A 141,263-nucleotide genomic window follows, 5' to 3' on the forward strand; every position below is an offset into this window, starting at 1 on the left:
GAGTTTTTGGAGACCCGGCTGCGCCGTCTTCTTCTCGAGCTCGGTTGAAACATGTTGGAAGGCATCATGCCGGTGTTATGAATTTTCATTTGGCGGGTGTGGTTGTCTTCTACAAGCTTGGATTGCTTGGACTTACCAAGCGGTGCTGGTAATGTCTTTGTTTCACATTGCAGATCCTTTGTTGCCATAGAAGAGTAGTGATACCTTAGGTTCTTCTGTAATTACTGCTGATTTCTTGTAATGTTGCCACGAAGGAGCACACGAATTCGTAAGGCTATAGTTATAGCTACCTCAAGGACCAAAGCGGCAAATTCAGAAACCCCTACGATCATGGTTTTGTGAAGAATCGGTCATATTTTCTAACTGACGACTATAAGGATGACTTGGATTTCCGATGTGATCATGGTTCTGGGAGAAATCAATCTGATCTTTGATTGAAAGATGCGAAACAGAGCAAGGGCTCCTTTCCTGATCGATATATCATTTGGCAAGCTTCCAAAATAGTCTTTAGGAAAAAGAAGTGAGGAGAGTTTAATACTGAGAGGAAGCACTCTTCCTGTCATGTAAACTTGTAAACTAGACAGAACTTTAATTTGCGAATTCAAAGATTGTTGAAAGAAAAATTTTTGTTGGATTTAAGACATTTACTTATGTATGGATGCAATTAGAGAGATAAATGTGGGGTGCAACATTCATAACTTTCATTAGGGTAAATTAAAAGTGGACTTATAAAATTAATGCACACGGACACTATAAGGTTGAGAAAAGGATTTCTCTTTTTTTGTATGAAAGTAGATCGATAAGCAATATAACCTGAAACAGTTCGAAAATGCATATATTTTGATAGACATAATAATACGTTTGACTTAAAAAGTCTGATGTTAATCCAAGGACGAGAGTCTTAGGCACAAAATTCTTAGTTAAATGTTATAATACATGTAAATTATAATAAAAAAAAAATTTCAAGTCTTGTGCATTGAACGGGCCGGCCTTTTACAAGAACCTAGGAAAGGACATCTTCTGGGGGCGATGGTTATTAGTAGAATAACGTTACAAACTGATGAGACTAAAACTATCTAGGAATCACGACATTGAGATTGGTGATTGAAGCTGGAGATATTTGCGCTTGAAGTACTAAAAAGTAGGATCTCGTAAACAATTGAACTGCTCACCACAATAACAGTCACAAACCACCCTCTTTTTGCTCGGTCAAAAGCAAAACCATGAAAGTCTTGCTAGGAATCCATTATACTTCTGGTTTTTTCAGTTTGATGCATATGCTGTTGAGTTCTTGCTAGTGAGGATCTTGTCGCTATACCATGTTTTCTCGGGAATCATTGCGGTTCATTCGTCAAGTCCTAGAAAATCAACGGCTGAGGAGTTGTTCTTCCTTCAGGAAATGGCAATCTGGTGACACAAGAAATGGAGAGACATTGCTGGGTAGTTGTGCAGGGTCATTAGTTTCTTCAGGAGTTTTGATTGCTGGGTCATGCTTTGGATTTTGCTGTTGGGTTTCAAGTTCCTCAGGGACTAGCCCATTTTTGTCTTTCGCGGATTATCCTAAAGAGACATGGCGTTCTAGTGACGATCTCCAGGCTTCAACGAGCAGAAAGAAACGCAACTTCCTCGTCGGAGGTAAGCATACATATATTTATCAAAGAATTGTCACACACCGTATCATTAGCTGACGTGGTATGCCAAATCTGGTAGAAACCACTGTGTCGTCAAATTTCCACTATTTCTATGCTAATTAGTTTGATAATCACTTTCAGATGCATACAGAAGACGAATCTTCTTTAATTATGAGAAGCGGATCCGGATGCAGAGTCCCCCTGAAAAGGTACACCTCTGCTCATCTCGGTCATCGAGCTAAAAATCACCTGGAGGAGTTCGATAAGTCACCTGAATTTACCTTCGAAAATGATTTCTTGCTTCAGCCTAAATCGCAGCATTCTTTTCGACCAAATGTAATCTATGAGAGCTCACCTGTTTTTTTTTTTAATTTTTGATGATATTCAAGGTTTTCGATTACTTTGCATCAGTCCGGATGCCTTCAGGAGAGGTTCTCATGACGCCGGCGGACTTGATGCGAGCAGTTGTACCGGTGTTTCCCCCCTCCGAATCGGATCGTGTTAGAGAGGGATATTTGAGAGGAGAGAGGATACCTGGAGACTTATATTGTCCTCCTTCGAAATTTTTTATGCTCTTCGACATGAACAATGATGGACTTATTTCATTTCCAGAGTAAGAAGAATGTCATTAGCACTCTTCTGGATTGGCCATGAAAACTCTTCATAATTTCCACCTATTAGAATTGAAATCGACCTGCATCACTAAGGTGGCTTTCATTCGTTTTTAACAGGTACATCTTTTTCGTCACGCTGCTCAGTATCCCCGAGTCAAGTTTTGAGGTGGCATTTAAAATGTTTGATCTGGACAATAATGGGTAATTATGGTTCATCCAAAAAGTTCTCAATAGCTTTGTAGATTCTCATATTACTCTCCCAACATCCATAATGGAAGATACATATCTTTGCGGTGTTCAGTATGCTCCCCTCTTCATCCGATGCATATTGTGCTTTAGATACAGAAAAGATTATGAGAAGTGCTACTTTATATTGAGAAAAAGGATATTTTATATCCATAGGAGATAAATTATCGACGGTCTGATAATCCTTTATGTACCTTCTAATCAATTCTGTGCTGAAACAAGTATGCATTCGTCAACAGCGAAATAGACCAGGAAGAATTCAGGAAGGTGATGGCTCTGATGCGATCCCAAAACAGACAAGGGGCTCGGCACAGGGACGGCAAGAGAGTCGGGCTAAAAGTCAAAGATCCGGTGGAGGAAGGCGGTCTGGTGGAGTACTTCTTTGGCAAGGATGGCCAGGAAAAGCTAAAACATGGACGATTCGTCCAATTTCTGAAAGATTTGCATGATGAAGTACGTGCTCTCCCCAAATTCTTTTAATTCACCACCTGTGTTTGTAGCTATCGAATATGACTAGATTGCTCATTCAGATACCTTACAGACCAAGTTCTCCCCTAACAAATTCAAGGACTTTATATTTTTTTTGTCTAATCAGATCCTGCGTTTAGAGTTTTCGCATTACAACGCTAGATCAGTAGGGACAATATCAGCGAAAGATTTTGCCTTGTCCTTGGTTGCATCTGCTGACATGAGCCACATAAACAAGTTGCTTGACCGGGTCGACGAAATAGATGGGGAACCATTACTCAGAGACCTGAGGATCTCCTTCCAGGAATTCAAGGATTTCGCAGAGCTACGTAAGGTGTTGCAGTCATTTTCGCTTGCCATTTTCAGCTATGGGAAAGTGAATGGACTGCTCACGAAAAGGGATTTCCAGAGGGCCGCTTCCCAGGTACTTGCGTTTGTCCTCATGAAAAATTTTCATTTCCGAGCTATGCATTCTCTGTAGAAACTTATGGTTAATTGTTTCTTGGTCTTCACAAGGTGTGTGGCATTTCCATTGCAAACAATGTGGTGGACATAATATTCCACTTGTTCGATGCAAACCGCGATGGAAATTTAAGCTCGAAGGAGTTTGTTCGAGTAGTACAAAAACGTGAAAGCAATGAAGCGCGGCCTAGAGAGGCCGGTGTCAAGGGTCTGTTTTCTTGCTGGAGCAATTGTGCAGCTGGTTGTACTTCCTCAAAGCTTCTTTTGTGACCGACACTGATCGCTACTCAAGTTTACAAAGCTATCGCAAATAAGTTTACTACAGTATGAGCCGGACAGATCTTTGCTCTCTTTCGCCATCACTCGCAGTTCAAAGATGTGATCATCAGCTTTGCTGAAAGCCTAGGTTCCTAAAACCAGAAAATTCGTCGTCCTGTTCCAGTCATAACGCATAGATTTGAAGTGATCTTTCCACTTCACGTATGAGATTGTTTTCACTCCACTAAACTGGTGTGGTTTTAAAATTAAATACACTGGGTTAAAGCGTCTCGTTCCAGTTAATTCTTCTGACTCCTAGATGTGCTGAAAAGTTTATCATGGACATCCTCCATTGTGTTTAGATCGCAAGGGGAAAATAAAACATCACGCATAGCCGAAAACATGATGGCAATGAATCTGATGTAAAAAGATGGAGAAATTCTTACGAAGAAACATTTATACTTTAGACAGGATTAGCATAAGACACCAAGAAATCAAGATCAGAGAAGTAAACAAACTTCCAGGAAAGAAAGGCCCAACTATCTCTCATTAGGACTAGTACTAGTGGTAGTACATTTACTTTGGCATGCTTTGGTTAAACTGAAATTTGCTTGAGGAACACTTCAAGCTAGGGATCAGTTCCGCAAACGCAACTCCAACATGTTAAACTTGGAGCTTCACGTATTCCTACTCCTACTGTTCCTTAAAAGGAGCTGAGCATCTCGAATGCTGGTATTAAAAAAAAAAAAATCCATCTGTATGAAGAAGCTTTCTACAAGCACGAACGCTGGTTACAAGGTGACAGAATATTGGAAGCACTACCAGGAAAAGCCTTACAACAGCAGCAAACCAGAAAAACTCCTTCCCAAAATATTTACTTTGTGTGTGGATATTTTGTTGCTTATCCTTCTGTATCATCAGCTACTGAACCTTTGTCCCCCGTAACCATGATAATCTGTTCATCTTCAACCTTTTCCTTTTCTGGTCTCTTTTCCTTCTGATCTTTATGAATCACATTACAATTGATGGTGTGCCATACAGGTCTCTCTTCTTGGAACAATCTGAAAGGTTTAAGGCAAACATTCAAATAGAAGAAACGAGCACATGCTTTTGAATTGAGAATTGGTGGGTTAGTCACAGCCAGGATGGCAGTACATTAGTGATCAGTGACGAGAAAAGGAAGAACCACATACGGATGCTTGCAGAGCATAGGGCTTTGAATTGTGAGAGCGTATTTGCACGTGGACAACTCTGTGATGGAAGTAATCATAGCTCTAGGCTCTGAGCATACAAATCTCACCTACACTTGCGCAAAAAACTTGGATATGAAAAAAATAAAAAAATAAATAAAGGGGATCCTTTACTGATATATTAACAATAGAAGTCATTCTACCTCAGTCTCACGAGGCTGATTTGTAAGATCACATGTAGTCCCGTTAGTGTACTGATGAGCATGATACCTATGTAAACCAAATATATATGTATCAAATTGTGCTCTATCTCTGGCTCCAACAAGAAAGTCTCCTCCAGAGAGTCCTCTATATTCACGAATAGTGAAAACAAGGCCATTGGACAAACCTTTGAGAAGCATCTTTTGATCGGGGATCCTTCAATGTCGAGACATCAGAGAGATTCTGGTTGAAAGCAGATGTGGCCTCTGAATCATATATACCTAAGATAAATTCCTGGACCACCTGTAACAAGCAAATAATGGCTTGGATTAGCATGAAGCATGAGGTACGACAAAAAACAAGTAATGACAAAATTAAAATTTCTTTTTGGCCAAACTGCGACATAGATATATACGTGAAAGAAGGACAAGTATTGCATGCAAGTTCTTTTCGAAATTGCCAAATCTGTCAGTAGCAATGCAAAAACACAAGCACTTCACATGCAACCATAATTACCTTTTCATCCTCCACGTGAAATTGCCGTATCTTCCCGTGATAACAGAACTCATATGACCACCAACCTTCTTGCTGCATTTAAATTAGAGATGGTAATAAGCGAAGTAAGTTATCAATAAATACCATATGTCCTGGCAACCTAAACATCTACTAGAAAACCTAGATGTAACACATCCCTGATGGTTCTATCAACTAGAAATCAGCTTTCTACTTTTTTCCCCTCTCTACGATAAGAAGGAACATCAATTAGAGGTGGGGCAATAGGTACTAACTCGTACGAGACAGCTGTCCTTTAGTACTTCAAGCAGCTCATCAGGTGTCTTCAATTTGACGCGTTTCTCCGTTTCCACAATCATATTGGTCACATTCTGCTGAATAATTGGTTTTTCACTCTTGGCTTTCTCAACCTTGGGTAAGAAACATAAGTACTTCTGTCCATCTTTACTGGGCATAACTACTGATTCCTGATCATCATCCTGAAAAATTACAGCTAAAATATTAAGTTCAACTTAATTTTCCTACAACGAAAATAAAAAAACCACGCAAAAAGTCATAATACAGAGACATCAAACTAACCCTAAAATTAGAAAAAAATCACACATACAACAAATCCTAATGACCCTACAGGCAAAAGCAGAAGAGACTTCAAAACATGCACACACCAATAAATAACAATTGTGTAAATTTCTTAGCAACTGATCCATCCAAACTATAATAATTCCAGTGAATAATAGACTGAGTAAGCAGAGAATAAACTTGAAAAGTGTCATTACTTCCCCGGATCATGCAACGTAATGCAGCATCTCCGATTTATTCATATTAGCCAATTAAAACACCATGCAAGTCCCAAGTAGAGGCAGGAAAAACCTAATCTCGCACTTACCGGATGAAAGGGAGAGTCTTCTGGATGGAACTCGATATTATACTTTGGTTCGCGAGAACTACGTCCAAAAGTACCACCTGTCAAGACAGTGTCATGAGAATAAGGAACTACTGGAGCCTATACTCGTGTACTTTCAAGTCTTCTGCGGTTTCTACAGTATGGTTAACTTAGTTCTACATTAATCAGAAATGAAGATCTGCACAGAGCACATAAACAATCATGAAATAAACTGCACGAGAAAGTCAAGCCAGATTATCAGCATCACAACAAGGAAGTTTGCTCAGACAGGTCAATCATAGATTTCCTGCACTCATAGATTGTTGCTGTATCCTTACCAAAGAGATGAGACCAAGTGTTCAGATTTCTATATATCACCGGATCATTCAGTTCTAAATGAATCTCTCCTGCTTCCAAATCACAAGTGCATGTTTATGTAATTTGATAGAAGAAGCCGTCATCTCACAATTTGGAAAATGTCAGCTTGACCAGTGGAAAGCAACGTGTCGGCTAGAAACCAAACTATTAGGAGCGAACTCACAAACCTGCCAAATGTTTGGCAAAAAGAAGACTTCCGCAAGGTCCATTTTTCTAAGCAAATTAAAATCAGAACCAGAAATTGAACAATCTCCTTCTTGATACACATACGATACCTATTACCTCGATCACTAATCTCAAAGAAAGAGTGCTTGCAATTGCTGAAACGTATCTGCAATTCAGCGAAATTGCTGAATGTATCTAGATGTAAAGAGAAGAAAGAAAGACTTCTTCCTTGTACCATCAAGAGAGTAATCAATTAACGGCTTCTCATAGACAGCTGAAAAATCAATCACATGCCCCTTCCATCTGGGAAGTGAAAACTCTGACAGCATGACAAAACTACCAAAAGACTGATGCTTCTTTCCACGGCTCACTCCCGATCGCATTTCCTACATCCCCTCATCATTACCTTGCTAGGGGGAAAATAATTCAGTAGGAGCTCGACCCGAATTAAAAGAAGGATTCAAAAATCATACTTAAGCACCAGAACACTAAAGCAAGCCCGTGCTTACCAATTTGCATCGCATTACTCGCAAATAGATGCATTATGCTTTGGTAAGCAAAGCTCGTGCGATACGATAGGGCTACATAACCACTCTCAAACTAAATGGAGACCCGAGTCCAGTTGCAAGAACACACACGCATCGAGGTCGATCGAATCACACCATCTGCGCATGTTCTTTAAAGCACCCAAATCAAGATTAAGAATATCTGGAATAAATATCAAGAAGTACCGATCGCGCAGGCTGTAGTGAAGCACAGAAACAACTATCTTCGATTTCTAATCGAAATGGTCCAGAAAAGACCTGAAGCTAAATTCTATCCAAGCATTCTAGACATTACCTCACGCTAACAAAGAAACCCAGAAAGAGAAAAACACAAAGAACGTAATTTGAAGGAGATACGATACATGAAGGAGAACAGAAATCAAGAAATCGTGCGATTTGCTGATATCAAGAATACGTCCCGGCGAGGCAACTGAAGATGATGAGAGTGGGATCAATTACCAACGTGAGCCGTCAAGATCTTGTCGGCCAGCACCTGCGCGCAGAGGACGCATTGGAGAAGGATCGACGACAACAACAGCAGCAGCAGCCTCATCTCTCTCACTCTCTCTGTCTCTCTCTCTCTCTCTCTCTCTCTCGATAGATCGAACTTTGCGAAGACCCAGATGGGAATTAGGAGCTCTTTCCAGCAGAATCTCGAGCTGAAAGAGAAATCTGCTCTCTCGCTCTCTCTCTCTATCGATGGAAGACGAAGACGGAGCTCTCTGCAAGCGCGGTGTCCGCGACGAATACGACGACGACGACGACGACTACGGTGGTGGTGATGGTGGTCGTGTGGTGGCGGTGAACGAAAGACGTAGCCCGACGTGGACTGCCCAATCGCCTGCCGCCACGTCATTCGGCCGCTCGCCCCGGCGGTCGCGTGACTGGTCACGTGCTTCTGTTGGTAACGCTGATTTACGAACTCCAAAAGCATAATCGAATCTACCACGACTTGTGACTAATTTGTAATTACTAGTATCAATCGAAAAGCTACTGCTAACCTAACCACGAAGATTTCAAAGATTACCCATAAATTGATCAAATTATTAAGCTTTCAAAGAAGTTACTAATCTTATTTTTGAAATATTTACTAATGTTTCGAATGCAATTACCATTGGATCGATTATTTGTGTGGATCTCGGCCGGTTAAAAAATTGTAGATCGAGAGCTCACCATCCATAACATATAGGAACCTAAAGTTTGCTAACTGCGAGTTAATTTATCAATCTCATTGAAAAGCTAATCTTTTGAATAACATCTCTGGCATTTTAATAAGGGATAAGTGTATTGTCAATCCCTAAACTTGTCAAGAAAATGCAATTAGATTCTAAAATTTACAAAAAGTGCAATCAAATATAAAAACTTGCCAAATTAATGCAATCGAGCCTTCTGTTAACTCCGCCCAATAGACTAACAGAAAATGATGACATGATTTTTTTAATTTATTTTTTTCTCTCTTTTACGTGACATTGGTTTTACTAAAACATGATTAAGATTAAAACGACGTCGTTTTGGCCTAAATCATAATTTTTTAACCAAAGTCTTAATTAAATTAGATTAAAAATTATATAAAAAAAGGAACACAAAAGAGAAAACAAAAGGCAAGGGCGATGGGCCCCGCCGCCACCTCCCCACCGTCATTGGAAAGGGCCAGCGGGAGCCTAGCTCCTTATTTTAAAAAATTACCTTTTTTAATTAAGATTTTGGTTTAAAAATTAGGATTTAAGCCAAAACGATGTTTTTTAATCTTATATTTTATACTTTAGTAAGGTCAATGCTATGTAGAAGAGGGAAAATAATTTTAAAAAAAATCACATCATCATTTTCCGTTGGTCTAATTGCATGGAATTGAAAGAAGTACTTGATTGTACTAATTTAACAAGTTTTAGGACTTGACTGTATCATTGGTAAAATTTAGGATTCAATTACACTTTCGTGATAAGTTTTGGAACTTTCGATACATTTATCCATTTTAATAATTATACATCTTTCAACTATTTGTGGATAACTTTTCGTGCGGGTATAGTATGATAAAGATTTCATTGCTTATGGCAAATTATGCAATCGACTTAAAGAAGCACATGATGGTAAATATCTCACATGCTTAGCAAAATATCACATGATTATTAATTCTGACACCACTACAAGTCGGTGAGCTTTCATATGGTTAGCAATTTTCTTCGTGAATTGATGTATCAACTTATATTGATGGACGGTCCCGTCATGAACTTGCAATCATTCATTTTTAGTAATTCTCAATATAGATAGATAGACGTCATGGTTGGCTCTCTTTGAGGGCCAAGGCTAGGCCTGCCGACTTTACTTAAATTGGTTTAGATCTATCCTGCTAATTGTTTCCTATACAATTACATAACTAATCGGAAAGGTTTTCACTAATTCCCCAAATTTGGACCACATGCTTAACCAAAGAACTTCATGAGTGGAAATCTAGGGCCATTTTTAAACTCCAATTAGCTTTACCGCTGACCTATTGGCTAACTAAACGAAGTTTGTAGCCATCAAACGGACTAAAAAGTAAGGGTGATTGGTTCCCAAGTAATCCCGTTCCCACTCAGGAATTGAGAACCGAATTAGAGAGACTGTTAGTGGTTTCTGGAACCGTGAACTGGACGGGTGCCCCATGGAACCGGAACAATCGGTGCCCCCTAGAACCAGATCGGACCGGTCCTTGTCCAGTTCTTGGGTGGCCCAATGGAACTAGTGGCATATTCGGTTTTTTTTTATTTGTCATTAATATCCAAGATGAAATTGAAGATGCTCTTGACAATCAATATGTTTCTACAATCAATGGATTACGTGTAACATTGTAGGTTTCACAGAGATTTTTCCAATTGTGGCAAAATTTGGTTAAAACGAGCAACTACTGTTGTGTTTTGATTTGTTATTGTCGTCTTACTCGTGTGCATAAGTAAACATAGTTGCTCAAGTCTTGAAAGGCATTCCTTTGTGAAATGGGAGATAAATTAGGGTTTTTTTAATATTTTAAAAAAATCGATTCGATATGGATAGTTCGGGTGGGTGGTTCCACATCTGGAACTGGGAACTGGATCGAAATTCACCGGTTCTGATTTTATGGAACTGAGGATCGGGCCGGTGCCCTCGAGAACCACCCCGAACTAGCCTGACTGGTTCAGTTTGGGCAACTCCTTTTGCTCGCTCTTACTAAAAAATGTATGAATTTCACTTGTTTCTTGAAATGGGCTTTCGTCTTTCCAAGACCATCTATTTCCTTATCGCGAGATCAATGTGTTCGCGATACTCTATCCATATTGCAATGATCCCTGGTTAAAGGTTCATCATCACCATGAAAGCTTTTGCCTCATAAAACCATCACGTGGGATCTCCATCAGCAGCACATCATTACCATCATTTCAGAACACCAAAGTCAAACCCAAATTCCCCACTTACAAGGAGCTATCGGAACCACCAACACATTCCCGTCACTGTCTTTGGAGTTACTCCGAAGGTGGTCGTTGTTGTCCATTCCGTCCAAGCCAAGAAGAATCTCCTACACGAAATCACAGCAGCACGAGGAGTTGTCCTTTCCGAGTTTCCCAAAGTCAATCTCAACATCATCACTTTCCCAAAACCTCCCCCCTTTCTGTTGTTCTTGTTGGGGTTTGCTTTGGGTTCTACAGATTCACATGGTTTTCTGCAGAAAAGATAATGGGGAGTGCGGTCAAGTGGCGGACAGATGAAAAGGTCCCACCTGTTAAGGCTGTCTGTGACTTGTGATGGCGATCATCTGTGGCCACGCCAAGAACTGCACACCAGCCATATTAGCTTCATCATCATCATCCCATCATCCTCTCTCTCTCTCTAAACATGGCCGATGATTAAATTAATTGATCCCATGATTTGATTGGAATCTTTCGCACCCTGTGTGTTTTCACGATGTCAGGAAGAGCAATGCCCGCCGCCTTCTATTTCTTTTTTTCACTTTCTTTCTTTTTTTTTCCGTCGTGCAAAGCATGGAGATGTGTTGACACTTCCATCTTGAGATTATCATCGAATTGATTAAGATTCATCGTGGGATCGTACTCTGAAAAGGCGGCCACAATGTTGAATGAATACTTTATTCGATTTTTTCAGACAGCACTTCCAAGGATTTAACGGGGGTTGTCATGTTAGGAGGCTTACTAAGACACTAAACTTAAACGAAGAGTATCAAGAAAATCATAATATGAAATATTATATTATGAACGAGCACTTTATTCGATTTAAATTTCCTTGATCATGATACATCATGACAATTTCTTTTGTATTTTTTCCCAAACATAATATTTACCTTAATAATTTTTTTGCACTTCACCAAAAAAAAAAAGAAAAAAAAAAGGAAAGAAAAGGAAAAGCCAGGGTCCCCAAGGAGCTTGGAATTCACGAAATGCTGGCCCCTCCTGCATTATTCTCCATTCTTGTCCAAAGCCCAGATTTTGTTAAATTAATCAAAATCAAAATAAAAGAAATCAAAACAACAAAACAATTTTCAGACAGAACAACAATAAAATAAAGTGGAATTTTTCTTCTTTTTTTTTTTTTTTTTTTTGTGGCGCTTACGTTAAGCAGTGAAAATCTTCAACGTCACGTAAGGAGGAACAGCCCAACCACGCATCGCTCCGTTTCTTTCCCCCCCTTCCCCGTCCGTTCTCTCTCCCTCCCTTTGAAAGTTCAACACGTTCTTTCCTCTCACGAATCTCGCAGTTTCTCCAACATCTTCCTGGGCTTTCCCGAGAAAGTTGGCAGCTTTCTCGGCAGACCCGCTTCCCAGACAAGCGCCTCCGGATTGAAATTCGAGGGAATTCTCCGGGCTGCGGGTTCCCATCTTTCTGTCCCTTGGCTGCGTAAAGGTGACCCCTTTTCCCGTTTTCTTGGCGTCTCTCTGAATTGGGTCTGATCTTGTAGGGCTCATGTGCCCGAATCCCGTTCGGAGAGACCGGAATTCGCGCTTTGGATTCGTGTTTCGATCTGGGTCTTGAGCTTTGTTGGATAAAGCTGCGAACTTGAGCCTTGTCTGGGAGGATACCTGGCGTGTCGAAGCTGTTTAGGAATATTCGAGGGTGAATTTGTGGGGGTTTAGTGGCGTGCTTGTTTCGGTGGTTCCTGTTCTATCGAGTGCTTGAGGAGGGCGGGCAGAATACTGTTGCATTCGGTGTCGCGTGTGTTGGTGCCGATTGGGTCGGATTTTGCGTAGATCGTTTCGTGGTGTATGGTTTGATTCAACTGGTAGTGTTCAGGTCGATTTGTATGTGTTTACCGGATTTGGTTGTGGTTGTCTGAATCGGGCAGTGACAAGGTGCGGTGTTGTGTATAGCTAAAAGTATATCTTCTTTCACTTTCTTGATTGGAGTGCTTCAACTCCAAGGATCGTTTTTATGATGGGGAAGCAGAGCGGGAGGAAGAAGGGACTGGTGGGAGGAAAATCTGGTGATACCATTGCAAAGCAACACAAAGCAGGAGAGAACGGTCCAAAAGCATATGATAAGGACACGGCGGTCTTCATTGCGATGTCCCAGGAACTGAAGGATGAAGGGAATAGGTTGTTTCAGAAGAGAGATTATGAAGGGGCTATGCTGAAATACGAAAAAGCCCTCAAATTGCTCCCTAGGGTTCACATAGATGTGTCGTATCTGCGCAGCAATATGGCTGCGTGCTATATGCAAATTGGTCTCAGTGAGTACCCGCGGGCGATCAATGAGTGCAACTTGGCCCTAGAAGTCACGCCCAAGTATTCTAAAGCACTGTTGAAGAGGGCGAGATGTTATGAGGCATTGAATCGATTGGATTTAGCATTGAGGGACACTTCAACAGTTCTGAACATGGAGCCAAATAATGTAATGGCATTGGAGATAGCAGATAGGGTGAAAGCTACAATTGCAGAGAAAGGATTGACTGTGAACATCGAATCGATTGAGTTGCCGCCTGACTATGTTGAACCTCCTAGCTCTTCATCATTGGCAAAACGAGTGAAAGAGAAAGCTCGGAAAAAGAAAAGTAGCCGAATTGAGGGGAAGAAACCTCTCGAAAAACCTAAGGAGATTGAGAATGTTGATAAAGTTGAGGAAAATAAGGCCGAGCAGATTGAGAGTGGTAAGGATGAGGAAGGAGCCGAAGAGAAGAAGCCAGAGGATAAGGCAGTAGTGGAGGAGAAAATCGTGAGCATAAAGGACGAAGAGCCTAAGAAGACTGTAAAGTTGGTTTATGGAGAGGACATAAGATGGGCTCAGTTGCCACTTAATTGTAGTCTCTTGCAGGTGCGGGAAGTGATACGTGATCGCTTCCCGAGCTCCAGAGCTGTTCTTGTAAAGTACAGAGACCAAGAAGGTGACTTGGTCACAATTACTACAGATGAAGAACTAAGGTGGGCTGAGGCATCCACAGAGCCACAGGGTTCTATCAGATTGTACGTCGTACCAGTGAATCCTGACCAGGATCCATTTCACGGGAGACTTTCAGACAAGGAGGATGTTCATGACATTACCATCAAGAACAATGGACTTCAGGAGAATGGGCACGTGGTCAAAGCCGATGAAGCAGGAAAGAAGCCGACTTGCATTGATGACTGGATAATTAATTTTGCTCAACTTTTCAAGAATTATGTTGGCTTAGATTCTGATGAATACTTGGATCTTCACGAACTTGGTATGAAGCTTTATTCTGAAGCAATGGAGGAAACTATCACTAGTGATGAGGCTCAAGGCATTTTCACAGTAGCTGCTGAGAAGTTTCAAGAGATGGCAGCTCTAGCTTTGTTCAACTGGGGTAATGTCCACATGTCAAGGGCAAGAAAAGGTGTGCGCTTACCAGAGGATGCTCCAGAGGATTCCTTACTCGAGCAGATAAAAATTGCATATGACCGGGCATTAAAAGAGCATAGAAGTGCAGGGAAGAGATTTGAAGAAGCATTGAAGATTAAACCAGATTTTTATGAAGGATATCTAGCCCTAGGGCAGCAACAATTTGAGCAGGCTAAACTTTCTTGGTATTATGCACTAGGCAGCAAAGCTGACTTGGAAACATGGCCTTCTTCTGAGATTCTCCAACTGTATAACTATGCTGAGGACAACATGGAAAAAGGCATGCAGATGTGGGAAGAATGGGAAGAGCAACGCCTGAAGGATCTCTCAAATCCAAATACCAGTAAAGTTCAGTTGCAACAATTAGGGTTGGATGGATCGTTCAATGAAATGACGGCAAATGAAGCTGCTGATCAGGCTGCAAACATGAGATCTCAGATAAATCTTTTATGGGGTAGCATGCTGTATGAGCGTTCCATTGTGGAATTCAAATTAGGATTACCTGTCTGGCATGAATGTTTGGAAGTTGCGGTCGAGAAGTTTGAACTTGCTGGAGCTTCTCCAACGGATATAGCGGTTATGGTGAAGAACCATAGTTCAAATCATGGTGCAATTGAAGGTAACATTTATGTACTCATTGTTGTGTTGTGTTTGGTGAACTTATTAATCTTGAGAAGAAGCTGATCCTCTCTCCTGTGTGACAGGTTTAGGATTTAAAATTGATGAGATAGTACAAGCATGGAATGAGATGTATGAAGCTAAAAAGTGGCAGAGTGGTGTTCCATCAGTCCGGTTGGAGCCATTGTTCCGGAGGCGAACATCCAGGCTTCATGATGCTCTTGAACAACATTAAGTAACATGTCCTTGTACAGGCTTTCCAAGACAGACATCACTCTTATTTTTCTCCACTTTTTGGGTTACACGATGCTGTGTGTTGAGGTATGTGGTGATGTCTTTTTATGACAAAACAGTGCCGGTTCCTATTGCGGTTCTCGCCAAAATAAACGATTGTTGCATAGACTCTAGAGTTTTTGACTAGTTATTAATTTTCCCCTGTATTGCTTTCTCTCCAAGTCTCTAGTACTATTATATCATTAAAAAATTTAGGAAAAGCCAGTTCTAGGCGTGGTCTATTTTGATTTGCTGTTGGAGTCTTCTTGATTGCCCTTTCATGTGTTTCCTTCACTTGATGATTTCTTAAAGTAAGGGAGAAACTGAAACCTTTGTGCTTTTCGATGGGAAGTTAACAATGTTAGTTCTCGTGAACTTGTGAGATAAACATCTGCGAAGAAACCTTTATTAAGAGCTTGTTGGGGATCTTTAGCTAGTAGGACATGGTTTTAGTTGCACCTTCACGGTCAATACTGATATCCTTATCAATGGCCTTGTATTCTTGCTGCTGTATGACTGCCTAGTGACTACTGAAGAATCATCTAGATAATATGTGGTCATGCTTCTTGCAATAAATAAGGGGGCTTGGATAGCATTGTTGTACCTGGAATTAGGAACCTGCAAAAGTCATCATTTGAGGATTTTGATGATGGATGGGATTGGCTATAGTATTTGAGTACATTGCAATGACCTGTAGAGCAATAGCTCGTTCTGTTTGATGCAAATAATGGAATTTTCAATGACTTAAAATAGCTTTCTTGGAAAGGAGTAAGTGTCTGAAAATTTTGCTTCTGCTGAGAGTTGTTAATGCGATGCAAATATCGCGGGAAAGAATTGTATTTCATGGTACTGTAACTGTGTCATGTACATGTTCAACATCCTCTTTGTTGAGTCCCTTGATGGAAGTTGTCTTTTGATGATGTTTGTTTCCTTTTCAATCAGTCTTGGGACAGATTAGTTCCATTGAGCTTTGTATATTACGTATGTGAATATTATTTTACTGGCGATTAATCAACAAGGTTAATGGTGATAAATTATTAGCTAATGGTTTGTGTTGTATATTCGAAAGTGACTCCTTAACCCCTGGCACTTAACCTCTTAGCTGCTCATTTCCCTCGGAATATCTTTTCTATCTTTTGACTTTGGAGTTCTGGTCTGCAGGATATTTTTGCTTGTGGTCCATTCATGGCCTTTCGTCCATAGAAGTATTGTTATATTGGTTGTGCCGGAGTTGGAGTTCGGGTTTTCAACCATCAACGCAATGACTTCCCACATATTTATTGGGGAAAAGAAGCAGGGATCTCCATTTAGGATGCCGGCTTCGTCACCATCATTGCCTCGTATTTTTCCTCCTTAGGATAGAGTATGTACACTGGTTTAAAAGAAAAAAATATAGTATTGTGTTCAATTTTCTGGTACTGTAATATGATTTAATTTTAGTCTTTCTCGAAGAGGTTCAATTGTGGGTATTGTTTGAATTGTAAGTGGTTCTTCGGTTCATTCACGTACCTTGTCAGTCAGAGTCGGTCATCTTGGCTTGTATTTCTAATTTAGTGTCAACTTCATCCTTTGTTCAACTTGTTGGAGTTACATGAGTTCTAGTTACTGTGAAGTTTCTATCTTTGTGCTGGACGAATGTTGTTTTCGAGAGCAAGATTCTCTGCCACAGCAAATTTGCCAGGATCGTGGACATAATCGTGTGTGCGATTTCTTGTGTGGTCTTATTTCATCGTGACCGCATATTTTATATAATCTTGTGAATATCAGTCTGCTCGTTTCCACAGAAATTTGTTATACTCATAATTTCAGCACCGGTAGGCTCTCTTCACACGAACAGATATTTGCGAAATCGGTTCTCAGATTAATTTGAAGGAGAATGCCCAGAAAAGTTTATAATGTTCCTATCAATTGCGTGGAATGAATTCATGACCCATGTGTGAAACAAGAAGACTATTTTTCTTAAGCAAGCATGTACATGTCACATTGTCGACACCTAAATTTTCACTCAGCGACCTCTGGGGCTTCACCTCGTGAGGTTCGCGACACACATCAGTTTCATCTGCTCACACAGAAAGTTTCATGAACAATATGACCAACTTTAACCTCAGAACAAAACTTCATACGGGGACAGACTGTATGCGCCACCCACAACTTTGATACTCGATCATTCTATGAACTTATCAGACGTATTTACAACACAGCCATGACGCAACTTCAGCTTCTTCCGGCTTTGAATTCAATGCCCTGATGCTTTCAATATAGCGGACCAGTCTGTCGAAACTGAGATGTCACCAGTGCAGCTGCCATCAGAAGTCTCGCAGTGACCATTGTTTTTCTTTTTTCTGTTTTTTTTCAGATTCACATCTACTCATCGTATTCTTGATCTGATCTCCTCGCCATAACCTTCATGCCAATGCCCTCGGAATCAGCCCAGTCTCCAATATATTCCACATCTTCATTGTATCCGTTGAGGAAAAAATCTACACAATTCTTCCCAAAACCACGGTCATAGGGGTTCCAGAATCTGCCACCCAGGTCCTTGAGGTAGCTATAGCGCATAGAGTTCTCCCTCTCGTTCGTGGTAATATTACGAGAAATCTGTCACAAGGAATTTTGCCACTTTTAGAAAGGTCGTTGGAAAAAAAAGTGCAAGGAGTCCAACTAGACAAGTAACAGGCGTGTCACTACAATAAACAACAAGATAAAAAGTGTTTGTCATTTTTCATTGCGACATAAAGATGTGCAATAGAGAACGATGGATGTTACCTGATATGCTTGCAAAGCTGTCAATGCTACAACACCTGAAAAGAGGAAAAACTCGGCAATGAGAAATGACATAGCACCAGTGTGATGGATACAAGCATGTTTCAACCAAGCACCAAGAGAGGATGGTGCAGCTGGATCACCCAGAACTCCTGTATGCAAAGATTCTATTGTTATGAGGGGAAAAAATGCCACAAGCAGAACTTAATAACTTACACTGAAAACTGATAAAACCTACTTGTAAGAGCAACTGCGCCGGTAATTGACATAGCCAAAACTTCTAAAACTAGGAATACAAAGAAATCCCACTTGTTCTTCTGCATCACAATTGAAAAACTGTGAATTAAAATATATGAACAAGAAGGGAGATAAAAGGAAAAGTACTTTTTTAAAGTTGAGCTAATCTGAACTTCATGATAGTATTGAACTCGAAAATCGATTGTCAATCACATTTTGGAAACAATTAAGACTGATGGTCATGTGACATGAGAAACTATGATAACACCATGAGCTAATGAAATTTCTTTTTGAAAACGTATTCAATCTCGCAAAATTCCATGGAGAAAACTACTATAATTTGAGAAAAAAGCAAGGTCGCGTATTGGCTTTCAGCATCATGTAAGAGTACCTTGCCAATGCAGTTGGATACCAAAGGGCAATGATGGTCGAATTGTTCAACACAGCGGTCACAAATGGAGCAATGTTTTGCGCGGAGAGGCCTCACAATCTAACACTATAAAAGAAAGATCAGGAAAAAGATAAAGAAGGAATGAGGTATATGCTAAATATAAAGGTTAACCGATGCCACCTTGCATGTTGTGCAGAGCTGAGACCAGTTGCCAGCAAGCAAAGCGGGATTATTTATCTCAATCTTCAACAGTGGTTCCTAATGATCCCATATAACCAAAAATAAAAAGAATAAAAAAAAATTACCAAACTGCTTAGAGCTTAAATATCAAACCAAACCTTCACTTAAGCGCTTTAGAGTATGTTAATGTTAATAAAAGAGTAAATTCCACTGGGCTAGAAATTCGATTGACTGTTGAGATACAGAGTACAATACAAAAGATTACAAGGGAAATAGCAATCTGGGTCAAAGCGCACATTGTCTGTCATAATCTTATGATCATGCGAGCTCACTCTGATGTATCCTGGATCCTTGCTGCAATCGAAGAAAAGGCACAAATTAAATAGGTGAAATAACTGCGAATTTGGCACCTGATAAGAACAAAAAAGTACTCATAGAAAGTACCACGCATCCTTATATAATCTTATATGCGAATGTAGCATATGTAACTGTGAGCAAAACAACAACTTTGCTTCCAGCACAGTAACTAAGTCATTGGGAATTATCCTACACATGATTCAAAATGTTCTCGACACCCTAGTCAATAAACCAATCCTTATATATTCTAGCAAGTAAAGAAGGAAAACAAACAAAAACTGTCGAGAACAAAGTTAAGGAGAAACAATAACAGGATAATTAAATAATCATGCGTAGATAAAGTCAAATATCATGATCACTACTATACATGCAAAACCTTCAGGACAGTATAGATAAAGTAAAATAACAGGACATAGTACAATGAGGTGTAGAAACAACAAAATATTCTGCTTTTCTTCTTGAGGGGTTGGTGCCATGTAAAAGTCTTTACACCTCACAATTGTTTACCTGCTGCACCTGTAAAGCATGACAAGTCCAGCACTTGCTAGGAGAGCCCCCAGCCATGCAAGAAAGTCAACACCAGATCTTAACTTTGGTAGATCTGATCCTGCACCACGAATATAATTTTAAGTCCTGTAAAGGTTGTTGGATTGAACCATCAATCCAAAGAAAACTAATGATGCGCACACATGGATGTGAGACAGAGGGAGAGAAGTGGAGGAGGGGGTGCACTGAAGATACCCATTATGATGGATTTTGTGTAGGTCACCAGTAGCAAAAGAATTATGACCCACAGAATGGGTGCGAACCCGAGATTGAAAAACTTCCCAAAGCCACTATTCCAATAAAGCTTCTGATCAAGCTGCTTTCGGGCATTTTCCTGCAGAACAGATTTCTCAGTATTTCAAGATTGTATGATGTTGGGGAACTAAGCAGTAGATTAGTCAAGTGCCTTTGACAGAGATTGACAATGGACACATGGCCTGATTTTTAAGGTCAGAGTAGTACATCACAGAAATTACAGTACGCCACCAGGTGAAGATAGCCATATCATATAAAAAGGAAACATGTTCCCAAACCAGCCTCCAAAAGATCAATCACATTAAAAATTGCATGTTTGTGGTAGTGCAATAGTCATATCATGTTAGAAGGAAAGCTCGTGGGTTTGACTATCTTTTTTGGTGCTAATCACAGCTTTAGAATTTTTTTTAAGGTAAATATAGCTTTAGACTAGGCATACTTCATCTCTTATGCATAAGATGTCACCAGAATAACGGTAACGTACCAAAAATAACTCTAACGCAAGGTTGCTTCTATATCTTATATCTACAAAGTTTCCTATCGTATCACGGAAAGATGTTACAGGCAGCTTCACTTTCACAGGAAGCCAGGAATGCAATGAGTATGTCATCACAGGCACGGTACAACAGGAGAATGTGTAGCGATAACATCTGAAGTGCAAAAATTCATCATCATGACATATTAGAATGACATGTCAGCGAAGCACCTACAAGGAAATACACAACTTGTTGGTAATTCCTATCAGATGCAAGCTGAACTGGTGTAAGGCCAGTATTATCAGTCACCATCAATTCCTCCTTGCCAACCCTTACTAATTCCTCACACGCCTCCAAGTTCCCCTGAATAGCGGCCCAATGCAAAGGAGTGCACCCTAAACCAACAGAATTAATATGTGATCAGCTAGAGGCAACTATGATTTTCTTATCATCACATTCATTGGGCCAGCTCTGCAAGAATGGAGCATGTAAACTCACCCTCTTTGTCCTTGCGTCCAACATGAGCATCTAGAAATAAGAGAAGACGTATACAATCGGAAAAACCTTTATAAGCAGCCCTGGAATTCAATGACAAATAATAATGTCCCATCAGGTGTTTACAGTAGAAGGAAGCTTTTTGAAAGCATCAATTCACATAAATGCAGAAGGCAAATAGAATGATGCAAATATGCGTGTTCAAAAGAAAATACTTGGAGAGGAGCAACCCTCCGATTTCTATAAGAATCTGGCTATTGAAGTTCATGCCTTTAACAATCTCAAAAGAATGAATAATAAAAATCAACTTGATCAACTTTTGGTCTCTGCACATTCATTATCTTTTTCAAATGTCTCTGAACTTACAATTACAAATTTCAATCCATCATTTTCATGAAAATGAGCCCATGCCCCTCTTCCAGACCATTAGAGCATCAAATTGAGCACATTAACAGTGTCACATGGAAACAGACAGCATGTAAGCCAAGTAACATGACTAAAAAGCTCTCCTAGGAGATACATCTTAACAATGACTCCTTAATACTAGGTGGGCGGCACATTTGCATCCTGAAGACAATCATGCGAATGTGATTTGTAAAATGATAACATCCTCAAGAATGCAAAATTATGCAGCTTGACCACAAGCTAACTATAGGTAACTGTACGAGTAGAAATATATACGATATCGTAAAGGCATTAGACTGCAGGTTCTCAGGTACCAGTGCAAAAGGCTTCTTCCATCATTGTCAGGAACATCAGCGTCCACATTCCATTTTGAGATCATACAATGAAGGAAAGCAGTATGACCATGCTGAGCTGCAACATGTGTTGTCTGCGATCATGTCCATGTGAACGTTCAGCAGTAAGTACAAAGCTGTTTCTGAATTACTAAGACGAATGAAATCTCCAGCTACCAGCTTTCTATGATGTTTCTATTCACAGTAAATAAATCACTTCTTCTTTCAGTATGGTTTCTTGAACAGATGTATAGTTATATGGACCAAGAGTTATTATGGCTCTCAGATCCAGAAGCCAACAACTAAAAGGCCATGTGCCACGATAGATAAAGAGAATATTATATCAAACGTACACAGACATGAACAAACCTGAAACCCGCACTTGTCAGCAGTATTAATCCGAGCACCCTCTCGAAGTAAAAGATCTGCTACCTTGATAGCACCTCGTGCCGCACTCCAGTGCAATGCTGTCTGCCCAGTGTGATCGACTGCGTTTACATCTCCACCATGCTGGAAAGAACAGAGAAGAATTAGACACCAATTATCCTTGGTACACAATCAAATTCTACTCAATCACTCTCCCGCAAAAACTTCTGAGCTTAACATGGTTCACATCCACAGAACAATATCTTGCAAGTTAATTTTTGAAACTCATAAAAACTAAATGTTAAGGCCTATGAGTGACGTTCTGCTCTCAATGATTCGACCAATATTCTTATCACCAAAAAAGAAAAACCCAGATTTCCTTTTTCACATATATTCTCAGAATCGAGGAGAGTGATTGGAGAATCCTAAATTCACTGATGAAAAAAACCCCCTCACTCTAAACAGTATTCATCCGCATAAAACACACATAAAGGCACGAACTTCAGAGAAGCCAAGCACAACAAAGCCAACTCATAGTTCCCGGAATAAGAATGAACTTGGGAAACATACAAGAAAAAGTGCTTAAAACCCAGAAAACAGAGGAACCAATTCAAACAGATAAATCATCTGGACACAGTAAAAACCATCTAGACGACCCCATCAAAAAAGCGCAACCTTTTCGTTCCTCGCTAAAGGGATACACTAAAAGAAAGGGAGAGAAGAACCTGGATGATGTATTGAGCAGCAACACATCTGTTGTTCAGAGCAGCCCACTGCAGGGCATGATAACCAAGCCCATCTGGCTCGCGCACTGAACAACCCTCCACCTCCACCAGCCTCCTGAGCTTCTCCACGTCGCCGTACGCGGCCGCGGCATACACATCGTTCCTCAACCTCTCCTTGCCAGCTCCTCCGCCGCCGACGCCGCAGGGCTCGACGGCGGCGGCCGGCCGGGCCTCCTCGACGGCCTCGATCTCCATCGACATCGTGATATCCCCGGAGTAGGTCGTTGGGAATATCTTGCTCGGGGAAGGCGAGACGAGAGGGCAGTTTTTCGTTCAGGTACGGCAGGAAGGAATCGGACAAAAAGGTGGTTTCTTGCTCGTCGGATATTTGGAAGGTTCGTGTGAAAGTCTGACTTCTTGGCTGACTCAACACAACTCTTAAGGAGATTCGCATGTACATTGGCCCACGTTTGCCTTAGAATATGTCCAAAAACACTGGCTGATCATGAGCTGCAAAATGCGGATGTCGTCAAATCTGTGAACTACGTTGCATATCTCGTGGTTTTCAGTTCTTTTGAGCTCCAGAACTCGAAGGGTCATTGCGGATCTATATATTTTAGTGATATCATTGTATATGAACGGAACTTCCGCGATCCTGAATTTTGGTTATCATATGGGGAGAAAGGAAAGCATGTAGTCGCATTTTTCGAATATTCGCTGTGGAGATGAAAGATGATAAATTGAACGAGTTAGGAAAGAGAAAAAATGTATCGATTTATCAAGATACTCGATAGCCCAACGGTAAGAACGGACCAAATGAGGACACCAATGGTAATGGTGCTAGCTAATCTTACTTAACTATGACTGGTATTCATGAATTTGTTTGCTACCTTTATGAGTCGAGGATGTTTGGCGTTTTAAGTTCCCTTTTCTTGTAAAGGAGAAGTTAGAATTAAGTTAACAAAAAGATTACTGCAAAGAAAGTCATCTCTTCAACGCGAATCCGCATGGAGTATAGCATGGAATACCAAACAGAAACGAGTAAATGCATTGGACGGATGAGGCTGTTTGAGCACAATTTGGGGAAAAACAAAGCTGAAAATGAGCAAATTACCAGAGTTCCCTGATCACTCTTGGATGAGCTAAACAAACACAATCAGACCATCGTCTATGGTTCTTGCAGATAGCTGACATCCTCAATATATATTATCGTAGTTCATACGTTTCAACAACTACTCGGTCCAGGGGAAAACATACTAATGAGATACAATGCTCCACTTATTGAATGCGAATAATTAGAGTAGCATGCGACCTCATCCAATTGTGAGTTCACAACATTCTCGGAACTGCCAACTTTTTTACTCATTAATATGGATACTTGAGCCGATGGCCACGAAAAAAAAGGAATATTTGTGGTGATAAAGGTCGTCCGCTGCCTGTCCACAACGACTACCTGCAAAAGCAGATGATTCTTGCTGTGAGATACATGAATCCTGTCGCTTCAAGTAACCAAATTGAACGTAATGATTAAACATTCTCGGATCAATTTTTGCCTCACATGGCACGCAGCACACTCAGCAGACAATAAAGTGCACCAAAATGCTAGCAATCCAACCATCGAAGAAGCATATGTAATCAAGCAAAATAAGATACTGAATCTACTGCCCTGGCGATCCCACGCAATCTGAACTGTCTTTCCAGATGTGGCAGATATGGCATACTTGACAAATGGAAAGAGATGCAAATCCAAAGGAATGACAAGGAAAGAACATTGGCGAGCAATCCAGCTAAAAGACACTTTGACCTACTACTGTCATTTGCCATTCCAAAGATATGAAAATGAATCAAAACTGGCATTATATATTCAAGAAAACTCGGACAACTAAATGAAGCCTATTCCACCGCCCCTTGCTTGAACCACAGAAAAAAGGGAGGAAATCGGCAGCAGATGGCTATCTAGATAAATATCAAATAACACAGCAGACAAAGGGAACTCGGGGATGTAAAGGTGACTCTCATTTCCTTCAATTGATGATAAAACTTTGATACGAAAACAAAACTAACGGCTTCAATTCCCCATGACAAACTATTGATCGAGGTCCCTGTTTAGCTATCTGGGAAATGAAGAAATCCAATGATTCACTTCACAATTTCATCAATGCAATGATTTTACTTCCATCCACTCAAATCACACACAATTCATAGCTTCAGCATGATCTACAATTCCTTAGGCAATCCAAACAAGAATGTAAACTTGGACGCTAATAAAACGAAAGCTAAAACACTCTTAGCAGCTATAAGTGAGAACTGAAAATCGAATGCTGAAGACTCGAAAACTCACTCCGGCAACTTCCCGGACCGAAAAGTCGCAAACTTGGACACCTCCGAATACTTATACTCAATCCCATTGTCCTTCAGGAACTCCTCAATCACCTTCTTCACGGCCTCGGGATCACTACTCTCGCACTCGATCTCATAACACGTCCCGAACTCGTACTTCGTCTCGTCGACCTCCAAGGTCAGCCCTTTCCACTCATACACATCCCTCACATTCCCAAACCCTCCCAGCCCCACAAACTCCCCCACCCCAAACTCCTCCCTGCACCTCCTCAAAACCCTAGAGCCCACCGACCCCATCCTCCCCGGATCGGCCACGCACTCCCGACCTTCCGCCGGGTCCAGCTCCTCCTCGTCCTCCTCGACGCGGCTGACGCCGTCGACCAGGACGGCCCTCGCCTTGAGCGAGGCGACGCAGCGGGCGTCGCCGTTGTAGAAACGGAGGCGGAGGACGGCGCGCCGCGAGGAGAGCTCGCCGCCGGCGCCGTCGAAGAAGAGGTTCTCCTGGCGGTCGGTGCGGAGCCGGTGGGGGGAGAGGAGGGCGGCGACGCGGCGGTGGGCGCCGGCGTCGGGGAGGCGGAGCTTCACCTCGACTTCCATCGCCTAAGGGATTCAAGAGGAGGGGGAGAGGCCGATGCGGTGGGCCTTGGAGGGGAGGTTGGAGGGGCGGTCGAGGTGTTGGAGGATGGAGGAGGTTCCGGCGGCGGCAAGGGCGGCGGAGGAGGCGGGAGGGCCGGCGGCGGCGGCGGCGGCGGCGGAGCGCTTGCGGGCGTCTTCGAGCTCGTCCTTGTCTTCGATCTTGACTTCGATCTTGCTGGGTTTCCTTCTCAGCATTTTGCGTTGCGTCGACGCTCTCCCTCCTCGCTCTGCGTTCAGGATTTAGAGGGACTTCCCTAGATTTGATTTTATTCCAAAATACTTTTTTAATTTAATTATTTTAAATTCAATAAGCTCTCTAAACTTGATCATATCAACCTAACAATCTCCCGAGCTCGATGTATAGTCTCTGAAATTTGGCCCAATGCATAACGGGGTTAATTAAAAAAAAGTTAACCTTGTTTGAGAAAAAAAGTTATGGTGATGAGCCTGGCGAATCTCTTCCATGGCGTTTATCGACGGACGATGGTCTACAACTTGATTACAACAAAACGACGAAGTTTGGCGTGAAAGATTCAATCCTGAGATATTTTTGACTTGGGCTGAAGTGAAGGAGACGAACATTTTTATCGTTATTCTTCAAGTTGTGGTTCAGAGAATAAAACAATGAATAATGCTTTAAATCCAGTCAGCAAGTCACGTGGATTTATTGCTAAAGTGGAATAGTCAAGTTGGAAAATCAATGGTTTTAAGTCAATAAGGGCAGATTTGAGATTTAAGTGAAAGTTGGTGCTTTTACGAGACAAAAAATTACGAGACAAAAAAAGTTCGGGCAGAATTGTCCCTTGACCTAAAGTTGGTGCTTTTTTACAGGACAAAAAAAAGTTCGGGCCAAAATTGTCCCTCGACCTAAATTTGATGCTTTTTTTTGGAATTAACCCATGCATAACGTAATCCCCGAACTTTTGATTTGTTCAGTGTGGTCCGTGAACTTTAACTCAATGTACAACATGGTGTTGAATTTTTAATTGGTTTAATGTCCTCCTTGATTTTTTGGTATATATTCAAACTAGTCCCTAGACTATATGACGATATTCAATATTGTCTCTGAATTTAAATTAATGGAATGACAATATTAAATATTTTCATGTATTAAAATTTCATGGATCATATCGAACTAATTGAAAGTTCATGGACCACATTGAACATATTCATTATAGTTTAGGGTCTAGTTTGATACATGCAATAAAAGTTCGGGATCACTTTGAACAAATTAACAATTCGGAGATCACATCGACATGTCGTGTAAAAGTTGTTGGACCATTTATATTATTTTTCCTTATAAAAATAATGGCCGGCCAACGGATATGTGCTCGTTACGTGTCAGTTTTGCGCCTTTCACAAGCAAGGGCATTTTGGTCCAAAAACTACCGTAACCCCATAACCAGATATATCGAAATTAAAAAATAAAAAATTCCTCAATTGATTTTACCCTCTTCTACTTGCATGCAAGAAAATGCATAGTCGGCTTTGCTCCAATCTACAACACGGTGTTCTCATTACAGCTTTCTTCTTCATCTATAGTCTTGTAACGGAATTATAAATAGTTGAATAGCGTAAATGACTAAAATATTTTATAGGAATAAAAAGCAAAAAAAAAAAGAAAAAGAAGAAAAAACAGAAAATTGAGCCATGAATCGATCGAACCAAACCGAATCAAAGTTTTCGGTTCGGTTTCAATTGTTTGAGCGAGTTTCGGTTGGTTCGGATGCTTCCTTACGGTTGAACCTCATGCCTAATTGTAGCCTACGATCAATCTCCAATTTTCCGATAATATGCTCGAGAGACCTTAGCGCTTTCTTTTTTGAGGGGAACAAAGTTAAGTTTGGGGGAGCCTAAGAAACGGGCGCTATTTCGAGAATTATTGAATCAAAATGATCAGGTTCGTGAGTAATTTGAAACTAAGCTAAATTGGAGGGGAATTTTGAGACAAGAGCAACACTCCAATGAGTGTTTTGGAACTTTCCCTACAAGCATTTAATCCCATTCCAGGTAACTTCATTTTTATCTTTAATTCAAAATCTTTACTTTGATTTCGATATAAATTTAAAATGAATCTTTTGATAGAACAAATCTAAATAATTAGTATGTTTTCAAATTCCTTGGTCATACTATCTGATCATGACTTCCCTCTGGACATGTAAATGTCAGGTAACATGTTATGTTTCTGATACAAGCATAATCATGTTATATTACACTCTCCTCCTCATATGCCTATATGCGTGTGTGTGTGCGTGTGCGGGGCAAAAAAAAATGGTCTGAAGGGCATATTCAACAGCAAGTTAATTAGCAGCTGAACTTTTTCATTTACTTATTAAACTGTTCATCCAACCCAAGATAGGATTTAAGAGCCAAGAAGCGTTTCAAAAGGATTGATTGATTGCTACAGCTGCCTAGGCATCGCCTTCAATATGGACCAGCATAAAAATCCCACCATATCTGCAAGAGTCCCTCTGTCCACCTTTCTCTCTGGTTTAGTCTTTAAGCCATGGCAGCTGTTGGTTGTTTGTTTGTAAAACAAACAAAATAGTGCATTTTTCTTTGTCCCACATGAAAGTTTTCGGTAAAACGCCACTTTATAACTGTGAATATCTTCGTCGGGTTGTGCCTGGCCTTGTTGGTCCGGATGGGGGCTTGGCCACGGGTTGGACTTCTTGGGCGCGCCCGGTTTAATTAGCATTAATCCCTTTATTTTTTTATTTCGTAAGGTTATCCCATTAATCTTTATTAGTTGAAAGGTTGTTTTTTGTTTATTAAATAATTTTCGAAATTATGAAAATTCGGAATTTTATTTATATATATTTTTATTTTATTTTATTCCGAATTTTACATGTGTCTTTTCAAGACAACTTTTGGAGATTATACTTATTCAGTTTTCAACCTTTCCCGAAGGGTTGCATTTGTTTAGTTTGCAACTTCTTCCGAAAAAATATCTTTGTTAGCTTTGCAACCTTTCGTGAAGAGTTGCCTATGAAGACCGATTTTATATATATCGAGTTTTGGCAAGAAGAAAAAAGAGATCAATTTTCAAGTCTTCTTTCGAAAAACTACAGTCATCATTTTCAATTGTTTCCTAGAAAGATCCTGGAGAAATACTAGAATTGCTATCTAGTATTCTCATTTTGAGACTTTATTGTATCCTGGAGGATTTTTACCGGTGACCATTAGCAAAATTGTGGGGTAAATAAATCCTTAAGGAAAGTGATATCACGCCTCAAAGTCCGACTTGATTGCTCTTTTGATTCGAAGCCATTCAAATTTACAAGCAACAACATCAAGATGGACATTTGTGCACACACTCTCCATCGGGTTGTGCCTGGCCTTGTTGGTCCGGATGGGGCTCGGCCACGGGCTGGACTTCCTGGCACCGAGCGCCCTGGAAAACCGGAAGATATTGGGGTTCGAAGATTGCTTCGGCGCGATAAACAACTTGAAGAATTGCGGCGCCGCGCTCTCTCACGCCCTCTTGGGCAAGCATCCCCTGTCCAAGGCGTATCTCCGTGGGGGCGTGCTTGAACCCAAGGAGCTGCTCTTTGGCCGTGCGGTAGACACGGATGCGGTCCTTAAAGAAGTCTTGGGTTTCCTTTGCAAGACTAAGTCGGTCTCGGCCGCTTGCTGCCACTCCGTGAACGAAATCAGCGACAAATGTTGGGCGTTGGGGCTGGTTTTGAAGAACCGGCTGACGTTCCAGTTTGTCAGCACTTTCTGTAAAGCCTACGACAATTGATCCATTTCATGTTGTTTCCGCGAAAACTAATGGGAGATTGTTCGTTTGGACTGGAAATTAAATCAAGGTTCCATTCCTTACTGTGATCATTTTGCAGATGCTATAGTTCAATATGCCTAAGCAAGTCATTCATCTATTCTCCTCCTTTCCTGAATGTTCCGTCGACCTCTCCTTTCAAATTCGTGGCTGCGGCGAGTAAAGATGTGGACCGCCGAGTGACACGAAGGTAAACTTCGACATTTTAAAATATAATTCAGTACTCATTCTTGCCGTCTAAGCACGCAAGTCTTGCAATTTCACACTCGCGTCGTAACAGGAATCCGAGGGAAGGTCAAAGTCTACGTTCTCTTTCTGAGCTGAGACCATAAATTGTTTAGGCCTTTGACAATGTAAACACGAGAGGAACTTCAACTGTCAACACGCCGAACGGGCTCACTCAAGTTGAGGCCAGACGAGTAACCGCGTCTATATGCCAGATGAAGCAAGTTGATCCATGCTGACTTGTTCTGGCCAGGACCTAGTGCCTTGTGCTGCTTGCTTCAAGCTCTCATTCGGACTAAGTCCGGAAACGCTCGAAACAAGAACGTTTACCGATCTCCCCGTGCCTGCTCATTTTGTCAGGTTTAACATTCTAGCCATCGGAGTCTCAGATCCCTAAGGCTGCATATTCACGTGCAATGCCACAACCACAACTTTGGCAGGCAGAAGCAGGAGCCAGGAAGTATTTCAAAATGCCTGAACGACACTGTTACGTGCAGTATAGGTAACCATCCTTGTCTGGACAAACTTCACAATTATTACAGAATTGGGACTCCTCAGAATGGGATGCGGCCATTTAGGCATCAAGCAAACGGGTACAATCCCTAAAATTGCGCCATCAAAAAGCTTCGCCGCCCGTTGCAAGTCGATGTGGGTGGTATCAGTTAAAACTGATGCGGTTTGTACAAAGACTATTTGCACATAATATGATCCTGGTAGGCATTTGAAAATTTTCGGGCATTAGGCCAGAAACTTTTGTAACTGGACAGCCTATACCGGGACTCCGTGTATGGTTCTGCTTACAGATGGCTTTTTGAGTGATTGGCCAAAACAAGAAGTCTCTGTAGCGAATTTTTCGTCGGATGATACTGCTAAAGGAATCAACGAATGGAGTTACATCTAACTTTAGTTTGCAAGCAAAATCGCACAAATGCATAGACGTCGACAATATTAACCATATAATTAAGCGGGATTGTGTTAGGAAACTTATCTTTCTGAGATGTCTCTACATACACAGCAAAAATGAAGCTAAACACATTCAAGGTCAGGGCCCTCGACATACTCCCATCTATCGTGACCACAGTGTCATTTTCCACAGCCGAATTGGCACCGACTCTTGAGCAATGCGATTTGCCACTCGCGAAAGTAAAGGGCTGCGGCTCCGAGATCAACAACACTATGTATCCCCAGCAATCAGGCCGACAATCTCGGGCAGGCTTGCCTTGCAGGCAGTGGTCAATGGGATTCCGGATCTCTGCTGGGTTCTGGTCGTGCCGCCTTTTACGCCGGCGTCGGATATTCAGTTTCTTCTCAAGGGAATCTGTTCGATAGTTGGACGACCTGTCACCGGTCTTCAATATGCAATATTACTTTCTTCCATACATTTTTGCCTATCACCGGTGTTTTTCTTCTTCTTCTACCAATGACTTTTTATCTATCTTTAAAAAGTAAAAGATTAAAGTCGATGAAATGCTCAATGCGCTTCCGCATTTAATTTCATGAGTTGACTCAATCATAAGCTCCATCATGCGATATAGCGCATTAAATGCTACACACCATCATAAATGAAAAAGCTTCAGCAACTGTTCAAAGAACAACTTTCGCCTCCATAAAGCCTCGGATTGCACCAAAGCATTGTCATTATTTGGCTCCTGAGAATGGCAATGCAAGGATCTATAACGCTTCTTCTTTTTGCCTTGACTTTGATGACCATCTCGGTCGAGCCAGGAGCGGCCCGGCGCTCCCGCCACCTTTTGGCGGGCAGCCACCCCAACCACCGCCTCCTGGGGCCAGCCCCGACGGCGACGGAGCGATGCAAGTCAGCTCGGAGGTTCGCCAAAGAATGCGGTGGACCAATATCTGCCGCTTTCTATATGCAAGATTTTGGTGTCGATGATAGGTCTATTAGTTGTTGTCAGGCCATTGGATCAATTAAAGAAGATTGCATGACTAGTTACCTCAATCGGCTTACGTACAGATGTTCTCACGTTATTTATGGACGATAGGTCTTATATTTGGGTTATGCAATGTTGGTAAAGAAATAAACGTACTTGAAATTCCTGGCAATTCGTTCACTACTGAGTTTGGGGATCTCTGGACTTGCTAGAGCCCTGTGGGATAATTCTTGCTACATCGGGAATCGGCCCAAATTAGCAAAGTTAGACAAATCTGCAGGTGGGTGCATCAGACAACTTAAGCAAAATTAGATCAAAAGTTCTGAACAATAAAGTGCAACAAAATCTTAGAACATTTTGAATCTTGTACAATCGAGTCTTAAACTCACCAAAGATGACGATAAGTTTGGACCTTTCTCCGCATTTGAACATGGTTCAACCATATCCCTAGAATGACAAGTAGTGCTTTTATTGCCATCGATGATACTTGAGGTGAGGCACGCGCTACGAGCGCGCTCGAATCGAGGTTATTATGATTGAGAAACGTTGGGCGGTTACTACATGGAATGGATGCGTGAGCCGTTACTCGTTCCGTAGTAGCCTTTTGATCAATGAAGATATGTAGTGAATAGAGCCGGTAAATACCAGAACAAGATCTTTGGAAATTTGAAGTTTTCCGATTTAAAGTAAGTTCATTAAAATGTACAGTTCTTCCATTTTCAAAGTGTCTAAGAAAGTGTTATTTCCATTTTTAGTTAACTCAACTAGTGCCCAGGGGAGCTTGTTGACAAAATCCAAAAGCAAGCACCAGGAAAAATGGAGGGACTGAACTAGTGGCCAAAAGTAAAATGAGATTGGTTAGGGATGTGTCAACTGAAGGAAAGTGATTGAAGACATCCACGGCTCACTAAATGAAAAACATATGAAATATTTGAAAGTAACGGTTTTGATAGAAGTTATGACAGCCAAGCTAACAGTTTTGTAACGTTTTTATGACAGGTTTGGTAACGGTCTTGACCGTAGTCAATTTGTAATGGATTTGTAATAGTTTTTAACTTAATGAAAGAATTGATGATGGAAAATGGCTCTCTCTTTCTCTTTTATTACAAATTGTTACTCCAAACATAATATTGGGCGAAGGCCTTCATGGCCACACCGGCCGTGGGCGAGGCGGCCCTTGCCCAGTCTGGGCAAGGCCTTTGCAGTCGGTGGCCCTCGCTGGCCCTACAACAAAGGAAAAATTAAAAAGATAAAGAAAAAGAAAGATAAAAAAAATTCAAAAAAATTCAAAAAATCCACATCGGATGGAAAATTAATTAAAAAATTCACGTAGGATGATTTGCCGGAATGTCACTCAAAAGATCAATTTTACTCCGATGTGGCACTTAAGTGAGCCGAAAAAAAAATTTGTGGTACTCAAGTGAGCACCGTACAAAAGTTATGGTATTTGTCCTCTTTCACTTTGTCCAATTTAGTCCTAAACCTTTTAATAATTTGCCAATGTAGTTCATCTGGCCAATTTTAGCCAGAAATCGCTGACGTAGATATCGGCCATCTTACATAACACTATCTAGGACGGCCGGCGCTAATGTGGATATTTTTTTTGCAATTTTTAAAATTATTTTTCTAAATATTTTAGTTTTTCTTTTTCATTCTTTCTTCGCTGGTCACGGGGCCTCAATAATGTTCAGCGACTAGCTAAAGGTGACGATTGGCGAGGCTCGCCCTTGTTGGGATCCGGCGAGGTCGAGCCTCGCCCAAAGCTTGGGAGGCCTGACCCTCGCTAGATCTCAAGGAGGGTGATCCTCGTCGGTCGTTACCTAGTCATCGGCTATCGCCGAGGCCCGGTGACTATTGGAGGAAGAAGGAAAAAAAAGAAAATATAGAATATAAAAATAAAAAAAATAAAAAAAAAAGTCGCAAATATTGTTCAAGTTAGCGCCGGTCATGCCACGTATGATAACCGTCGTCTATGTTGGCACATAAATTTTCGCTTCTCATCTAGTTATTCATTGCATAGAAAATTAGGGATCAATCTCGACCCCTAAACAAAAATAATTAAATTACATATAGATTTTAGGAACATTTTACATTAGTAGATAAGCTCATTAATTGCACTTAAATTAGACCGGCGGTGGATGGACTTAATGTTAAATTCTGAACTTATTTAAATAATTTGGACTGAGCCTACGAAGGAAGTAAAATTGGGCCAAGCCCATGGAGACCCATAATAGCCGAAACTTACGCCAAGAAAAGGGGGATTGTGAACTTTAATCTAGTTGAGTTAAGATCAAGTAAAAGGTTTTGAGTTTAATGTTAATAGAGCCCATTATTCTTTAATATGGCTGAAATTAAGCCCAGATAATAGAATTAAGACTTAGGTTTTCACTATAAATACATGAGGTCACCAACAATTAGAGGGGTGGGCAGCAGTAGGGAGACATTAGCTCATTCATAGAAAAACACATGAGAGAGAGAGATCACGGCCGTGACCCCGTCGGCTCCGCTAGCCGGTGTTGCCTTGCTCGTTGGACTAGCACAGTTGTGACTCCTCACCGACGAAGCAGCTGCCGAGAAGCTGTCCCCGTTCAAGAACTCCATCACGAAAACTCCAACACAATCGCGGCACCCTCCAACCCGACGATGCTGTTGATCTGATCTTTCGGCTCCTCGACGACGAGCCACTACACTGCACCAGTCACAGCTACCAAACAACTGGAGCAACCGCTATGGTCCTGCTGTTCCGTGATTCCTCACCAATGAAGCAGCGTGTGCGCAGCCATGCCGACAACCTACTACCCACCTGCATCACCGAGCTGCTGCTGATCCGTGATTCACCATCGCTGAGTTTGCTATTCCCCTTAGCCCGCTGCAGTTGTTTATGTTTTTGCAGGTTTGATGAACTCCTCAATGAAGATCGGTCAAGTTTTTGGCCTTTCCTTGACCTCACTTTCGACTGAGAGTCCTCGCTAAGCTCCCTTGCCGTGAACTAAGACATCACTGACAAGCATCTTGCCGTCGGTAGCCGAGAGTCGGTCCTCACCGTGAGTCCTTAGCCGTCAGTCCATGATTTGGAAAACAAATATTCAAACTAGGTAATTATCCGATTCAAATCTAAATTATATATTTTATTGCCTATTTTGATGACATTGTGATCTAACATGATTATCTTGAGATTTTAGGTATATTCAAATTAGGAAAATTTCATAATTCTAAACGTGCGCAAAATTGGTCATTCAATCTCTAGGCACATTCCGACCCAAAAAAATAAATAAATCTCCAGGCATTAATGTAAGGTTATGGATTGCACGGAAAAGTGGTAACTTGATCTTTAGTTATTAAGATCGGGGTGTTGGATTATTTGTTTCCAAGTTCGAATTGAATAGACATCTTTGGTGATCTTGGGCTTATCTTTTGCAATTTTGAGCTTGTTTGATTAATTTCCTTATTTGAAAAATGCAAAAGAATTGCATCTCTTGATTTATTAGGATAGATTTGTTAGATAATATCTAATAGTTTAACATGAGTTTCCAAATCCAAATAGGATTTAATCTAATTTACAAATCCATTAAATCTCTGTTTCATAGAACTGAAGTATACTCACATAGTTTACTTGGCTTCTAATCAACCCACCGATAATTGATCATTGGTTACTCTAGAATAGATTAAATTACATGTTGAAATTAAAATCCAAGAGAGCCCGAACTAAGTGTAAGATTAGGCTGCGTATGGCAACGATTCTGTGCTCGGGAACAGATTTTGCTCAGAAATGATTCTTTTTTATTCCGTGCCCGATACCAATTTCTAAGCATTTGAAGGCGTTTGGTAACTGCTCAAAATTTATACTCTTGGAATAGAAAAAGAACAGAAATGCGTTTGGTAACTATACAAAATTTCTTTTTATTAATAATATTTTAACAATATTTTGAATTTTTTAATATTTTTTTTTCTTTTTTTTCCTTTCCTTCCATGGCCATGGCCGGTCGCCGGCGCCAGCGACCGACCACAAGCCAGGGCCGGCGAGGTCGGCCTCGCCTTGGCTGGGCGAGGCTCAACCTCGCCCAAATCTGGCGAGGCCGACCTCACCGTCACTAGATCTGGGCGAGGTCGAGCCTCGCCCAGCCATGGCGAGGCCTCGCCATCGCGGCTGCAAGCCGCCCTTGCCGGCCCTGGCTTATGGCTGGCGGCAGGCCTGAAAGAAAAAGAACAACAAACCAAGAAAAAAGAAGAAAACCAAGAAGAATCAAAAATGAAAAATTGTTCCAGAATCAAGAAGTTACTTTTTTTGCTTATTAATTATGTTCCAAAACTGATTCTGGGAACAATTTTTCGCAAATTTATACCCGGGCACAAAAAATTTAACAAATGAATTTCTGTTCCCAAACTGATTCTGGGAACAAAAAAATAGAAATTTTCACTGTTTGGTAAGTTGCCAAACGAGCCCTTAGTAATTCATTATCCATTTTCCAAAGGGAAGGTCGCGACCGTCCATATTAGCGATTTTCGGCCAAAATTAACCAAATGGACTATATTGACGAATTATCAAAAGGTTTATGACTCAATTAGCGAAATTAAAAGGTTTAGTACTGAATTGGTACAAGCGAAATATGCTTAGGATTTTTTTCGTAATTTTCCCGTTATTTGCGTGAGTTCTTTATCCTTCATTGTTTGAGAGGAAGTAGTGAAAAAAAGAAGAAGGTATAGAGAAATTGTGGGGAAAATTACTCAATTAGTCCTAAACCTATCGTACGAATGCCAATTTAATCTTAAATTTTCCAATTTTTCCAATTAGTCCTAAACATTTGTGCGAAATTCCAATATTGTTGTGCCATGTAGGACCGATATCGATAACATGACCGCTATGTTAGCGATTTCCGGCAAAAATTGACCTAAATGACTACATTAAAATTTTACACGAAGATTTAGGACAAAACTAGCAAAGTTGACTAGTTTATGATTAGATAAGCATATGTACAATAAATTTAGGATTGATTGGGCAATTTTTCCAAAAATTGTTCGCTCGTTGCCCACTCTTTATTTTGCTGTGGATGCAGAGAACTTTATAGTACAGGGGTCAAAATGTATTTTCTGATTAACTTTGATATTCTTAGCAGTAAGTTTCTGAAAATTTACTACAGCTTCAATGACATCTTTAAATTTCACATTTAGCTCAATAAAGAAAACTCCTTTTTCTCATCTAATGAATGCACTTCAGTTACACTTTATTATGAGTGAAAGCTCAGCAAGAGTTGAAAGAGCAACCTTCACCAGGATAAGACTCATGACTCCCCTGTATATATCATCTCTCTGCCTGGACACTTTAGCCTATCATCCCACTGTACCACTAACATTGGCTAACTTAACATGGCAATGAAAGCTCAAGCTATGTCCTCTCTTCTTCTCTTTCAGATGATATGGGTAACAATCTTGGTCGACCCCGGAGTTGGCCCAATTGCCTCTATCTATGGCCCCACACCACTTCCAAGATCGGTCCCATTAGTGCCTCCAAGTCTCGGGCTGATCCCGGCGCCACCACCAAGACTGGGGTTGACACCTCACGCACAACCAACTTCAGGATTGAGCTCACTGTAGTAGGGGTGAGCATTAAGTTCATTTCGGTTGTATATTTGAATATGTTTTGAAATATTGAAAGCTATATATTTATAACGATTTTTTAACATCATCAACTTCTAACGGTTTTTATGCGCCATTAATCTATAACGTTTTTGTAACATTTTATAATTGTTTTGTAACGGTCTTGACCGCTATAATTTGCAATGGATTTATAACGTTTTTCAATCAAATGTAAGAGTTGATGATGGAAAACAACTCTCTTTTTCTTTTACCCATAAATTGTTACTTATATATATCAAAACAGGAATATTCTCTTTTTATCTTTTATACATATCTTTTCTTGATTATAAATATAACATTGTTCATATTCCTTAAATTATTCTGTGCAAAATAGAGAAGAAGTTTTTGTTGTATCTCGGGAGGATAGTTGCTAGCGTCTAGTGCCTTAAAATTCGTACTTCGAAGGGAAAAATTATCCTAAAGTGATTATTTTCTCAACTTTTTCAACAGATTTCCAGCAATTATTTACTTTTATGATCTAATATTCTTCCAACAATCTTAAGGATAATTCCGCCCCTTGGAGTACGAAACTTGGTACGATATAAGTTTTAGCGATTCCCCTCCCAAGATTTAACAAACCTTCTTTATAATAGAAGGAAGGGGAACATCATTATGTATATAATCCAACAAAGAAAGGAAATATATATAAAGAGAAAAGAAATAGTCTTGTTTTGAGATATCACTTTTCAATTATGTTTAGAGTAACAATTTATAGGTAAAAGAAAGAGAGCCGTTTTCCATCATCAATTCTTGCATTTAATTGAAAAATGTTACAAATTCGTTGCAAATTGATAGAAGTCAAGATCGTTATAATACCTTTATAAAATATTACAAAACCATTATAGATTAATGGCGGACAAAAACCGTTAATAATTGATGACCGTAAAAAACTATTACACAACAATAGCTTTCAATATTTCAAAACTTATAAAAAAATATAACAATCCCCCACATATTTGAGTGCCTCAAATCCTAAGGATAATTGCCTTATGGATTCCTAAATTGGAGCTAATGCTGCTACCACCGTTGTTGGAATTGAACGAGGACTTAGAGATGGTGAAGGACAAGTATCGCATATTCATGGGCAGTTTGTCGTGGGACATTACCGGGCACCAGCACAAAAAAGCTTTGGGTGGTTTCGGTAAGGTTATTGAGTGCTAGGTAAAATAGTTCTTTAGAGCTTCAATACCTATGTTTGTTTTTTCGAGAGGAAGTTGGGCGTTTGTAGGTGTTTTCTCTCTTTAGTTCATGATTATTTAAGCATGCATCTAGGACTGGAAATTGGAGCACTTAATGATTTTCTATTTTATATTCATGAATTCACTAGTTTGTGTTTGATTTTCGGCGAAGATTGACAATTGTAATCAGATGATACATCGAGGTATATGCCGATGTTGTAGCGGGTGTGAATGGCTTTTAATACCTTAGTGTAGTTTGATTTTGGAGAAAATTTTCCCTATTTAGTAGAAGGGTTGCCAATGAAGAGGTTTTCTCTATAACTAAAGAATATCAATGTCAAATGTTCGATTACTTTAGCTAAAGTGAAAATAATTGTTGACTGGCAATGTGTCAAAGGAAATGAACAACGCCATATTAATTTAGTTAATCCTTGCTACTATCAACAAATTGTTGTTTCTTGGACCAATTTTTTTGGGTTACTTTTCCACAGAATAAGTTGAACCTTGGGTGTTGTTTTTCATGTCTGGTAATCCTCTTCATTGAGAATCTGATAGAATAATGTTCAGATAGATAAACGGTGAAAATATAATCTAATGATGTATGGGAAACCACTAAATCTCGTTATCAAGAAGATAAATCCTACATGCTTACATTAGGATGTGTGCATCCGTTAATGTTCTTTCCCTGAATATTCTGTGTTGGGGATGTTTATATGTTTTATTCTTGTCTTCTACTTCTGGCTCATATCAACAATTTCAATGTGCCCAATTGCTTGGTAACTGCTAAATTTTTTTTTCTTGTTGTGAAGTCTATGCGCAATTGATGCTACCTAATGTACCTATATAACTTGTGAAATGTGCTATCATGTAAACTGTTGCATGATAATTTTTGTCTTTGGTCGCTAAATTGTTGTATGAGAATTGAGTGTAATGTTTTATGTGTGTGAATGTGAGACTAAATGAACAAAAAGTGTGAACCGAAAAGAAAGATATGAAGGTCAAATATGGACTTTAGAGTTGTAATTTTGGCCATGTGAATATAAAAATAGTGGATTTTCCGCTTTATTTACAGTGACGTTAATTGGATATCAGATTTAGATGAGACAAATCTACTATAGGATTGTTCACCTTTAGTACAGATGCTGTAACTTGGAAATTAGCCAAACAAAATTGTGGGGGAAAATGACAATCCTACTAAACCAAAAGTCAATTTGGTTGAATTAAATGATCAAATGACATAATTGTTGTGATCATTTCCTAAGCCAATATTGTGCTAATGTGAAAGAATAGGCAGTAAATTTAGATTTGGCAATAATGTGAAAGAATGGTCATTTTCATTGCGAATGAGATTTAGATGAGACAAATCTACTATAGGATTGTTCACCTTTAGTACAGATGCTGTAACTTGGAAATTAGCCAAACAAAATTGTGGGGGAAAATGACAATCCTACTAAACCAAAAGTCAATTTGGTTGAATTAAATGATCAAATGACATAATTGTTGTGATCATTTCTTAAGCCAATATTGTGCTAATGTGAAAGAATAGGCAGTAAATTTAGATTTGGCAATAATGTGAAAGAATGGTCATTTCCATTGCGAATGAAATCAACACCTTTCGTGTCTATGCATTGTGATTTCCTAGCAGCAATAGTGATTTCCAAATGGCAATAACCATTGCAATGAAAAAAACTTTCAATATGTCCATCGATTATTTAAAGTGAGAAGTGATTTTGGCCGATCCTTTGACAATACATTGAGGGGAGTGAGACTTAAGCCAGTCGAAGAAAATAAATAATGATGGCAACCAATTTATGTGATTAGCGATCCCATGAATTGGGTTCATATGGGCAATAAAAAGTTACTTGTTCGTCTAGCGATGCACTATTAAAAATTTCAGTCCCCCCTAAAGTGAGAATAGTGCAAGACTGCAATAAAAAAGAGGTTGCGCTTAGCACTTAATGAATTCTATAGCCATTATTGGTGGTGTATTAAACTGTAGGATATACTCGATGAATCACCTATATAAATGTGTAGTGTGGCCGCTCCTATGAGAATTATTGGCAACAATCTCTAGAGCACTTATGAATAAACCAAGCACGTGCATGGCTTATTAGTGCAAAACCGCGTTGAACAACAAAATTCGTGGGAGTCTAACGTAATTGATGAAAGTTATAATTCACAAAAAGAAAATTTTGGTTCATGAAGTTTCAAACTTTACCAATGATTTCGTAAATTATATAATACTTTTTCTAGGCTTGATTCATAGCCTAATAAGCATCACTTCTGATGCATTACTCTCCAATAACCCAGCATCATTCTTTCATTTCTTTTTATAACCTTGTGAAATATGTGGGAGATTGGTGTATATTTGAATAAGTTTTGAAATATTGAAAGCTATTGTTTTTATGGGCATACAAGGATGCGATTGGGGTATACACAAGGCTCGCTTTACTGGACAGTGCGATAACACTGGCCAGACTGGCCGCTGCGCTTTCGTCTTGAGAAGATTGCCGCCTAGAAAGTTTCGCTTGTATCCTTTCTTACGTCGAACCCCTTGAGCGGCTCTGCGAATAACTCCCACGAGCAGCACCAGAAACTGTAGCGTGACGACATGGTGGTCGCAACTTTTTCAAGGAAAGTGTCGTTGAACCCATTCCAGTATGCTTGATTTCAATTGTTCTGTGGTCTTGTTCTTTTGATATGATAGGTTTGTGTATTAAGTTGTGCTTTATTCTCAGCAGGAATAAACCAAATTTTGGTAGTCGTCTCTCAGCAAGAATGAACCAACAAACGCCTGGCAGTAATCTTGATGGCAAGAGTCCGAAGTATAAACCAAGGATTTCGGCCAGAAAAGGATTTAGCATCAGAAACACAGGCCTCATATCATGTTACGGAGCAAAAATTGATGTTACCCTGAAATTGATACACAAAGAATTCAAGTATATACAAATAGTACATTCCTATCTTGCGAATGTTTGCAACTTTCCCAAGATATTGATGTGAAGGAGACGCTTTAATTTTCACTAGCATACTCCTAACATATACAGGCCACATTATTTCGAATATACACGAGGCCTAACATTGAAATATGTAGCACCGCTACGTATGTCGATACTCTCATTGAAGGGTCGCACGGCTGGAATTAACTTCGTCTGGACACTGTCGAGGAAGGTAATGCTGTATCATGTGTTGCTAGACTAATTTCATGTTTTTCACTCATCTCCAACAACAAAATGAATGGGGGAGAGGAAAACTGTGATCTTGCTCATTATCTTGTTAACCAACCGAGGCTAATCGCAATGAAGTAATGAACACCCTTTCTCTGTAGGAAAACACGATGCACAAGTCAGGGATGATTCTCTAGAAGAGAAAAACTGACAGACAAGTCTCCTTTCAATTTAGAAGCATCGGCAGGATAACTTACTGAATACAATGTCAATCTCTCTAGGAAAAGTTCTGCGGCTTACTGCTTGCGAAAGCCAACCAGACAACAGTGCCGGTCAAGTAAAAGAAGATTGATGGAGCAAATAATGACATCTGCATAATGCAATCCCCAATTAAAAAGGATACACTAAGAAAAAAGAGAAGATGTCGAATTGTAATATTTGTGGTGAATGACAGTGAACTTACGCTCCACGAGTGAGTTAAATCAAGTAGGTAACCAGTGAGGGCAACCCCTACGATGCCCGGTATGGCCCCAACAGTATTTGTTATACCCTGAAAAAAGTTTGCGGACCATTCGTCAGACAACACAGTACAGTATAAGTTGACCTTTTCAAACCCATTTCGATATTGTAGGAGTATATCTGTCAAATACTGAGTCATTTGATTTAAAAGCAACAAATTTAAATAGGATAGCAGGTTCAGGCGCTTAGAAGCAGAACAAGAAATGATATGGCCTCCAATAAGAAGTAGACTGAGTTTTGTAAGCTCCCAAAATGAATTTCACATAGAACCTGCACTAACTGAAATGCAGCTTGTTCTGCAGCATCATTTGATGCCCACGATTAACAGGAGCTTTGTACTCAAAGTTCATATGAACAGCATTCTATAGGAGCTTACCAAGAGTATACTTGCGTATTCCGGCGACATATCTTGATGTGTACAATAAAGACCTGACAAACAATCGACTTATCATAATTCTGAAAACAACAGAGAGAATGAAATAATGATTCTCTTTCATATTGATGGCAAATAATGATTCATTGTAGCTAAAGTACTGTGCAGAATTTAGTACCTGACAAGGCAAAACTTGAGAGTGCTAATCCTCCGGTGAGAATTCCTACAACTTCCCAAGGTGCCAATCCTAGATCTATTGATGAAAGGGTCATACAAACTGCTGGAGATAAAAAGGCAATTGTTTGGCAAATCTTTCGCACCTGAACACCCAAAGCGATCAACAGCAAAGATTATATCTGTAGCATGTCCGTCCAAGAAAACCGGTTTGCATTTTGTTAAGTTGTACCATTTTCAATTATTTCATCTCATGAAAACATGATATAAGGATCGGCACAGTAGAACAACAAATACCTTAGTTGTTTCCACTCCATTGGCAATTAAATTGTCTGCAAATTGTGATGCAACACCAGTCACGAAAACGGAAGCCAGTGGAGGAAGAATTGAGACCTAAATTAGATTGTGCGGTCTATATGAGTGGGTGATAATCCAATTTTCACAATCGGAAGCAACATCAACTGAAGAAAAATTGTTGAAGACGTATACGAAAGCATCAAAACGAAATGGTCAGGGCAGTCAATAATTTTCCCTGAGACTTAGTCAATGGTATTGAGACATGAATATTCTGACTTACCCATGCAGCTTCTGTCAAATTTAGGTTCAGCTCCTCACTGCAAAGTAAATATACATTTAGTTTGACCAGTGTAACTAGAATACAATGTAGTAAGAATGCATATACTCATCATCTTGGAGGTGATCAACAAATAATAAAACTCAATGCAAGAGCTGGAACCCCTACTTTATTGATAGTCTACATGGATGTTTTTCTCAGACCTGAGAAATTTTCAGGAAGCAACTAAATTTATTCCAAGTGAGATCATGTTAACCTTGAAGTTTCGCAATTGGAAAGGCAATCTTGCCTTTTGATTTGCCTCCAACAATTTTGACTTCTAAGGCTAATCCCTAAGTTACATGGCAGCTATTAAGAAGAAAGTCTCCAATTCTACATCATAATACCCAGTAAACACATTGCATATTTCTACAGACTCTTCAAATCGTTGGTAAGTCATTCGCATATCCAGGCTGAGATGAGTAATGAAGGTACATGCTACCCTAACTTGAAGCCTGCATAAAAGTCAGTAACACAAGATTGACAATGCTATACCTAAAATATGTCGGAAGCCAAGAGAGGCAGGTATAGTGTCCCCAACTTCCACAAAAATGAACATATATCATTGCCCGAACTGCTTGATTCTCAAAAAATGCCTTCCAGGGCACATCCTATTAAAAGAACAATCATAAGTAGCGAGTTCTGTCAGACAAAAAGATAGAAAAGATGATAGAGTCGATCATTAGAAAATGAAAGAGATATGACATGAGAGAGTAAAAAAGACTTTGGTGCTCACTCTTAGAAGATCGAAATAAAAATGAGGATATTGTTCACATTATCAATGTTATCGTAAGAAGATGATGCCGGGTATATGCATCTAGGATGGTTTTATTGGTTTGGTTTTCCTGTGCATTTGCTACATGCAACTTTTTCTATTTGATGTGGCCTTTAGAGCGGCTCTTCAAGTTGCTCATCTGTTTAATATCTATAGACCACATAAAAGCAAATGGATCTTCGAAAGTAAAGTGACACGAGTGTCATGCAACTGATTTTCTTAAAAAGATTACCTTCAAAGTCCCGGCCAAATTACTTAGAGAAGTTGTCATTGAATTATCTGTAGAGATATCCTCTGACCCTGTCAAATAGAAGAAACATGCTCACATGTTAAATCAGATATAAAGCTCCAAATTCAGCAGCTGATACACTGAGTTAAAACTACGAAACATCTAATTGTAATGCTCAGAATAATAGCTAACACGGCACCTGGGATTCGTATTCCCAGTTCTTTAAACATAATTGGAGAATGAAAAATTCTCTCAGCAAGACAGTCCAAAAAATGATGAATCCTTAACTCATCATCCTTGACGAGCTAATAATAGCAAAATATTCATAACTGTGAAGTCAAGCAAAATGAGGAAATTCTTTGAAAAGTTTATGACTAACAAAAACCTATCGTTTCACTAGGAAGAAGAACAGGGTGTATCATAAGGTGCGTATGAGATTATGGCATTGTAAATCCATCTGCTGGATGAAGGATAGGCTAAAAGCATAAGGTCTTGGAAAGTGCCTCGCTCAATTCGCCTAATTGAAGAGGCATTGCAAATCACATTGATGTGACTCGTGATTCATCTTACACAATTTGCAGTCTTGCTTTGTCAGCTGCTATCTAAATAATTTTTGAGTTGCTGATCGTTTATCAACAGAAGAAAGAAAAAGAATAAGAATAGGCAAGGTGTGATCGTAAGATAAAGGGGAGGGAAGAGGTGAAGCAAAGGTATTAGAATATATTGTGCCGAGCCTTTCATTCCATCATTGTGTATTTAGATGACCAGACAAATTAAGGTGGTTACCAACAATGCATAAAGCATATTCCAACCTTTCCGGTACTTATAGAACCTTCAAAAAATTTACTCTCATATAGTAGTCAAGCAACATGAAAACAAACTGAACTCACGTGATACTGATCTGGAAGCAGTTGAACCTTCTCTCTCTTCTTTAATTAGCTGAAAACCTGTAAACCTTCAAAATTCATATAACCAAAAGTAAAAAGGCACAACTCCGTTAAATCTTTAAGAAGAAAAGACATAACATAAAAATGCTTCTAGACTAGCATACGACATACTGATTAGCATGAATAAGGAGAACAATCAAAACTACTAAAATGTTCTTTCAGAATTCGAACCTGCTAATATTGGGGAAGAAAGGGCAAAGAAAATTTCTCAAAGTAGAAAGCGGAAGAGTTCGAGTAAGATTCAAGATTACTTACCAACCTATCCCCAAAAGACCAAAAATGTAGAAAACGGATTCCCAACCAAAGTTTTGGATCAGGGGAGGAGCCAAAAGAAGCCTGCAAAATTGTTCAACTGTAAGTTTCAATTATCAAAGTTTCTCATATAACATAGACAAAACTTACCACAATGATCAGTTTCTCATAATCCATGCGAAGTGATATAACCTAGACTGCTTATCACACTTACATGCAGACTGAAACATTGATCTTGAACATCAATATGGTACGAATATGAATTGGCAGCTTTAGTTAAGAACTTCGTTTACAACTCAATTTATTGTACTACTTGAAGATATATGTGCTATTGACAGACTTTAGCTCCACAACTGACAATTTATCGGTTGCAAGTGATGCTATTGCTCAAAGTGGTAATCTACATGAACAACAAAAATAATTAAATATAACTTAAGAGAGTAAACGAACCTACTTGAAATAATTGAAGAAAAAAATAAAATAGGATGCCAAGGCCCTAATCTTTCAGTAAATTAGGGCTTCCAGGTCAAGTCATCTGTAAGTATTGGGAGATTGTCTCTTGCTTTTCTTCATCTCTTTGGTCCAAGAGATGATTAGACAGCCATAGATATATCAAGGTAAAAAAATTTGGGTGTTGACAGAAGTCAAAGCAAATTAGAGAAATCAATGACAGGCTGCCATGAGGTTACAAGTGATTAGTTAGTAGGATCAGCGCTTCCTTCAGTTTGGTGGATAATGAAACACCACCATGACTTTGCATCATCTGATGAACAATTAATCCTCGATCTTAATGACTAAAAAGAGCTGCAAAAAAACCTATTTTGGCTTCAAGGTTATGAGTCCGATGTAGGAACTGAGTTAGCTTAGCAATCACGTCATTACAAAGAAAAGAAACTCAGCCAAGCATCATCCTCCAATCACATACCCTGTAACACTGCCAACACTTAGACCACCAAAAACAAATGCTACTGCTCGAGAGCGTTCTTCCAATGGTATTGTCCTGCACAGTTAGGAAATATAGACGTTAAAGAAGAAGAAGAGCATTCATTAAGAAAGCACCTCCGTTATCAAATCATATTTTAACTAGATCAAAATATGAGGACACTCATCAACCGCTGCATCAAAACACCAAATCAGCAAACCCTGCACTCTACCTGATGAATATATTTGGATCACTCAAAGAAAGAATGGACATACAGCCACTATTTTTTTTTCGCCACGTATGATTAAGAAATGTGAATCAATTCTTAGAAACAGAGCAATAAAACTGAGCGGATCAGCCAGCCGGAAAAGCTTCGGTAAAAAGATCTGAAATGCAAAAAATGTATGATCACTTCCCACTAAGTAAATTTGCGAATATTTCTAGATACATCTGACTGAATAAGGTCCATGGATCTAATCTCTTAAAAGCGCGTCTCTTCAATTATAGTCTCTTTTTTCTTTTCACTATAATCCCATCAAATTATTCTGTTCCATCTAATTAAGAGACAAGTAGGACCTGGTTTACATGCAGGTGTCTCTATCGAGCAGTGTTGGATGAGAGGTGAGAAGATATTTATCTTCACACATTTTCTGTCCGTTTTCACATTTTAAGGATCAATGGACTTCACCTAACTAAAAAAACAGGGTAATACATGCCTGGCAATGAGATCAGTCGCTGCAGATGGGGAAACACCTTCGCCAATTCCGACCTACAGATGAAAAGTGGAAGATGGTCATCATTGAAACTGAAAACACAACTATCAACAAAAAATATAAACTGAAAACATAACAACAGTCATTGCATACAAAATCAAATGAAGATGCCACCTATGAGAGCAGAACTAGTTTTCCAAGAATCATATTAAGCACAACAATTAAAATGCAAGTTGTCTTATAATAACTAAACTTGCTAAAGCCAAACCCCAGAAGCAAAAAGGGAAAGTAAGATCATTATGACTTACATACCAAAATTCTAGATAAGACTAATCCAGGCATGAATCCTGCAAAAACAGGAACAAGTGCTGTTGACAATGACCAAGCCAATACCCCAATCTCAAGAACTTTACTGCACAATTAAAGAAGAAGTTAAACACTATTAACAGGTAAGGATGGTGCATCATTGCATAAGTTGGGACCGACAATAAGAGAATTCCCCCACCCAACTCATTGTGGATCTACAAAATAGCTTCTATCATAGCTTCACTGTCATTTGCATAGAAAAATCAATGAAGTTAATTATTATTGCTGATAGGGTTTGAGGAAACATGATTCAAAATATGAGAACAAAGTTGAAACCAGTAAGCAAGTCAGCTGAAGAGAGCCTCACAAACAAAAGGTGGGAAGGCAGCAGTTATGAGGAAAAGAAGTCGAAAATTTGTCTCAGTTAGACATGAGCTCGTGTCTGCACTTAGTTTCATTAGTTGTCAATCTATTGGTAAAGCTAATAAGATAAAATTGAACAGTTGTCCACTCAAACTGCACTAGTTAGAAGGTAAAGTTGATCTAGGTCTTAGCATGCAGAGCTAGCAGAACTAACTTTAGTTGACACGTATGGCACCATTGCAATCCATCCTTCTCCTCCAAAAGGAGATTTGGTCAGTTCTATTTCTTGATGGGAGCGGGGAAGGCCCAATCAAGTGCCTCAGCCAACTTTAATGACAATTGAATTGCAATACTTCCCCCAGACTGGATGAATTTTAAGACAGCACAAATCTTTAGGGAGTTAGCATTCATTTGTACGTTATCTGTTCTTTTTCTCTGTTTCTCAGATGAAAACATGCCCAATAATTCGCCAATGAAATAACATGACTTGATAAAAAAAAATAATGCGATTCAAGCAAGGGATCAAGAACTAACCGCCCACCAAATATCTTCGCAAGCCAACCTCCAGGCAACTGGCTCAATGCGTACCCCCAAAAGAATGATGACTGCACCAACCCAGCCATTGAAGAATTCCACCCGAACTGGTGAGACATCGGAATTATAGCAATACTCAAGTTCACCTGCCACAGCATTCAACCAACAAGAGGGAATTTTTTAAAGAAAAGAAACTTCAACATCAAATCCAATGACCCTATACGAAGCTGATCCGAATACCATTTGGAAGCTCACACTTGCAATATAAAATTAAGGCACAAAAGATGCACAACCGCCTCAAACACTTAACACATTACCATTATTCATGACCAAGTAGGAGCTGATGATCGAACACTGACCTTATCCATGTTACAAATGACGAAAGCGAGAGAAGTAGTGCCAATGAGCGTATATCTCTGCGGCAAATTCTTCCACGGAGGCCATCTCCAATCAAAACCCACTGCTCCTTCCTCCCTTTCATCTCCCAACGTGCCACTAAAACCAGAAACCAGCTTAGTCTTGTCCAATTCATCGACCCGGACGACCCCACTGGACCTCTCGCTCTCCTTCACGTCCTGTATCTCCTTGATGCTGGAAAAGACTCTAACCCTAGCATAGTTCTTCGACGCGAAGCGACTCAGCCGCCGGGCTCTGAACGAACCGGGCAAGATGGAGCTTCGGGTGCTCGGGCAGCGAGGCCCGAAGCAGAGGTTATCGGCTCCGAGCGAACATCTTGCCATGGATGCTCTGCTTTACTTCACTTCAAGAACAGGCGCGAGCAATCGCGGGTCCGAACTGAACTCCCAAAAGAGGAAACAAAGAACGGGAAAGAATCGGGTTTTTGCTTCTTTGGTTTACGTCTGTGCTTGGAATTGGTCAGGGAAGGTGGAGGAGGAGAGACGAGCAGAGGGCGTGGCATCTTTGCCCGGGACTTTGCGAGGAGTTTGAGGTGGCCACGGAAGATCAAGATTGTGGCTCCTATTAACTTGGATGCTTCAGAATATTCCATTATTTCTTTTTTCTTTCTAAATCTTCTTACTTATATATGTTTACAGCACTTGTGCAATAATTTTGTGATTAGCTCCAAAATAATCCATAAATTATTTCTTTGCATGGAAACTTACTAATAAAATGGATAAGCTGCTAATCATGTGTACATTCTCGTTTTATATATTGAAATCGACTGATTAGATGGACTATAATGAAGTGAAAAATTACTGTGCTGATTTGTTCATACTCGCTTTTTCTATTTTGAAGAATAATTATCAACATGTGAAAGCAAAAAGGTTTCTATATCCCAACAAAAAAAAGAGTTACTATCAATAATCTCGCTTAGGCGTTTCCAATTTCTTGGGAAAGTTCGAGTACTCAGTGGAAAGTGCAGTCATCAATTGTTCTTCTCATAAAACTCATTTCGCCAAGACCCAAATGTTAAATAATAGCAGCCCCTCGTGCGCGGTGGCGCCACCGCTCGCCACCAGTGTGCAAGGGGTCGCTGAATCTCACTTGGCAGTCACGAGAGTCGTCCGCTCACCACCATTGCGCCACGGGTCACGAGCCCTCGTCTTTGCATAGGAGTGTCACCAGTGATTTGCCAAGTCCCCGACGAGGGTCGGTGTAGAACCTATCGCAAGGTTGCCCTCTCGCTCTCTCTCTCTCACTTTATTTTTTATTTTTTGGTTCCTTTTGGCCTTTTTTGTTTTCCTTAATTTTTTGGCTTTTTGGTTTTTCTCTAATTATTTATTCTAAATCATGACTTTTTCTAACATGACATCACATTAGGATCACGTCAGTGCCGCATATACGAAAACAATAAGCCATATCGACATACCACGTAAGCAAAATTGGATGAGCAGTCGCTAGAAAGACCAGATTGCACATCGGCCAAACGTTGAGAACTATTAGTGCAATTTTCTCAATTATTAAATCACTTAATTTTTAAAATTATACGAGTGTGGGCATAAGTTACCAACTATGTAATTAATTTAACAATATGAAATAAATGTGTAAATAACATTTTTCGAGCTTTGTAAGGAGATTAGCGGGATAACAACAGCAGAAGTGTCATAACTTTTTTTTTTTCGCTTACTTGAGTGCTATAAATTTGAAAAATCGATCACTTGAATCTTATCGCGATTTGTTTAAAAAATCGACGTGACGCTCGAAAAATCGATGTGGACAATTTTTGAAAATTTATTTAATTTAATTATTTTTTTATTTTTATTTGGCCAATCTAATTTGCAAATGGGCACGATGAAGAACTTCATCTTTCCCATGGTTGGGGCTACTATAGCATTTATGGATTTTGGCTAGCTAAACCCAAATTCGGCGAGGGCTCCGCCGCACGCCTCGCCACTCAAGACTCCCAGTAATTCCTCCTCGCTCCACTTATCATACTTATCGAACGTGTTCTTGTACAGTTCCAAGGCGCCCTTCGTCTGGAGCTTGGTCTTGATGGTGTCGAGCGGGCACAAGCACACGTAAGTGAACGCGCCAGCGATCCTGCCTCCGGCAATGCGAATTAGGGCTCACATGAAGATGGAGAGGTTCTTCATGAGGGACTGCACTTTGAGACTGTTTCTTGAGGTGGGTTTGATCAATTTTGAGTAATTAGGAGGGAAATTAGGGTTTTTGAGAGAGAGGATTGTGGAGGAGAAATTGAAGCCGGCGGCAGGATGTGCGGTAGTCTTGGGGGTCTCGAGGGCGGAGGCGAAATGAGAGAGTTGAAGTAAGTGAAGAGGCTCATGAATTTGGATGGAAAGGGGTAGTGATTGAGGTGCAGAAATGGGAGGTTGAGAGATATAGAGAGCCTTCCCTCCTTTCTTTCTCTCAAGCTTGCAACTCGATCAGCTTTAACTCTCGGCTGCCATGGCTGATCCAGCTTCAAGTTCACGGCGGAACACCTTTGCCCAGTTGCAGAAAACGGGGGAGCACTTGATCGGTTGTTTGTCAATGAGAAATTGTTCCTTCTGACCTCTGACTTTTGGCATCCCCATCTATGTTTCACTTGCGGCAGCCATCGTGGCTTGAAACTCCAGTGGCCATGGCCACCCAAAGCTTAGAGCTTGAGCAGCCATGGCAACCCCCTTCTCTCTCTCCCTAAGTTTTTCTTTTTCTTTTGTTTTCTACCTTCGTGTTTTTCTCCATTTTCTTTTATGTTACATGATGTGGCAATAAATTCACCATTTTATTTTTAAAAATTTCCACGTAGAAATGAAAAATTAAATAAAAAATCCACATATGACGATTTGCCGGAAATGTCGCTAAAATAATCGATTTTACTCCGATATGGCACTTAAGTGAGCGAAAAAAAAGTTATAGTACTCAAATGAACGCCGTACGAAAGTTATGGCACTCTTACTATTCTTATCCCGAAAATTAACAATACTCTAAGTTCCGGACACTATCAAGAATTTAGCAATGTTTTGAGTTTATAATGTCAAAATGTTAAACTTTTTTTCAATTAGGTATCTATACGGCCGGGTTTTCAAGTTATTTGGCAACATGTGTTGGTTCTCATGGAATTACCATCCTTTTGTAATAATCGACCAATTTTAACTCGTGCGGAAATTCCTACTTTAACTCGAGCTAATCATCATTTTTCCCCATTAAGTATATTTAGTATGTGGTTCACCACTACTTTTGAGTTTTGATATGGGATAAGTGAAGTAGCTAGTACTGTCACCCAGAGGGAGTTGAATAGGTGATTATAACCAATCTTGACAAATTAAAGTGGAATTAAAACAATCAAAATTAATATCTCGTGAAAGACAGAGTCTTAAGTGAGACTATACTATTATCAAATTCACTAGTATATACTATCAAAGATAATGATTAAGAGTTAAGGGATAAAGAAAACTACACACAAAAGTTATAGTGGTTCGGCTTATTGCAAGTCTACGTCCACTCTTCACATGAACAGCCTACTGACTGGATTTTACTAGTAAATCAATCAGAGGTTACAAATGAGAGTGACAACACTCAATCTTGATCGGTTCCACTATCTCAAAGTCACTTGTCTCACAATCTCAAAGAGACTCTTTTTACACATATTAAAGATTATTGTTTTGTAGAACACCAAGACAAGTGTATAAGGTAGAAGCTCTCTTAGACTTTGGAATTTTAGATGCACAATCTCTGTGTCTTTCTCTTCGGTATCAAAATCTCTTCTTATACTCCTCCACTTCCAATCTAGCCGTTGGACAGTCTTTAGAGATTCATTCTCCAATCAACCGGTTGGATATGAATGCTTCAAGGAGATTGAGTAAACGTTGAGTGATAAAATCATAATTCCCCATTAATTCAGTCGCCCATACAACTAAAGCTGGGTTTCCATAAGTAGAGTTCTTCGTTTGGAAAGAATATATTATCTAAGGAAGATTACCAATCAATCAAAGATGTTTTGCTTTGAGTAAGTTCGTTGCAAAATAATATTTTAGATTCATGATCAATCATCATATTCTATAAAAGAAATCCGAGTCAAGTCACTAGCCGTTGCGATATATAATTTGTGTTATGAGTCTATATGAACTTCTTCATCAGTGATACTATTTGAGTCTGAATAGTCCCTAAGTTTGAATGGATTTAGTATAGAATCTTAAGATGCCAAACGTCTTGACAATATGCACATCCAAGCTTTGGTGATGCCTTCATATTACTCTAATGATATACATAGCATATTTGATCTCCACGAGGTGAACAATCATAACTTCAGACACAATATTCAAATAACAATGATCAAAGTATGAGTATCGCTTATTCATCATCTGAAAATACTTTCGTCAGACTCAATAGATACTATGGAAGGTTTTGTCAATTTTCAAAACATATTAATAAGTTTTCTCAACAATAAATGCATTAAAATTTTTAAAACTTCTCGCCAAATGTTCTGTTTACATATGAATTTTGCTTTCTCAAGTGCATGTTTCATGCATGGATGTAAATGATTTTGCCCCACAAATCATCCAATGAAATTTACAAGTACTATCACACCCCGAAACCGACTATGATGGGGGATGACACGACCATCTTTCCACCCGAAGGACGCAGTCTCAAACCACCAAAAAGTCCCTACAACATCGATGTTGCTCTATTGGCTACTAACCAAAGAACCTGAAAAAATTGAGGAAAGAGAGGGGTGAGTAACTATAACTCAGTAAGTAATGCGTATCTCTTCTAAGCAGATCGAGCAACCACTATGTATGTATACATAAAGCCATCCCATAATTCCAGAAGTTAAACTCAAGATATAAAATATATATCGAGTCACATAAGAGTTATTTCATTTCAACAAGTTTTATACAATTCAGAAATACTCATTTAAATCATCATAAGCATCGATGGTCAAGTTCATTGATCAATCTTTGTTAAAAACCACGTCAATAGTCCATTTCATTGACTAATCTCAAATCACACATCAATGATTTATTCCATTGATGAATCTCATATAACATCACACATTGACGGTCCATTCCATCGACGAATCTACTACTCAATATCAAACCATGGTCATGACACAAAACATTGTGACAAAACTATCAAGATTCCCTCATTGACAAGGTCTCCACCTACAAAGCCGGTGGCTCGGTCTAGAAGGATATCCTAAATCAGTATGCATACCTCGAAACCCCGACCCGGGTTCACAGTCATATTGAGCATCAAACAATCATCATCCAATATCAGAAATCCAATCCATAATACATTTCACAAACCAAACAATTAACTTTCTCACAACACGACTTGTCCGCCGTAAATACATTTCGTAGAGCATTTTTTGAATCATTTTCAAACTAAACTAGTTCGTAACGCGATACACATATGTATCCTTTCACAATTCATTTCCAAAAACGATTCCCAAATCATTCTCAAATACTAAAAAGTAGTAAATGATTGATCCATATTTATGCAACAAAATGCTCTTTTAAGAATATATATATATCGAATCATAATCTCTTCGAGACATGGGTTTTACAAAACCAAAGAAGAGATAATACCACTCACCTGAAATCCCCAAAAATCAAACAATGACGCTCACTTGAATCAACGATCTCGTAATCCTAACAATTAAACGAAAATCGACATCAAAACCAAGTAAAATACTACGATAACTACGAAATGGCTAATTGATGCTTAAACGCTAACAAGCCAACACAAAGGCGCCCACAAATTGCTCATCCAAAGCGATTATCCAAACCGTCAGCAATGCGGAAGCTTGAGCGCGAAATTTGATCGCATAAAAACTCTTTCCATCGAACTCCAATCCTAGCAAACTTATAGTAAAAAAAGAAAGCTCGTTCAGAGTGTTACAAAAGCCCTAGCTTGACCGCCCCAAAATCGAGCCGAAAACTGACGAAATATGGCCGGAACGTTGCTGGACATATATTGTTTACCTCTTGCAAAAAACTTCAAAAATTCATTTCGGGCAAACGGTAAGTCCAAATTGAGTTCCATAAAATCCCACGGCTCCACGATATCCTAAACTACCAATTCTATATATATATACGCAGCTCAACGACTCAAAAATCGGACTTTGCGGCTTAAATTTCTTTAAATTCCGAATTTAAACCCTAAATCTGAAAATTTCTCCGATCGGATGAACGAGGGGCGCGAATGCTTACGGGGCGTCGAAATACGAAATTGATCGGAGTTGGCAAGGCTCCGGTGACATGAGCCTTTCCTCTTTCTTCTTCTTCCTTTTCTTTCCCTTTCTCTCTGTTTTTTTTTTTCCTTCTCTTCTCTCCCCTGCTCTGCGCAAGCTCTCAATTAAAAAAGAAGAGCCGAGCGTCCACTGTAGATGCTTTTTGACTTTTTTTTTAAAAAACCCAAATATTACAAGTACATACTCCATATACAACATATTACAGGAGGAGGCGTCGGGACAAGTGCTGAACTACAGCTCAACACAATGTAAACCAAAGCTGTTTTGTGTCGTGGCTTCTTGAATGCATCGTAAGGGGCCTCGTATGCTACTGCGCTATCTATCCTTATCAAGGCCATTCCTGTCGTAAGTTAGAAGGCTTTCTGCAAGCTCGAAATTTCGGGTTGCCAACAGTATGTAGTCTGTCAATTGGTTAGTATGTCAAAAATTGCAATATACTCAGAGAAGCTAGTAATGTACTATTTCTTTTGGAAATTGGTGTTTTTAGTAGTGTTGGTAATTTATTAACTTGTTATCTGACATACGTGTTATTGGCCATACTTTTTAACAAACGGTATTAGAAATTCATCGACGAAATCATAAATTTGCCGACTAATTTTTGTCCAACTTTTTTTATGATTGGAGCGCAAAACTATCAAAATTCGATTGCTATCTCAGTGCCAAGACCCAAACTAGTGCTTGGTGCTAAGGCTAGGGGTGAGCAATGGTTCAGGGTAGACCCTAGAACCAAGCTGGACTGACCCTACCTAGCCGGTTTTGGTCCAATTCCTGGTTCCAAATTTTTGGATCCAGCTATTACCGGTCCGGTTTTGGATGCAAAATTGGATTGGAGAATCGTACAAGGAAACTCTAATTCTCTCCTTTTAGTTTTACTTGCATACTGTATTCTTGTTGTTGTATGTCTTTGCCTCTGGTTTCTCTCTCTCACTCTCTACTATTTTGCTTTAACTGCTATTTGTCTCGGTTGTAAATAAGGGGATGTTGTACTAAAGTTTGTCTTTTCAAGAAATAAAAAAAAATAAAAAAAAAAGGATTTGGATGGTTCCCAGTAGACCTTGGAACTGGTTTACAGGATAGGTTTCAGGTTTCAAAAATTGAGAACCGATCTCAATAGGATAGGTATTGTTCTAGGTCTGAGACCTACCCATTCTAGAACTGCTCACCCGCAGCTAAGTCACCTCGGGAAGCATCGGGAACTCGGTTTTTGCAGGACAAGTGGAAAACCCGGAATGGTTTGCTCGAAGAGCAACAGGACAGATATTCTTTGGTTTTGCAGAAAATACATCTTTTTCGCAAATTAGAGTTTTCCTGCAAAATTTTAGAGGAAATCGTCGTGTATTTGACATTAGATTCCAGAAGCACCTCTTTCTTTACGTATAACTAGTGGAAATCAATCTCTCCGCTTGGCTGGCTAAGTAATTGTTAATTAGGCATTCAGTAGTAACATTGACAGATATCTGGTCCCCCAAGCAAGTTGGAAAATTATGCTTGAAGAAATTTTGTTTTTTAAAGAAAGCGAACCCATGTTATTATTTTTTTATGAGAACCCTATTCCTAATGAGATTAATAATTGGATGAGAGAGGACTAAAAATCATAATTTTGCATGTACCCATTCCCATTTTGGGCGGAATGTACATATAAGTGGGTAAAGCTCGCATGAGATTGAGTCATCTGGCATCTTCACGTGCGAGATTTACTCGGGGATTTGCTTCTCATGGTCAGTTTAGAATATCTCTAACCCTAGCAAATCTCTAGTTATATACGCAGCAAATTCTTGTGATGATTGACTCTCAAATTTGAAATCTGAATTTATTAAGATAAGTTTGATGATGCATTGTTAGTAAAAAGTTTTCAGACTTAATGTTGGAAACACATGGTTGTAAATTCATAAGATCAATGTAACTCCACCTTCAGTATAAAAAGATAGTCACACATCCAACATTGGATAAGTGAGATGTGTGTTTAGAGTTTTGTAACAAACTTATTCAACACATGGATCATCCAATGGTGAATTTGTACATGTATTTAAATCGGCGGCAAATCTAATAAAAGTCCAAATTTATATCAGTACTCCGTGAGGGTATAGCTGTGAATTCATAAGGAAATGTTATCACATTTATGGAATCAATAATGCAGTATAGATACTAAAAAAGTATCCTACAAAAGATGTTGTTCATAGGTTTAATATACAAAACACATATACATAATGAAAGGTAAGTATAACTAAATGCTAACCGGAGATAAATCACATCAGTTTGCCATTCATGAGAGCAATTATATTTAGAATGAAGTATAATTTTCTAAGATCTTGAACTTTGTACGGATTAACTAAAATTTTTGGTCGATAAATATTTCAATTGATCACTCTTAGACCCATGCAGCGCACTGACATCTTGCTATTTATATGTAAAAACCATTTCCGGATTTTTTAGTCAGGAAGGGTCTTAGTGAAACTCCTTTATCTGTCTCATCTCCTTGTTATGCCTAAACTGTTATTTTTCTGCCGCCACAATTAACTTCTCTCTTAATGTGGTTCTAGCTCCCACATGCATTGTATTCAGTCTATGCTTCTGGGCTGACTATTTCAAGCCCTCTGCGTAGTCCCGTTCTAAGTGTGACAGGGATTGATCTCTCTGCCATGGTATCATTGTTAAGTAAGCATATTGTGACAGTGCGGATATTGATGCGTTACAGCATTCCCAACCAATAAAGTGACCTCATTTCGATCTCGTGATGTATCCTCTATCGTGGAATGTACAAAAGTTTCTGGAATCGATTATAGCGCCTGATGGTTGACGGCATCTCGCTAGCATACCGCACATTTTGTAAATGGGATACTCTCTTTTGATTGACATGTTGGGACTAATTTCATGAGCTCTAGATTTTAAATATAATCAAGGAGAAGCGAAGGCAAAATTGCAAAAACCCTCTAAAAAGGGTGTCAACACAGTAAACTAGCTCTGCTCTTATTGGTAGATGTAGGCTTTTATCGTCATGTACTTGGACGAGAGTGATCATTGCTGAATGGTGAAACTGGACGAGAGAAAAATAAGTTGTTTAGCCAGGCTTACCAGCTAATGTGAGATGACCCATAGATCGAAACTGATAAAATTTATTCATTTACTCATAAAATTCAAAACTAAAGGAAGAAATTTAAACGTGTTCGGTGTATATATACAAACAACAAGAAGCGCGGAGAGAGAGAGAGAGAGAGAGAGAGAGTATATATAACAATGCTTTGGCATCATACATTGATTTACATATTTGTCGAAAATAAAGCAAGATAATCAGAAGTGTCCAAATTACTCTCTTAGCTCTCTTTCATTTATTCCTCCAAAGGCTTCGCCAGGTCTTGAAGAGAATCAATCCATCTTGAGTCCATTTCCCTATTATAAATACCAACCAAGTGTTCTGTATCGCCGCACCTCCTAAGCTGCATATTCATTCCATTTGTACCAAAGAACCCTCAAGTTGATCATCCTTGTCCCAAAATGTTCAAAAGTTGTCCATTGATGCCAAGGAACCACCTCCTAGATATTTCGTCAAAGGAGGCAGTGTTGGTCCGGTCGAATCTTTTCCAATAGCTCGAATACCAGTCGTCGATCTGAGTCTACTGCGCTCAGTGTCCTCGACGTGTTCTGGGAAAGAACAAGAGGACGAACAAGAAAAACTAAAGTCTTCTCTTAGTGAATGGGGTTGCTTCCAGGTATGAGGCCTTTCACCACCTTAAAACAAGAAGAAAAAGAGTGTCATGACCACAATATTTTAATTGTTCTTGTAGTGATGCAATATTCTTGTTTCTCAAAGAAGGTAAGAATATTAAAAAGTCGAAATTCCGTTCCCTTAGGCGATAGGACACGGCATACCAACCTCATACTTAGAAAAGGTCTGCCTGATCACGAAGGAGTTCTTTGCACTTCCAGTGGAAGAGAAGCAAAAGTATGCTCGAGATCCCGCTGATCTTGAAGGATATGGGACCGACCCTATACTTTCCGATGAGCAAGTTATTGACTGGTCTAAACGATTATTCCTCAACCTACTTCCACTAGATTCGAGGAAGCTCAAACTTTGGCCTGAAACTCCAGAAGAATTCAGGTGCTATCCTCGGTCTGCCGTTATATCATCATCTTCTATTTTGATTTCTCATCTCATGCCAATACATGTACCTGTGTGGACAGGAGCGAAACTATTTGTTAGAAAGTACATGAGATTGAAGTTTAAAATATTATTTGCAGCAAACTATGGACTTCTTGATCCATAGTTTGATTGGCTTGCCTTTTTTATCTTGCAGAGAAGTTCTTGCCATATATTTCAAAGAAGTGAAATCAGTAATAGATCTGCTCCAGAAGGCCATGGCCAGGTCCTTAGATTTGGAAGAGAATTGCTTCTCGAAAAAGTATGGAGACCGAGCATTCATGGCGGTGAGATTTAACCATTACCCTCCATGCTCGAGATCTGATTTAGTACTTGGTGCAAAGGCTCACTCAGATGGTTCAGGAATCACAGTTCTTTTGCAAGACAAAGAAGTGGAAGGCCGTCAAATTTTCTAAGACGATCAATGGTTCAGAGTTCCGATAGTTCCTGATGCATTTGTTGTCAATGTAGGCGATCAGATGCAGGTAACCTATAAAAGATAGAATCTGAACGGATATAGATCTGAAAGCACAGATAGGAGGTAATCCAAGAAGGCGACAACTTGTCATTCTTGTGATCAACTTGACCAATTAGCAACAATAGTTAGGATAAGGTGTTTTGATTGAAAAAGTTGATTCTTTGCTACAATTAGCATCGCCAGTGAAGCTGAAATGGCCAAATCAGTGAATTGCAGTCATGAGAATAAAGAATGTCGACCTCGCTAATTATATACTGATAGGCAGCCCTGCGCACTTATTTAAAGTTTTATAATTGATGATATCAAAGAGCAAGAGGACAATTGGTAAGCCTATTTGTCTCTTTAATGTTGGAAGACCACTCTGTCATTAGATTTAAGTCCTTTACTCTGCCATTAGCGAAATCACCATTCACATTGGAGTAGACTTTGAGCCATCCATCATGTTAGGATTAGGCGTACAAACACAATGAATAGAGAGTAAAGGCGAGAAAGAGAAATCGAAACACAAGATTTATCCCGGTCCACCTTTAAACTAGGCGTATATCCAGTGGGACCCCCCTGCTTTTCTGTCGATAAGGAGTATGAACCACGTCCCAACACATCAATAATCAGTACAATCTTTACAATAATCTAAAGATAAGAATTTATCCATTGCTAATGGAAAATTCTTCTTTCGACAGCAAAGCTAGTACACTTTACATGTTTGCATCTGTTGTCTGGAACTTGTGGAGGGAAATGGTGAGTGGACTATAATCTTCGCTTAATGATGCATCTCAGATAATGAGTAATGGGATCTTCAAGAGTCCATTGCATAGGGTAACTGCTAATGCACGGAATGAAAGGATATCAGTAGCAGTGTTTTATTTGCCGGATACCACAACTGAGATCGAGCCAGATGAAGGGTTGATAACTGAAGAAAGGCCTCAAATGTACAGGAAGCTCAAGAATTATGCAGCCATCAACTTTGAGTGCTTCCAGAGTGGGAAAATAGCACTTGACACAGTCAGACTATGATGCCCAGTCATTTTCTTTGTCTTGTCCGTCAAAGGATAACCTGTCTTCTATACCTGAAAGAACTCATTATACGTGTTTCCAATCTCTCTCTCTCTCTCTCTCTCTTTCTCACACACACATTGGACATTGTGCCACTTGTAAATTTCCATTTTACGTATGTAATCAGATTTTGATTTTCTATTATATTGCCAGGAAAATATTATTATCTTCCCTCAGCATGTCGATCTATTTCTTTTCTCTGTAGTAGAAACCCTTTTCTTATGCACACCAATGCAGGCTACTTGTAGTATCATACTAACATGATTCTCCTAAGAGCTTCCATAACTATGATATTTTACGGTATGTTTATTTGAGTGAAAGAATTTTTGGCAACTTAATTTTCTAGACTTTCACCCATTTGGTTTACTGAAAATAATCAGTGAAAGGAAAAACATTTACAGTCAAAAAAATATGCATACTTAAAGTTAGGAAAATGAATTTCCTAACCATTTGACCAAAAAAAAATTCCCTAACCAGAAAATGGAAAAATATTTTTCTGGAAAATGATTTTCTGCAAAGTATTTCCTTTAACATAAAAGTTTTCCCTAAACAAACACGCCCTTACTTTGTGATGCTACAAATTTACATTTGTTATTTTAGCTAAAGTTGAGCTTGATCATTGTGCTTTAGATTCCTTTACTTCATAAAGAAAAACTTATGAAATATCAGCATGCATAGCCACTTGACTGTTGTGATTTTTTTTATACTGCACTTGAGTAGTTTAGTTATTCAACATGGATATTTTACTCGGTCTAATCCCCTAAAATACTCCCACCTTTGGGTATAGTCCCAATTCTAGCCGAATTTTCTTTTTGTCTAAAAAATCCTTAACTTTAGGTCCATTCCAAGTATGGCCCGAGCTTTTTTTTTGTTCAAAAGAAAACCCAACTTTAGTCATGGTCTTAAGGTTCCGCTTTTAGGAGTGAGCGAAATAAAAGATAAAAAAAAGACGAGGGTGGACCGGTGGCGGCAGAGCAGGAGACTAACGCCGCCCTTAAACCCCCATCCCCGACCTTGTGATGTCTTTGGTTCTTTGTTTTTTTTAATTTGTGGTTTTCTTTAGGGATAATATCATGAAAAATCTCAAATTGGTACATCTATGACAAATTTATCCTGAACTACTTTTTTTACCACCAACAATGTCAAACCAGTTCACTTGTGACAAATTTACCCCAAATTAATTTTTTGACAATCAAAAACCCCAAACTGGTACATTTGTAACAAATTTACCCTCCGTTAAATTAAATTAATACCACGAAAAATCACAGATTGGTAAATTTGTGACAAACAGAGCGGTAAAATCCTAAACTGGAACACCCGTCAACTGCCGCGTATCATCCAACTCAGTAATTTGACGGTAAAATTTAACGAAAATTAACAGAGGCTAAATTTGTCACAAGTATACCAGTTTGGGCTTTTTGGTGGTCAAAAAATTAGTTTGGAGTAAATTTGTCACAGATGTACCAGTTTGGGGCTTTTCGTGGTATTAACCCTTTTCTTTAATGTCCATATTTGATATTTATTTTTAGTTTTTTCAATTTTATTTATTTTCAACTTTTTCTCTTAATTTTCTGATGTGGCGTCACAAAACGGATTAAAAAAATTGATAAAGGAAAAGCCATGTATGCATTTTTATCCATTTGAAACTAAAAGACTTGACGGAAGGACTAAAGTGGACAAAAGTTACTAGTTTTAGTATTTAAAAGCTTGATATGAAAGTTTTAGGATTAAAGTATACCGAGTTTTTTTTTTTGCCAAATAAAGTATACCAAGTTGATAAATTTTAGGACTTGCGCTATGATTATGTCTTCTCATTTATTAAGATGTTGGTAAATTACATATGGGGATGCATTTACTAAGCCATACTTGTAGACATAAAGAAGTTGGTCTAATTTATTGGATGTTAGTAAATCCCTAATGTTGTTGGTAGTTTACTAACCACACTCGTAAATGAAAGAACTTGATAACTTACTAATTTATTCGAATGTTTATTAAATTCATTGAGTGCTGGTATTTTATTGACCCACTTGTAAAATTTGAAAAAAAATTGTGATTCACTGATTTATTTTAAGAGTTGGTAAATTCTCTATAATGTTGGTAATTTACAACTCAAACTTTTAAATTTCGAAAGAAGTTGGTAAGTCACTAATTTAAGGCAATATTGGTACATTCCTTATAAAGCTGGTATTTTACTAAAATTTCAAAAAAGTTGGTAATTTATTACTTTATCAAGATTTCAGTAAATTTCTTGTAGTGCTAGTATTAAACCACAAATAATTATAAAATTTCAAAGGAGATGTCAACTTACTAATTTATTGGAATGTTGGTAAATTTCTGTTTGTCGAATTTTCTTATTAAGTTGGTTTTTCACTAGTGTTAGGTGGTCTTAGGCCTCTCTCACCCCAAAAGTTAGCTCAAAATGTGAGATTTTCCCTCACACTTATAAAGTAACCACTAGCCCCTTCTACCAACCTCAACACTAGAGGCTTTCCCTCACACTTATAAAGCAACCACCAGCCTCTTCCATAACCGATGTTGGACAACCTCAACAATTTCCTCCTCACACATCGGGGTCATGGATCGGAGCCCGTATCTCTCCCATGTGACTGTTGGGTACAGATTTGTTGGCAACCTAGGCTCTAATACCAGTATTGGGTGGTCTTGGGCCTCTCTCACTCCAAAAGCTAACTCAAAGGATGAGGCTTTCCCTCACACTTATAAACTGACCATCAGGCTCTTCCACAACCGATGTGGGACAACCTCAACAATCTCTCCTTCACACATCGGGCCTGAATCGGAGCCGCAACAACCCGTAACTCTTCTATGTAACTGTTGGGTCTAGACTTATTGACTACATAGACTCTAATACCAGTGTTGGGTGGTTTTGAGCCTCTCTCACCCCAAAAGCTAGCTCAAAGGGTGAGTCTATCCCTCACACTTATAAACTGTCCATCAGCCCCTTCCACAACTGATTTGAGACAACTTCAACAACTGGAACTTTAAAAAAGTTGGTAATTTACTACTTTATTTATATACTAGTAAATTCCTTGTAGTGCTGGTATTTTACTACAAATAATTGTAGAATCTCAAAGGAGACAATGACTTGCTAGTGTTTTAATTGCCGCCATGTAGTGAAACAGAGATTGAGCCATATAAACAGTTGATAAGTGAAGCAAGGCCTCAGATATACAGGAAACTGAAGAATTACACGGGCGTCAACCTTGTGTGCTTTCTTGGGAAAATAGCGCTTGATAGTTGATGCAGCCTGTGTTAGGTAGAGTTATATCAGCTGCATCAAACTCTTATAGGTAAATTTAATTGTTGTGTCTTAGCTGTCCATTTCTAGATCTCGTATTATTTCACATTATCAAATTATCTGCACTGAAAGAGCGACGCATTCCTTGCCGAAAGAGATGCACTTCGATAAAAACATTACTCTGAAAATTATCTTTTCATCTCCCAATGATCTTACAAACTGCATACCCTCTACTGGCAATAAGGAAGTGATAATATAGACAAAATGATTCGCTCCGAACCGTTCACACAGATGCTGATTCAAATCACCTTCCCAATGGCCCAAGCAGATAGAATATTGCACATCAACAGCTATCAGACAATTGGCACAACAACTTCCCAAAGGATAAGGCCTTTTTTAGTGTCTGATGATTTCTCAGACAAACAAGATCACATGCAAGGACAAGAAGGCAGTGTCTAACGCCTTCTAACATCATGCAAGAGCCACACTGAAACAGTATTGCTATTATACTAGAATAAATAGTTCCCTAGTTTCTCCCTTACCCCCCAAAAGGAAAAGTAATGCTTGTAAAAGATTTGCTGCATACGACCCAACTGCATATGGAATTGAGATATCTATCCTCACAGGCTACCACTTGAATACTCATAACAGATACTACAGGCGGAATCAAGTTCAAGTTATCATTGATGGAATCTAAACAAGGATATCATGGTGCAACAGCAATGTAGTAGGCATAATGCATGAGCATTGGCCTGAAATATTTAGGGTTCATTGTTTAGTAGAAAATTTTCACCATCCGTGATTTTGCAGTACGTACCCTGTAATCAATGAGAGATAAAATAGTTTCACAAGCAAAGTTGAAATAATGATTTTTGCGCATTAGTTATTTTTAGTACTTATCTCATCGATATATGGACATAACCTTTCCAAAAATTCACTGATTTCCAGTGGCAAAAAGAATTCTTTCCCCATTCCCAGTTCCTCGCAAGAAGCAGAACATAAACAATATAGAGGCTGCTTGGATCATCCACTAAGTTCTGGCCAGGTTAAAAAACTGACTTGACAGCACGTGAACGCAGGATTTCAGGCCAAAATATTGCTGATCTCTTGTGCTAAAATGACAATCATCTGTAAAGATAAGGGTCCAAAGAGGGATTGTTTTGACCATGAAAGTGATGCAGCCTGGTGTAGGCTACTCGAACGTTAGAATCGGGAGAGTGATTTGCACACACGGAACAGGACGAACAGTAATTACAGTCCTGCATAAGCTCGGGAAAATGGATGTAACTTTGTCGATACAGATCGGAATGACCTGATTCCAAAGCCAAATGAACAAAGACTTCTGGATTGACAATTTCTCTGTTTTGAGTTTTCTCAAATAAGCACTGTAGGAAGGAAGAAATCGGGGTGGAAGTGGACGGATGTAAATGGACGGAACAGAGGAAAAGATAGAACTTCGTTGGTTGCGCTTCCAGGCCTCCAAGGAAGTGGATAGGGCACCGATTCTTCTAGATCGATGACTGCAGCTCTTCAAGGATGCAGATTTGAAAACCTCGGACTCTTCGAGGACGGAGTGAAAACTCTTCTAAGTTTTCAGGGTATGAACTCTTCAAGGTTCATGATAATTGCTTGATGCAAAATTTTCATTAATCAAATTCGTCTGCCATTTACAGAAATTTGATGGCCTTTTAGCCAAAGAAAGAGAAGCAAACGCATAGGAAAATACTAAAGTCAAAACTTAGAAACTAGAAAACATTAAAGATCATCGAAACTAGAAAACATTAAAGATCATAGAAACTAGAAGCTATTAAGAGCGAAACATTTTCCAACTTCTTCATGGTTGTCCCAAGGTGTCTCCTCAAGCGTTTTGTGTTCTTCGATGCAAATTCATCGAATCGGCAACTTTCGACAAGAGACTCTTGAATGCGGGTTCATCGAATCGGCAACTTTCGACGAGCTTGAATGCGGGCTGATCTTCTTGGCCGAGTGAGCTGGTTTTCAATGCAGATTGCATCAGAAAGGGTCGACACAATCCTTTACAAATTTCGGGAATGAGGCAGATTATCATTATGCGCACCTGTAACTTTTCAATTAGGTACCTTTAACAAATAGCTAAGACTCTCATCATTCTTATCTATGATTTAGTATTAAATGCACAACTGAACTAAAGTCTTTTTATGTCACATGATACTATAACAGTTCTTTTTACAAGTTCTTATCTAGGTTAATCTAACGGTTTAACTTTATCGGAAATTAAGTTCATGCAATCCGCAACAAGTGAGCACGCACGAAAGAACAAGGCTCAATAGGTACTCCACATTAATCTCGCTTTGTCTACAACCTGAGCAATACAGTAATGCATTTACCTACTGTTTCTTCTATGGGACAAGGAAAGCCTAGGCAGTCACTACATTGTATAGTCCAATGTTTTGAATTAAAAAGAGTAGATAAGAGAAGCGACAATTGATAGGCTGGCTATGTAATTGTTAATTAGGCATTAACATTGGGCCTAATTAACAAGGTGGAACACTGTGCCTGAAGAAACTTTATTTTTAAAAGAAATGTGACCCATGTTGATATTTTTTAATTAGAACCCTGTTCCTAATGGGATCAATAATGCAGGAGAGAGGACTAAAAATCATTATCTTGCATGGATGGCGGACCATATATTTATACACCCATTCCCATTTTGCTAGAAGACTATGCTGGAAGAAACTTATTTTTTAAAAGAAAGCTGATCCATGTTATTATTCTTAATTGGCACCCTAATCCTAATGAGATTAATACTTGCATGTACCCATTCCCATATTGGGCGGACCATATATATAGCCATTGCTAAGAGAAGTTCTCGAGTGACAATTTTTAATCATCACAAAAAGTTTATAAAAGAATAAATACAAGTTAATTTATCCCCTAATTGCGCATATCTCAAAAAAATTGTTCAAAATTAATTTTTTATAGCTAGGAATATGATATATTCTTAAATGAGAATTTTAAATCATCACAAGAAGTTTACGAAAGAAGAAAAATAAGGTCTAGAAATTTGCCTGATCCGATTGTGAAACTCCTTCATCAGTCTAACTCATCTCTTTGGTATGACTAAACTGTTCTCTTTCTGCTGTGGTTCTAACTCCCACATGCATTGTATTCAATCTGTGCCTCTGGGCTGATTATTTCAAGTCCTCTGCGAAGACCTCAGGAGTCAGAAACAAATGTCACAGTCTCCATGAAAGTAATAAGCTTGAAGTCCCGTCCGAAGTGATGCATCATGGGTGTTACTAGGGATTGATCCATGTGCTATGCTATCTTTTGACAATAAGTAATTTATGTGACAGTGCGCTTATAGAGGTGTTATAGTATTCTCAACCAATAAATTTGACCTCATTTTGACAACATGATAGATGCTTTACCATCGAATGTACAAAAGTTTTTTGAATCGATTGTACCGCCTGATGGTTGTTGACATCTCATTAGCATACCGTGCATTTTGTAAAGGATACACTTTCTTTTGATGGACATGTCTGTACTAATTTCATGAGTTCTAGATTCTAAATTTAATCGAGGAGAAGCAAAGGCAAATGTTAAATTTAAGACTCAATTTATTTCGAGAAAAATGAATGATGTGGAAAACATTTTTAAAAAATGATCGCTTATATCACTTACAAAATGAATTAACGAAAAATATTTTCATTGTCCACAAAATTTTTAGACATAAATTATTATCGATGAAAACATTTTTCATTGACTAATTATTTCAAGTTAAACACAATCATTTTTTGGAAAATATTTTTCAAATAATTCATTTTCCACAAAACGAACGGAGCCTAAGTTGTCTAGCTAATCTCACAGGATAATGTGACAAGATGCATAGATCAAACTGAACCTTTTTCTTTAATTTACTAATAAAACTCAGAAATGAGGGAAGAAATTGAGAGAGAGAGAGAGAGAGAGAGAGAGAGAGAGAGAGAGAGAGAGAGAGAGAGAGAGAGTATATGACAATGCTTTTGCATCATGTATTGATTGACATATTTGTTTACAACATGAATTTGTTAGCATAACAATATTTGGATTACTATGAAAGTAATAATATATTGTGAACCACAAATTCTCTAAGGAGTAAACCCCACAATAATTTATAATTATTTATTATTTGTTTTTTTATGGTCTAGAATCCACCATTATTTTCACATTAAATTAAAGACTGTCACCAATCATTTCTCTTTAAAATAAAAAAAGATAAGCAGAAGTGAGGTCTCTTTCATAGTTGTCTTTCTTCCAAAGGAATAACCAGGTCTCGAAGAGAATCAATCCATCTTGATTCCATTTCCGGATTATAAATACCAACCATGTGTTCTGTATCACCTCGCCTCCCAACCTGCTTGCTCATTCCATTTGCACCATGGTTAGAGTCGAAGAACCCTCAAGTTTGTCATCCTTGTCCCAAAATGTCCAGAAGTTGTCCACCGCTGCCGAGGAACCACCTCCTGTATATTTCGTCAAAGGAGGCAGTGTTGGTCCGGTCGAATCTTTTCCGATAGCTCAAATACCAATCGTTGATCTGAGTCTACTTCGTTCGGTGTCCTTGACGTGTTCTGGGAAGGAACAAGAGGATGAACTAGAAAAATTGAAGTCTGCTCTTAGTGAATGGGGTTGCTTCCAGGTATGAGGGCCTTTCACCACCTTAACAAAAGAAGAAAATACTTTGATGAGCAAAATATTTTGAGAAAACCGAACCACTAGTTCGAAACCTGATGTATGGAATGCAATTGAGTCCTCCGTTTTTCAGTTGGTTCATTCAAGTCATATACTTTACGAAAAAGTGCAATCAAGTCATATACCATTCACTTCGGTTTAATTAAGTCATCATCTTTTATTAAAAATGCAATTAAACAATAAAATTATATTGAAATGTCCAATTTAAGGATGTCACATAACAACTTCTTGAGGACACGTAGGCAATTCTAGGTGTTGTTCATTGAAATGTCTTTATTACACTTCTCGAAAAAGGTTTAGGACTTGATTGCAATCCATACTCAAGATTTAGGACTTACTGTACCATTTTCCCAAAATATTTTAGCTGTTTCTTGTGGTAATACAATTTTCTTGTTTCTCAAAGAAGGTAAGAATATTAGAAAAAGTTGGAATTCTTTTCTCTTAGGCAATAGGACATATTCCTGGAATTGATCGATGAAGTAGATAAAATACAAACTCAATTTGGTTATGTTAACATTGTTCTCTCATGAAGGTACCCTAAGCATTTAAGATTTGTTTATAATAGGAAAATGACACATATAGTCACTGAACTTTTAATTTGTTCAATGTAATCCTTCAATGTTGTCTCAATATGCAATATCGTCCATGAACTTTTAATTCATTAAAATATGATTTGTGGATTTTTGGTACATGTTCAATTTAGTTTCTGAACTATATGAAAATGTTCAAAATTGTCCATGATCTTAAAATAATGGGAGGACAACATTTAATATTTTGATATAATTCAGGAACTACATTGAACATGTACCAAAAGTCCAGAGATTACATTGAACAAATTAAAAGTTCAAGGATAACATTGCACATCAGGTTAAAGTTCAAGAACCACATTGAATAAATTAAAAGTTTAGTGATCACATTGCACATTGAGCCAAAGTTCATGGACCATTTGTATCTTTGTCACCTTATAATAGAATGCAGTTTTTTTTTCAAGTAAACAAATATATGACACGTTAAATAATCGTCCAACTTGCGACGTGAAGAATATACTTCCCTAATATAGAGATGATGTTGTCTGAATACTTCTAAGATGCTAATCTCAATGAATTGGCAGCTTTCTGTGGCCTAAAGACTAAGACTGAAGCAATAATTTAAATCCTCGTGAACCCTATCCATTCATAATATGGATAGCATGTCTTTGAATAAAGGGATATGTGTACCGGAAGTCCTAAAACATTGAGTCTTAAAACTTAAAAAAAGTATAATCAAGTCATAAAACTTATCAAATTGGTGCAATCAAGTCATTCTTTTAACTCTGTCCAATTTGGCTAGCGAAAAATGCTAACGTGATTTTTTTTTTATTTTCTCTCTCTTACATGGCGCTGACGTCTAATAGTTTGTTAGAAAGTTCAACCCAAAAACTTAAATTAATAGATGCAGAGAGATCATATATCTAAAGAACATATAAACCTTATAGTTAAGAGATGTGGGATATTTCAACATTAATGTAGACCGGAGCCATTTTTTACTGCAGTTTTTTGTTCATTAATTACTCTAAAATTCTTCCATTTCCATGTAAAGATTTTTTTTTCCCCTTCATAGTGAGAGAATATACCCTCTCTAGTGAAACAAAAGCCCTTACTTGTGAGCTAGAACAGCGGGGCTCTAGGTCTTTCTATATAATACTATTTTGACTCGATGCCTAGTTAAGTATGTGAAAGACCAAATTCATTCGCTTTTAAATATAGGCAGTGTGTCGGGCCCTGGGGGCTGCTCCATTCTGATCCAAAAAGCGGATTCTCGGTTGCTTGCTTCCTTGCCGGTTTGGGCGGACCACCTTTCTCGGGCAAAACAGTCCATAAACACAACCGATATAGTTTGATTCCTTGCCTCAATTAGTAGTACCTATATAGTCCACTTCTTCCTCCTTTGGTGTCGTTTCTAGTCTATCTCTTTCAATTTTTCTATGTGAAAAGTTAAAAATCTGGAATGAAATGCCTTGTCGGAGGAAGGAATGGACATTGGTTAAACATAGTAGAAGGTAGAAGACATCCACGAGCACAGGCTGTTCGGATGCTAGAGGGGCACATTTATGTGTTTATTGATATCCCCGAACCAGATCTTTTGACAAGTTACTGACTGAAGGGAGTGGGATCCCTAGCCAATGCTAGCAAACTGGGAAGAGAAGGGAATTCAATCCAATTGACCGCTTATCTCTAGCTCGTGAACTTAGCCAATACAATGCTACGTGACAGCACCCAATTTTTTTCTGATTTGGCAATTTGATCTATAATTTCTCATTCATGGATGTTGATAAAATCCTTCCACTTAGCAGCACAGGTAGTGAATGGGAAGATCACAAAATTGGCAGAAGAAAGGTTTTTTTTTTTTTTTGGTAGACATATGGAATTGGCTAAGCATTTTCTTAAGAAAAGTACTAAAAAATCATTAACCTATTATATGGGTACCAATTCAGTCATAAACCTTTCAATTGGACCAATTTAGTCATAAACCTTTTCACATTAATACTAATTCAGTCCGCCCATGATCCGTCCAATTTAGCTCGGAAACTACTGACGTGGACGCCGGCCATTCTAAGTGACACGACTAGTGCTAACATAAACAAATTTTTAATTTTTTAATATATTCGAATATTTATTAAATTTTTAAAAAAAATTCCCATTTTTTTTACCTTTCTTTTTTCCTTCTCTTCGCTTTGGCCTATGGCCGGTACTCGGCCATGGCCGGCGATTGGCCATAGGCGAGGGTTGCCCTCGCCAAATCTGGAGAGGGCAGCCCTTGCTCAGGTCGTGAGGCTAAAGGCTGCAAGGGTGACCCTCGCCCAGGTCATGAGGGTCGAGCCCTCACCAGATCCGACAAGGGCGACCCTCGCCTATGCCCTTGTATGTGGCCGATCACCGGCCAAAGGAAAGAGAAGGAAAAAAAAGAAAAAGATATTTAAAAATTTTGAAAAATATTTAAAAATTTGAAAAAATTATTCATAGCAGTGTCAGTCATACCACGTAGGACGGCAACAATTTCTTACCTAAATTGACTGGATGGACTAAATTGATATAAATGTGAAAAGATTTATGACTAAATTGGTCTAATTAAAAGATTTAAGATTGAATTGGTACCAATTAATAGGTTGATGACTTTTTTGGTACTTTTTCCCATTTTCTTCGGGCAAATGGCTTTATGTCTACTACCGGTTCTTCCTCCTGAACTACGAACCATCATTCACATAGACGGAGATAAGCTAATGAGCTCGGATATTAATGCCAGCCTGTTGCCAATAAGCTTTGTAACCTCATATGTAATGGAAAACTGGAGCATTTTCTGCATCAGTGGATGAAGGATTGCACTTCTACAAGTAAACGAGGTTCGAATAGATATTAATTGTGTTAGAAAAGATATGAATCAATGTGCGAGTCCAATTCCGATATTGTGATTTCAATTTAGAAGGTATGATGTAGATGGCATGTTGAAGTGATCTTTTAGTCATTTGACCGGCTATTAAAAGACAAGGCTTGAGATAAGAACAGCGAAAGTATCATAACTTTCGTACGGCGCTCACTTAAGTGCCATAACTTTTTTTTCGTTAACTTAAGTACCACAAATTTGAAAATCGATCACTTAAGTGTCATTGGCGATTTGCCTCACCAGAAAATCTGATGTGGACGTCAGTCGTCCTACGTGATACCGCTCACGTTGACGTAGACAGTTTTTGTAAATTTTTTCGCTCATTTAAGTGCCACAAATTTGAAAAATCGATCACTTAAGTACCACAAATTTGAAAAATCAATCGCTTAAGTGTCATCGACAATTTGCCTCATCAAAAAATCCGCCATCGACCTCACCCAGATTTGGTAAGGGCCTTTACGCCCTGGCCCACGGCTAGGGAGGCCACAATAGCCGGCAATGGCCTCGCCCATAGCCGGCAATGGCCTCGCCCAAGGCCTTCGCAACCCCGCTAACCGAGGGTGAGAGTTTTTGGCCAACGCACAAAAAAAAGGAAAATTAAAAGAAATCAATTGTTTTGAAAAAAATACAAAAAAATCCAAAAATGACAATTTGCTGGAAGTGGCACTCAAATAATCGATTTTACTCCGATAATGACTTACCACCTGGCAGCAACGATCATTTAGATCTAGAAATTAAGGAGTTCACAATTATGTTTCCTTTTGCTTCTTGGTTAAGAATTGAAGCAGAAGAAAACTTCAGTTTCATAGTTTGCTCTTTAGAGCGTCGGTATGCCTATTTTATGAGCACGAGAAGATCACGAGTAGGACACCGATCAACAAAGTATTAAGAGAAAGCTAAGTTGATGTTACTACCACCAATAATTGATATCATTTGTCAAACCAAAATAGTAAATAATTGTTTGCTGACTTTGTTGAAGCACTGCACAGGGAAACAGTACCCAAGTAAGTAAAGTTACGAGCGATCATAGGTATCGTAACTCAAGGCCATTGCTTTGTCACTGAATTTGGATGAGACTTCTTCCTAGACCAGGTTGGAGAGCGGGGCAAGATTTACGCGAGATTCAATTATTATCCTAGATGTCCAAGACCTGATCTGGGCTGTGGTCTCAAACCGCATGCTGATGGATCACTGTCACACCCCAAAAACAACTAGAAAAGGGGGATGACACGACCGTCCTTCCACGCGAAGGACGCAGCCTCAACAATAACCAACAACCTGTTATCAACATACATATATATATATATATATCAAACCACATATATATCAGATAAACCAACGGGTTGGTTACAACATCAGAGTTTCTATAATCCACCAAAAAAACATGTACATCAAGAACTCAGCCAACCCGACGAACTATCAATAACCTTACAAATAACTCCAAAAATCATACCCAAAAATCTTACTACCAAACGTCCCCGCGATAGCGCTCTCGTACTAACGGCCGCTAGCCGAGGAACCTGAAAAGATTAGGAAAGAGAGGGATGAGCAACCGCAACTCAGTGAATAGTACATCTCTTCTAAGTAGATCGAGCAATCACTATGCATGTGTACAAAGCAATACCAGAACTTCAGAAGCCAAACCCAAGGTTTAAAATACATATAGAATCACATAAGAGTTATTTCATTTCATCAAAACTTTGTACAAGTCACAAATACACATTTAAATCCACCATCACAATTCAAACTATCAATGGTCAAGTCCATTGATCAATCTCTATAAAAACCACGTCAATGGTCCATTCCATTGACTAATATCAAATCACACATCACCGGTCTATTCCATTGATGAATCTCATATTACATCAAACGTCGATGGTCCATTCTATCGACCAATCTATTGCTTAATATCTAATTATGGTCATGACATAAAGCCTTGTGACAAGGCTACCAAGATTCCCCCCTGGCAAGGTCTCCACCTACAAAGCCAGTGGCTCGGCCCAGAAGGATATCCTAATCCGGTATGCATACCCCAAAGCCCCTCAATGGGCTCATAGCGATATTGAGCATCAAACAATCGTCATCCAATATCAGAAATCCAATCCAGAATATATTTCACAAACCAAACAAATAACTTTCTCGCAATATGGCTCATCTGCCAGAAATATATTTCATAAAGCATTTCTTAAATCATTTCCGAACTCATTTCATAAACTAGTTCGTAATTGAATACACATATGTATCCTTTCACAAAACATTTCCAAAACGATTCCCAAATCATTCTCAAATACCAAAAGTAGTAAATGCTCGATCCCGATTTATGCAACAGAATGTTCTTTTAAGTTCAATATATATATCGAATCATAATTTCTCAGAAATATGGGCTTTACAAAACCAAAGAAAAGATAGTACCACTCACTTGGAATCCCCAAAAATCAAACAACCACGCTCACTCGAACCAACGATCTCGTAATCCTAACAATTAAACGAGAATCGACATCAAAACCAAGTAAAAAAAAACTACGAAACGGCTAAACGACGCTTAAACGCTAACAAGACAACTCAAAGGCGCACACAAATCGCTTCTCCAAAGCGATTATCCAAACCGTTCGCAACGTAGAATTTGAACGCGAAACTTGATCGCACCATAAATTCCTCCACTGAACCCGTTTCAAGCGAGCTTATAGTCAATAGAAAGCCCACTCAGAGCACTACAAGAACCCCAACTTGACCGTCCCAAAATCGAGCCGAAAACCGACGAAAATCAGCCTAAAAGCCGCTGGTCACGCACTGTTCACCTTGCGCGGCCAACTTCAAAAATTCATATTAGGCAAACCGTAAGTCCAAATCAAGATCTGTAAAATCCCACGGCTCCACGACACCCTAAACTACCAATTCTATAAATATTTGTAGCTTAACGACTCAAAAATCGGACTTCGCAGCTTGAATTTCTCAAAATTCCTAATTTAAACCCTAACTTTGAAAACTTCTCCGATCGGATGAACGAGGGACGCGAATACTTACCGGGCATTGCAATACAAAATTGATCCGAGCTGGTGAGGCTCCGGTGACGTGAGCCTTTCCTCTTTCTTCTTCTTCCTTTTCTTTCCCTTTCTCTCTTTTTCTTTCTTCTCTTCTCTTCTCTTCCCTGCTATGCGCAAGCTCTCGGTTAAAAAGAAGAGCCGAGCGTCCAATGTAGATACTTTTTGACTTTTTGACTTTTTTTTTTTTTTGTAAATACCCGAATATTACAATCACAATCGCCATTGTCCTGCCTGATGAAGAAGTGGAAGGCCTGCAGTTCCTCTAAGCGATCAGTGGATCACAGTCTCCACCATTCCTGAGGCTCCTCTCATTAACAGAGGAGATATAGTGGAGGTCAGTCTTTAAGTAGTACATTTCCCGAACTTGCAAAGTGATGTGTAGAAGTATATTTAATTTACGTAATAGTTATGAGTTTAAATTGTTGAAGTTGGCCTAAAGGAAGATCGAAATTGTGAGATAAATGGGGTATGTGTGATGCAGATAATGAGCAATGGGATTCTCGAGAGGCCTATGAACAGGGTGGTGACATTTGACAAACACCGCGAGCGATAGAATCTCGGTTGCAGTATTTTGCTGTCTAGAGGAAGAGAAGGAAATCGGATATGCTGCAGGGCTGATCAACGAGGAAACCCCGAGATTGTACTAGAAAATCTTTTGCTTTGAGCATTACCAGTTAGGGAAGAGACCTATCGAGGCTTTGAAAATCTAGCTTCAGCTTGTTTTACCACTCCCTCCTTTATAACCATTTTTCCCCCTGTCGAGAGGGAATGATTTTGGTTCCTCGGTTTGCGTTTGGCCATGCACTGAAAGTAAGAATTAAGAACATCCATAACAGGTAAAGCCCCATAAAAGCGGTCAAAATTTAACCAGCACAGATACACGTAGTCATGGCCACGGGCCGGTTTTGGCTCGGAACCGGCCCGGTCAAACCCGGGCCCGGCCCGTTGACCGGGCCCGCGGTTCGGAACCGGAACCGGCCCGTGGCCTACGGGCCCGGTTCCAAAATTTTTGAACCGGAACCGGCGGTTCCGGTTCCGGTTCCGGTTCCAAATTATTTTAAAAAAAAATAATGAATATTTTTTTTTTAAATTCATTATTTAATTTTTTTTAATAAAAAAAATTGAACTCTAATTGCCATGCATTGTAAGTGCATTGATCTCCAATTACAATGCTTGGCTTGTGTGTATTGAACTCTAATTACAAAGCTTAGCTTGGATTTTATAATAACAGCCTTTGATGGTCTCTTCATTCCCATTCGATGTGGGACTCGCTTGCCTTGAACACCCTCAATGTGAGACTCTTGGCTTGTCTTCATGCAAATGCCAAGAGTCTCACATCGAGTGGGAATGAAGAGAGCATCGAAAGTGAGTTGTTTAAACCCATGCCAGCCCACAAATGTGAAGTTGTATGCGCTTTTGTGGCTACGATCCTTTACTAGTTAAGACAAAGAGTTCCATCGGACCGCCCTAAAATCGGACGGACCAATGGTCGCTTCAGTTCTATATGATTTGCTTAGTCCGGTTCCTAGTTCTAAAATTAAAGGACCGGTCTTACTGGTTCGGTTCCCGGTTTTGACCGGGAACCGATCACCCCTATAATTTTCATTTTGATTATAATTTATATTGAATAATTTATTATTTCATATTTATTTTTTATTTTTTAAATTACGAACCGGAACCGCCAATTCCGAATCGGAACCGGTCGATTTCGAACCGTGATCATGACTAGATACACGTAAGCACTGTTAAAGTTTAGGCTAAAGGGCTGGTCTAAGCACAGACCGATGGGCGCTCCAGGTCAATGAGCACAAACACCAATACTAAGTGAGCAGTGGAAATTGGGTTTTCCAAGAAACTGCCCGATCCCATCTTGTAAAGAAAAACAAGAGACGATAGACACGTGCAGCCTTTTGTCTCTATCCACTTTGTTTGGCCAGATTAATTTAACCCATTGCTCTGGCACTCATATCTATGCAAGTTTTCCTCTTTTCTTTGGACCTTTAGCTCCTATTTCAAGATTAGCATCTTTTGGAATGAAGCAATCAAGTTCATAGCAGAGACAAAGAAAGATGAATAGTAACATCAGTTGCTTCTCTGAGTTTATAACAAGATCCTTATTGACAAAAACAATTTCAGAGTCCCACTTTCAACTGTTAGAATATAGCTGGTCTACCTGGACGGGGTCGATGGGCGATCAAGAAGGCCCATGGCCTAGGTTAGCGACCTCCATTGCACTTTGGAGGGGAGCTCACCTAAGGTCAACCCGTAGTGGTTGTGCCTACATCATAATTGATCCTTGTCAAGAAAAAATTTCATCAATTTGACACGTGACACTAAGATTTAGGCTATTGGTCCAATTAAAAATAAGTGACTCCATGATCACTCTACGAGAAAGAGAACTTGGACTCTTCTTATTTTTTTGATAACTAAGGGAAGTTGACGTGGATATGCACAAAGAAAGAAAACAAAGCTTATCTGCTTTCTTCTTCTGCCCTAGAATCCAATCCACACTGTATCTGAATCCTAACAAAGCTAACACAAGCAAATCTTTAGTTTTGCTTCCTCTGTCATTGACATGGCGCAGCCTCCTCTTCCTCCTGCACAATCTGTTCAGGAACTGATCTTGGATGGCGGAACAGTACCAGAGAGATATGCTTATAAAGATGACAAAAGTGCAAGCTTTGATGAATCTCTTCCTCTGATGGATGTTCCAGTCATCGATCTTGGCCTTCTCACACCTTCATCATCATCACCAGCTGGAGAGGAATTAATTAAACTCCGCTCAGCTCTCGCTTGTTGGGGATGCTTTCAGGTCAGATCTTTGCGTCAAACAACAGTTTCTTTCATTTCCCAGCATACAAAATTGCCACTTTAGGCCCACTTAATTCCAGTTTAGTCGATTTTATTCCGTAGATCTGAATAAGAAAAAACAAAAGGCTAGAAGCAAAGGCATATAGGATAGGAAGACGCTTACTTTAAGTAGAGATTCTTTGATTTGCTTAAGATCACATCTATGGCGTAAAAGCGGCTAAAATTTGCATTTCATTTGCAAATTCATTAGTTCTTTACAGCAGAATCTGGAGTTACCAAACTCTGTTGATATTACTGTTCTTAATAATGCAATCCATATTTTGACTTCCTTCGTCTTTTCTGTCTCAGGCGATAAATCATGGGATCAGCAGCTCATTTCTAGATCAACTGCACGAACTAACTCAACAATTATTTGCGCTTCCAAAAGAGGAGAAGGAGAAATGCGCTAGAGCGCCTGATGGTATTGAAGGCTATGGAAATGACATGGTTTTGTCAGAGCAACAAGTAATCGACTGGAATGACCGCTTGTACATCATCATATCCCCCGAAGAAAAGCGAAAGCTTGAAGTTTGGCCTGAAAAACCCGAAACTTTCAGGTAATTAGACAAGATAGCTGCTTCAAATTCAATTATGTAGGTCATATGGTACAGTTGGGAGAGTTAGTTCTGCTTGGTAAGAGGGGTTCTAATGTGTATCATGATGTAGCTAGCAAGGATCATCTAGAGGGGGGTGAATAGGTGATCTAAAAATTTTGATCAATTTTTAAAGTGGAAACAAATGATCAAGATTAAAGTCTTAAAAATATTCAGATTCTGAGTAGACTTTATAGACAATGTGCTAATGTGCAGTATAAAAGATAGAATAAGAGTTTAGAGATAGAGAGATTGCACACAAGAAATTATAGTGAGTCGGCTTAGATCAAGCCTACGTCCACTATCCCAGGCTGACAGCCTACTGGCTGGATTCCACTATGTGATCAAAAAAGGATTACAAGTTCTGAGTGATATCACTCTGTGAATGATAGAACGATCTATCTTATTCAATCACTCTTACAAAATGTCCATCAAGATCTCAGTGTTAGGCTCAGGAAAGACAAGTAGTAGAATTGGAGTATGCTCAGACTTTGGATTTGTTGATTCTTGACTTTTGTTCTCTACCTTCTGTTTCTCGTTAATCTTCTTTTAAACTCCTCCACTTTCAAACTAGCCGTTGGACAGTCTTCAGATGATCATTTTCCAATCTTCAACTTGGAAAGATTTGTATAAAATCGATTGAATAGCCGTTGGTTGACAAAATCTTAATCCCGCTAAATCTGGTCGCTCATACAATAAGAATCTTGGTTTTCGTAAGTAGAGCTTTATCCGTTGTGATATATACTTGCCTTAATATTTGATTTTCAATCAATTTTGCATTATAGTATTTTAAGATTGAGTCAATCAAAACTTTCCTTCTGTGAAATCTATACCAGATCACTAGCCGTTATGTTCGTTCTAAATAGTTTCAGAGTCTGGATAATTTCTAGTTCTTACTTCACATCCAGAACTTAAGTTAGTGTGGGTCTTCAGTAGGGTATGAACCTTTTAGAAATAAAGTCTGAAGTTCTTCATCTGCTTAATATAAAGTCTGAGTGACTTTTACAGTAAAGTGTGAACTTCTCGATCAGGTTCCTGTAAAGTCTGAGATCTTCCTTCTGGTCCTCGTAAAGTCTGAGTGTCTAGAATCTGAACTTCTTGATCTAGTTCCCATAAAGTCCAAGATCTTCCTTCTAGTCCTCATAAAGTTTGAGTGTCTAGAAAGTTTAATTCTCTTGAAGAATTGGAATTGCCATTTCCAAAATATATCTACTTGGATCAAAATACTTCAGAGTATTTATCAGACTTACAAAATTCACATGGACAGTTTTGTCAACTTCAAAATCTATTAGGAGGTTTTCTTAACATGCCAGAAGAGAGTTCTCATATGATATGCCGAGAATGGACTAGTTTGAGCAATGGTAAGTAGGAACAAAACAAGATAGACACAGGAAGACAAATTAGCTCTGTTTATGTTGTTATCTGTTGTAGATCTGCAACAATACATACTATATTGACCTTCTTAAAGCATTGTAGGGAAGTAATACACGAGTACACAGTAAAGTTACGGCCAATCATAAACAATGTATTCAAGGCCATGGCATTATCGCTGAATCTGGAGGAGAATTGCTTCCTGAACCAGTTTGGAGAACGAGGGGTGATGTTTGCAAGGTTCAATTATTATCCTCGATGTCCGAGGCCTGATCTTGTCCTTGGCCTCAAGCCACATGCCGATGGATCAGCAATCACTGTGGTTTTGCCGGACAGAGAAGTGGAAGGCCTCCAGTTCATGCACGATGGCCAGTGGTTCAGAGTCCCCACCATTCCAGGGGCACTTCTTATTAACGTGGGAGATCAAGTCGAGGTCAGTCCAGTACTCGCGTATTTTGAAATTCAAAAGAATGCTTCTCAGGGATATCTATCTATTCATTTTATACAAGTTTAAGGTCTTGTAAAGAATGGCCCTGACAGTTCGGCATTGCGGGGGTGAATTTGGTATGCGTTGTAATGCAGATAATGAGCAACGGCATTTTCAAGAGCCCGATGCACAGAGCAGTGACAAACGCAGAGAGAGACAGGATCTCTCTCGTGGTGTTTTGCACTCCGGAGGAAGAGAACGAGATTGGACCTGCTGATGGGCTGATCAATGAGGAAACGCCAAGATGGTACAAGAAAATCAGGAATTATGCCGAGACTTACTTTGAGTATTACCAGTTAGGAAAGAGACCTATTGATGCTGTCAAAATGTAGCTTCAGGTGGTTATTATTCCACCCTTTGTAAGCACAAATCAGAGTTTTTCACTCCTGATCTATTTGTCTATTTGTCTTATTTCGTTTACCTCATCCAAAGGTAATGACTTTTAGTTGTGTTTTCCTCCTCATCTATTTGTTTGTCTTTTTCTGTTTACCTCATCCTAAGGTAACGGGGATAAAGACACTAGGAGTGCCATAACTTTCGTACGGCGCTTAATTGAGTGTCATAACTTTTTTTTCATTTAAGTGCCACAAATTTGAAAAATTGATCATTTGAGTGCCATCGACAATTTGCCTCGCCGGAAAATCCGACGTGGACGACCTACGTGGCTTCGCTGAAACTGACGTGGACAATTTTTTAATTTTTTTTAAAATTTTTGAATTTTTTTGTTTTTCTTTTTATTTTTCTTTGTTTTTTGCAAAAAAAAATTTGCCGGCGAGGGTCAAGGCCTCGCCCAGATTGGGGGAGGGCCGCCTTGCCCTTGGCTACGAAGGCCCTGGACGAGGCCGTCGCGACCTCACCGGCGGCAGGCGAGGCCGCGAAGGCCATTGCCAGATCTGGGCGACCTCGCCAGATCTGGCGAGAGCCTTCGCTGCCTCACCCGCAACCGGCGAGGCCGCAAGCAAGGCCGTAAAGGCTCTCGCCGACCGTGACCGAGGAGGTGAAGGCTCTCGCCAGATCTGGCGAGGCCACAATGACCTCGCTTAGGAATTTCGCGACCTTGGGCGAGGCAGCCTCGCCAGATCTAACGAGAGCCTTCGCCGCCTCACTTGTGACCGACGAGGCAGCGATGGCCTCGCCAAGGGCCTTCGGGCCATATTGGCCGATGGCGAGGCGACCCTCGCCCAGTTTGGCCGAGGGCAAGGCCTCCGGCAACCCTCGCTAACCTTGAAAAAAAAAGGAAATATAAAAAAGATAAAGAAAAAAATTCAAAAAAATCAATAAAATAACATTTAAAAAATCCACGTCGGATGGAAAATTAATTAAAAAATTCACATAGGATGATTTGCCAGAAATGGCACTCAAATGATCTATTTTACTCCGATGTGGCATTTGAGTGAGCGAAAAAAAAAAGTTATGGCACTCAAGTGAACGCCGTACAAAAGTTATGGCACTTCTAGTATCCTTATCTCTAAGGTAATGACTTCTAGTTGTGTTGGTCATGCACCGAAACTAAAGCATAAGAAAACATAGTTCTTGTTTCTTCTTTCTTTTCTTTATTTTTACAAGCAGTTTAATTTTTCAACCACGGATTGAAGTTGAATTCAGAAGAGCCGTCTGGATAGGAATTGAACTTAAATCAGTAAACCAAACTGATTTTTTTTTCCCAAATGAAATAACGGGGAAAATTTCAAATAAAGATCTAAAGTGCCATCCTTTTTTCTCAAATTGGGACATGAAGTGGACCTTATTTCAAATAAAGATCTAAAGTGGCCAAATCATCTCAAATAAGAGCCTAAAGTTGCCAAATCATCTCAAATAATGGCGTGCAACCGAACCGGGTTTACCTGAGAACCGAACCGGACCACCCGAAAAACAGGTCTGGGAACCGGTTCCTATTTGAAACGGTCGAGGAATCGGTTCCATTTTTTGGGAACCGGTTGGAACCGGTCCGGTTTCCAGTTTCAAGTGAAAATCCACCCGGGAGCCAGACTGACTGAACTGGTTTTGGAATCGATTTTTAGCTAGTGTTAAAAAAAACCCTCGATCATACTATTACTATATTTTGGTTATTGATTTTGGTGGATAGTAATTTATATTCCTCATCTTAAGGATTGTTGCTTTTGGCGGATAGTGATTTTTATTATTCATTGTTTACTTTGAATCGTTTCATTGCTACTCATATTATTTTGCTAAACAAAATAAAACCAGAAAAAAGAACAAAAGAAAAATAGGTTCTCCCGTAGACCCTGAAACCAGATCAAAAAAACATAGTAGGTTCCAAAACAGGTTTCAGGCAAACAGAGTAGATTCCAGATTTCAAAAATTGGAAACTAGTTATAACACGATAGGTTTCAGGTTCCAGGTCTGGAACCTACCCACCCTGGAACCGATCACCCTTAGTCTCATATAAAGACTTTTGGCCGGCTGGCCTAGATGTGACTATTCTGGCAGGGGTATTTTAGTAAAAAAATTCTAAATATATTTTTTGATTCTTTTTACTTTCCTTTTCTTTTTCTTTTCTTTTTTCTTTTTTTCTTTTTCCCTCCTCCGGTCAGTAATGGTGGGCAGAGGTCGCTAGCCTCAGGCGAGGGCTGCCCTAGCGAGGGCAACCCTTGCCCGGCCTCACCAGCCCAGGCGAGGGCGTTCCTCATCAACGTCAGGTGAGGACAACCCTCCCTCGACGCTACCCTCTCTTGCGCCAAATCCAGCGAGCCAGATCCCTCGCTGGATCTGGCCTCGCTTGTGGCCGACGGAGGCAATAGGGAAAAAAGAAAAAAGAAAAGAGAAAAGAGAAAACAAAAGAAAGGAAAAAAATTCAAAAAAGTAAAGGACGAAAATGCCTTTCGGCTAGTTAGGTTAGGCTCTTCTTTAAGATTGATATGGTCACTTCACATCCTTATTTGAAAAAATAATGGCACTTCGAGCCTTTATTTGAAAAAAGGTCCACTTCAAGCCCTATTTAAGAAAATCATGCACTTCATGCCCTTTTTTAAAATTTTCCCTAAATAAAATTAGAAGCCGATACATTGCGAATCCTAGTGTAATTTGATTAGATTCAATCTGACCATCGGATGGGAGGGTCATATCGGTTCTTTCACCCGACACGAGTGAGTTGCAATGAGTTCGATGCCCGTACACATGGGTTATCTCCCCTTGTTACAATATGTACATAATCTCTTTCCTTGTTGGGCTGTGGCACGATCGGTTTGTAATTTGGTGATAGAAAGGTTAAGTGATCAAACAATTTGGATGAACTTATTCAATAAGCAATATGATGGTCAGAGAAATATTCTTGCAGTACAGAAGCATCGTGTATGAAGGTTAACCACAAATGATCTACTGGGGCATGTAACTCCAAGATAGGTTGGACCACTTTGAATTTTCTAAAGATGTGAACTTGATCGTAACCTTTTTTTACAAAGATCAGTGACTTAAATGAAACTTTTAAGAACTTTGGGGGGGCCCAACTCCCAAGGCCCCAGCTCTCATTTCAGTCCACTATGGTTAGCTTGACCATGAAGTCTATAATCATGGACAATCAACAAAAGATTAAACAAAACCAAAGGTGCAATCTTTTCATTAATCAGGTCAGGTCATGCTACCATACACATACTAAGTTGGAGTCATCACACACACCTTCTGCAATTTTCACGTTTTCAATATTATGGCATGATTAATGCATTGGCCTACTTTTGCCTTCACACTGACGAATTGATAATGCAAAAACAAAAATATATTCATGTGGTAGGAAGGCAACTTTTATTGCTAAACATGAATCATGAATTTCTTCTTTCTAACGGGTCACGTTGACCTCCAGGTTTAGGATGTAATTGGTCTTAAAACTACCATTCCCATGGCAGACTCAGGACAACTAACTGTCAACTGACTCCACAGATGTTCCCTCGTTAATTTCCATTCTGGAAAAAAAGACTACATCACAGGACGGCGGAATGGACTCCTGCTGGTGTTCTTCTCCATGTTGGCTTAGATTTGAACAAGCAAATAAACCTTTCCTACATCTAGCATGCTAAATTAAGAGAAGTGCAGGTTTCTAACATACTAAACACAAAAACAGCAGCGAGAATAGAGTCTAGAATGGCAACTTCAAAACACCGGTTCAAGTTACATATCTCTTAACATAATTCTTTGAAGCAATGTGCGTGAAAACAGATGAATTGTTACCTTAGAAGCCAATAAAAATCCCATTTATCTTCAAAGGTACCTCATAACAGACTTTCATTACAGGAAGAAACTTTAAGCCAAGTTCACTCTGCGAAAGTGTAATATTTACATTGTAGCACAAAGGTGAATGGAACTTTGGCAATCCAGATAGTGGAAAGATTTCATTATAAGCAAAGCAAAAAGAATCACAACAGGAGTTTCGACATCATCTTTTCACGATCCTATCCCAATCAATGATTCTTTCTGAAAAACCTCAGTAAACCACCAATAACATGCAAGCTGATCTAGAGCTTTTAGAGCAGTTACTCTGTTCTACTCACTTTATGTCATGAATGGCCTCCCAGGCAAAAAGAATGGAAACTACACATCTATTACATCTGTACACGGGGGATTATAGGTGCGTAAACTTGAATCGCATCGAAAAACGTGGATGCCGTACTTATATTAGGCTGGAAAATGACGACGTTAGCTCGTAAGGAATGCTGGCTAGCGGCCCACGTTGGCTTGCAAGCTCGTGTATGTCCTTTACAATGTCGAAGACGGCCTCAGGCTGTGCCAGCTTCAGCGCATTTTCCGACATTTTCTTGCGTTCTTCCGTTTTGGTGGTGAACCATTCAGCCACGATTCTGGCCGTTTCTTTGGGACTCCGGGTGAAGACACCGGCTCCATTGTCCACTACATAGGGAACATTGCCCTTTTCCTGCGGTTGCAAATGACAAATGAGCATCCATATTTGCAATTCCGATCTACCAAAGTGAATACACATGATCAGTCACAAACCTGTCCGGGAATGTAGTCATTGAGGATAATTGGAAGGCCTCTGATCAATGCTTCTGAGATCGTGCCAGGTCCGGCCTGAAAAAGGTATTATAGTTATAGATGTAGCAATTTACGTAGAAAGTTCATGTTATAAATTGAACACATACGGAGGAGGAGGAAGACACATAGACCCACTTTTGTTATTATGCAGTCGCAAGCTCCCATCCATTTCTCCATCTGGGTCTCAAATCCTCTTACCTAAATAGTAACGTCAGATCAGTTTTTTCGCTCCACAACGTTTGTACAACAGCAATTTCTCTTATTAACTCAGAAGCATTGGATCAAGAAGCAAAAGCGATTACCTTAACAGGGATCTTCCACTCTTCAGATTCTAATGTCGATGCGAGTGCTTTGTTACGGCCACATACTATGATCAATTGCCCTATTGGATTCCCAAGTTCTTGATCAAACAATGACTCTCCTAATGCCTTTGCAGTTTTCTTAACTGGGCCCATCCCTTCACCCCCTCCCATTAATAGAACTGCAGGCAAATTTGGATCCATTCCAAATTCCTTTCTAAGCTCATCCTACAGGTGAATAAAAAGAATTGAGAGTGAAATAAAATTCCGATTGTGTAAGAGAGGAAAGCATGTGCTTCCTTAATCAATAGCAGTCAACCTTTGAAAGAACTGCACGTGCAAAGGATGGCCGAATAGGGAGGCCAAAAACGCGCGTTTGGGACTCCGTAAGGCCATCTAGCAAAGCCCTTTTGGCTACCTCTTGTGAAGGACAGTAGCATCTATTTACTCCAGGATGAAACCTGAAATAAGTTTTTGGAAATAACAAATTACATAACAGACGATTAGTCGGAAGCCATAAATGAGCAATGCATCTTTAAACGCAACAATATGGACAAACCATGTAGGATGACATGTGTTAAGATCCGTGATTACAGTCACGAAAACAACTTTCTTCTGAAGGTTTTGCCACTTGAGAACCCAGAGAGGAACATGCTGCATCAGAGGATGAACACTAATAATGATGTCTGGCTTGTATTCCATCAGACCAGCCTCCACCTCCCTTCAATCGGAAAATTGAATGCATCACAAAACAGGAAAGCAACATTATTAATGCGGTATTGTTCTAGGCCTATTACAAATCTATTACGACCGCGTTTCCAGCATCAAAATCAAGTCATTTCAGGTGACATAAAGAGCCTTCTTTTTTTCATTTTTCCCTGAAAAAGTTAACAAGCATTTAGTGATTGGTTAATATGGAAATAATTGCTCATCCTGAAAGTTGAGAAAGAATCATGACAGCTTAGTGAATGATGATGGACGGTAAAAGCAACTATGCATTGCTGACCTAACTAGAGTATCTCAGCATATAATAACCCACTTGCAGATTTTTATAAACCTCTCTGACACCGGTAGATCTATATACCCTCGGTTTTTGCAACAAAGTAGCAGAACAGAAGGAAAAACAAGGAAGATCCAAAAAAGTCAAAAATTTAACATACTTGGCGTAGTAAGCTGCGACTGCAGCGAGGTATAGGGAGTGAATCCAACGCGGAGATGTGCTGTGAAAAGCAACATTCCACAGCTGTACATGCTTCACCAAGAACTTGTATGATTTCTCCATGTTGTTCAAAGGCCAGCCCGTATATTCTTTCCATACGTCCTTAACAAATATCTGAAATCATAAACAAGAAAGAACCCATCAAGAAAATCAATCTGAGAAAGCTAAAACCTTTTGAAAGACTTCAACAACTTTTGATGAGAACAAAAATATGAAAACGGATCAAATTCACTCAGGCAACAAAACCAAGATGATCAACCGAAAGAGTGAGCGTATTTCAAAATTAATTAACCTAGAAAGACATTAAAATTGGAAGACTGAACAAATTTCAACACTACTGATGCAAATTTCAAGATCCAAAGTCGACAAAACCAAAATGATCAACCCAGGAAGACATAAAAGAAAGAAAAAACAAAGTCAAATCAAACTCATAAAGCTTACCCTGTACTCATCCCCGAACTCCAACCGAAAGGCGTCGCGAATAGCCTCCGCCGACGCGCGGTGGCCGCCACCCGTGTCGCTCATCAGGATCAAGACGTTCTTCGTCCGCTCGGCGCCAATCTGCACGAGCTCCATGCAATCCTCGTCTTCCTCGAAGTCATCGTCCCCGAACTCGGGCGACGACCTCTTGCGGCGGGAGTTGCCGCCGCCGCCCTTGTCGCCGCTCTTGAAGAAATCGCGGGCCTTCCTCTGAAACGCCCTCTCTCTGGCCGCCGTCCCCTTCCTCGGAGACGCCACGGACATCACCATGTCCACCCAAACCCAACCCCAAAAGCGCGAAACTTTAACCGATCCAGGGGCAAATTCGAACAATTTGGGACGTACCCACCAACCAGTATGGCCTGAAAGATGGCCTTCGGGAGAATTGAGGTTGAGACTTTCTTGGGGGCGTGGCGTTTACTTGGGCGAAACGGGGTTGAATGTAATAAAGGTTCGATCTTGGGGTCGCCCAACAGTTTTTTATGCGTGTAATTTTCACGGCGAGGTGGGAGTCTTTGGGCGTCAGATCAGATGGGCATTGGTTTGGGAATGTCCAGGAGGGAAGATTCGGATCTTTTCTGATTGATGAATAGCGTGTGATTTCGAGGGTAGTTTTTCAGTGCAACTGGGGACGAAGAAGAAGAAGTTTTGGTGGGGTGGCTTGAGTAGTTGAGTGGGTTACTGTTTTTTTTTTTGCTGTCGAGTCCTCCTACTCTTGGGTATTTGCTGTCGTGGTGTCGAACTGTTAATTGCGGTTGGTAGTTGAAGAGTGGCCAGTTTGTTTCGGCCGCCGACCCTTTTGTCCTGCCTCGTGTTGGGGTTTCGGCGTGCCTTGTGTTGTGACTTGCGAGCGTGACATCCTCTTTCTCTTCTTCTCCCTATTTGGTTTGTCTTTTTTCGGGGTCCGTTTCGATTGGCTGAGAGCGATTGGGACGTGGTAAAGCCGACTCGATGATTCGAATCACAACATGTTTAGTTTGAAATGACTTCGCAAAATCCATCGACATGGCATTATTCGATGTACATAAATTGAGGCGATTTACTTGTATAAGTAGAGTTTAATCGAATAGAAAATTCGATTTATTCATATCATCAAAAAGTTTCGTCTTATTGTATTTCATTATATTTAGCAAGTCCATTTTGTTCTGTCTTTTCAAGCAGAATCGGCGATCAGTCCAACCGGAGATCTAATCGGAAGATGACGCTCGTGTTTTATTTGCCCAAACATCTTTACATGATGCCTTATCGAACTCCCTTGGACCCGATCAAGTCCTTAAACTATTTCGTCTACACTCTTGGACGTTAAAATAAGGAACGTAATCCTGTCAGCCTGCCAGATATATACAGCTGGATAGATAGGCAAGGCGACCCCGATCGGAAGCTTAGACTTTCCCTACTTTGATGAGGTACCCTCGACTCCCGTATAATTAATTTCCGATAAAAAGGAAAATTTATTTTACCCGTGATTCTTGGCAACCCTTTTTATTTTGTTCTTCTATTCTCTCACGTAACATTATTTCTAGCATACCTGTTGTTCTTATTACTTTTGTTCTCCTTGTCCACATGAATTTAATGAAATTTTATATAAAGTCTACATCAATTGGCAACAAGCGAACAATACTCAATTCCCCTAATTGTTCAATTGGCTAGGTGTCTCGTCCAACTTTTTTGACCCCTTTTGATTGCAATGTACTGTGGCATAATCAACAACTCCATCTATCCAACAGAATTTTGTTTAGGCATCGTCCCAAGAAAAACTCTAAAATGATATATTTATGATAAATTTACTCATAATTTAATTTTTTGATCATAAAAAATCAAAATTGATACACTTATTATAGATTTACCCTAAATTAATTTTTTGACCGTCAAAAACCTCAAACTGATTTATTTGTGGCAAATTTACCATCCGCTAAATTGGATTAATATCACGAAAAACCAAAGAATGGTACACTTGTGACAGACGGAGGGTAAAACCCCAAACTGATACACCCGTCAACTGCCGCGTGTCATTCAACTCAAAAATTTGACCGTAAAATTTAACGGAAACTAATAAATAGTAAAATTATTACAAGTATACGCGTTTGGGGCTTTTCGTGATCAAAAAATTAAGTTTGGATAAATTTATCACAAATGTATCAATTTGAGGTTTTTTAGTGTTATTAATCCTTTTTTTTTAATAGCTATCACATTAATTTGATGGTACCCCCATCTTGCACAATAACCGTGCAAAAAAGGGAGAACCAAAAACACAAAAAGATTTGGAATTGTGTGTGGGACTAGTATGAAACGTTGCGTGACAGCATGAACCTCAAACAGGGACTGATTCCTTAACGATGCTCTGTACATCTTTTGCTTATTTAGCACGCAGTAAAAAAAAAAAAAAAAAAAAGAGATTATCCATTTCGGATTTCCAACTGTCGAAGCAGCAGATCGATAGCTGTTGACCGAAAGCCTTTCTTGATCTTTTATTGGTTTCCAAGACGGTATATGCTCCGTGGAGTGCCCGCATCACATTGATAAATGGATTTAAGCAAAAGCCAATAGAAAAAAAAATTAGTTTCTATTAATTTCTGTTAAATTGAATTAATATCACAAAAAAATATAAACCGGTACATCTGTGACAAATAGAGGTTAAAACTCCGAACTTGTACACCCGTCAACTGCCATGTGTCATCCAACTCAATAATTTGACAGTAAAATTTAACTAAAATTAATTAAAGGTGAATTTTTCACAGGTGTACTAGTTTGAGGTTTTTGATAGTTAAAAAATTGGTTTTGGTGTAAATTTGTCACGAGTGTACTAATTTAGGATTTTTCTTGATATTAACAAAAAAAAACACACACACACACAGAGAAAACGTACGACCATTTTTTCAATCTGGCCATAGCAATTTCGAATTCATCTAACCGTGAAAGCACATACAAGTTTTTATATTTGTGGATTAGTGTTAGGACAAGCTTTTTATCTAAATCAAATCGTGCTTATTGAGTTGTGATTCGGTTTTGATCGAGTAGAAATAATAAAACCAACGGATATATAGAGAAAGACGCTCGTGAAATACTCCGCCTTTGGGTCGAGAACTTTCGCGAGTTATTTTGCGCGAAAGAAAAAAATTGACTGTAAAATGGACGGAAATATCAATTTTGCAGGCAAAGAGAGAGAGAGAGAGTAGATTGGCAGGGGGGGCCTGGGCACGAGACCAAAATTATTTCGTGGGTCATGAATGTAAATACTAGGAAAATCAGGGCGCTAGAGGAAATTGCTCTTTGGCCCCCTAATTTTGCTTTCATGTTCAAATGGGGGGACCCGATTCTTAACTCTTTTTATGAGGGGCCCTGTTGAGACCTATAGCTTTAATTGAGTAAGAGGGGCCAATTGGGGCAAGTTGAGCTGGACAACAGCGCAAAGTCAGCCGGTCTCTGTGAGGAATCCACATAATTGCATGATCTCGCATTATAGTTTTGTAGGTAGAGGCAGTACCATTGAACTTTTATTACCAAACATTATAATAACGGAATTATTGCATTGAAAATCCTTAAACGTATCACGAAAGTGTAATTAAGTCCTAAAACTTTCAAAAGGTGCAGTGAAGTCCTAAATCTTATCAAGAAAATGTAATTGAGTCCTAAAACTTTCAAAAAATGTATAATCAAATCCTAAAACTTGTTAAATTGGTTTAGTTAAGTCATTCTGTTAACACTTTTTGAAAGTTTTAGAATTCGATTGCATTTTCGTGACAAGTTTAGGACTGGATTGCACTTTTTGAAAGTTTTATAACTCGATTACACTTTCGCGACAATTTTTAAGACTGAATTGTACTTTTTGAAATTTTTAGGACTCAATTACACTTTCGTGATAAATTTTAGGACTTAACTGCACTTTTTAAAAATTTTAGGACTCAATCGTACTTTCTTGACAAGTTTTAAAACTTCCGGTGCACTTCTCCGTATAGTAAATCGAAAGTACCAAAAACATACATGAATTTTCACCTCATATACCGTTTGCATATCGCTATTTTTGAAAAGATCACTTCACACTCGAACAAAATCCCACATTAAAAAGACTAAATTGCTCTCTCTTTACAAATATTCAAACTTCCAAATGCTCACAAGCCCTAACCTCAATTGCCTCACACCTTCAACACCGGTCCCCACCTACCACCACCCCCCATTGCCAACCGTCGACCTGCCACCCCCGACCACCGTTTGTCACCGAAGCAATCTCCACCTCCGACACCATCGACCACCTCTCTTTGCCTTTTTCATGCTCCCCTCTCTTTGAACTCTCTTCTTCTTCATCGATTCTCTCAAGAGGCCGTGGAAGACCTCTCAAAGTCGTCCACGGTCTCAGCTGCGGCTCACGACCTCAACCGTTGCCATCCATGACCTAGGCGCAGGATTTCCTAGGATAAATCTTAAACAAAATAGACTTCATGACAATATCAATTGTCAAACACCACCTTTTGTTCACATTAGGTTTCAATTGAAAAAAAATATCATTTTAGGAGTCTAATTTGAATAAAAGTGGCGCATATACAATCTAGGGCAAAAGCCACTACAAATCTTAAATTATACCCATTGTAACACATTTATGATACCCAAAATTCCAAACATATACCTGTGTGACACATTTACTCTCCGTTAAAGTTTTGTCGGTGAAAATTATTCAAAATCGCCAGAAAGCAAACACTATCGATACAACATCCACATGGTTTATGTGAAACAAAAACAACTTATCTAGTGGTACATGGACGAATGCTAAATGTGTCACGTATATACTAGTTTGTAATATTCATGTTACGGGAAAAAAGTTTAGAATGAATGTATCCCAATTGACATAATTTAGAGTTTTCGATGTAACAAAAAAAATTTGAGAAAAATAAGTCGTGACGAACGTAGTTTGGAATTTTCTTTTTTTAGCTTTTTTCCCTAAAATCTATAAAGGGACATGAATTCGTCGTACGTGGGAAATGCAATCTTAGGCAGTACATCTTCTTTTGTTGTTGGGTAGTGGAATGGAATCGCGGTGCGTCATCGGCGAGGCTCACGTGCGTCATCCGCCCCCAACCTTACGTTCCATCCCCATCCCATCTTTGCCGGTCAACGCCACCAGGTCTTCGAGAGAGGACACGCCCAATCACGCGCGTCCAACACCTGGAAAAACTCCGGGTTGGTGGGGGGGCCCACGCCCCTTCGCCACATCGGACGGCCCAAAGGCGACGACTTGACCCCGCGAGATCATTTTTCTCTTTCCACCCTTTTAGCACCCCCCCGTAAGTGCGAGGAAATTACATGTTTTGCTCTTTCTTCAACGTGGTCTTCGAATAAAATCATTGAAATTTGCAGAAATTTTTCTCATCAAGGTCTCGATATTTGGTTCTCGTATTCATCCATCTATAACCAACCAAAAGTACTGGGATATAAGAAAAATCAGAGCCATCTTTGACGTTTAATTTTTTTTATATATGTGGTGTCCGTTTCATAAGAAAATATATTTTCTTTATACAAGTAGGTGCAATAAGTGCATTTCTCATTGCCGTGCTTTCGTATGTAAAAAAAAAATTATCTAATAACTTTTAACTTGTAAAAAACCACTGTTTGGAATGGCTTCTTTAACGCATTTTTAACTTTTATAAATTCTTTGAAACCTATTTTTCAACTTTTTAGTTCGAAAGATTTGAAATCCGTCGAACTATTAGAACATGAATTTATAGAGACGTATATAATTTCTTCCAAAATCCAAAACTTCGTTCAAATTTTGGAGAGAACGATATAAGTAGAACTTATAAATAACTAATAACTGTAACAGCAAAAAGCTCTAAAACTGTAATTTGTCATATAGAAAGATAAATCCGGATTATTTAGAACTTGTTTGTTCGGACTATTTAAAAGTAAAATTTCGAAACACTCTATATGAATTTATGTGTCGATATTTGTATATTTCAACAGGTTCAAGTGTTTAATAATTAAGAAAAGCTGAGATGCATAAACTAACCCAATAATTAACCCTTTTCTCTTTTAGACCCTGCCACAATCATTAATGGCACTCTGCACTAATAATCCCCTTTTCCATACCAATAAACAATTCACAAAACCTTTTTCCCTTTTCATTTTAGCAAAAAAAAAAAAACCTTTTTCCACTTTTTCCGTGTGGAAAAAAAGAGAGAAAGAATCTAGGGTAATGGTACAAAAATTTCATAAACTTTGATGTAATATGCAATTTGATCCCAGAACTTTTAATTTGTTCAATATAATTCTTGAATTTTAGCCTAATGTTCCTAAATTTTAAATTACTTTTGACAATTCAATTTAATTTATTTAAATGTGATCCTCTAACTTTTAAATGCTCAATTAATAAAGGTTACACGAATATTTTAAAATCGTTCAAAAAATTATACGAACTTGGGATTTAATGGAACATTTTCATATACATTAAACATCTACCAAAAGTTTAGGGACTACATTGATTAAATTAAAAGTTTAGAGATCACATTGAATATTAGGTTAAAGTTCAGGGATTATATTGAATAAATTACATATTAGATTAAAGTTCAATAATTATTTGTGTCATTATTTCGAAAAAAAAAAAAGAGAATCCAAAAAAAAAAGAGGAAGAAAAATGGGAAGAAGACAACCTACAAAGAAGACAGCAGCTGCAACAGGAAGCCCCAAACCACAGTGAAGCACTAAATAAAAACTTTCAGACACTACCGCAACACAACACAACACAACACAACACTCCCCTCTGATTCCCTCCAACATCCTCAATGGTCTCTCGCGATCCCAGCCGTTGATTACCCCCCGACCCCCACCCTGATCGATGATCCTTATGATCCCCTCCACATCTAGGGTTTCCTCCGCCACCACCACCCCCACCCTCTCCGCCACCACCCCTTACCATGTCCTCTCCGATCAACCACCACCACCACCGCCGCCCCAGCCACCCCAGCCCCAGCCCCGGCCACCGCCCGATCAACGGCCAGGTCCCCGCCCCGCCGTGCTGCCCCCACCTCGCCGACTTCCGCGCCCGTAACGGATCCAAGCCCTTCCGCGTCCTCCAGGACTGCCTCCGCGTCAAGCCCCCCGGCGGCCGGGCCGCCATCCGCCGCGACCCCTCCGAGGTCCCCCGCTGCGGCGCCTGCGGCGACGCCGCCCGCCCCGGCTCTACGTGTGCATGGCCTGCGCCGCCGTGTCCTGCCACGCGCCCCCGCTGGGCCCCTCCCACGCGGCGGCGCACGCGGCGGCGATGTCCCCCGGCCACGAGATCGCCGTCGATGTCGACCGCGCCGAGCTGTTCTGCTGCGTGTGCCGCGATCAGGTCTACGATCGCGACTTCGACGCCGCCGTGGTCTTGGCCCAGACCGCGGCTTCCACTCTATCGACCTCCACCAGCTCCTCCGGCGGCTCCCTGGCGGTGGTGGCCCCGGAGAACCTGCGCAAGCGGCGGAGAGTTGACTACCGGCCGTGGTCGCCGGACCCGCGGGAGCGGGCCCTAATGGGGAGCTGCTCAAGCCCGCTCGAGTCCGTTTCGACCTCGGAGTTGCCGCGGGGCTTGCGGGGGCTCAATAATTTGGGGAACACTTGCTTCATGAATTCGGTGTTGCAGGCATTGCTGCACACGCCCCCTTTGAGGAACTACTTCTTGAGTGACAGGCACAATAGGTACTTCTGTCAGAAGAAGAATGGGGTTAGTGGAAATGCGAGCAAGAGAAGTGTAGATGGTGCCGCCTCTGATGGAGGCCATGGGGGCAAGAATGGCAGTTTCTGTTTGGCTTGCGACCTGGACGCTATGTTCTCCGCGGTGTTTTCGGGGGAGCGGACGCCTTATAGCCCCGCGAAGTTCTTGTACAGGTCTGTGAATGCGGAGGGAATTGCTTTTCCATGAATTTTTTCGGGGTAAATGTGGATGCTTGATGGTTTGTAATCGGTTTGTAGAAGCACATGGAGGTTGGAAATTGTCCAAGAGGCTCTGTAAATTTTTCTTTTGTGGCCTAGTGGCTGTGAAGATATGGAAGTTGTTTGAGCAGTGCATGTTCTGCTATATTGTTAGTATGATGGACATTACCTAATTTTACAATTGCGTTTTGGCCTTCTTCGTGTCGTAGCTTAGCTGCACCATATTTTTGGCAAGTGGAAATTTGGAAAATCTTAGAGAGTACCCCTTATCAGATGTGCTCTCAAAATTTAGAACTTACCATTTGATGTAGTGCCGTGTGTCTTTTGTATTTTCAAGTGTCTTGGAAAGCATTGTTTCTGATTTTAGTAAATTTAACCAGTGCCCCTAGGGGCATTTGTTAACAAGGCCTTTAAAAATTATTTTCTTTGATTTACTACTTTTGTCTACTGGCGTTTCTGAAAATGGCTGTGGACATAATGGATAGGCATCTTTTCCTTATTCTATTGATGCATGCTTTTGTCAAGTTCCTTGTTGATCATCAATGTTGGACTGAGACTTTCTTAACTGTTCTATCTAATTGACTTAGAGGAAATGTGCTTTATACTTTTTGATTGATTTGGTTGTCCCACAGTTGGTGGCAACATGCAGCTAACTTGGCAAGTTATGAGCAGCAGGACGCACATGAGTTTTTCATTTCCATGCTTGATGGGATCCATGAGAAAGTGGATAAGGATCGACGCCGGCCACAGAGCCAAGGTAAATTTTTAAAGGCATCACATTGAAACCTGTTACATCCAATCTCCATTTTTTACAGGCAGTATCAGGAGTCTGCTGGTGCTGAGGACAGAGATCAAGATGTTATTAACATTTTCTCTTGGGTCAGTGGTTCAAGTGGGCTTGTTTGTTTGTATAATCACGTAGGATCACGCTTGTTCTGGGTTATTACCTTTCTGGCATTTCCCAGCCCTAATAATTTTGAGTCCCTTGGGAACATTCATTTTGTTCTAGTGTCATGCTTTCTTAGTGGCATCTCAGTCAGGTGATTCAACTCTATCAACTAATATCTGTGGGTCTTTATATTCGGCATGTGTTAGCCTCTAGTTTCAACTTTTCTTGCAAGTTATTCCATGGTAGAACTTATTATTTGTTCCATCACATGGTAATTTAATGCATCTACAATCTCTGCAGACAACTGCTTTCCTGTGCAAGTGCGCTCTTTGTGTCGTGTTTAACAGTTGTGTGTTTGTACTTTAAAATATGTTCTGTTGTGACTTGTGATGCTGTTGAGGAACTTTTATCTTTACGAATTATGGATTCTCAGATATCTTTAGAATTACGCTAATGCATTACTACAGGGAGTGGAGATTGCTGTATTGCGCACAGAGTATTCTCTGGTATCTTACGCTCCGATGTCATGTGCATGGCTTGTGGTTTCACATCTACAACATATGACCCTTGCTTGGATATTTCTTTGGATTTGGAGCAAAACCAACGTGGTTCTGCGAAGGCGACATCAGCTAAGTCACTTCACTCCTGCAATGGCGAGGCAGAGTGCATGAATTCAAGCCAGAACTCTGGGATACCGACCTTGATGGGCTGCTTGGACCGATTCACAAGACCCGAGAGGCTTGGTTCGGACCAGAAGTTATTCTGCCAACAGTGTCAGGTGAGTCAGGAGTCTCTCAAGCAGATGTCCATACGGAAGCTCCCATTGGTCTCTTGCTTTCACATCAAAAGATTTGAACATTCTTCCATACGGAAGATGTCGAGGAAGATCGACCGATATCTGCATTTTCCATTTTCATTGGACATGGCTCCTTACCTCTCTTCTTCCATTTTGAGGAGAAGATTCGGGAACAGGATTTTCCCTTTTGATGGGGATGAACCTGACGCATCAAACGAGTTCTCCTCAGAATTTGAGCTGTTCGCTGTTGTCACTCACGCTGGTAAATTAGACGCGGGCCATTATGTGACTTATTTGCGTCTGTGCAATCAGTGGTACAAGTGCGACGATGCTTGGATTACCCAAGTGAATGAGAACATTGTGAGAGCAGCACAAGGGTACATGATGTTCTATGTCCAGAAAATGCTTTATTATAGAGCAAGTGATAAAATGGGGGCTTCATGATAGCCTTCGGAAATTGAAATACCAGTTGCTGGTGCTGCATTATGCGCGTCATAGGATATTTTGCGCTAAATCGCTGGCACTCGGGATCAATATGCAGAATAAAGTGAAGAATAGTGCTGCAGTTGCTGCTTCATCTGTGAACTAAACTTTAATGAGTTGCTCCAACTAATTGATGAATGCCAGACGACTCTCTTCCACCAGGGCAAACATCCGTCGGGAAATAATCTGTAATTCTACTTTGGAGCTATAATGAGCCTAATTTTATTTGGGGTGCCTCAGCGGACGAGGGAATCGCTTAGAGAAGCCTTCGGAGTTATTTATGAGTTAATTATTTCAACTTTTCCCCCCTAATTTTTCCTGCTTGTCCAAGTATTGATGGTGGGTTGATTCTTTTTTTGACATGGATCCTCGCGAAGGTTGATGCTTGGAGGTGTGGGTTCTTTCCGGTATGCTCATTCCTTGCATTCCATAATGTACTTGTATTGGGATTTTTTTTGCTTCGGAGCTTTCTTGGGGAGGCGCTTCATATTCATTTCTTGAAAAGGAAATGTCGGGAATGTTATGCCAGAGATTTTGTATGTCGTACTTGTTTTGAGCAAAGAGAAATCATAGTATGACTTACTACACCTTTACATTCTTGATAGTGTTCTCTTGCCATCATGATTTGGTCTGATTATCAAAGTCCATAAACGCCAACCTGACTTTGGCGAAAAAAAATAGTCGTGACCTTCAATTCAAATGCTACAATCTGAATGAAAAGCAGTACGACGCATTTAACTTTATGAACTGCATGCAGGATCGAAGAATGAAAACTCAGATCGCTGTTTTTCCAGTTCTTTTAGATGTTGTTGGATCTACAGGTTAGACTTTTTGCTCTCTGGCTTTAGGCAAGACAAATGTTAGAACGATCTCTCTAGCTGTAGCATAAGCCCAAATCTTCCTGAATACGAGTACTAAATCACCAAGTTAAGACAAAACTACCCAATACCACTGAAGAAGCTTGTTCCGTATGAATAGAGCCAAGTGAAACCTTACAGAATGAAGAGAAACTAAACGCACAGTAAGAAATAGACCGACATAAACAGAAATGGAAAAGGGAATGATAGATGGACCAATGTAATAACTGCGAAGGTGTGTGCATATTGGGAAGGTGATAGCTTAAACTGAACTGCACGCCAAAGAAGAAAACGATACTTTAAACTAAACTAGTGAACTAATGGTTGAGTTGATGCTTCTGAAATCCATCATTCATCCAGGAGTTCGCAGTCCATCCTCCTCAAGTACAATTTTTTGCCTGAAATGTCATATCCCACGTTATGGAACTGCTGAGCATTTATTCCTATCACAGAGTAGTCATCAGGATTTTCCAACATTGTCATGCAGAAATACGTCGGTGAAGATTGAGTAAACAAGCTCTCTGCCTCTAATCCCAGCTCCGCACCGCCACTGAAATGAAAAGTGACGACGGGAAATCCCTTGGTGTCATTGTTAACATCACCTATAAAGCACAACGCATTGGGTTCTTCATAGGGCTTGAACCAACTTTTCAGTTCCGTCATATCTCTTACTGCGTTGGCAAGCTCCTCGTACGCACGTTGGATTAAAACACTACTCTCTCCTCCCGAGTCAATTATGACGCCACCTTTTCCTGAAGCTCTTCGCTCAAATGCAGCTCTAGGAATATTAAGCATAACTCCTCCTAGACTTATCCCTTCCAGAGTGACAAAGTAAAATCCTTCATATACGTCTAGGGGTGTCGAGTCTCCCTCAAGGATGGCCCCTTTCCCTAAAATTAACTGGTTGTATCCATAAGAAGGATCCTTAACTTTTCCAACACAATAGGAGAATTTACCTCCTAGTTGTGTAGCTAGAGACAACTTATTATAATTTAGTCCAACCACTCCCATAACTGCGTCGGGTTTCTCCCCACTCTCGTGACTGCACCCGAAGACAACATTTGGTATGGTGAGTAGCCCTTCATCGGAAGTGTCGAATATGAGTGACTCTCTGGCAAGTATCCCTTCTGTTGGGCGTGCGCCTTCATATTCTACCTCATATTTGCAATTGCGGCGCTCATCACATTTTGGACGATGTAAAGCCTCACAATATTCTGACAGGCATGATACGTTTGTATATGTTGATGATGTGCTAGGATCGTATATTGGGATGGAGGCTTGAGCACAATTTTCGCAAGGAATGCATTGAACCCAGAGAAGGGTACTTCCGGTGTCCATGACTGCAAGCACTGGGTGAGAAGTGTCTTTTATGTAAAACTCTACAAAGAACACGCCCACAGAGGTTTTTGCACGTAGCTTTGCTTGAATGTTGTCTGAGCACGACGCATTTACCTCGCAGCTCTTCATCTTTTGCTCAATAATGGCAAAGCGTGCGGCAGAATTTTCTAGAGCAAACTTGGCACGATGAATGTCAGTATGATTAGGGTCATAGAATGGCGATCGGATGGAATTGCGATGGATCAGTTTGGCCACCACCCTCTTCGGCATACTACTAGCACTGATGCTTTTGGTGGCATTGCTGTTGGTCACAATAATGCTCAACATAAAGAGGAGTTCGTAAGTTAGCAAAAGAAGAATTTGGTAAAGCGAAGCCATATGTAGCAGTTGAATAGTCTGGTGCTTAATATTGGATGATCTCTGCAATTGTCCGTAGAGTCTCCCTTAAAAAAGATTTAAATAGATGAAAGAGGGCTCAAGTAGGTGAGACATGAAAAGGAAACTGGGAAATTTGTGGCTATGTCATATTCTTTAACTCAGATGATTGATAATTTCCTTACCAATAAAGATGCGTGAATAACCAGCCTGCATGACAGGAAATTTGTATGAACTCACAAAGCCATGGCAGACCCATGTTCTCAAATTAAACATGCAAGTAAAATTTCATAAACCCCAGGGCAACCTCTGGTGGTTTGCTCGATTCCAAGAATTACTTACTGGCCATACCATCTGAGTATTTCAATAGCAAGATGCCCATGTGCTGCAAGGGTCTAAGATTAGATTTGTTGATGGGTGAATGAAGTTCTTGCAGAGTTCGATATCATATCTTTTTTCTCCTCCATTTATCTTATTTGATTAGTTAATTCTGTTTTTCATCCGCTTCTCCAATTCTATCTAATCTGACATCTGTTATCTAACATTAGCTTTTTCTCTCCCCTTTGCATGTACGTGCGTAAATGGCTCAAGTAATCCTTACCAGGAAAAGCTCGCTTGTTACAGATAGAGTTGGTATTATATTGCACTAAAGGCAGATGTATTGAAGATGAGTAGCGCATAATTCTTTTCACCTTTCACTATTCTGTCACTTGCTTCCTACTTTCAATGAAACTTCATAATTTGGACCTTTATTTTTCAGTTTTTTCCTTGAAAATTACTTTGTATAAACATGTACAAATGCAGTAAAATCTTTTCACAAGCTAGTCACAAAATTACTTTGTATTTTACAACTTTCTTAGTCTTGTATTCGAAGTTTGATTTGCTTGAAACAGAGCATCAGTTATGGGTTTCTTCCATATATACAGAATGGTAAAAAAATTGAATTTTCCGATTGATTCTTCAAAGAATTTACTGATACACACGTGCTGTTGATTCATTTTTCGTAATGTCCACGCCGCTTAAAATGCAAACTGCAGAAACAAATATAACCGTCGACTAATGCTAAAGAAAATAAAACTCGTTCGAAGATTTGGTTTACAAAGTGATGTGCCTGCTTAACCGCTCATACATGGCATACTTGGGTGACTTAAAGCAATATTGTAAATTGGTCATGCCATACCTAACCCTACTCATGGTCACTCAGGCATAGCTGAAGCTGAAAAGTTTATGCCAAGAGAAAAAAGCATCACTATATGAATTTTAGGATTTATCTAATCCATTCAATAGTTTGGGAAATTGAATAGAATTCTCACAATTCCAGTGTTCAGTTGCATCCAACTTAAGCCTGTACAGACTAAGTATGGGAATTAGTGAAGGATATCTTATTTCAAGAAAGATGCTGCTATTGTAAAACCAGTTCAAATTAACATGGAAGATATTTAGGCCGTTTGGCCAGAGGGGACAAAAATAAAAAAGAAAGGAATCCTATTTATGTAAGTTTGGCTCATTTGAGGGTTTAAATTTGTAACTTCAGTTCATATGATCGTTAAATATTCAGGGAAATCATTTTCCAAAATGAACCACATAAACTCAAAGTGAGTTTAGGGAACTGTCACATGAACATGTTTAATTTTGGCTAGACGGTCTTTTATGGAAACTGTAACTCCTATGTATTTCAAAGGATTGTCGTGAATTTGCATAATTTGCTACTAATAATTCTAATGGATAAAATGAGCCAGAAACCGTACTTCCTCATCTTGACCATAAACGCCTCTGCTGTTAAAATTCTGACGCCGGTCTCTCTCATCGAAGAATGAAACAAGGGGGCTCATAGCAAAAGCAAGAATGCAAGAATATACATTGTGCACCTTGCAATTAAATAATATGGTGGGTTAATTGAGAGGAAAAGTATTATCTGAGAATGAGGAAATTGCAGAATGACCAAGCACTATTCTCAGTGGGTGCAAGGAAGCTAGCACTTCTATCCTTGGGGAAGGGAAATCTTCTATTTCTTATGTGAATATCCATGCCACCACACAGTTAATTCAGTAGTTAAAAGTTATAAAGTCATCTCAAATTATGGCACAATCAACTAATAAGCATTAAGAAATTTATAATTTCCAAAGTTCCTTTCCATCTTATATGAACTTCCACAAACCATAGACGAATCTAAACCTGCTGCCTATAAAAGAGAGGACTCGATCATCACAGTTCAACAAATGAGTATAGACTTGCTCCCCCTCGCCTGCTTTCCACCCCGACCAACTGAGCATAACTTCAGATATGGAGGTAAAGAGCAAAAAAGGTAATCGTTAAAAGGTAAAGAAAGAAGATGACCTTAATAGTGCAAAAGGTAATCAACGATGATAATTCCATAATTCAAGTTGAAGCGGCCTGGTCCTAGACTACAGTTAACAATATTTGAATAGTTCTGTCAGCGCTGGCTTCACTTTGATGTAGTCCCCTAAAGCAGCAGTAAGTTGCCTAAATCAGAAAATGACTTATTGCAATTATTACAGTTAAAACCAGACCTATACACTGCTTCCCTGAACATTTTGAAGTCATGAGTTAGAACCAATCCCATCAAAGCATTAATCCGGAATCAGTTCCCTAAATCAGAAAATGAGTTCCAGAACTTAAAAGTTTAGACCAGATGGGCCTCTTCTTATCGAGGGTTCATGGCATCGACCATGAAAATATCTCAGCCTCCAAAGTTTGATCTTTCTTGGTTCCCAAGACCTGAGAATTGAGAATTCTGATTCACTCACAAGCATATAAATGAAAGAAAGAAAGAAAGAAAGAAGCTGGCGCACAAGGCCGTCGGCACGGGCATATATCCCTAAAAATGACGTCTCAAAAGAGTTCAGTTTTTTGGGCACATTACTTAAGGAATAAGATCTGTCATTAACAGACTAGAGATCCAGCACCAAGACAGTTCAGCTGCAGCAGATCCATTAAAATGAAAAAAACTTCTTTGGATGGCTCCATTACAAATATTATTTGCAAATTTACATGACTTGAATCTTGTAGAATAATACTGTAATACTTTGGGAGGAACTTCTGGAGATAATGCATTGGAACCACCAACATTTGGTACAATGACCAACTGTGCTAGGACATGAACTGCAATCCGAGAAGAAAGAAGTGGTTTTTGGCCGAGTGGTTCCAACCTTATGGACCAGTTGAAGCTGATTATGAGAAACTCTCATCAACGCGGCCTGCATAATCAGCTGGTCCATAAGGTTGGAACCACTCGGCCAAAAACCACTTCTTTCTTCTCGGATTGCAGTTCATGTCCTTGCACAGTCGGTCATTGTACCAAATGTTGGTGGTTCCAATGCATTATCTCCAGAAGTTCCTCCCACCGTATTGCTTCATGTGAATTTCCCACCTCGCTGTGTCCTTTTCCATTGCCCTGATGCTCGACAGCTTGATGTTACCGTCGAGGAGGTGCACGAGCCAGGTCATCTGATCTCCGTGGTTGGTAGGTTTGCAAGGCCCTCCGCGTATCCTATAATTGCAAGCTGGGGAATCCGAGGATGAATCACCTGCCTGAAGTCGGTATATAAAACTGTTACAACAAAACCAGGATGGGGCGCAACACCATTACAAAATCCTATGGGAAGAAAACTGCATTTCGAATGCCCTGAAATTAGTACCACACCTAAATATTGTAATGATGCACAAGAGACCTTAAGGCTAGGCAAATGCTGCAATGCAGTCTCGGAGCTAGATGATATCTTGGTGTTGATTCTTGATAGTTAATCCTCACTTAGATAATAAGATACGCATTTTGAATATCAAGGTTTCTGAGTGGAAATTGATGCTATGCAGTGTTGCAACTGCAAGTATGAAATGGTACCTGTAAAGAGGAATGGTTGAAGTTGGTGAAGGGACGAGGTACTTTTGGAAGATTGAAGATCTGAAAATGTTCTTGAGCTTCTGATTGCCTTTATATCCGGTGGCAAGGATCACGAGATCGCTCGGGATCAGTTTGTCTTCTCCGCTAACTATCAGACCTTCCCTGCAGAAGTGAAAGCTCGGCGACCTCTTGATTAGGATGCTTCCCTCCTCCACTTAATTGTAGAACTTGTCGGGCAGCATGTCAATTTGACATGAAGACATGTCCTTGAGAAAGCTGTGTGTAGGAACTACTCCATACTTCTTCAATGGGAGTTTCCACTAGAGATAGATTTCCAAGAATTTCGAAATGCCCCATCTCTAGGAATTTCAAGATTACCTTGTGAACAAACTTTATGATTGACAAGCGGATGCATATAACGAAGATAATCATGAAAAAAGAACTTGACAGATAAAAGAGTCATCTATTTATGGTTATGATTGATAGACAAGCAAGTTTTGCAGAACTAAACCGAAAAAATGGAAGTATGCATATACTAATGGTGTAAGAACTGTAGCGAGAAGCCGGTACAGGAAGTTTTGTACTGGCTTATGAAGAAGCAGCTCGGCGAATCGATTGAAGTACAAGTAGCCAAGGTAAGATATTAAGAAGCCATGGCTCGGCAGAAACCAATGAGGATTTCTCTGGATTATATCACAAGGGTACTTGACTCCTTATTCCAATCAAGAAATGAGAATAAGATAAGGAAAACGATAATATCAAATAAGCTCGATCATTAAAAGCATGAAAAGCACATCTCTCGATGAAGTAGTCTTGTATTAGCACGTGGTCCTTGTTGGTATGCAGTAGTTACTGCAACCATTGAATTCCTATAAGAAGTGTTCGGAGTTGCGTATACAAATTCATTTATGTGTAGATACTTTAAGCATGATTGAATCCCATTCCATTACTAATTTACTCTCATATAGAATGGGTTTTAATGTAGTTCAATGAAATTACAGAAGTTTCAGATGAACTTCAAAGCTTTGATAAAACTTGATTATAGCTCACAGTGACAATTCACCCAACAATTGTCTACAAGCAGATAGTCTACTTGATATTGCTCTTACCATTTGCTTCTGCACATTCGACTGCTAAATCCACTTCCGATTTCTGTGAACCGACAATTCTGATTCGCTTTCCTATGATCAATTCAGCAGCTGCATATTTCTCCATATCCAAATATTCCATTGAAGGCATCACCTTGCCATCGAACACTTTGGAGCAATAATTTGGTGGGAGCTCTGGAATGTTAGGAGGCCCACTGCACCGTCCGATGCAGAGAACAACAAATTCAGCTTGGTGAACCTGGCCAAAACGCAGCATTCACTTAACATGGCATCAAGCAATCACGGAGATTGAAAGTAGACAATAAGTACGTAGTTATACTTACTCAAATCTCAGGATGGAATTGAACCAAACTATCAAGAAATAGTTCATTTACCCCTGTGGCATTAGTCTCTGTGTCCAGGACAGTAATGTGCCACTTCCCTTTTGAGCCAAATGCCGTCTCCGTCCCACCCCACAAATCCCACGTCTTCATTTCTTCATATGACACCCCAACATAATTGATACTAATCACTCTGGAATGGAACTTGATGTAAGGATATAAATTGAAGTGCTGAGCATAGGGCTCCACATAGTCCAGGATTTCAGTGTGGCTGGGGAACTTCTCCTGCACAGAGGCCGGCCAACCGAAGTCCGAGAACCGGTAATGTTCCTTCGCATTCTGTAGCCTGGTCGATTGCATGGTGTGATTCCAGACTCCCCTGATGCGGTATTTGGCCTCGAAGACCACTGAGTCAAACCCCTTCTCGACCGAATACTTGCAGGCGAGAAGGCCACTTATTCCTGCTCCTATGATCACTACCCTTCTCTCCATTTCTATCTTCAAACTCCTGAACGATTCAACATGTAATTGTTCAAGCTGGAGAGAACATATTTCATATATCCATCAGGATTGATCACGGATTGAATGCTGAAGAAACTGTTCCGCATAAAGTAATCTTTGACCACATACTGTATATCTCCGACCTCATTTATTGTGAAATATGTGGGTTGCAGTCTACAATTCTAAAAATTTAAACTTTTTAAATGAAGATGTGATTTAATCTTTTAATTATTCGAACAAAATTTTGGAACACTTCACCGTGGCCATACAAAATTTCACATGGTATTAAACATTAGGTCCCGAGTTTAATTTTTTTTCAAGCTCATATTTGCCTTTCGTATTACCCATTTTTACGCTCTAGTTTAATTATCGTTCGAGCAAAGGAGAGCGCAATATTAAATTACTCGTTTCTAGTAATGGTTTATATTTCAGAGTTGTCTGGACGTTAGTTCGGCATCTCATGTGGGTCCATTCGTCTAAGTTTTGGCAAGTTAGGAAACCTAGAACCAGAAGCCCCCATTTGCTCTGCTCTAGAAAATGGTATGAATAACTCAAAACTTTCTGCACATGCTAGTCATTGATATCATTAGGTCGAGATTGCAGGACCTTCATTGATGATGACTTGTGGGCAAACTCAGCAAAGATTCTATATGTTGTCACAAGTCATCATCAATGAAGGTCCTGCATCCTCGACCTGACATGGACGAGAAAATAAATCTTGCTGAGTTTGCTCACAAGTCATCATCAACGAAGGTCCAACTCAGCAAAGATTCTATATGTCGCCACAAGTCATCAATGGAGGTCCTGCATTGACATGGACGAGGAAATATTCACCGATGTGTCCGAGTGGAGCCCCAGATTTCTGTTCCGTCTCTTTCCTGAAGCTATTTCGATTGCTGGACCCTCCTAATTTAAAAGCTCCTACTGCTCTTCCATTACTCCTCCTGGCAGTCTCTGCACAAGCACACGAGACTGACCATTATCGAACGACCAACCCCTCCATTCATTGGCACTAAATAGCCGCCCAACTGGCCCCCCTCTAAAGGCTCTCGTTTAGTACCCCTCCCCAACTCACAATTAGATTCCGCCTGCGTGCTGTTTGTTTTGTCATTCTGGACCTGGTCATATTGTAATGTCCCATTTGAATTATCAGCTATCCGCGGCAAAGGAATAATAAAAAGATGAGCAACCATCTGATCATGATCCAATAAAATTGGAACCATCTAACCTATAACTCTGCCGACCAGACCGGTTACCGGTTCCAATTTTTATTGGAACCGTTGAGCAGCGGTTTCCGGTTCCAGATTGGGACCGTCCATCCAAACCGGTAAGTTTTATTTTTTCAAACCATGCTCTCTCCCGCTCCTCCCTCCTCGGTCTCCCGCATGCTCACTCTCGAAAGAAAGAAAGCCACTCAACTTTCTCGTCTCATCTCGCTCTTGGTCGCCTCTGCGCTGAGCTCTCACCTCCGGCGATATTCGCTCCCACCTAGATAGAGCGAAAGTGGAGAGGAAGAAAACCCACAAGATCAGCAGAAATCAATGACAAAGCGTCCAAAACCGGCAGCGAGTGAAGCCAAACGCAAGCAAAGAAGAGGAGGAGGAGATGGAGAAGGGAAAAGGAGTAACGGGTATGCGGAGAAGCTGGGTGATCAACCGCACCATCAACTCGACTTTTCCTGCCTCTGGCGATATCCCTGATCCTCTCGGGTTCTCTCGGCACCTCTCTCGATCAGGTATGCACAGCTCGTTCGTTCATCGGTTGAGTTCGCATTTCTTGATTTGTTTGGTTGGGCATTGAGTTCGTGTTTGTTCTAATCAATTTCCTTTTTCCTTTGTTTGCAGGATGATTCTGCAGTCACCCGACAAAAGGAGGACGCTGAAGCTGATTGGAAACTTCAGGTACTCCTTCCGCTTTGGAACTGCTATTACTAGTCTTGTGAGGATCTTCGGATCTGAAACTGTTTATGTTTGAGCTAACGTAACAAAGAATATAGAAGAATATCTTCTTGACCACTATTCCCAGTGTAAGTTTTTGAACAAGGTGTTGCCGCTTCTTTTGATTCAATACAGGACACGGCTGGTTCCATGGACCCACCAAGGAACCGGACCGGACCTCGGGAGGTTCCAGGTCCGGCCGGACCACCGGTTCTCGGTCGTTCCGAGAAGGTTTCCTAGCTCGCCAAAAGTAGTCAACTGGACCCACTTGATGTACCCATTCAAAAAACTACCCTTAAAGGCTAGCCTCGCAATCCCTTGGAATATAAATAGCCAGTCCCTACGAATGGTTCTGTGCAGTGCACACATTTACAGAGAGTTTTTCTTTGGTCGAACTTTTACAGAGTTAAAATGGCTGATAAATTAGCTGATCGAATCAGGGCAATGGGCTTGAACGATACTGTAGAATGGTATCCTGTGATGTCGCCTGAATGGCCAGGTATGTTAATTTATATATACTGTTAACTCATACTTTAGTTTCGGAGGTCTAGTGGAAACATATGGTCCCGATTTGGGACCGGTGATGGAACTTGGCATGTACATCGGGCATGCGATTCACCACTCCAAATCGATTTCGGCATTTTTTATCGCTCTTTTTGATCTTGCTCATGAGTTATCCGGTAGTTATTCTAGATAACGGTAAAACCTTGGAAGTACAATCTTATGACTTATTTCAATTCGTACGTACATTGTCTCACCGAAGGAGGAAACCGTAAATTGTTTGATACTCGACGTCTAGATTGATATGTAATCTCACCTAATTAGACGAGAAAAGAAGTCTAACACATGACCAGATTTTTGGTTTGTTTACTTATAAAACTCGTACATTGACTGCTTAAATAATATCACCGCACATCAAGACTACTGTTATGAATCAAAGACAAATATTTACGACAGTCCTAACATGATCTTTGTGATTTTTCGTTTTGAAGGCGAGGTACGCTTGTATGAGGTGGAAAAGGTGTTGTTCCATGGCAAGTCCAAATATCAGGAGCTTCTTGTTTTCCAGGTGACTTCTTACCTTCAATGATCGCTCTCCAATTTTACACATGACAAAGCAATACTACGCTATTTAGTATTTAGGATACAGATTGGATCCTGATGAATTATGAAGATCGATGAACACACACAAACTCTGCATATGTACCACCACCTCAAATAAGATTTTCTTGGGGGAGATTATTTTTGCAAATCATTACCTTAGGAGAAAGTCGACGGTGTTGATATAACAAAGTTTATTTTCCAAATTCAGTAAAAAGATCACGTCAAACATTAGATAGACTTAGGTTTGATACTTCCCCTGCCTAAGAAACAATTTCAACAAGCAGTTAGTCAAGTTGACAGCGTCTTGGATGGTATTCTTACTTGCAACGAGCGGACAGATATCTTTGGGCTCTTGATATATTTTCGCTTGTTCATAGTCAGCGAAGCATGGCAAAGTGGCAATTCTGGATGGTCAACTTCAACTGTCAGAGAAGGATGAGTTTGCTTACCAAGAGATGCTCACACATCTTCCCCTCTGCTCAATCCAGAACCCAAAAAAGGTGGTCTCTCTCGTTATTTCTTTCAACTTCTTTAAGTTTTGATGCTGTTAAAGTGCTGGAACGTTTCACTTGATTTTTTTTATAGGTGCTGCTCATTGGTGGGGGAGATGGAGGTATTCTGAGGGAAATATCTCGTCATTCGTCCGTTGAACAAATTGATATATGTGAAATCGACCAAATGGTGATTGATGTAAGCAAAATAAAACTAAGCTTGAGCCTCTCATTGTTCATGAAATTCTAAGGTTCAGGAGGGCCTATACACTTCTTGTGTCCTGTTGCAGGTTTACAAGCAATTCTTCCCTGATATAGCAGTTGGGTATGAGGATCCGCGATTGAACGTGTACATTAGCGATGGTATTTCTTTCTTCTATTGTTCTTACACATTGCTGAACATAGATAGGCTGCGAGAGATTATCTAATTCACATACTCTATTTTCTTTTTTTGGTCACGTACTCTATTTTCAACATTGCAGGAATTGCTTTCTTGAAGGCTGTTCCTGAAGGAACTTATGATGTGATCATCCTGGATGCATTTGAGAGCATGGGTAATGTCCATTGCCTATTTACCTTCCCCACCCTCTTTGAAACTCAGTGTATTCTTCAATCAATCGAATAACTTTTGTTTTCTTTGCCAAATAAAAAAAAAATCTTATATGGTACGTCACATCTTCTTATTTCAAATATTTTGCAACGTTCAATCACCTCCAAGAAAAGGCGAACATACTGATCACGTTGAAAAAAATATTCAGGAACTACTGCAATTGAATTAGCGAATAAAGAGTTTTTGGAGTCGGTGGCTCGGGCGCTCAGTCATGGAGGCGTCATGTCCGCTCCCGCTGATAGTTTTTGGCTGGACAACTTCCAAATGGAAGATACAATTAACGAATGTCGCAAAATCTTCAAGGGCTCAGTCAGATATGCTTGGAGTACCGTTCCTTCCTACTCAAGGTATCAAACCGAACTCTCTTACCGTTTTTATGAATTTTTCCTTTGTATTTTTTTGTCAAGTTTATGACGAGACGAATGAATTTTCAACTTTTTTCCATTAGCGGGACGATTGGATTTGTCCTGTGCTCCAACGACGGGCCGGCAGTCGACTTTGAGAAACCTGTCAATCCTCTAGATACCGAGAACAATGGGGTGGCTAAAGGGCCTCCTAAGTTCTACAACCCTCAGGTAGAAAAGGAAACAAAAATGTCACGCATCATGTTAACCGAAACTTCGACGTCTTTCTAATGCAAACCTCTTTGCCTTCTGTTGTGCCAGATCCATGCTGCTGCTTTCTGTCTGCCGTCTTTCGCGAAGAAGGTGGTGGGCACCAAATTCTGATGAACAGATGTTCCTCAGCGTAACCGGTTAAAGATGGAGAAATAGGATCTCAGTCGCTAGTGCTCACTTCTGTCTTCATTTTTCTTTCCTTTGCCCATCGTTTCTCGTTCTATCAACTGTGATACCCAATGTGTTCATATCGTATTACGAATAAGCATCACAGTAGTTTCTCGTCAATTGTCTATAATCGCCAATCGCTGACAGGCACTGAGATATCATTTTGTTTGGTTAGAGGTCGTCAAATCCCCGTCCTGCTCTAAGCTACTGAGTCCATTTGCCCAAGTTCCGCGGTCATACATGCGCAAACGGATTCAGACTTATCACTTATTGCCCGTGGCCGCGATGATCTGGGTGAGGGCAGAGACCCTTGCCCTCCCCTAGTGGCCAGCGAGCTCCGGCGACCTCTTCTGCCATGGTGAAAGAAACAAAAGAAAACGAAGACAGAAAAAAAAAAAGAAAAAAAGGAAAGGAAAAAGAAAATAAAAATATAGAATTTTTTTAAAAATTTGACAAAAATTGTCCACCTCAGTAACCGCTATGTCATCTAGGAAGGTCGGTCCACGACAGTCAAAAGGTTTAGACTAAATTTGTCAATTAAAAAGGTTTATGCCTGAATTGAAACAAATGCAACATGCTTATGATTTTTTTGGTAATTTTTCCATCGATAGTCCTTGGATCACAAAATAATAAATCGAACCATTAGTAGAAAAATATGTCAATTTTCGTATGTGTTGACACTTTACGTAATATCCTACGATGAAATATATGATTACAACGGGTTACAACTGTGGAATTGATCCTTAAAGAGACGCGCCTATGTTCTTTCACTTCCAAGTAACAATAACACTAGTCTCTCTGTTGGCCCAAGGAAAATTAAAAGGGTTAATACCACGAAAAATTTCGAATTAGTATACCTATGACAAATTTGTCGTAAACTAATTTTTTTATCACGAAATATCCCAAATTGGTACACCTGTGATAAATTTACCCTATGTTAGTTTCTATTAAATTTTACTGTTAAATTTCTGAGTTGGATGAAATGTGACAGCTGACGGGTGTACCGGTTTGGAGTTTTACCCCTCCGTTTGTCACATGTTTATCAATTTGTGATTTTTCGTGGTATTAATCCAATTTAACAGAGAGTAAATTTGTCACAAATGTACGAATTTGAGGTTTTTGATGATCAAAAAATTAATTTTGGATAAATTTGTCACATGTTTATCTGTTTAAGATTTTTCGTGGTATTAACCCAAATAAAAATTCTCGTTCTTAAGCTATTTCGACATTATTAAAAAATCATTTAATGCTTGTAGGTAAACTTGACTGTGAAAAGGCATTTAGACATTACTTTGATTAAAATGAAAATTGTTCAAAAAGTCCTAAATCTATTGCACTTTTGCCAATTCATTTCTAAACATTTTAACTTTGCCAATTGAGTCCTAAAAATTTTCACATTTTTTCAATTGAGTCTATTTGGCCAATTTTGGCCGGAATTCGCTGACGTGGACAAATTTTATTAATCTTTTAAACATTTTTTTGAATTTCTAACTATTTTTTTGGATTTTGAATTTCTTATTTTATTTTTTCCTCTTCTTCCTTCGCCGGTCGCCCAGCCTTCGGCGATCGGCCAGAGGCTACAATCGGAGAGGGTTAGCCTCACCGGGATGGCGAGGGACAACCTCACCGGATTTGGCGAGGTCGAACTCATGGCCGACGAGGTTGCCCCTTACTTGCTTCAGGGGAGGTTGAGCCTCGCCCTCTCTGGTCTTTGGCGAGGGCGTCACTCGCCAGGCGAGGCTTGACCTCGCCAGATCTTGGCAAGGGCAACCTCGCTTGAGGCCAATCCTCGCTCCTCACCAGATCTCGGCAAGGGTGACCTTGCCTGAGGCTGGCGAGCCTCGTTGATCCTAGCCTTTGGTTGGTCACCGGAGGCTGGGCGACCGGTAGAGGAAGAAGAGGACAAGAAAAGAAAAGAAAAGAAAAAATCAATTAAAAATATAAAAAAATAATTAAAAATCGAAAAAAATATTAAAAAATTAATAAAATTTGTCTACGTCAATGCCAGCCGTTTGCATCAGTGAATTCCTGTCAAAATTGGACAGATGGACTTAATTGATAAAATGTGACAAGGTTGAGGACTCAATTGGCAAAATTGAAAAGTTTAAGACTGAATTGGCAAATAAGTAATAAGTTTATGACTTTTTGGATAATTTTTCCTCGATTAAATGGCCAATAGACCGCTAATATATTAGTAGCTTTTTAATTAATATGTGAAAAGGCATCTATTATATCTTCCTATCCGGTTGCGAAATAGCCTACATGCATTCAATTAGGCACCCATTTAGAAATGGAGAAAATGCCCTTGAAGTAGACATCCAATTGATGGATCGGGGAAAATTGTCCAAAAAGTCTTAAATTTATTGCATTTTTGCTAATTGAGTCTCAAAACATTTAATTTTGCCAATTGAGTCTTAAACCTTTTCAAGTTTTGTCAATTAAGTTCATTTAACTAATTTTAGCCAGGAATCGCTGACGGGGACGCCTTTCATCCTATATGGCATGACCATCGTTGACGTGAACAATTTTTAACAATATTTTAATATTTTTTTCGAATATTTATTAATATTTTTCTTTTCTTCTCTTTTCCTTCTTTGCTTTCTTCTTTTTTTCTTTTTCCCTTTTTCCCTTCGTTGGCCATCGTTAAGTCTTGTCGATGGCCGGTGGAGGTTGCTGGTCTCAAGCAAGGGTAGCCCTTCGCCGGATCACATGAGGGTTTGCCTCCTCAGCCAAGGCTCAGGCGTCTCTTGCCTGAGGCTGGTGGAGGGAAAAAGGAAAAAAAATAAGAGAAGAGAAAAGAAAAAAAAGAAGGAAAAGAGAAGAAGAGAAAAAAAATGAAAATAATAAATGAAAAACTTGAAAAAATATTATTAAAAAATATCTATGTGATTTTCGACCAAATTATTCTAGATGGACACAATTGGCAAAACTTGAAAATTTTTCAGGACTCAATTGGCAATATCGAAAAGTTTAGGACTCAATTGGTAAAAGTACAATAGGTTTTGAAGGAAAAGAGAAGAAGAGAAAAAAAAATGAAAATAATAAATGAAAAACTTGAAAAAATATTATTAAAAAATATCTATGTGATTTTCGACCAAATTATTCTAGATGGACACAATTGGCAAAACTTGAAAATTTTTCAGGACTCAATTGGCAATATTGAAAAGTTTAGGACTCAATTGGTAAAAGTACAATAGGTTTTGCATTTTTTGGTCAATTTTCCCAATGGAATGTATCCTTCGGCAAATTTAACTCACGACTTCTAGTTATGACTTTTCTTTTTCCTAGGGTTTAAAAATGAAATAAAGTTTTCTTAGAGTTCAATAAAATAGTAAAGGAATTATAAATTATTTACGTGCCGACATTTGCATATTTATAGAGGTTCTAGGTGTTTCGCTTTAGATACTAAATTATAATAGTCTCACAATCTGAAGGAGAAAAAAAAAGTTCAAAGTTAAATGAGACTTCAATGAACCGTGTCTACGGTTATGAAGATGCTCAGTAGCACGAAAGTTACTTGAATTGTAGAAAATATTTGATTAGTGAAATGTAATACCATTCATGCATCCATTTGATCGTGAAATCGTTACCATTTATTTATCGAGTACAGAAAGATCATGCTTAAAGACAGACAAGCAATGGATTCATCTGTATCTTATCCTGGACCAGGAGTATCTTAGATGTACACATGTACAAATTTTTTTTCAATGCAATACCAATGTCGGTGAGAACCAGTCTGCCAAGTTAGCTAATACGAATCCCAGGAATACCTGCAAGTAAGAAGCCACGAACAAATTAGTCGATAAAAACAATGCTCGAAGCTTGGAGAGCCTGTGATTTTCTGTATTGTACCAGGACCGAGCCAAGGATGTAAATTAGCGAAAACCGCCGACCGTGTATTAGGATGTCTTCCAACATGGCGACGGGTATCTCGAGGGAGGCACCTAATGATGCCACCAGAGGAGTGGTCCAAACAACACTGAGCGCCCTATTAATAATTGACAAGTCTTATTAATCAGATTCAAGAATGTAGGAATCGTCATTCATCAAGGTTTAGCCTCTGAACTAACCAGAAATAATTACAGAGGAAATTTCCCACGAAGCAGTTGGCAAGAACAACACCCATCACGGCCGCAGACTGAGGAAAGGCAAATTTGGGCTCTATGTCTAAAGCAACGAGAGGCCAAACTGAAAAAATCCAAGCATAAGAAATAGTTAAGACACCATTGTTGAAGAACAGACAGTAATTGGTTTAAATGCCAACGATTCTGATTTAGAAAATCATTGAATGCGTCTTTCCATATGAAAACTTCGCATCACTTTTGCAACTTACGAGTCCTACGGCTCAACGCATGTTCAGCCACAATTATAAAATGCCTGCGACTGGGTTTTGACTACTTAACATCTAAGAAAGAGGCATAGCATGGAATGCCAGATGGGCATTTGATTCTCTTTTTGATGTTGCCCATTCAAGTCTAACTCATGTCAATGTCAACTGTTCAATTGCTGCTGAATCGTCTCCACAGATTCAAGAGCTCCGCCATTTGTAAAAGGTGGGGGACGGTCTCTTAAGTTCTTTTTGACTTGGTATTCATGCTACCAATGATGTGTGCATTAAGTCTATGTGCATGTATGCGGAGACAAAAGGAGTACAAAATGGTTCACATTACAGCAACATTGGATAACTCAGCAGACCTGAACCAACCATCCAGTGAACTTAACATGGCAAGAAACAGAGACTTAAGCTATCCATTTTGTTCTGACCACCTTATGGATTCCCAAGGAACTACCTCCACAAAAAAGAATATACCAACAAGATAATCGGAACACGTTTTAAATTAAACCCTTGCAGTGATGGAAGGGATATGCAGCAGTGCTGCCCACTTTCCTCTCAACCATCTTACCCAGAGGTAATTGCACACCATCATGCGAAAAAACTTATGCTCATGAGGAAGCTGAAATTAAGGGACTGTTCTTACCAAGCCACCAAAGTGCGAGAAGCGAGAATAGTCCAATACAACCAAATAACTTTTGCATGTCCACCCTTTCTCCTTCCTCTCCAGCGTACTTCTTGATAAGCACTGAAATTTTTCATATGATTCTCGTTAGCTGCTACATCTTTGTTGAAAAGTTCAACCGAAGGAGAAAATTCATTTTGAAGAAAAAGAAAATGCCATACCGGCAAATAGTCCATCGATTGCAGCCGAGAGAATCGCGAAAAGATTCCCTATAAGAGAGTTGGTTCTGTTGTTGAAGGAACAGATTGAACACAAAAGAAGAAGACCTTATTATTGGCTGGTCAGTAATTTCAATCAGTACGCCTAAAAAGTACGAATTAAGAGTAAAATGAAAGCGGAACCTGAGAAAGAACTAAATATGCAGATGATAATAGGCAAGGACTATACATATTTATTTCGTTATTACATCAACTTGATTTGAGTTCCAGAAGAACTATCTCACAAGAATGTTCCATTTCTAATAGGAAACAAGTAGAATGAAAACACAAGATGAAGTTGAATGATTTTGGAAAACAAAGATTACGTACACAGTTGTGTTCGATTGTGATTGATCGGTACTTGAAGTCTTCCCTAGTGCAGTCATGGCAACTCCGGCTATACTGATAAAGACCGAGATTACTTTTACTACACTTATGGAGTCCCGTCCCAGAAATGCACCAATCAGAAGGGTGAAAAGTCCTGATGTCGATAACAATATCGTGGAGCTGGCAACGCTTGTTCGTACGAGTGCAGCATTCATGAGATACTGCAAACAATGATAACACCCTTCAATACTATGCTATATCTAAAGGAGTGCCTGGTATTCAACATTACTCATTAAGACTGTCATGGTTTTGGATGAAGCAGATCATAAACAGATCATTGTAAGACCAGACGTTGCAATCAATTGATTCCAGTAGAGGATAATAGATGAGTGCCAATTTTATGCGAAATATGCTGAGAAAAGACATGATTTTGTATTGGTAAATTAGTACTTCTCTTGTAAGCCCCACAATGATAATTATACCAACTTGAGAAGCTGTGAAAATCACATGCTTTGTATGAGAAGATATATGATCAGACACTTAAAAGTAAGGTCGCAGTAAAGAATGTTAACAATAAAAACAAACTGGTCTCTCACCTCACACACAAACCAAATAGGCGCAAGGGTGCAGGCAACTTTGAGAATTTGCTTGCTTTTCATCTTCTCCTCTTGTTCCACAATGTCATCGTCTTTTGCTTCTGAAACAGAGGCCTTACCCTCATCAAGTAAATGAACTCGTTCGCCTGTTGAATCCACCACACTCAACTTTTATTGATTGACCATTTCAATATCACCCTGCTTCCCATTATTTTAGCCAGGAGAATCTGTACCTGCACAGATTGCATCGACCGTCTCCGCACTAGCCGCACTATCGCCACTTTCACTAGTGCGGGATTTTAGGGATTTCAGTAACCAGTCCTTGAAGAATGCTACGGGAAGATAGAACACCAAGATTGAAGTCCCGAGATAGGTCACCGCGAATGGCTGCTCATACTTCTCGAAAACACCCTGTTACACCAGTTGATATGAAGCTGGTAAAAGTTACTGCGACAGAGGAACTGATGTTCTTCGGATTCATAAATTTTTATCAGCAGGGAAAGAAAATTAAATCACTACCTAATAGGATCAGCAATCCAAGCAAGATAAAATAGGAACACACGGTTCACTGATTAAACAATGTAAATAACTAGGATCACCAAATGAAAACTCTGAAAACAACGTCAAGGTGCGTCACCTATTTAGGTTCTGATAAATAACTCATTCGTTAAGCACGTGATGAAACCTGTACGAGTATAACGAACCATGCATGCTCAGTTGGCTCAATTTAGATGTATATTCGCATATTTAGGGATGCTTAGCAATGTTAATTATCTTAATATGAAACGATAATGCATCATACAGAGGTGTATTTACTCCCATGGGGAAAGATGAGGACACCGAAGATTATCTGATCAACTTTCCTCTTTACCGGAACTTCTAAACCATTAGGTAAGCTCCTGGATTTACATATTTGCAAGATCAAGATGTATTTTGATTCTTGACCAAATAATTAAATTGTTTGTACTTTTTCATATAGGTTCAGCATGTTTTGCTTATTTTTATATTCCTTATGGTGCTTCTGTGTAATCCCACTCGACCCACGCAGATTTACATCTTTTGATTGGAGGATTACGTGTGACACAAGAACATCCACCAAAAGTTCAGCTGCACCCAGAAAACGGAAAGCTCGCCATAACTCAAGAAAGATTGAAGCCATATCTTCTTCTTCTTCTTCTTTTTTACCCAAAAGAAAAGATAAAAGGAACGCAAGAATGAATTTTGCACAAACACAGTGAGAGAGACTAACCTGAGTGACTTCTGCGGAAGTGACCCACATAATCACAAAAGTAAAAATGAGAAGCAACCCACCTTTGTATCTCCAACTCATTTTGCCTATTTCGACAGATATTAGTTTACAAGCAAAGAAGAACAAATAAGACACAACTTTCGAAAAAAAAAAATGAATCGTTTAAGAGCAGGGAGAGAGAGATAGAGAGTGAAGCGCCGATGTGTGTCTATGTGAACGGAGCTTCGTTCCCCTTTGTGATTGTTCGTGTTGGTGTGTGTTGATGTCAACGCAGGCAATCATTTTATTACTTATCAATCCGAATCATTTCTCTCCCCTTATTCACAATCCCCGATATCTGGCCGTGATATCCTTTGTGATTTTGTTTCCTCAATTTGGCTTATGTGTATCTTGTAATAATGTAGACCTCGCCGGCCCTAGCCTCTGGCGGCGACCAGCAAGGGGAAGAAGGAAAGAGAAAGAAAAAAGGAAAAAGAAAGGAAAAAAATAAAAAAAAATGATTTTTTTAAATATTAAAATATTGCCACGTCGACGTCGGCCGGATGGTCAGCTCTGGTCGGCGTCCACGTTAGAGCTGGCCAGCCAGCCAAAAGTGGTCGGATGGACTGAATTTACACAAATGCAAAAGGTTTAGGATTGAATTGGCACAATTATAATAGATTTAGGACTTTTTTGGTAATTTTCCCGAAAATTTCAAATAAAGACCCGAAATTGATTAGTTTTCCCAAAAAAGGATCCAAAATGAACTTTGTCTCATATAAGAGCCTGAAGTGGCCAGCTAGTCTTAAATAAGAGCCTAAAGTGGCCAACATAATTTCAATTAAGGGGCTCAATTATAATGGATTTATGACTTTTTTTAAGTTATTCTCCCAAAAGATGACTGCAAGGGGGGGGGGGGGGGGGTTGGGACAGCATCCACGTCCATTGTTATTCCAATTAAAGCAAAAAACATGAAATATAAATGAGATAAAAATGAAATCGCTCCTTGGGAAAAATTTCAAATAAAGGCATGTAGTGCAACAGTTTTTTCAAAATAGGACTCAAGGTGAACTTTGTTCAAATAAAGGTCTGAAATGGCCAACTAGTCTCGTATAAGGGCCTCAATTCACAGGCAGCCAAACCTTATCTACTATTAGGGTCATTTTTGTCCAAGAAATTTCTTTTCTTTTTATTTCTTCTTTTTTCTTTTAGTCTTTCTGCTTTCTTTCTTCTTTTTATTTCTTCATCATGCTAATGTGTTCCTTCTTCACTCTGCATCACCTCCATTTTGGACACCAGATAGTGTGTGCTTCAGTCCTGAAATCAACCAGGGTAGAACCAGGAATCGGACCCATGATAACCGGTCTGATTCCAGGTTCTAATGCACCTTGGTTTGGTTCCTGGTTCTCCTGAGAACCGAGAACCGGGAGCCGGGAGCTAGGAACTGGACTGAGAACTCGTAACCAAACCGGCGGAACCGAGAATTCAAGTCGTAATATATTACTGGAACATGACACACTACTTTATATTCTAAAGGCATCAAAAGAACTGGATGTGATGCGACGATCACAAATAATCAATGTCTCGTCAACATACGTTTCACCGAGAAATGCCTTCAAAGTACACTAAGGAAATGCTTGAGTGGTTGGATAAACTAAGCACCCCAACAAGATGCAAGCCGATGGCCGATGCAGCACATGTCCTTGCAATGCAACCAGTATTTCCAGGAATCTGCCGAGAACAACATAAGGCAGAAGTGAGAACCTGAGGAGCTCAGTTATGCAAGAAAACGAGGCTTCAATGCGTTAACTTGCAATTCGACAAAAAAAAAAAACGTGTTAACTTGCAAAATAAGTAAACTAGCTAATGCCTGAATCACTAGTCAATGGTGCCATCTATCAGTCTATACCCCATATGTAATCCTCCTTAATCGAACTAGCTCAAACAGTGGAGGTACATAATCGAACAAACCAAACGACTTGAATAAACTTATTTGGCGAAGGACCCTGCAACGACTTCCCGTTCACGAGAGGCAGCGAATCCCCTTCATTGTCCCCATGAAATTCTTTCCAAGTCCTGAATAATTGACATAGCTGTGTTTCGGTTTCACATGATGTTCTATTTCAGCATTATTGCTGTATTTGTTGACGTCAAATATGCATATCGTCCTAACATTGGGGTCTTGTTGTAATTTATATCATTCTATGTCGTTGATAGAGTAAGATAAATTACCTTACAGTACATTATCCGGTGAAATATGCAATGGCGAGTATCATACTATCACAAAATTCCACATTGCACTCAATATATTCAAGGTAGATTTGTTGTGCTCATTCAAATAGATTGGAATCCGTGGACCTTGTGCTCTGTAGGATTGTAGATATGGTGATTAGTATGGTCATGATCTTTCTCCACAAAAACCTGCTATAGAAGGAATGAAACCTCAAGATTGTTTAAAAAGTGACAAGACCAGAATACATGTTTAAAAATGAGGATGGCTCTTGATGTTTTACTACTTATCAATACATCTTAACGAATCTTTCTCAAAAGTTAAATAGTCTTAGTATGTTAACATGTATGGCGATAATTTAGGTTTAATCTTACTTGCTTCAAATATATGAACGCCTTCTAATTATACGAATCATTCTATAATTTAGGTTTTATGTTACGTGTTTTGACTTTGAATTGTTTATTTTATTTTACGTGTTCATCTTTTATGGATTATATTTATTGACAAATGGGAATCATTTTTGTTGTTATGTTCAATTTCCTTTTGCTTAACTAAAATGAAAAAAAAAAAAGAACTTGTTAAACTCTGAAACCGATCCACAAACCTGTGAAAAGGGTAAGTTCGGGTTCTAGGTTATGCAAGGTTGATTTTAAGTTCCAAAAAGTGAGGAACCTATTCTGATTAGAACTTGGAACCGCTCACCCCCTGATGCCTTCAATCATTAATATCTCTAGCGAGGCCCAGAACTGTGTTTTCCCTGCAGGTTTGATCATTGAGTACTTATAGCAATCATTATCTGATATTTGCCCCCACTATGTCTTGACTTTCTTCCCCAGGATCCACTCACGTCAGCCACATGGAGAACAAAAACGCATCAACACCATTCTAGAGGTGAAGAGAGAAAACGTGCAGAAAGAAGAAGGTGAGGCGGGGAGCGCTCATCGGTGGAAGAGAAGTCAAAAGGAAGGGAGCACTCCTCTGCGGGTTTTGACTGGCGTGCCAGGGACACCCACGAAGTCCACATACCCACGAAGAGAAAATTTTTCTCTTTTCTTCGGCCGCTTCCGGCGGAATTGAGTGCTATTGTCCATCGTCCCTGCATGCCCTGGCATGTGGAATTGATCCAGTTCACACCCGTCCAGTTCTCCGATTTTCGATTCTACCATGGAACCATGCTCATCCTTAGATAGGTTGCGAGAAATTATTTAATCAAAACACTTTAATTTCAACATCGTAGGAGTTGCTTTCTTGTAGGCTGTTCCTGGAGGAACTTATGAAGTGATCATTTTGGATGCATTTGAGTGTATGTGTATCGTCGAGTGCCTATAACCTCCCCCACCCTCTTTGGAATTTAGTATACCTCCAATTAATTGAATAGCTTTTGTTTTCTAGGCGGAATAACAAAAATCAAACACCTCCAAGAATAGGAGTACGTGCTAATTATGTGGACAAAATTTCAGGAACTACTGCAATTGAACTAGCGAATAAAGAGTTTCAGGAACTACGAGCAATTGAAGTAGGTGCAGAGCCGACCTTGAGAGAATCAAATTGCTTCGACAGTTGTGGAAGCACATTGAATACTTGTTTCATCTCATTCTCAAGAGCATCGATGCGGTTTTGATCATTCACTTCTGTCAATGATCGAATCACTTGCTTTTATTAATTTTGAAATTTATTTTAATGAAATTAAACTTCCTAAATGCAAACTAGGATGGCAAAGATATCAAACTCCCTAAATAAATAAAATAGGAAAGGTAAGACATCAATTGAAAACAACTTTACCTTTTTTTTAAACGACTTTTGCCATGACAACTTCATCACTTCCATTTTAAATTGACAATGAGAGAAAACTCACGACTGACCTTGGTTAGCATGGACCTACGAAAAAAATATGGTAAAGTGAACAAATTGCAAAGTAAAGGGATAGAAAACTTACTTTGGCAATGGTAATGCCAATCACATAGACATGCATATGAATAGTGTGGTTTGATTTCTACTCTAGACAGCCTAGCAAAGTGAAGCTAAAAGAATGGTCTGACTGTCGCAGTCTCGCGTTGGTATCGGGTTCTTCTAGCCTCGACTTAGTCGAAAGGAGTACCTTATAGTCACACAGATAGCTGCTAAAGATAGACACTTTACGACACCCAAAAAGAAATTTTGGGGAAAAGAAAGGTAATCTCGAACGCAAGATCTCTACACCAAGGTCTTGCGTTCAAGATTCTACCTTTCTTAACACCATCCTAAAAATTCCTATCGCGGTTCAAGTTCGGCGGCATGGTTGTGTGTGCAAAAATGTAGTTTTAAAGCAATAAATCATACACAATAGTTTATAAGCAAATGTTGCTTCAAAGGTTTGAGAAATAAATATTTATTATCAAACTCCGAACCTATAAGATAAGGGGTCAGTGATCATACCTCCCCTTATAACTTCTAGCTACAAAAACATTTGACATTCATGTTAGTGACACAATTGAACAAGGTTATATAGCCTAAGTCCACTTAAAAATCAAGTTCCCAGCGTAATCGCCAAGCTGTCGTGACCTCCCCGCCGCGTGGCCGTTCGATAGGCCAACAAGGGTGGTTTAGAGGATAATGGATTGCTAAGTCTAAACTTAAGACTTAACTCGGGCTCTCTCAAGCTCATACCAACTCACTACTTAAGGTTCAGATTATTAACATGCAAATCAATTTTATCTAGAAGTTGCCACTAATCAGTTTAGGGTGGGTCGAATAGAAACACAAGTAAGGTAACGGGAAAATTGTTTTACTCTTACAACCAGAGATTCAAATGAGTTCGGGGACTTGATTACACTAATTATCTAACTAATGCCATTTCGGTATCTACCCTTGTTCAAACAACATTTAAAGGTATTCATGCAGTCTTCCTAAAGATTCACAAATCATAGGGTTCTAGCTCTAACTAGGCTAAGGAAACGACAATCAATGCACTTGAAGTGTGCAAACAAAGGCCTAACATGCCTCTCATCAGGCATATGTAATGTGAAATTAAATATGCAATTCAAACATGCAAATCAACCGACGTGCAATTAAGCATGGCATTTAATCATACAAAACATGCAAGAAAAGGCAATTCCAAAGCCTAATTTCTATTTTTTTTATTTTCGGTAAAAAAAATTCTTTTTTAAAAAAAAATATCTTTTAATATTAAAATAATTTATATTATATTATATTATTAAACGGACCCAGGTCGAATCTCTGGATCCGAACGTGGCCCGGTCCCAAAAAGGGAACAGCTCAGGTCGACCAGAACCTGCGGTCTGGCCGGCTTCTCGCCTGGCCATTGGCCGGGACCTGCCTTGGTGCCTCAATCCTGAGGAAGGCACAGCCTGGTCGGCCACCAACTGGCCAGCCACAGCGACTGCCGGTCGAGCTTGAGCCCAGGCCTTTCATGCCCAAGCTTCAGTTGAGGCTTGGTCGGCGGCACCCGACCACTCTTAGCCATGACTCAATCTCGACCGGTCACCACACGGGCATCACCGAGGCCACTGTCCTCCGGTCGGCCCCTACGCCGCCGACTGAGGACCAAAAATTTCGGATCTCATTGAGGCATATCGTCAAACAGATGGGGTGCGTGACTAGAACGAGTAGTTCCCGACCCAAATTGTAGTTCAAGCTTGCTCCGGAAACCTCAACGCGCAACCTACAAGCACATTCGGACCCAAATCAAGGACATCATGGGCCGGAGTTCGCGCGAAATGGATGGCCACGGACTATAGCCGGTGTGCTAAGAAAACAGGGGAAAACAGGGGCTCGAGGAGCTTAGTGGTTCGGCTCCGGCTAGGGGATCGTCAGCCGACTTGCAGGCGACGGTGAGGCTGGTCGGGGCTCCCTCTCGCTTTGCACTCACTCGCTCTCGTGCGGTTTGCTCTCTGTCTCGCTCTTTTCTTTCTTCTCTATCTGTTTTTTCCTCTGAAAATTCGCTTTGGGCCCCCCTATCTCTCTCTCTTCTCTGGTCTTTTTATGCCCGACGGCCACTTGCATCTGCTCCATAACTCCTCCGTTCAATGCTCTGCATCGCTGCCTATGCCTACTCTTGGCTTTTGTGGCCATTTTAGGCGGGTGGGGAGGCATGCTTGGCTCGGGGGGAGAGAGGATGGGGGTAGAGCATTGATTGCCCTTCACTGAGTGCTCCCCCTTCCGTTCATTTTACTTGGTGGAACGGCAAAGCCCTACGACGATGATGAGAAAGGGGAAAGGAAAGACAGAGGATGGAGGGAGGCTCGGGGCTGCGCGGGGGGAAAAGAAAGGGAGTGGGTTGGATCGGCCCGACCCAGAAAGAAAGGGGGAAAAAGAAAGGGAAGGGACTGGGCCCGCGGGGAGGAGAAAGGAAGAGAGGGCCAGGTTGGGGCCGGCCTTGACCCGGCCCGATCAGAAATTTTTTTTTCTGATTTTCTATTTTTTTAAAGAAAAACTTTAATTAGTGAAATTGAAGTTTAATATGCCAAATATCTAAATGAAATTTAATTAATATTAAATTTTTTTTGTTTTAGAATTAAAGACATTAACCCCTAAATTTTTGTATAATTAATTTTGGGTAAATTAAAAATAGGTGTCAACCCACCGTTGGTCCCCGTGAAAAGTCAAAACCGACCGAGAAATGCTTTTCATGGCCGACTAACCCTCCCTCGCCAACAAATAAATTGTCCAAAAAGTCCTAAACCTATTACACTTTTGCCAATTCAGTCTTAAACCTTTTAATTATGCCAATTGAATCTTAAACTTTTTTACGTTTTTCCAATTGAGTCTATTCGGTTAATTTTAATCGGAAATTGCTAACGTAGACGCCGGCCGTTCTACATGACATGACCAACGTTGATATGGACAATTTTTAATAATATTTTAATATTTTTTTTCGAATTTTCATTAACTTTTTCCTATTCTTCTCTTTTTTCTTTTTTCTTTTTTCCTTTTTCCCTCCGCCGGCCATCATCAGCCCTCATTAGGCGAGGGACGCCTAGGCCTAGGTTGGTGAGCTTGCCAGCCCTCGCCTAGGCTGGCGAGGGCAAACCTTCGGATTTGGTCAGAGAGATAAATCTTCCCAAATTTTTAGTGATCCACATGCTAATTTAGGCTACCATGGGCTTTGGCCAAATTTCATGCTCCGGCGGACTCAGAGTCTCTATGCTTAAGTCCATTTAGCACTAGTCCAATTAAGATGGAATTTGTATGGGTTTGTTACTATTAGTGCAAATACTCCTAACATGCAAATCAATAATGGGGTTGAGCACTAATTTTTTATGCAATAAGCGACTAAACATGTCGCCAAAATTAAGGTTTCAACAAACTGCTTCATTGGTTGTCCATAATTAGTCTATATATAAATCTGTAAATCGCCCCAATATCCCTCATACAAGTTTGAATTAACTCCATAATTTCAGAAGCCTGACTTCCATCCCATTGGATCACAAAAGCATTATCTGAGAGTTTTTGGGAAATTTCCACGGTCTCCTCAGAGACTGTTCCTCGGGGCGATTGGTAGCCCTTGGATCACAAAATAATGAATCACAACTATTAATTGAAAAATATGTGAACTTTCGTACGTCACTGCACTTCGTATACGATCTTACAATGAATTATATGTGACCACAAGGGGTTACACGATTGGAATTGATCCTTCAAGAGACCATATAAAAGCGCCTTGAGTTCTTTTGATTTTATTTGTTGAAATCATATCTCGAGTCTAAGCTCGTTGAACGAATTCGGTCAGAATTAAATTATTTGGTACTTAAAGTTGAAAATTGAATATTAGCTCTACAGGGATTTCCTTCTATTTCGCGTTAAAGTCGACCAAAGAATAAAAGAAAAAAAGGGGCACTTTGCTGATTGTTGGTGAAGTCACGATCAAGATAACAACAAAAAGGGTAGTTCTTGTTTGATTCGGTCAAGAAATGAAAGGGAACGTCTTGGAGGAGCTGTCAGATAGAAAATAGGACAGTTGACTTTGTTGACTAATCCCACTTTGATATGTTTCCCTCTCTTGTACGCCGTTGTTGATAAAACGAAGAAATATTGAAGCGCCGTTTCTAAGCGGGTACTTGGCAGTGGGTTCACTGGTTTTGTTAGTGAAATTACATCAAGAATTTTTGTGTTGAAGCTAATTAAATTCTTGTGGTAAGAATTTGTGTATAATTCCTTCGTGAGATTGAGAGATTATTTCATGATAAATTATGGGGTTAAACACTGTGTACGTTATTTAGTGTAATTGGGGTTTAGGAAATACTAAGAGTGTCTGAGTGACTCGAGTGTGGTTGTAATCTCCGTTACATCGCTTGATCTATAGTGGAATTCTTTGCTGTTCTTCCCATGGATGTGGTCACTTCGATCGAATCGCGTAAATCTAATGTCCGATTTATTTTCTTATTCTGTCAAATTTATCATTCGATCGCTTGCTTATGCACACTATCTGTCCCATTACCTAGCACCCACCCATATTTCTATGATATCATTCATTTAATACTGTTTCAACTTCGCATATCCTGTTGGCCCAAGAAAAAGTACGAGGCTCGTTCTGACTTAGCCGTTAAGCCATTTCGACATTACGTTAAGAATCATATAATGCTTGCATGTCAACTTGACCAGGTCCTTTTCTTACATAATGATCCCACCAATTTGTTTCGATTAAATGGCATAGAATCCGCTAATATGTTTTACCTTGCCTTCTTCCTAATTAGCACGCATATAAAGGCAGAACCCGAAAAATCAGAAACATCACATCCTATATACATACGCCACAAAGAATTCAATGTGGTGGCCAAAATTTGCTCCAACATAGAAGGTGTTATTATTAGTGTTACCATTAGCATTACAATGTAGGAAAGTCTACATTTATCTCTAATTCTTGAGATTACTAACCACTAACGTCAATAAGTAAAAACACAAGCTGCATCAAAACGTAGGAAACAACAAAAGGTTAATACTATGAAAAAAATTAAACCGGTACACATGTGACAAATTTATCCCAAACTAATGTTTTGAACACCAAAACCCCCAAACTGGTATACCTGTGACAATTTTACCTTATGTCAGTTTTCGTTTAATTTTACCGTCAAATTTCTTTGTCGGATGACACGTAGCAGTTGATGGGTGTACCAATTTAAGGTTTTACCCTCCGTTTGTTACATGTGTATCAGTTTGTGATTTTTCGTAATATTAATCCAATTTAACGGAGGGTACATTTGCTGCAAATATACCGGTTTAGGGTTTTTGGTGGTCAAAAAATTAGTTTGGGGTAAATTCGTCACAAGTGTACTAGTTTGGAGATTTTGGTGGTAAAAAAAATAGTTTGGGTAAATTTGTCACAAGTATACCAATTTATGATTTTTCGTGGCACAAATTTAGCTAGTGCTCAAAAGGCCTAAAGTTCCTTTCAGAAAGGAAGTATTTCTTCGTTCAGAATCCAAAGTAATGCTTAAAATAAAACAGTTAAGCTTAGAACGAAAACCTAGCATAGAAAAACCGATATTACTATTTTTTAATTAATCTGTAAAATAGTCTAGGAAATGTTCTCAGAATATTTATCCAACCGATCGGTATATTTTACTCATGGCTTCTAGTTATGACTTTGTTTTCCTAAGTTTTAAAAATGAATTAAAATTGTTTTGAGTTCTATAGAATTGTAAAGGAATTATAAATGATTTTATATGTCAACATTTGGATACTTTGCAACGATTTGAGGTATTTCGCTTTAAATACAGATCAACCTATCATAGTCTGGCAAATTGAAGGAGGAAAAAGTCCAAGAGACCGGAAGTCAAGAAAACTTAGGGAGAATTACCAAAAAAGTCCTAAACTTATTGCAATTATGCATATTCAGTCCTAAACCTTTATTTTTGTCAATTGAGTCATAATCCTTTTGCATTTGTACCAATTCAGTCCATCTGGCCAATTTGGACCGAAAATCGTTGACTTGGACGTCCGCTTTCTTACGTGGTGCGGTAGGCGAGGCTCGCCCTCGCCAGAGGAAGAAGGAAGCAAAAAAAAAGAAAGAGAAAGAAAAGAATAAAAGGAAATAGAAAAGAAAGATAAAAAAAATTCGAACAAAATATTAAAATATTATTAAAAAATTATCCACGTGCACCATGTAGGGCGACTGACGTCCACGTCAGTGAATTCGAACCAAAATTGGCCGGATGGACTCAATTGGCAAAATGTAAAAAGGTTTATGACTCAATTGGCAAAATTGAAAAGTTTAAGACTGAATCGGCAAAAATGCAATAGGTTTAGGACTTTTGGAACAATTTTCCCTAGAAAAGCCGATATATATTACTATTTTTTGAGAGGTGAAATCTCATGCCATTGATGTATCGGAACGTGTGAACGCTAAATTCTCTATGTGGTCAAAATTTCTTGCATCTCATGATGATGCATGGAAAGTTTCACTCGATTTTTCTTTGCGATTATATATGTCGTTTTTCCAGTCAGCCTTGCGAACGTGACGGCATTGAAGGGGAAAGCGCGGGGCCAAGACATTTTATAATTCATCTCATTCCAGAAACTTGAAAGAGTCTATGAAAATGATGTAAGCACCAAACAAGAACATTTTTACGAAAGATAATACTTATCAAGTAAGGCCCACACGGAATGCGTTGAGTTGACGCGAACTCCTCCGCAAATCAGAGTGTCTCTTGGCTCCCTCAAGAGCAAAACACCCCAAGTTGGATTCTTCGTAGCTGTTTCCTGTGGCCGTCCTCAAGAGTTCGCTGAACGAGAAAGCAACGAAGATAGAATAGTACCCCCTTTGTGAAGACTTGTTCTCTTCCTCCATTGTATAAATGCGCACACAAACTTCTTGATTAGGAGTACCTGGGGTGGTCGATCCGATTCAAACACTCGTCTCTTCTCCTCGCCGCTGTGCATTGACGTTGTGGTTTTCTCACCGAAAAAATGCCAAGAAGGAACACTTATGCAGATCATTCGCGAGACCCCCGAGTCGCGGAAGAAGGAGAAGAAGATTACTACGAAGTGTTCCTGAGCTTCTGCGGCGGAGACACTCGCGCCGGCCTGACTGACCTCCTCTACAGGAGCCTGGTCGGAGCGGGAGTCTGCGTCTACAGAGACAACAACGAGCTCCACACAGGCGAGCTGTTTGGACCAGAGCTTCTCAGCGCGATTAGGCGATCTGGGATATTGATCCCAATCCTCTCGAAAAACTACGGCTCGAGAGAATGGTGCCTCCGTGAGCTCTCACAGATGATGGAGTGCAAGAGACGCAGTGATGGGTATGTGGTGTTGCCTGTATTTTACGGGGTGAAGCCAGCGGAGGTGCGGCACCAGGTGGGGATTTTCGGGGAGGGATTCCGATCCGGTACGAAGTGGTTCGATGAACGGGTTGTGGAGGATTGGAAGCAGGCGCTCCGAGAAGTCTGTTCCAGATTGGGAGATGAATCCGGGAGAGGGTACGTCTTATTTTCTAAACAGACCTTGTTTGCCTTTTTTGTATTCATGATATCCTCTGTTTTCCTTTTGCCAACACAATACCTCATCTACTTCCATCAACGATTTTGGCCGCGTTTGTTTCACGAAAAATTAACAATTTAGTTATTGGAAAAAACAAAATTTCTTTCATTATCATTATCATATCCGTCGACAAAAACGAAAGATCATCTGTCCGCAAATTTTTCATGCTTCTCTGCCTAGTCTCCGAACGAGCCTCACATGTGTATTTAAGTAAGTTTTTTTTTTTTCTTTTTATCACACACAAGAAAGAATGATTACATGAACGCGACGCGATATATTAGCCCGGTTTCGTATACCCAGCTATCTTGAAACATCGAGATTCATGAAAGATGCGCAAAATGATTTCTTTTCAAGTTTAAATGAGTATTCAGGTTCTAGTTTACGTCCTCGACTTCATTGTTCTTCGACAGGCAGGAAACAGAGTTAATCAAGAGGGTAGTTGAGCAGGTTTGTGGCGCGTTAGAGGAAGCCCATCATCTCACCTGGTCCATGGAGACGAAGGTGAGAGCGAGACTGGAAAAGGATTATCACCATGAGTTGACGCTCCCCGAGAATGCGAATCGTGCTGCGAAGGAAAAGTTAGCTCACGATTTTCACGACAATCTGAAGCGGACGCCGGTGCCTAGGAGCATGCGGAGTGATGGGAAAATGGTCAGGAACAAAATACACATAACTTTGCATGAGTACCCACCGCCTTGAAATTTATACTCCATGACTCAGGACAGGATGGAGCAATAAGTTCGTAACGTATTGCCTCGAAGCTTTGCTTCAAAACCATGTGACCTCCAAACCAGTTTTTCTTACCATGCTTGTCCTGGACCAGTTCCTACGTTTTGTTTGGGTCGAGCTTGCAGTTCATTGTTCAATTTCGATTTATTTACCATTTTGTTCCTGCTGAATTGATTTGGGAATTCTAGTAGCAAAAGCATGAAAAATCGCAGTATATAGTGTCCGTGAATGTTTGCGAACATAATCTGCAACCTCTTTTGATCCATGAATATAATTTGGAGCACATTATCATTCGTTCTATGTCGAGTCCTCGAGAACACTTTAGCTTCAAGAATGAAGTTGGGTGACAGTCGATAAACTTACCAGAAACCATGCTCAACTTCTCGCCGATCTTAGTCCGTTACTTATAAAATAGATAGGCCAATCTCTATATCGGCAACATGGAGTTTTGTGTTAGCTTTGTTCACATAGAGATTAGAAAATTGGTTCTTGGATTTGGAGATGGTTCACATAAAGCTTTTGAAGGCTACCTTGAAGTTTAGTGTTGTGTTCTCTCCTCGGGGCAGATGGTCAAATTAGAAACATGGTGAAGCACCGTGAGGAAGGAAATGCACGTCACCGATATGGTGGAATGACGGGAGAAAAACGATAGTAGAGATGCGAATGAGAAACAAATAGAGAAAAAGAAATCAAGTTAATCATATAGAACATCTGAAGACGGATTGGAGCAGATGAAAGGGTCATGATGCTGACAGTAGAGATGCGAATGAGAAATTCAAATGGGTTACGATAGTTCAATTCAACTGCTTAGCCGGTAAATTTTTCCTATTTATTATATAGAGACTTCGATTCATGTCATAAGTTAGATATCGTTTGACTCTCTTTATTGTTCTTCCAATTGATTTTTAGGATTGAAGTGCTGATGTCAAAATTATCCGGAGTCGAAATACAAAGTTTAGTAGATGATTGTGCAATGGAAATTGGTACATGCGATCGCTATGTAATGCTTATTGTTAAATATGAACTTCTCACATTTTCAAGTACCTGCCATTTGTAAAAGATGCGATTTTTTCATTTTTATACATGGTTTACTATATTAGCCTAGTGAATAAAGGAAAATATGAATTAAGAATACATTTCAGTTACTCCCTATAATTTTTCATAACTTTTATGTTTTACTCAGTTCACGAAACCGTCGTTGCACTTTTACTCGAATTCAATGATGGTCCTTGTACTATATCTCTTTATACATTTATTTCCCTAACTTATCTCCAACGGTTATTGAAGGACAAAATTCAAATTTTCATCAAAATATTAGCAGAGTATACTGGATCGATAAATCGACCTGCAGTGTACACGTGTTCAAGTTTCTAAAATAAGTTACACTTTTGGTCCTCGTACTTTTGTAAATAGTCCAATTCAATCCTTATGTTTCGACTCCTATAATTTTCGGATGTAGATGTCACGGAATTTTTTTTTTGAAGGGTAATATAAGGACCGGTTTTGTCATTAAAATGAAATACAAGGACTGAAATTTAATATTGCTAAAAGTATGAAACCCCAAAACCGTAACTTTTTAAAAGCTTGTAGAATTTGTCGCCTTGTCGTTAAACTTGTCAAATGGGTGAGTTGAGTCGAGTTTGGGTCAGATCGAAAATGATCCGACCCATATTGATCCATTTAATCCATTTTGACCTATTTTCATACAACATAATTCAAGCGACCCACACCCGTTCTAATCCATACCCAACTTGACCATATTTTAAAAGTAAATGACAAAAATGCCCTTTCGTCTACTAATAGGGTTTGAAGTGGCCATTCTTTGAAACCCGTTATAAGGCCACTTCTTTGAATCGGCCCTTATTCGGCAAGGCCTTTTTTGAAAGGGCACTTCGTAATCGTTATTTGAGACAACGTCCATTTCAAACCCTTATTTGAAGAAAAATGGAAAAATTTAAAAAGTGCTTGTGATCCTTCTTTAAGCTAATATTTATTAATATTTTCTATGGGCTTATTTTTTCAGACCCATTTTGCCACCTCTACTTGTCAGTGATAACTTTGTAGGTCTCAATGGAAAATTGAATTTTATCTTTAAATTTCGGCTGGACTAGAGATAAGTTGGGTAACTAAATAGTAAATATGTAACGAAACATGACCGAGAGGGATTGAAACTGAATTAGGCAATTGTACCACGGCCATTTCTCCAAACTTTTTCTAAAAAATGGAGGATTGAAAGTAGGGGTGTGTATCGGTCCCGGTCCAATTCGAACCAGATCAAACCCGATTGGTCGGTTCTGGTGGTTCCGGCGGAAATCCGTCCAATTCTCGATTCCAAATTTTTGGAACTCATAATAACTAGTTCAGCTCCTGAATCTGTATCGACGGCCTAGAGTATTTTATATTTTATTTTTTTATAGCATAAACCATACAAAAATTGAAGACAAGGTATTGACCGAGCAATATGTTTTGTTTTATTTATGAAACCGCGAGTTTTGTAGAGGAACGAGGCGGCCGGCAACAGGTGGCGAGAGGCGGGTGGGCGGCTGGCTGGTAATAAAGACAAGTGATGAGATGAGTTTTTATTTCTCATTTCTATTCAAGGAATAGAAAAATAAAATTTTTTTACTTTTTATTTCTATTTCAAACATATTTTTGAAATCAAAATTTGTTTCAGAAATAGATTAATAAAATTGTGTTACGAAACAAATTTTTATTTCAAACCTGTTCTTGAAAAAAAAAACAGAAAAAACATAATGATTATGATACTCGATCGAACCGTTCTTCATTTCAAGATGGAAATCGACTCGCTCCAGAACAAAGTCAGAACCGACCGAGAAATGCTTTTCATGGCCGACTAAACCCTCCCTCGCAAGCGCGAGCGTGTGAGCGCAGATCTCCCGGTTTGTTCTTCCCAGGTTCGAAGCAAAGCTCAACCCAGAATGGGAGTCGGTGAGGCAATGCGTAATCCTTTGGCCGTCGCCATCGCATCGATCCTTCTCGCCGTGCTCGCACCCCGTTTCCTGAAGAAGAAGGAAACCATCGCAGGCATCAAACCCGACGGACCCATATTGGTGGAATCCGCTCCGTCGGCCTCGGGGAACGACTACGAGGTGTTCTTGAGCTTCCGCGGCAGGGACACCCGCACCGGCCTCACCGACTACCTCTACAACAGCCTCGTCGACGCCGGGGTCTCCGTCTTCAGGGACGACGACGAGCTCCGCATCGGCGAGAAGATCGGCCCGGATCTTCTCCGAGCTATCAAGAGCAGTAAGATCTCGATCCCGATCCTCTCCCCGGATTACGCTTCCAGCAAATGGTGCCTTCGCGAGCTGGCCCGGATGATCGAGTGCAAGAGAAGTGAAGGGCACGTAGTCTTGCCCATATTCTACAAAGTGGAGCCCGGGCACGTGCGACACCAGACGGGGAGTTTCGGGAAGGCCTTTCATACAATTAAGAAGCATCATGAGGCAGAGGTGGTCCGACAATGGGAGCGAGCTCTCCAGGAAGTAGGAAGCTTAAAGGGATGGGAATCAGAGAGAATTGCTAACGGGTACTTCTTTTTTCACTCATGGTCTTGCTTAGCTAGATCTAAAGTCTGCAAATTTTATGCCGTGATCACTTTTACAGCGGAAAAAAGATGATGGGTTTTCATCAATTGGCTGGTTTTTGCTTCCTGTTTATATGCGGTGGATGTGCTTCGCGGAGATATTGATGATGGTTTTCTTGAATTGAACTTTGCTGTCATTTCACAGACATGAAGCTGAGTTGGTAAAGATAATTGTCAGGAAGGTTTTGGGCGAATTAAAGGAAGCTTTTCAGTTGGATGTCACCGAGAACTTGGTCGGGATTAGTAATCATGTAGAGGAGATTATGAGAATGTTAAGTACTGATGACAGTGATACTCGATTTGTTGGAATCCTTGGAATAGGCGGTGCTGGTAAGACGACTCTGGCCAAGGTCATGTACAATAAACTCTCCAGTCAGTTCGATCACTGTAGCTTCTTGGCAGATGTACGAGAAACATCAAAAGAGAGGGGTGCCCACCATTTGCAGAACCAACTAATCTCCGATATCCTAAAAGGAAAACACAATGATGTCTCCAATGTCGATGAAGGACTTAGAATCATCAAAACTAGATTTAGGCATAAGAAAGTCCTCATTCTTCTCGATGATGTAGATGATGTTTATCAGTTGAACTGTTTGGCTGGAAAACGTGACTGGTTTGCTTCCGGAAGTAAGATCATTATTACGGCAAGAAAACTGACTTTTCTTGATGAGCCTCGGGTGGACAACTCGTATGAACTCAACGGATTGGATCCTGACAACTCTTTGCTTCTTTTTAGTAGACATGCATTCAGAAGGGACTTCCCTTTGCCTGAATTTGGGGATCTCTCGCGTGATATCGTGTCCACTACAGGAGGGCTTCCTTTAGCACTCGAGGTTATAGGTTCATTCTTGTGCGGAAAACGCCTAGCAGTATGGAAAGATACGTTGAAGAAGTTAAGGAAAATACCACATACGGAAGTGCAAGAGAAGTTAAGGGTAAGTTATGAAGCATTGGATTATGAGCAAAAACAGATATTTTTGGATATTGCCTGTTTTTTTGCTGGAACTGACGGAAGAATTGCATCCTATATGTGGGATGACTGTGAATTTTTCCCAGGGATGGGAATTGAAGCATTGAGTTTGATGTCCCTGATAAAAGTTGGAAATGACCATAGGCTGTTAATGCATGACCAACTGAGAGATCTAGGTAGGGAAATTGTCCGGCAGGAAAACTATGACGAGTCCTGGAAACGTAGTAGATTATGGATTCACAAGGAAGCCTTACATGTTCTAGAGAAGAATAAGGTGAGAGTTTTCTTTGATTTTCTTTTTCCTTCTTAGTCGATGTTTCTTATTTACCATAATGAAGAAGAAGAAGTTAGCATATTGAACTACTCCTGCCCTAGTTAAAAGAAGGCCTGTTTGTATTATTTTCGACATTGTGGTACCCATTGCATAATACAAGTTGGTAATTCATGGCAGTAGTGTCCCTAGAGGGCTCTCTTCTGTGATAAACAGAGGTTCTCAGCTAACTTATGGAGTTTTATTCATTAAAGCCTGCAACCTAAGGTTTTTTTAGCAAACTTAATTGTAGTAGTGTTAAGCATTTTATGTGTTAGCTTTCTGATTAGTTTTGTATGATAAATTTGTTGAAAAATACTATACGAAGAGTTTAGCAGCAACCATGTTTTAATTGGATTTAGTTTGAAGCCTAAGAGGATTTATATCAAAACAACATGCTTAGTTAGTCGTCATGATGCTATATTTCTGATTTTTGGCATTCTTTCTTTCAGGGATCTAAAAAGATAAAAGCCCTCTGTCTTAACCAAAGTGGCTTAGGCAGGGTGTACAGCAATAAACCATTTGAAAAGCTACCAAAACTAAGGTTCCTTGAGATGAATAATTTAATCCTCTCTGGAGATTTTGAGTATCTTCTTTCTGAATTACGATGGCTCTATTGGAAAAATTGTCCGCCAAATTTTGTGGCAACCAATTTTCACGCAGAGAAATTAGTCGTTCTTGACTTATCAAGGAGCAAAGTCACAGATCATTGGGAAGGATGGAATCAAATCAATGTAAGATGAAAATATTTTATATTTTTTAAAAATGATCACTTACTCTCAGTGGCTCATGTCTATGTTTTTCTTCGTACAGGTGGCAAGTAATCTGAAAGTTCTTAACACTACTAATTGCCAGGACTTGAAAACATCTCCTGATCTCACAGCTTTTAAAAATCTGGAGATTTTAATTCTTGAAAAGTGTGAATATCTAACAAAAGTTCACCCTTCTATTGGAAACATCAGCACCCTAATTTCCCTAGATGTGAGAGACTGTTTCAGACTCAAGGAACTACCAATAGAAGTGAGTCAGCTACAAGAATTAGAGGAGCTTTTTATAGATAGAACTCGGATGGAAGAAATTCACATGTCTAAAGGTTCAATGAAGAAGCTCAGGACTCTTAGTGCCAAGTATTGTGAATCATTGGCTCGAATATCCAGCTCCTTAAGCCATCTAGCATCTCTGTCAACCCTTGATTTTACGGGATGCAAAAAGCTTGCTGAACTTCCAGACTCCATAGGGTGCCTTCAGAAACTGCAGTGCTTATCATTAAAGGAATGCAGCTCATTGAGAGGGATCCCCAACTCAATTGGCAAGTTGGAATCGTTAATTGAGCTGGACATATCATACACAAGTTTTACAGAGTTACCTGAATCCATTGGAGACTTGTGTAATTTAGAAGTTCTGCAAATGGCGCGGTCAAATGTAAAAAGGTTACCTAGTGCTATTGGGATGTTGGGGAAACTCACCGAATTAGATGCCACAAATTGCAATATCCTAGGAGGAGAAGTTTGCAGTGATATTGGGGAATTGTCCTCATTGAGGGCCCTCCGATTGTTCAAGACAGGCATTTATGGCTTGCCAGAAAGCATCTGTAAGCTTTCTTGTCTCCAAGACCTTGATTTACGAGGGTGCAACAAGCTTCAATTTCTGCCAAACCTTCCCTCTGGCTTGAGAACTCTAGGTCTCACTTGTCAGAGTCCTACATTGCCAGTCCTTTCCAACTTAATAAATCTGAAGGAACTTAGTGTCATGGAGTGCTGTACACTTGAATGCCTCCAAGAGCTTCCGTCTGAACTGTTGAAGCTTTCTGTTACAGCATGCCAAATGCTGAGAAAGTTGCCAGATTTGTCAAACTTGAAGCATCTTTCAGTGTTGAGTCTGAAGGTTTGCTCTGAATTGAGAGAAGTTAAAGGTCTGGAAGGATTAGTGTCGCTAACAATGTTGGATGTGTTGAAGTGCCCAAAGTTATCTAGGCTTGATGGGGTAGAATGTTTGATGTCTCTGAGGTACTTAAGCATAGGACCGTCGGAAGCATTAGAGAGGTTGATGGATCGTTTGGAACTGAGTAATTTAAAGGTGCTTCCAAGTTGCGAGAATCAAGTTGAAATTCAAGTTCTTAATAGCTTCATTTGCTTGGAAGTTTTGGATCTCACTGATTGCAAGTCTATGGAAAGACTGGACCTTTCATCTTTGAAGCTTTTAAGGAAAGCAAATGTTAAGAAATGCAAGAATCTAGTTGAAATTAGAGGCCTTGACAGTTTGGAATACTTGGAAAGGTTGGATATCTCTGAGTGCACATCCATTAAGAGACTGGATATTGCAAAATTGAAATATCTGAGATATTTTTGGGCTTCCAAATGCAAGAATTTATGTGAAGTCCGAGGTCTTGATGTCTTGGAGTACTTGGAATGGTTGGACATCTCTGGGTGCACATCGATCGAAACATTACCAGACCTTTCATGCTTCAAGACCCTGAAGTTTCTGAACATCAACCACTGCGAAAAACTACGTGATATTCAGACCCTGGAGAAATTCTCATCCTGCCAATGGCTATATATTGATGGATGCAAGTCCCTAGAGAAACTGCCAAACCTTTCAAAATTTGAAGGTTTGATAGAGTTGATAGTGAAAGATTGTCATGAACTTCTGGATATTTCAGAGCTCAAAGAATTGAGATCATTAGAATTTATAGATATGTCAAGATGCAAGTCCATTGAGCATCTACCAGATTTGTCATTGTGCAAGAACCTGAAATGTTTGGTCGTAAGAGACTGCGAGAAACTTATTGAGCTTACAGGACTTGGAGACTTGGCCTCGCTGTGGCAAGTGGATATTTCTGGATGCAAGTCACTGACAATACCAGAATTACCTGGAACACACATCATACAGAATTATGAAGAACCTATGCACCATCCCTTGTATGGGACTATCACTTTCAGCTGATGGGCTGCATATAGTTCTACTGCCATGTCGAAGTTGAGAAAGTAAAAAGAAGGTGATCACCGATGCCCTGTCAATAGCTATTTCCTGTCTTTCCTTTGCGGCTACAGAAAGCAATTTGATATCTGTTTCAAGAAGGGAATTTTCCTTCACGGCTTTTTCTATTATCTTTTCTTTCCACTATATATAGTTCAAGCAATGGAAAGAAGTTGATGCCCCGGCAATTGTTCATTTCTAGAGTGGAACTACTGCACCCAGTTGGAAACCTTCTCTAAGTAGATTTGATATAATCACGGGTAGACAACTCCAGTTCTTAATCTTCAACACGAGATTGATCAGTGATGTGCATGTACAGACACTTTGGAGGTTAACTTGCTTGGATACCTGATATGCCGCGTTTCTTTTACTAACACAGGGAACAGGTGACTAAAGTAGAACATCTTCTCATGAATTTTTAGGTCAGATTTGTTGATTTATATTTGCTGTTACTTGCCTTATCGTTATGAAAATTAACTTATCACGACATGCCATTTCTTGAATTGTTACCGGGATTCATGCAGTTTATAGAGGCTCTAGTTTGGGATTGACTACATATTGCAGCTTCCTGTGGAAGAATTTTAAGTGTAGAAGACATTGCCAAATGTTGGAACACTTCTCCAGCTTAGAGCTTGCAAATTCCTCCGAGTTTATATGAGAGATGAATTTTTGAAGAATTAATATTCCTGGCTATATTGAAGTGCAACAAGCAAAGCTTCATTCGACTTTTACCGAGGAACCAGTGTTTTCTCCTCAATATCATTAAGGAGCTTTCCTCTTTTTCCTTTCGTGATAATATTATGCCCGAGAATGTTCCTTGGTTTCAGTATTGGACCATTATGCAATCAGTTTTGAACGAAGAACTAGACTTCTTTTTCATTGTGCAATAACAGTGACACTACTTGCAGGAGCACCCACGCCGGGTGAACCTGTTCTTCGTTATATCTCGATACTTCCTACATATCCCATGTAAATGAGCAAGGGTTAAAGACAATTCTAAATCAGAGTTAATAACTAGGGCAGCCGCTTGATCGCTACTTTTTCTCGTGGTTTTTAGTTTGCTTCCTTAGGGGCTCGTATCAGTTACCATGAATTGACCAGGAAGACACCAAGCAGGAAAACTATGAGATTTGATGAGATTACTGTCAACTATTCTAAAAACTTAAGCAGTTAGATGAAAACGTGATTTAATATTTAATTATTCTAACAAAAATTATGCATTGATTTGCCTTTTCTTTCTTTCGGTTGCCCATATTAGTTCAAGGAACCAGGAGACTCCCCAGAACATATGGAAAGCTGGCTGCCTCGTCAGAGGACGTCTTCCGACATAGCCACTGATATTGTGTACCAGCTAAATGAAATCAGATATGGCGAGAAAATTTCTTTCTAAGACACTAGATGCTATTAACTTGTGATTCTCCAATTGCAAACGATGCAATTGGCAGGAGTGACTCCCGCCATTCTAGATTGAGAAAGAAGCAATTAGAGTGGAACCGAATATTTTGCATTCTTTGACACGTGAATAGGAGTGAGCTGTTCCAAATTCCGTACAAATTTTACCTGAAACCTGAAATCTATCTGTTGAAACAGGTTCCTCATATTTTTGAACTTGGAACCTATCATGTCATAAGTTTCAGGGTTTACTCAAGTTCCACTTGTATTATTAATTGAATGATTGCAGTGCATTATCATTTTTAATGATCACCACTTGCTGCTATAATTCACTGACCAAAACTTATATTTAGACACACGAAGAATATGAATCATTAACAAAATAAAAGTCTCAATCATAAAATGGAAGCTCAAATTAGTGGTTCCAGATTATATACTAATTATCGAATGATATGGAATATCACAGGATCGCACGAAGACATAGACTAAGAAAAACACAAAACCTTATTTTAGGTTCCATATTTTAGTTTCCACTTACCTAGAACCTATCCGTCAAAACAGGTTCTCCAATTTTTGGAACCTGGAACCTATCCTACATATCCTGGAACCTAAAATCGACAGGTTCCTACCGGTCTGATTCTCAGGTTTCAGGTTCTGTCTTGGAATTGTGCTCACTCCTACACGCTAAGAAGCGAGAGAAATCACTACATATCTGTATAATTTTTTTGAGAGATAATCATTTCTGTCTGAGTGGACCAATTCAATCTTGCATTAACTCGAGGGAAGGCAAACAACTCCGCTTGTTATAAACTGCTTCTGAGGCTATAAATTACTATTAAATCTAATTGGCACCTGTATAAGAAGTCCGGTTTATTAAAGATGATAAGTTCACATGTGTCCAAACTTGTTCGGAAGATGCGCACTTGGCCCGGTAAAGCATATGCCGTTCACTTTTAGTTCATTTATTAGTGATCTTCTATTCGTTGTAGCTTATAATTTTCTCAAAAAGAAGAAAAAGAGTGCAACCGATGGTGCTGGTGCCGGCAATTCGGGCACTGTGGGAGCATCCACTTCTCTGTTCATCTCTCCAAGTTGCTGGCACTGGGCGAGGGTGGCCTTCACCCTTGCTTGGGCTGGTGATGCTGGATGAGGTTTGCCCTCGTCGGATCTAGAGCAGGCAACGGCAGCTTCGGGTGAGGGTTGCACTCGCCAGATCTGGCGAGGGTGGCCCTCACCCAATGCTAGTGAGGAACGCCCTCGCCAACCCAGGCAAGGGCAGCTCTCGCCCGCCTAGGCAAGGGTGGCCCTCGCTTGAGGCCGACGACCTCCACCCGCCATCGTTGACTTGAAGAGGGAAGATGGAAAAAGAAAAGAAAAATAAAAAAAAATTTAAAAATTTAGAAAATATACTTAGAATTTTTTGACCAAAATA

General features: G+C 39.7%; 12 protein-coding genes, 1 non-coding gene and 4 pseudogenes across 19 annotated transcripts; 9 read left to right on the forward strand and 8 right to left on the reverse strand.

Annotated features, from left to right (window-relative positions):
* Positions 1 to 1,183: 1,183 nt before the first annotated feature.
* On the forward strand, positions 1,184 to 3,970 carry LOC115690781 (calcium uptake protein, mitochondrial-like; annotated as a pseudogene).
* Positions 3,971 to 4,197: 227 nt separating this feature from the next.
* LOC115690782 (protein OS-9 homolog) lies at positions 4,198 to 8,334 on the reverse strand. Its single transcript, XM_030617244.2, has 8 exons — positions 8,014 to 8,334; positions 6,470 to 6,546; positions 5,859 to 6,062; positions 5,587 to 5,658; positions 5,258 to 5,373; positions 5,073 to 5,139; positions 4,873 to 4,979; positions 4,198 to 4,740 (listed from the first exon to the last, which is right to left on the reverse strand). Exons 1-8 carry the CDS (start codon positions 8,105 to 8,107, stop codon positions 4,581 to 4,583), a joined length of 897 nt encoding a protein of 298 aa, XP_030473104.1. The 5' UTR covers positions 8,108 to 8,334; the 3' UTR covers positions 4,198 to 4,580.
* A 3,838-nt stretch (positions 8,335 to 12,172) lies between these two features.
* On the forward strand, positions 12,173 to 16,892 carry LOC115690751 (protein PHOX1-like). The gene is made up of 3 exons (XM_030617216.2): positions 12,173 to 14,988; positions 15,074 to 15,308; positions 16,422 to 16,892. The coding sequence occupies exons 1-2, from the start codon at positions 12,948 to 12,950 to the stop codon at positions 15,220 to 15,222; spliced, it is 2,190 nt and encodes a 729-aa protein (XP_030473076.1). The 5' UTR covers positions 12,173 to 12,947; the 3' UTR covers positions 15,223 to 15,308; positions 16,422 to 16,892.
* A 305-nt stretch (positions 16,893 to 17,197) lies between these two features.
* On the reverse strand, positions 17,198 to 23,294 carry LOC115690752 (protein S-acyltransferase 24-like). Its single transcript, XM_030617217.2, has 13 exons — positions 22,789 to 23,294; positions 22,067 to 22,207; positions 21,680 to 21,792; positions 20,964 to 21,043; positions 20,700 to 20,860; positions 19,930 to 20,068; positions 19,696 to 19,795; positions 19,128 to 19,185; positions 18,832 to 18,909; positions 18,652 to 18,750; positions 18,262 to 18,340; positions 18,027 to 18,175; positions 17,198 to 17,858 (listed from the first exon to the last, which is right to left on the reverse strand). Exons 1-13 carry the CDS (start codon positions 23,047 to 23,049, stop codon positions 17,625 to 17,627), a joined length of 1,692 nt encoding a protein of 563 aa, XP_030473077.1. The 5' UTR covers positions 23,050 to 23,294; the 3' UTR covers positions 17,198 to 17,624.
* Positions 23,295 to 23,931: 637 nt separating this feature from the next.
* On the reverse strand, positions 23,932 to 26,020 carry LOC115690788 (triphosphate tunnel metalloenzyme 3). The gene is made up of 2 exons (XM_030617251.2): positions 25,130 to 26,020; positions 23,932 to 24,241 (listed from the first exon to the last, which is right to left on the reverse strand). Exons 1-2 carry the CDS (start codon positions 25,723 to 25,725, stop codon positions 24,238 to 24,240), a joined length of 600 nt encoding a protein of 199 aa, XP_030473111.1. The 5' UTR covers positions 25,726 to 26,020; the 3' UTR covers positions 23,932 to 24,237.
* Positions 26,021 to 41,909: 15,889 nt separating this feature from the next.
* LOC115690783 (probable anion transporter 6, chloroplastic) lies at positions 41,910 to 49,312 on the reverse strand. Its single transcript, XM_030617246.2, is given in 15 exon segments — positions 41,910 to 42,011; positions 42,105 to 42,191; positions 42,537 to 42,589; positions 42,712 to 42,853; positions 43,005 to 43,100; positions 43,285 to 43,321; positions 43,816 to 43,931; positions 44,328 to 44,395; positions 45,215 to 45,279; positions 45,527 to 45,607; positions 46,449 to 46,523; positions 47,162 to 47,214; positions 47,471 to 47,570; positions 48,362 to 48,507; positions 48,721 to 49,312. Coding segments are annotated over 15 exon segments (1,602 nt in total). The 5' UTR covers positions 49,102 to 49,312.
* Positions 49,313 to 68,340: 19,028 nt separating this feature from the next.
* On the forward strand, positions 68,341 to 75,828 carry LOC115690777 (codeine O-demethylase-like; annotated as a pseudogene).
* A 1,455-nt stretch (positions 75,829 to 77,283) lies between these two features.
* On the forward strand, positions 77,284 to 77,443 carry LOC115690792 (U1 spliceosomal RNA). Its single transcript, XR_004006914.1, has one exon. It is a non-coding gene; the product is annotated as a U1 spliceosomal RNA (small nuclear RNA).
* A 102-nt stretch (positions 77,444 to 77,545) lies between these two features.
* On the forward strand, positions 77,546 to 80,830 carry LOC115690790 (protein SRG1-like). The gene is made up of 4 exons (XM_030617253.2): positions 77,546 to 77,930; positions 78,278 to 78,525; positions 80,038 to 80,365; positions 80,515 to 80,830. Exons 1-4 carry the CDS (start codon positions 77,694 to 77,696, stop codon positions 80,749 to 80,751), a joined length of 1,050 nt encoding a protein of 349 aa, XP_030473113.2. The 5' UTR covers positions 77,546 to 77,693; the 3' UTR covers positions 80,752 to 80,830.
* A 3,905-nt stretch (positions 80,831 to 84,735) lies between these two features.
* On the reverse strand, positions 84,736 to 88,039 carry LOC115690774 (monogalactosyldiacylglycerol synthase 2, chloroplastic). Its single transcript, XM_030617240.2, has 8 exons — positions 87,380 to 88,039; positions 86,880 to 87,052; positions 86,279 to 86,440; positions 86,039 to 86,180; positions 85,723 to 85,947; positions 85,556 to 85,618; positions 85,382 to 85,456; positions 84,736 to 85,301 (listed from the first exon to the last, which is right to left on the reverse strand). Exons 1-8 carry the CDS (start codon positions 87,686 to 87,688, stop codon positions 85,041 to 85,043), a joined length of 1,410 nt encoding a protein of 469 aa, XP_030473100.2. The 5' UTR covers positions 87,689 to 88,039; the 3' UTR covers positions 84,736 to 85,040.
* Positions 88,040 to 94,118: 6,079 nt separating this feature from the next.
* LOC115665819 (ubiquitin C-terminal hydrolase 22-like) lies at positions 94,119 to 98,072 on the forward strand (annotated as a pseudogene).
* Positions 98,073 to 98,690: 618 nt separating this feature from the next.
* Positions 98,691 to 100,058, reverse strand: LOC115665820 (aspartic proteinase CDR1-like). Its single transcript, XM_030587648.2, has one exon. It carries the CDS (start codon positions 100,056 to 100,058, stop codon positions 98,691 to 98,693), a length of 1,368 nt encoding a protein of 455 aa, XP_030443508.2.
* A 3,189-nt stretch (positions 100,059 to 103,247) lies between these two features.
* Positions 103,248 to 106,058, reverse strand: LOC115690776 (probable flavin-containing monooxygenase 1; annotated as a pseudogene).
* Positions 106,059 to 106,713: 655 nt separating this feature from the next.
* Positions 106,714 to 110,977, forward strand: LOC115690747 (spermidine synthase 2-like). The gene is made up of 11 exons (XM_056320789.1): positions 106,714 to 107,582; positions 107,692 to 107,748; positions 107,920 to 108,283; positions 108,777 to 108,853; positions 109,266 to 109,388; positions 109,474 to 109,578; positions 109,670 to 109,742; positions 109,862 to 109,933; positions 110,138 to 110,336; positions 110,438 to 110,564; positions 110,655 to 110,977. Exons 3-11 carry the CDS (start codon positions 108,196 to 108,198, stop codon positions 110,715 to 110,717), a joined length of 927 nt encoding a protein of 308 aa, XP_056176764.1. The 5' UTR covers positions 106,714 to 107,582; positions 107,692 to 107,748; positions 107,920 to 108,195; the 3' UTR covers positions 110,718 to 110,977.
* A 3,378-nt stretch (positions 110,978 to 114,355) lies between these two features.
* Positions 114,356 to 118,497, reverse strand: LOC115690746 (uncharacterized vacuolar membrane protein YML018C-like). Its single transcript, XM_030617211.2, has 9 exons — positions 118,162 to 118,497; positions 117,146 to 117,323; positions 116,913 to 117,058; positions 116,320 to 116,537; positions 115,954 to 116,018; positions 115,754 to 115,855; positions 114,845 to 114,962; positions 114,627 to 114,762; positions 114,356 to 114,544 (listed from the first exon to the last, which is right to left on the reverse strand). The coding sequence occupies exons 1-9, from the start codon at positions 118,240 to 118,242 to the stop codon at positions 114,479 to 114,481; spliced, it is 1,110 nt and encodes a 369-aa protein (XP_030473071.1). The 5' UTR covers positions 118,243 to 118,497; the 3' UTR covers positions 114,356 to 114,478.
* Positions 118,498 to 129,041: 10,544 nt separating this feature from the next.
* Positions 129,042 to 130,727, forward strand: LOC115690750 (toll/interleukin-1 receptor-like protein). The gene is made up of 2 exons (XM_030617215.2): positions 129,042 to 129,786; positions 130,258 to 130,727. Exons 1-2 carry the CDS (start codon positions 129,275 to 129,277, stop codon positions 130,544 to 130,546), a joined length of 801 nt encoding a protein of 266 aa, XP_030473075.1. The 5' UTR covers positions 129,042 to 129,274; the 3' UTR covers positions 130,547 to 130,727.
* Positions 130,728 to 133,398: 2,671 nt separating this feature from the next.
* On the forward strand, positions 133,399 to 139,441 carry LOC115690763 (disease resistance protein L6-like). 7 transcript variants are annotated; one of them, XR_008818690.1, is made up of 6 exons: positions 133,399 to 134,126; positions 134,329 to 135,427; positions 135,916 to 136,197; positions 136,277 to 138,458; positions 138,759 to 138,861; positions 138,964 to 139,441. XR_008818690.1 is itself a non-coding variant. In XM_030617228.2 (4 exons), the coding sequence occupies exons 1-4, from the start codon at positions 133,516 to 133,518 to the stop codon at positions 138,404 to 138,406; spliced, it is 4,122 nt and encodes a 1,373-aa protein (XP_030473088.2). In that variant the 5' UTR covers positions 133,399 to 133,515; the 3' UTR covers positions 138,407 to 138,928. The 7 variants fall into 7 exon arrangements, 1 of the variants encoding a protein (XP_030473088.2); XR_008818692.1 differs by having other exon boundaries at positions 138,759 to 138,825; XR_008818689.1 differs by having other exon boundaries at positions 138,819 to 138,861.
* The last annotated feature ends 1,822 nt before the right edge of the window (positions 139,442 to 141,263 follow it).

This window comes from Syzygium oleosum, unplaced genomic scaffold (genome assembly GCF_021117445.2).
Source record: "Syzygium oleosum isolate NSW1041296 unplaced genomic scaffold, Sole_v2.1 Sole_v2.21, whole genome shotgun sequence".
Lineage (NCBI taxonomy): Eukaryota > Viridiplantae > Streptophyta > Magnoliopsida > Myrtales > Myrtaceae > Syzygium > Syzygium oleosum.

What these genes read in the sequence shown, in the direction of transcription:
- LOC115690782 (XM_030617244.2), bottom strand. Translation starts at nt 8,107, where the DNA reads ATGAGGCTGCTGCTGCTGTTGTTGTCGTCGATCCTTCTCCAATGCGTC. An exon ending in TTCACGTGGAGGATGAAAAG is followed by an intron (nt 5,374 to 5,586) that starts GTAATTATGGTT and finishes TGCTTGTTACAG; the next exon opens with GTGGTCCAGGAATTTATCTT. An exon ending in TCAAAAGATGCTTCTCAAAG is followed by an intron (nt 5,140 to 5,257) that starts GTTTGTCCAATG and finishes TGGTTTACATAG; the next exon opens with GTATCATGCTCATCAGTACA.
- LOC115690751 (XM_030617216.2), top strand. Translation starts at nt 12,948, where the DNA reads ATGATGGGGAAGCAGAGCGGGAGGAAGAAGGGACTGGTGGGAGGAAAA. An exon ending in AAATCATGGTGCAATTGAAG is followed by an intron (nt 14,989 to 15,073) that starts GTAACATTTATG and finishes CCTGTGTGACAG; the next exon opens with GTTTAGGATTTAAAATTGAT.
- LOC115690752 (XM_030617217.2), bottom strand. Translation starts at nt 23,049, where the DNA reads ATGTCGATGGAGATCGAGGCCGTCGAGGAGGCCCGGCCGGCCGCCGCC. An exon ending in TGGACGCAAGGACAAAGAGG is followed by an intron (nt 20,861 to 20,963) that starts GTGAGTTTACAT and finishes CTGTTGGTTTAG; the next exon opens with GGTGCACTCCTTTGCATTGG. An exon ending in ATGCTTTACAGGTGCAGCAG is followed by an intron (nt 19,186 to 19,695) that starts GTAAACAATTGT and finishes CTTCGATTGCAG; the next exon opens with CAAGGATCCAGGATACATCA.
- LOC115690788 (XM_030617251.2), bottom strand. Translation starts at nt 25,725, where the DNA reads ATGGAAGTCGAGGTGAAGCTCCGCCTCCCCGACGCCGGCGCCCACCGC.
- LOC115690790 (XM_030617253.2), top strand. Translation starts at nt 77,694, where the DNA reads ATGGCGCAGCCTCCTCTTCCTCCTGCACAATCTGTTCAGGAACTGATC. An exon ending in GAAAAACCCGAAACTTTCAG is followed by an intron (nt 78,526 to 80,037) that starts GTAATTAGACAA and finishes AAAGCATTGTAG; the next exon opens with GGAAGTAATACACGAGTACA. An exon ending in ACGTGGGAGATCAAGTCGAG is followed by an intron (nt 80,366 to 80,514) that starts GTCAGTCCAGTA and finishes GTTGTAATGCAG; the next exon opens with ATAATGAGCAACGGCATTTT.
- LOC115690774 (XM_030617240.2), bottom strand. Translation starts at nt 87,688, where the DNA reads ATGGTGATGTCCGTGGCGTCTCCGAGGAAGGGGACGGCGGCCAGAGAG. An exon ending in AACACATGTCATCCTACATG is followed by an intron (nt 86,181 to 86,278) that starts GTTTGTCCATAT and finishes AACTTATTTCAG; the next exon opens with GTTTCATCCTGGAGTAAATA. An exon ending in AGTGGAAGATCCCTGTTAAG is followed by an intron (nt 85,619 to 85,722) that starts GTAATCGCTTTT and finishes GTTACTATTTAG; the next exon opens with GTAAGAGGATTTGAGACCCA.
- LOC115665820 (XM_030587648.2), bottom strand. Translation starts at nt 100,058, where the DNA reads ATGGCTTCGCTTTACCAAATTCTTCTTTTGCTAACTTACGAACTCCTC.
- LOC115690747 (XM_056320789.1), top strand. Translation starts at nt 108,196, where the DNA reads ATGGCTGATAAATTAGCTGATCGAATCAGGGCAATGGGCTTGAACGAT. An exon ending in ACCGTTCCTTCCTACTCAAG is followed by an intron (nt 110,337 to 110,437) that starts GTATCAAACCGA and finishes TTTTTCCATTAG; the next exon opens with CGGGACGATTGGATTTGTCC. An exon ending in CTAAGTTCTACAACCCTCAG is followed by an intron (nt 110,565 to 110,654) that starts GTAGAAAAGGAA and finishes CTGTTGTGCCAG; the next exon opens with ATCCATGCTGCTGCTTTCTG.
- LOC115690746 (XM_030617211.2), bottom strand. Translation starts at nt 118,242, where the DNA reads ATGAGTTGGAGATACAAAGGTGGGTTGCTTCTCATTTTTACTTTTGTG. An exon ending in TTCCTCTGTAATTATTTCTG is followed by an intron (nt 114,763 to 114,844) that starts GTTAGTTCAGAG and finishes AATTATTAATAG; the next exon opens with GGCGCTCAGTGTTGTTTGGA. An exon ending in ACATCCTTGGCTCGGTCCTG is followed by an intron (nt 114,545 to 114,626) that starts GTACAATACAGA and finishes TCTTACTTGCAG; the next exon opens with GTATTCCTGGGATTCGTATT.
- LOC115690750 (XM_030617215.2), top strand. Translation starts at nt 129,275, where the DNA reads ATGCCAAGAAGGAACACTTATGCAGATCATTCGCGAGACCCCCGAGTC. An exon ending in GGAGATGAATCCGGGAGAGG is followed by an intron (nt 129,787 to 130,257) that starts GTACGTCTTATT and finishes GTTCTTCGACAG; the next exon opens with GCAGGAAACAGAGTTAATCA.
- LOC115690763 (XM_030617228.2), top strand. Translation starts at nt 133,516, where the DNA reads ATGGGAGTCGGTGAGGCAATGCGTAATCCTTTGGCCGTCGCCATCGCA. An exon ending in TCAGAGAGAATTGCTAACGG is followed by an intron (nt 134,127 to 134,328) that starts GTACTTCTTTTT and finishes GTCATTTCACAG; the next exon opens with ACATGAAGCTGAGTTGGTAA. An exon ending in ATGTTCTAGAGAAGAATAAG is followed by an intron (nt 135,428 to 135,915) that starts GTGAGAGTTTTC and finishes TCTTTCTTTCAG; the next exon opens with GGATCTAAAAAGATAAAAGC.